Here is a 144,179-nt window from a genome sequence, read left to right on the forward strand (position 1 = left end):
AAGTCTACTAAAGCCTGCACCTACGTCACGGACCTAATCAAATCAAGCTGGGGGGACAGGCAAGGGGGAACCTTGTTCCGTCAGCTCGTGTAGCATACCAACTGGAGGGGGGGGGGGACAAGCAAGGGGGAACCTTGTTCCGTCAGCTCGTGTAGCATACCAACATGAGGATAATTGCTCGTGCCATCTTGTCAATGGAAGGGGAACTAACTGGCACTAAGTGTGTTCACGTGTTTGTTTACAGAACACATCCGCTTCCAGACGGAACCTGAGTGCGGTCATTACCTAGCACTTCAAACCTGTTATCAATCGGGCTGAAATTTGATTTGTAGATATCGATACGGAACTATCGGCGGTTTCTTTAAGAGAAGTATGGGGGGGGGGGTGTGTCAATGGAGCAGGTTGTATTCATAGTTCATAGGAGGAATTGTGTAACTATTGTGTAACTCAAAGAAGTAGAAGGATGTTTAACATATTGGTTACATATTACTGAGTTATATGAGGTAACGTTACATAACACCGCCTTGGATTTTTTTTCTAATCCTTGTAAAATTTCAGTCTTGTAAGAAAGGTTGGATTAGTAAGTTGACGCAGGATGCAACATAATCTTTCTCCTATCAACATTTTGTGTATAGTCTTATAGGCCTACATGTTTTAGAAACGATGTCAGCATCAAATTCATTTAAAAATCTGGGAATTTCCACAATTTATATGTTCAAAACCCCACGTTCTTAACAATATTGAATAATAATATTTGATGCAAGGTAATCTTGGGAAACATTAAAACCAACCCCACCTTTTTTTGGGCTATACAATTAGTGCGCTAGGGGTGGAAGAGAAGTTGGATCAGCAAACACACTCATCTCTCAACCATCAATTGTCACAAAATTACACACTGAGTACACGGCGACGCAACCAAACGGCGTAGCTACTATTGGCGGGTGGGTGTTGGGGTACCAACTGTGTCACTGTTGTATGCAAAGGGGGGTAGGGGTGTATCAGATGTGCAGGCCATATATACCCCCTCCCCAGGTATTTCTTACAGACGCTCGTCCACCTAGACCAGCTGTAAGAATAGAGCGTGTTCTCTGAGCGATATGGTATGACAAATATCTGAAATATGTCTCGACAACGTAATGTTGGTGAGTAGATGTCTGTAGTTCCAGAGATAACTGCACAGTACACCTTACCTGTTTTTAGAAATGGTGTTCGACCTCAGCATACATATGCCCAGCCTGCACTATTACACCAATTACATCATTACACACATAATGGGGTGGAGCATTCTGGAGACATTCAATGTAATCCAGTGCAAACAGAACAATGGAATATTCTGGAAAGCTTCAAGGTATAACTCCCCATAGAGTTGCAGGAAGTTCTTGTATAAAAGGTAAAAAAAAAATTCCGTGTGTAGTAACACGGGTAAATTGTTAATTACAAACGTTTTAATTTGTGTGTGTATTGTTCTGTGGCGGTGTGGTCGTGTTAGGGTTCTAGATTTGTTGTAGCCCATATGTCGAGTGATTGTTAGGGTTCTAGATTTGTTGTAGCTCACATGTCGAGTGTTATATACAATTATAAGAGTGGGAGGGTAAAAAAAATGTTGCACGATCACAAAGATTGAGTCAGAAAGAAGTTGTGAGACAAATTCGTGTTTCTATAACAAAGTAAGAAGTTCCGTAACAAAATGCAGTGTTAGCTGGCGGCATACATACAGAAGAGTGCGCAGCTAAAAGTCAAGTGCACAGAACCGCACGGTGGAAACAAATCTACAGCATTTCCCACAGGTTGTCTGGCACTGTCCCAATAGAAGAAAATGGTGAAGATAGAAGAATTATGCCCACAACACTGCACTGGATTAGTCCTGTTGTCACAATCATTCAGCAGATTAGTCCTAATTTCACAATTCTTCAGCGGATTTGTATTGTCACAATCATTCAGAAGATTAGTCCCATTGTCTCAAGTCTTCCGACGATGAGTCTTGTTACAAAGAAAACCTAGCTTATCTGCACTGTATGTGGGAAAAAACCTTTTTTGTTTTCACCATCAGTGCTATATCTTGGCTAAAATAAACCCATACCTCATGCTGGGAGCAAACATTTTCTGCAGAAGGCGATCTATCGTTAAACTTAGGCAGCAGTTCTTTATAGGGAGCCTAAGCTAGTGGCCATCAATAAGGATCATTCAAACCCTTTAGGTTTGCCTTTGTAGTTGTAGACAGCTGTTGTTTAGAGAGAGCCTAAGCTAGTGGCTATCAGTATCAATAAGGATAATTCAAGACCTTAAGGTTTGCCTTCGTAGCTAGGCTGTCAAGTACCTTTGACCAAAAAGAAACTGACATACAAAATGATAAATTGAGAAAAAATACTTCATCAAATCAATGGAACCAAGTTAACGACAGACGGTGGTTATTGACCTAGTAAAATCAGAATTAAGAGATCGGAAACTTTTGCACAGCATTAGTTTAAATAATAACATAGGCAGTAAATAATGACAAATATTTCAGTAGGTTTGTGCTTTTATTTTGTTCATACAATACTAGATACTGTATCATCCAAAATAACAGACGAATAATAACTTTAGATCACAGTCCTTCATTACCCACAACTACATTGTTCTAAATATCAGATTCATAGAAACTTGGACATTCATTTGAGTGTATTTTATTATCAACATTTTAGCTGAATATTAGATTATTAAAATTTTTACAAGGATCAAGGTTAAGCCTGCAATAATAAGTGTATTGAAAGCACATTTTCGTGGCATAGAAATTTTCATGGCATTAGAAAAGACATTTGTACTTTTATCTTCATTAAATCTGAAAAAAAAATGCGAACTAAATAACTACATAGGTAACATTTCTGTAAACACAAAAAATGCAATAAGGTTAAAAGCAACTACTAACAAGCAATTGTGAATGAGTAGTTCACTGATACAAAAAAAAAAAAAAAAAAAAAATCACATTTACACCACTAAAATCTTCAGTGCTTATTAGAGATTAGCTCAACTCTGCTCAATTGCTGCATGGTAAAGTAACTATAATCACTCTAACCAATAGGTTACCACTCTTAGGTTACCTCAGGGGGGTATCCAGCTTAGATGCAGCTGACAAGTTTAATAGAGAGGAGCAATAAGGGTAGCACTTTTCTACAGCCTGGTAGCAGGGACTGAATTGACTTAGATGACTTGAAGTTCTGCTTGATTTAATCAGCCATTAAGTTAACCCTTCCTCCAGCACAAACCATGCAAGTTGGCAATTTTCTACATCCTGGTAGCCAAGACTATATTTACTAAAAACTACTAGATGTTCTGCTTGATTTAACCAGCCATCAAGTTAACCCTTGCACAATATATGTAAAAACAACTGAGTATCTGAATTTAAAAAAAATTAATTAGGAAATCTGTAGGACAATTTTTTTAAAGAGATCAGACAGTGCAAACACTCAAGCTGTAAGCACATTAGAAATAATAAAAAAGACAAATGTAGCCAATGAAGTTGAAAAGTGAAGTGGTGTGGGTAAAATGTATGATAAAATTAATGAATAAAATGGAGTAATCAGGTCAGCCCATCAAAAACTCGCTTCAAATAGCAGAAAATTTGGTACCAGTATGTGTCAGTGCCAGCAGTTTACACACGACCATCAGTTAAAAACAACAACAGTTGGGGATACGTTAAAATATTTCTCATCCTTAGTACAATACCCAAACAAAATATGAAAGTAATAAATACATTGAAAATAAAATACAACTTTGTCTAGGAATAGTTTTAAGTTTTATTTCTAAAACCATAATGCAAAGTACATTAATTTTACAACAGATTTAGGAGCAAATCCTTAGGATTATTAGCACTGTTCAGTAAAAACCAATACTTAAAAGCATACATCAATGAAATATAACATCACAGAAATCCAGATGAAGAAAGCAGTTGAACTTTATTTCTCCTTTTTATTGTCACCTCCTTCAAGTTTATCCTGAGAAGAAAAAAGTAAAGTACCTTACTAATAAGGCATATAAAATGATTACCAACTTAATAAATGAGCCAGTACACAATCTCCACTTACATGAAGTTCTGCATTCTCTTTCAAAAGTCTGTCGTACTCCTGATTTGTACTTTCTGCCTGCTTTTTGATGGTGTTCAAGTCAACTCTAGCACGATACAGCTCCTCTCTGGTAGTTTCTAGGTCAGTGCGGGTAGAGGCAAGTTCCTTCTCAACAGCTGACAAGTCCTTCTCTTCTGTTGCTAAATTCTAAACAATAGGGTCAACAACAAGATTAGCTTTAACTGGTAAGCACTAAAGGAGTATTAGGACGCAAGAATCAAGTCATGTCAGGACACAAGAATCAAGTCATGTCATGTCTAGGACACAAGAATCAAGTCATGTCAGGTCTAGGACACAAAAATCAAGTCATGTCAGGACACAAGAATCAAGTCATGTCAGGACACAAGAATCAAGTCATGTCAGGTCTAAGACAAGAATCAAGTCATGTCAGGTCTAGGACACAAGAATCAAGTCATGTCAGGTCTAGGACACAAGAATCAAGTCATGTCAGGTCTAGGACACAAGAATCAAGTCATGTCAGGTCTAGGACACAAGAATCAAGTCATGTCAGGTCTAGGACAAAAGAATCAAGTCATGTCAGGACACAAGAATCAAGTCATGTCAGGACACAAGAATCAAGTCATGTCAGGACACAAGAATCAAGTCATGTCAGGTCTAGGACACAAGAATCAAGTCATGTCAGGTCTAGGACACAAGAATCAAGTCATGTCAGGACACAAGAATCAAGTCATGTCAGGACACAAGAATCAAGTCATGTCAGGACATAAGAATCAAGTCATGTCATGTCTAGAATACAAGAATCAAGTCATGTCAGGCCTAGGACGCAAGAATCAAGTTATGTCAGGTCTAGGACACAAGAATCAAGTTATGTCAGGTCTAGGACACAAGAATCAAGTCATGTCAGGACACAAGAATCAAGTCATGTCAGGACACAAGAATCAAGTCATGTCAGGACACAAGAATCAAGGCATGTCAGTATTGTCAGGTCTAGGACACAAGAATCAAGTCTTGTCAGGTCTAGGACACAAGAATCAAGTCTTGTCAGGTCTAGGACACAAGAATCAAGTCATGTCAGGTCTAGGACACAAGAATCAAGTCATGTCTGGTCTAGGACACAAGAATCAAGGCATGTCAGGTCTAGGACACAAGAATCAAGTCATGTCAGGTCTAGGACACAAGAATCAAGTCATGTCAGGTCTAAGACAAGAATCAAGTCATGTCAGGTCTAGGACACAAGAATAAAGTCATGTCAGGTCTAGGACACAAGAATCAAGTCATGTCAGGTCTAGGACACAAGAATCAAGTCATGTCAGGACACAAGAATCAAGTCATGTCAGGACACAAGAATCAAGTCATGACAGGACACAAGAATCAAGTCATGTCAGGACACAAGAATCAAGTCATGTCAGGTCTAGGACACAAGAATCAAGTCATGTCAGGACACAAGAATCAAGTCATGTCAGGACACAAGAATCAAGTCAAGTCAGGACATAAGAATCAAGTCATGTCATGTCTAGAATACAAGAATCAAGTCATGTCAGGCCTAGGACGCAAGAATCAAGTTATGTCAGGTCTAGGACACAAGAATCAAGTCATGTCAGGTCTAGGACACAAGAATCAAGTCATGTCAGGTCTAGGACACAAGAATCAAGTCATGTCAGGACACAAGAATCAAGGCATGTCAGTATTGTCAGGTCTAGGACACAAGAATCAAGTCATGTCAGGTCTAGGACACAAGAATCAAGTCATGTCAGGTCTAGGACACAAGAATCAAGTCATGTCAGGTCTAGGACACAAGAATCAAGTCATGTCTGGTCTAGGACACAAGAATCAAGGCATGTCAGGTCTAGGACACAAGAATCAAGTCATGTCAGGTCTAGGACACAAGAATCAAGTCATGTCAGGTCTAGGACACAAGAATCAAGTCATGTCAGGACACAAGAATCAAGTCATGTCAGGTCTAGGACACAAGAATCAAGTCATGTCAGGACACAAGAATCAAGTCATGTCAGGTCTAGGGCACAAGAATCAAGTCATGTCAGGTCTAGGACACAAGAATCAAGTCATGTCAGGTCTAGGACACAAGAATCAAGTCATGTCAGGCCTGAATCAAGTTATGTAACTGTTAGACTAAGGATACAAGAATCCAATGATACCACTACTACCTTTTTGTTTTCTTCCCTTGTGTTCTTCTCTTCCATGAAGTGTTTGGCTGCAGCTGATGCACTCTCTGCTTGTTTCATGCTGGCCTCACACTGAGCCATCAATGTGGCTTCTGTAGCAATCAATGTGATCAGTCTTTTCAGTATGCTGAAAGATTAAACAGCACTCTTAGCTTATTTCCTTTCAATGAATATATATAATGAAGTTAGGCCTATCAATAAGGAAACTTTAAATTGACAAAAATTCAAGAATATCAAGCATACTTTATATTTGTCCTAAAGCATGTGTTTAACATAACATATCCTAACTTATAAGGCTAATACTAAAATGCAAAAGTGTTAAAATATGCAACATTTTATTTACAAAAGAAGGAATAAATTAAAAACATTTAATGAGGTTACTACCATACTATAACTATAAAGCCCTAAGTGCACGCTCTAAGTTTGTGAAAGAAAAGGTTCATTCCAGAAGAAAGTAATGTGTTAAATTATGACAATTCTGTGGAGATTAAACTAAACACAGCCTGCATGCTTTTAGCATCACTATACATGAACTAAAATATTATCAAAGTTAGCTGTTAATGAAGATAATAACACATTAACACAGAATAAGCAAAATCACAATTTTAAAGCATTTAAAATAATGAAAGGTATTGCTTTTAAATTTCACAGCAGTTTCTATATTGCTTTACTTTCTAAGATTACCTTTAAGCAAATATTGTTTATGGTTAATAACAACACGAATTTATAAATTTATCAACGTTAAAACAATAAAATGAAAGAAATTATATTTGCCAATTAAATGTAACTGATAACAAAAAAACAACAACACAGTATTAGTGTGTTAACTTTGCAAAGCTGTTGTCAACAAAATGTGCTAGAGGGTAACAATTAAGACAGAACCCTACAGAATCTATGTGACACTGGAAATGTTGCAGCAGTCTATTTAATTTCTGCCACAAAAATTTACAACCAATTCCCTATATCCTAAAGTAGGAAAAAGAATGTAAACTTTGAGATACATTTCTTTCTCTGATTTTAAAAAAGATGGCGCCTGCACATTGGAGGAAAAGATTTGATCAACTTACAACCAGAGAAATAAAGCCATTCCTGCAATGTACATGTTCCTTTGAGCACGAAACAGCTTCATGTTATAAGCATTTTCAGCCTCGGGGAATTGCCTTAGATCATCATGCTCTAGCGGTTTGGAATATTTCCAGGCTTCACGAACAGATTCTGGCAGGAAGAGTTAAACAAGGAAGAGTAACAGCTACATGCACTAAACGCTTTACTCACAACCACAAGAACAAGGCAAAGCCTGATATGTAAAAATTTCTTTGGGCTCTGAAAAGTTTCATGTGCTGCAGTGTTTCAGCAGCTGGTGTCTTAGCGTCATGCACCGTAACATTGGAATCTGAGTACTTCAACATTTCACGCACTGACTCTGGTAAAGCCAAATTTGGAAAGTTATTATATGTAATCAAGGTAAGCAACTGCATTAATTAACCAGAATAAAGTAAGATTGTGTTCCTTCTCAGGAAAATACAGCTAGTCCTAAATTAATATAAATTAAATTCTTAATGATGATAAATAGCAAAAGGTTTCAAGTAACTAAACTAAAATGTTAACATCCATACAGTAGTTGGAAAATGATTGATAAAAGTGGAATGACTTACCAGCAAACAGCAAGACAAGAATTGCAATAAAAATATAGAAGTAAATGGCAGAATATGAAGAAAGCATTGTTGCAAGGCGACATCTGAATAATTTCTGCCATCTGAAACATATAGAAAATATATCTATGTGACATCTAACCTTGCTTAATGTCAAAATCCAACATCAATTCAGATTTAAAAAAAAAATTATCTTAGGTCTCAGCAAGCCTTTTCTAGTCAATGGAGGAACAAATATCTAGCCTGTGGTTGGCAAAGACAACAAACAAACATACAAAACAAATGTCTGCCCTTATATAAATAAAGCAGCAGTCAGCACTGACTACTGCTCTCTGTGGCAAGTTTAGTATTGATCAGAACATTGTCAAGAGGTGTGGCTCTAATTCCTACTGACTGAAACATTCTGAAAGCCAACTACAGGCCCAATACTTGAAACCCTCAGACCTTTTACCTTTCATCACAGACCATATCAAAAGTATTTGTTGAAATTTCTAATTATTTGAAAAAACAAAACAATAATTTCTTGAACTAGTTGAACAAAACATGGTTTCAAAATAATAAAAATTTGGCAACATAAAAAGAATTGCCCTTTTAACATACCTAGTCTACATAAACCAATCAAGTTTATTATATTTCAAAGTTAACAAATAACAAAGGATTGTTGAAGGCGAACAAATATGAAAAGTGAACAATCATTCATAACAATTTTTTTAAAAAGGTCACCACAGCAAGCTTACACCTTCACAACAATTTCTCGATGAAGCCATATCAAATGTAGGTCTACGGTTGTTTAATTGGAAACATTGTACACTGCAGTCCATCTTTTAGTAACATTGTAGGGGAAGGCAAAACACTAGCTTGAGACTCATATTCTGTGATGACCTGCCCCCTTTTTCCTAATCAGGTGGTATAATAAGCTTTTTTTTTGGGGGGGGGGGGGGGGGGGGGCTGGAAGAAACCCACAAATCACATACTTACGTTTTGGGTGAAATAAAAGGTAACAGAAGTACTATAATCAGAAAGATTTCAACATATAGCACTGTAGCCACAAATGTCCACTGTAATGTCATTGTTGCTTTGTACACCTACAATAAAAAAAAAAATTGGGAAAACGAATGTAAGGTCAAAGCTACTGACTGGCCCATATAATGTTATGCACAATAAAAAAAAAAGGATCTGTAGGCCTAAACATTTTTTTTAAAATTGTCTCAAATGCCTTTTTAATAAACAATACTTTTTGTTGTTGAGCAAAATCAGGTTCAGGCCCAAAATCAAGTAAACACCCCTTCTTTCTTTTTTTAAAAGATAAAAGCCACATTACGGCTACAGTGAGCTAGATATATCTGTTATATCTAGAAGCTAGTTAGGCCTATAGCAAAAACATTTTATCTAAACCTTGATTGGTTCAAGTTTCACAGGTAATCCAAAATTCAATCTTTTCATCCAGGGGTGTGTAATAGAAAAAAATTATTTTGCAACTTAAAAAATTAGGCCCTATTCTAAAAGCCTACTTAAATTTCCCCAAAATGTAATAGTAAGAACTGGACACAGATATGTTCACAAATTAACTTATGACATGCCAAGCGCTGCTTTCGAATTATTTAACATCCAAATAAACTTTTAAATAAGGCGAAAACCAACAAGTGCAACTTTGAGGTCTGTGTTATACTACTATTGCAGTCCCGCTCTTATAACTCTAGAAATTAAAATCAAGGTGCCTAGGTCTCTAACCAGTAGTCCTAGCTACTACTAGGCAAGTAGATATATTAGTTAGATCTAGATCCTCTAGTAATCAGTAAGTTACTCAATTGGATGTAACGTCAGTAAAGTCGTACAGTCCTTGAGGGGGAAAAAGCTTTTTCCGAGCAGTCACTTCATAAAAATTACCCAAGCTTAGCTAGATCAGCTAGATGTCTAAATGTAACAGTAAATAAACAAACAGTTGATAAAATATAAAAATTAACCTGCAGAATAGATTAAAATTAATCTGGATGCTATTAAAGTATTTGAAATTAACACGGTGGAACAATCAGATGTGAATCAAACAATAACAAAAATTGATCGATAAAAAAGTTGCGGAAGTGTAGACTATGCTGATTTTAAACTTCACGAAAAAGAAATGGAGGCCTGGCCTAATGCTGTAAAATAAAAAAAGAAATCAAATACAATTATGAAAGTATTTGTAGACCTTATCTGATTTAAATAACTAGGTTAAGAGTTAAGAGGTTTAATACACATTTTAAGTTTTAAATATCGTAGTAGTCTATAATTACTTAATTGAATCACCTCGGAATAAAAATGTGACTATGACTAGATCCAACTTTGATGACGACGCTTAAAAAACTGGAGTAAACTTCCGGCCTAGGAAATCTCGAGAGATTTTGTTTCCTAGGATACAATGGCGGTGCTACGCCAAGCAAAATGAAATCCAATCACTCAATCCTCTGTTACTAGCTTTTATGTTTTAACTAGATATATTATTAATTTTTTGATTAGCTGAAAATGTCTCACAGGTGAGAACGTACAGTATGAATTTTAATTACAATTGCCTTCAGACTTAATCTGGTTTACCTAGACTAGACTCTAGAAAAACTAGACTAAGATTTGATTTTATTCAAATATTAATTAGATCTATATAGATCTATATTATTCAATATTCAATCATTATTATTAGTAGTAAAATGTATTTAATGTTGCATTTAGCTGATTTAGGTTACTTTTAGTATTTTAAAATCTTGAATCTAGGCCTAAAAACAAATAGCCACCATATTTTTTTTTTAGTTATCAATGGGAATCATATCCACAACAAATAAGTTAGTTCATGAATTTATTACAAGATGTGTTTGTTCCACCCCCCCCCATCCCCTTTTTTTTTAAATTTCTTGTTACAGATTTTTTTATTCTTTAAATTTCTCCAAGTCAATAGAACTTGTTTCAAAAATTGATTTTTTTGGAACACATGACATTTCTGTATATAATGTAGTGGTCTGATGCTAAAAGGGGGAGGGGGAGTCGAAATAACCCAGTATTGAGGATTACCTTGATGAAATTCAAGTAAAAAAAAACTAAATGAACAAAGTTGATAAAGTTAAAATTTGAGTAGTTAACAATAGTGTGAAGTGGGCTTTATGAATATACTATTCAACTTTCTTTAAATATACTAGAATGGCTTATGTGCAGAGGACAGCAGCATCATGCTTTTTTGTGTACACTCAAATCAAATGTGTGCATAGTTGAATAGTCAACAGAAAACCTTTAATCACTCATTCCCTTTTTGTCTATTAGCCAGCTACACTTATGCCCCAACTTTATCTGTAGTCTTGTCTTCCATGTCATCTGTACTGTTGTAAACACTCCGTATACAAATCTACGTATAACAAATATAATGATAGCCTTTAAGGCCTAGATCAAGTAAGGTTTGTTAATTTGTTCACCTGCATTTATTTACATAATTTGTATACATGTGAGTAACCATTCCACTAATTTGATGTGTTAAAACATCCAGCTATTACAACAAACAATGGCAGGAGGCTCAGGCTGCCCTTATAGACCTCCTGCAGCAAGAGAACCCCCCAGAGCCACCCAAACCAGAGAGGGTAAGTACACTCAAATTGTTTAACACTCTAACTAGTCAAACATATTTTCTATTCTTAACTTATTATTTTTATTACTTTTTTTTAGGATCGTCTTGCAGCCTTTCAGCTTCTGGCCACAATGTACATCAAATACATTCAGATCTTTCGTAAGCTGGAGCAGTCCTATGACCAGATAGTGCACCCACAGAAAAGATTGGTACTAAGGCACTGTTTGGATGGTGTCATGGGCCGAGTTGTTGAGCTCAAGCATGAAATGATGAACTTAGAGTTCTCAGAGTACCATTATTTTGATGACGTCTTGTCTGACCTGAAGTTGACACCAGTAAGTTGAATTTAGTAAAAAAAAAACTTTGGAAGGATAATTATGATTTTTTTAAAAGTGTCTTATTAACTCAAATCAAATGTTATAATTGATTGTAATGATATTTTTATGATATTTTGTTATTTAAACTTCTTGTTAGATTATTAAGAGCTACACAACTTAATAATTAATTGTTGACTAATTAATTACAAGCTATTCATGGAAATATTGTAATTAAATTGTTACCATTATTCCCATGATTTGAAATGTTTTAGAATGATGTGGAGATTCCAATTCCAAAATATTTTACACATGAAAGAATGAAAAACATCAAGGAAAGAGAAAAACTGTTAGGGCAAGTGCTGGCAAAAATAGGACCCCAAGATCTTGAAAGGGTAAGGGGTTATTTCCTTTTGATTTCCTAAATGTTTATCTTCCTTGGCTAAAAATTACAATTTTGGTTATTTTAGCTGGTTTTTATTTTATTGTACATGATTCATTCTCTCACTAATAAAGTTTTAGAAATTTTTTAAACTCTTGCCTCATTCAAAAAACTATTTCCTACTATAGAACTTGAACTTTATCTGCTATAATACAATAGAGATAGCATTATAAAAATATCCCTTTCATTCGAGTGAATGTAAAGTTAAGATTCTCTATTCGCTCAAAAGGAAAAAGAAGAAATCCGAATGCCGTGGGAACAAGCCATTAAAATAATTCAGATTCATGAGAGGGCCAGACAAGGTCGCCTGCGAGCCAAATTTATGAGAGAGATTAGACAGCAGGAAGACAGAGAAAAACAAGCGCAAACACAGGGGGCACCAACTCTAGACATAGATGTAGCAGCCATGAGGATTCAAAAGGTCAAGCCTCGGATTTTTTTATTTGATCCAATACAAAACTTGTGTTTATTTAATCTTTTATTAAATTATTTTAAAATATAGTACATTTTTAACTTTTAAAGATAGATTTACTGTGACTTATTATTATAATATTATATCAAACCAAGTAGATCTGTATAAGTTTATGTGAAACAGTGAGCAACATTGTGTCTTATTAGCTTATATTCTACCTGCCCTTGTTCAGGTTTGGAAAGGTTTCTCTCAGAGGCGGAAGACAAGGAAAGAAAGGGAGGAAGAAATGATTTTTATTGGCATGGTAATTGGGACACTTGTATAGTTGATAGTCTAAAATGATTTAGGGTGATGCTTGTAGAGTTTATAATTTAAAGAAATTCAAATGCAGGCACCTAATTTTTTCATTTATTGACCTGCAACTATGATAAGGTAAATTTTAAAAAATGTTATTACCTAATCAACCTGTTTGTAAGAATTTTGTCTAGTCTAAATAAAACATCCTACCATCAGACCCCAGCGCCACTCCCAACAAGCACCAAGAATTTGCCGCAAACATTTGCTCAGAAAACTGAAGAGCTACGTCGCAAAACTCAGGAAGTTCATGAACACGAATATCAGCAGGCTCTAGTGAACATCAGAGAAAATATAATACAAAATGAAGGTCCTGACATGAAGGAATCCATGATGGATCAGATACGCCAGTGGTTCATTGAGTGCAGGTGACCGTATTGTCCATTTGTCTGTGCTTTTAACCACAAAATTGGGATTCTCTGTTAGTTTTTAAAAGTTAAAACTGATTAAACTTTAGAAGTAAACGTTTTCCTTTTTTGAAAAAATCTATAAATATGTGTACACTTCCCACATAAAAGTTACCATTAAACTTTAAAAGTAAAAGATTTCCCTATTTGAGAAAATCTTAAAATGTGGTCCTACACTTACAGAGATGCCACTGGAAAGTTCCCTGAATATCCCAGTTCTGATGATGGGGGATCTGCTGTTATATTTAAAGAGAAGGACCCAGCTGAGCTGCAGAAAGAGCTGAACGATAAAGTAAGATTTGTGGAATACTTCATTAGGGGAGACAATTTTGTGACATTTACCCAGTCCACTTACCCAACACTTGATTAGGGGAGATCATTGTGACATTTACCCAACACTTGATTAGAGGAGACCATTGTGACATTTAGCCAGTCCACTTACCCAACACTTGATTAGAGGAGACCATTGTGACATTTAGCCAGTCCACTTACCCAACATTTGATTAGGGGAGATCATTGTGACATTTAGCCAGTCCACTTACCCAACACTTGATTAGGGGAGATCATTGTGACATTTAGCCAGTCCACTTACCCAACACTTGATTAGGGGAGATCATTGTGACATTTAGCCAGTCCACTTACCCAACACTTGATTAGGGGAGATCATTGTGACATTTACCCAGTCCACTTACCCAACACTTGATTAGGGGAGATTATTGTGACATTTACCCAACACTTGATTAGGGGAGATCATTGTGACATTTAGCCAGTCCACTTACCCAACACTTGATTAGGGGAGATTATTGTGACATTTACCCAACACTTGATTAGGGGAGATCATTGTGACATTTAGCCAGTCCACTTACCCAACACTTGATTAGGGGAGATTATTGTGACATTTACCCAACACTTGATTAGGGGAGATCATTGTGACATTTAGCCAGTCCACTTACCCAACACTTGATTAGGGGAGATTATTGTGACATTTACCCAACACTTGATTAGGGGAGATCATTGTGACATTTAGCCAATCCACTTACCCAACACTTGATTAGGGGAGATTATTGTGACATTTACCCAACACTTGATTAGGGGAGATCATTGTGACATTTAGCCAGTCCACTTACCCAACACTTGATTAGGGGAGATCATTGTGACATTTAGCCAGTCCACTTACCCAACATTTGATTAGGGGAGATCATTGTGACATTTAGCCAGTCCACTTACCCAACACTTGATTAGGGGAGATTATTGTGACATTTACCCAGTCCACTTACCCAACACTTGATTAGGGGAGATTATTGTGACATTTACCCAACACTTGATTAGGGGAGATCATTGTGACATTTAGCCAGTCCACTTACCCAACACTTGATTAGGGGAGATTATTGTGACATTTACCCAACACTTGATTAGGGGAGATCATTGTGACATTTAGCCAATCCACTTACCCAACACTTGATTAGGGGAGATTATTGTGACATTTACCCAACACTTGATTAGGGGAGATCATTGTGACATTTAGCCAGTCCACTTACCCAACACTTGATTAGGGGAGATTATTGTGACATTTACCCAGTCCACTTGCCACATCTTATAAAACAATAGTTCACTAGTTCTTCCCTCTTCTACTATAGGTTGTCTCCATTTGAAAAAATTGCAGTATTTGGTAAAACTAAGAATTAAAGAGTTTTTCATTCATGTATTCTTTGTTGAAACATATTTTTAATAATTCAAAAAACATTTTTCATGTTAAAACTACCGTTTAGTAGTTTTTTGTTTCTTTTTTTTCTTTGTATTATGATACATTTTTTGCTTTATTTCAGCAAATTGCGTACATATTGATTTAGCTTATTTCCAGAGTATTTAGAGAAACATAATTTTACTCAGATGGTCAATAAATAGTCCTAGTGAAACATTTTATTGTCATTTAATTTGATCATGTGACTTTGATGGCCAATCAACACACTGTTATTGTTATTGTAATTGATCAGCTTTCTAAATTAGAAAGTTTAAATAACAGGTTATTTTTGTTTTTAATAGGATGAAAATAAAGGCAAAGGAGGTAAGAAGGGTAAAAAAGGAAAGAAGGAAAAAAAGGGGAAAAAAGGAAAGAAAGGTAAAAAGGGCAAGAAAGGAAAGAAAGGGGGAAAAGGCAAGAAAGGAGATGATGAGGTAATAACAATCATTTGTCTTCAGTAATAGTAGGACATTTGTTAAAATTGAAGTTATTGTAGGCATTCTTGTAAAATAAATCTGATTTAAGTTATTGTAGGACATTTTTGTAAAATTTGATGTAGACCTAAATAATTGAAGGCATTCTTTAGAATTTGATATTAAAAAATAAATTGATATTAATTAATATATTTATATATTTAAAACTGTAAAATGTAGTGACTTGAAACTTTTTTATTTGAATTCAGGAGGAAGAGGAAGGCTGGAAAATGGCACCATCTAATTTTGTACCTGCTGTCAATGAAGCTACTGGAACATACAAAGGTGTGACATTGTTAACATTTGTTTACATTTAGATTTTTTAAATGGTCCAGTATAATGTAATGGAATATTTTCTAATTGAATTTTTCAAAATTTATAATTTGTATTTTATCGGACTTATGTTTAGATTTTGAGAAAACATAGATTAAATAACATCTTTAAATTTAATATCTTTTTGTAAAGTTACTGTGCCACTCTTCACTTTTGAAACCAAAATTTGTAGGTATTTGGGTGAATAGAGATGAAAGTGATAACTTTGCGCAGAAACATGACTCAGAGCTGATCAAAGAGGACAAGAGGAAGGAGGTAGAAACAGAGATCAGAACACAGGTTGATGAACTCATGAGGGTGGAACTCGCTAATCTAAAAGCTGTAAGTCAAGTTTTAAAAATTAGAGCTACAGACTCTTAATTAAATCAACTTAAAACCTAACACTAGAAAAAAATGTACTAACATTTTAGAAGGACTCCTATTTTGATAAATGTTCGCTCTGAACTGGTTTTTTTCTTTTAACTGTATAATATCATACAGACTTTACTTTTCTGGAGTGGATGACATTTAAACAGAAATTTGTATCATAGTTTACATATCTTTGTATCAATCATGAAAGTACCAGAAACTGAGCACGCTATTTCATTTCTTTTAAAACAGGCAGTGGACAGAGATAAAAAGGGGAAAAAAGGAAAAAAAGGTAAAAAATCTGGAAAAAAGAAGAAGAAAAAGGGGAAAAAATCTGGGAAAAAAGGAAAGAAAGGAAAAAAAGGAAAGAAAAAGGAAAAAGATTTGACACCAGACAGGTGAGAATATGATGGATGTATTTACGTGCATAGATATGTTAACTCATATTTTAAATTTTGTAGGAAAACTTAAGTAATTAATGATGAAACTTTTAGTAATGAATGCAATTTTAGAATTTGATATCTCTTACTGTATTTGAAATTTATTGATTAATTATAAATGTCACAAAGCAAATATGTTTTTTATTAAAATCAGAGATATCAATTTAGTTAATTTTTTATCGTTAGTTTTGATTTATTATAACATTTGCTCTGAAAATAGAATATAAGGATTTATTTCTTTATTTTTCACAACTTTGTTTCTTTGTAGATAGTTTATAAAATCCCATTTATTCCCAGGACCATAGATGACCTGTACGAAGAACTGGTCACCCAAGGTATCATCATCAGGTGTCCTCAGGTCAAGCTCAGCGACTACGAAGGGGAGTACAGCTACCTGGGGACGACCCTCAGGCAAGCAAACATTGAACCAATGCCATCCCTTTCTGACGTCAGGCGCCTGCTCACAGAGTTTGGAATTTTACCACTAGGCAGGCACTTCTCTTTTATCTGGTTCTACATAAGTATAAGGCAGTGCATACTAGTATTTTGTAGTAAATACGTTAATAGTGATGTAGTCTTATTTATGTTGCAAGTAAAACTTTTGAGTGATGGCTGTCCACTGTCTGTCTAGGGTCCCCGGCTGTGCATGAGAACTGCCCAATGACCAAGTCCATCATGTTGGCGGGCCCCAGGGGTACAGGTAAAAAAATGCTGGTCCACGCCATGTGTACAGAACTTGGCGCCAACCTGTTTGACCTGTCCCCGGGGAATCTGGCAGGTAAATACCCAGGGAAAGACGGCCTTAAGATGTTGATGCACCTCATCTTCAAGGTAAGGCATGCTCGTTATTTCTTTTCTCTTTTAATAATACTACTTTTTTTAGTATTAATTTTAAGTCATAATGTTACATCATTAAACATTCGGATGGCTTGTTTGATAATTACTTTATTATCTAAGTTCCCCAGTTATCAATCTATTTGTATCTACAGGTTGGACGAGCCTTACAGCCTTCAGTATTTTACATTGGAGATTGTGAGAAAATGTTTAAGAAAAAAATTCCCAAAACAGATCCAGTACGTTGATGTGTTTTCCTTGTAGCAACAAATATTTTATTCTGTTGTGGAATTCAATCAGTTTTTCTTGTCCTCAATTTTAGCAACTTCTGATGTAAACAAGTCCAAAACAGTCATTATAAATGGAAATAATTTTTGTTTCCATTTTTCTTCAGACTGATCCAAAGAGATTGAAAAAAGAGCTCCCAAAAGCCTTGAAGTCCATCAAGGGTGAAGACAGGATCCTGCTAGTCGGGACAACAAGATGTCCCCAGGATGCTGACATGAAGCCTTTGTTGGCCTGTTACCAGAGAGTTATTTTAATACCCAGACCAGACTACGCTTCCAGGCATTGTAAGACTTTGTCACCATGGTTTTATTGTAGTAGCCTTGCAGTGGAGGAGGGGGGACTTGTTAACTTCTCTGTTCTATGTGTTGTAGTGCCCTTACAGGAGAACTAGTTTAAATATATGTCCTATGTGTAGAACCCTTAAATGGGGTGGGGACATATTGAGACCGATGCTGTCTTTACCACCCAAAGGGCACAAGCTACAACTATCAATTCCCTGAAACCTGGAACCAGGAAAAATGTCTCAGTTTTAATTAGTATAATTTTTTTGTGAGGGCTCACGAGTCATATAACAGGACAGTAACACTGAAAATGTAAACAGCAGAAAATTGTCTAACTACACCAGAACTAACTGTTTGATTTCCCCCAGTGTTGTGGAGGAAGCTGATTCTAAAACACGGAGGTTTGTTGACCAACCACATTGACATCAGTTCACTGTCCAAGGCAACAGATGGGTTTACTGCTGGTCACATGGTCACTGCATGTCAACAGGTCAGTACACACTGCCTGCCTACAGGTCAGTACACACTGCCTGCCCACAGGTCAGTACACACTGCCTGCCTGCCCACAGGTCAGTACACACTGCCTGCCTACAGGTCAGTACACACTGCCTGCCTGCCCACAGGTCAGTACACACTGCCTGCCAACAGGTCAGTACACACTGCCTGCCTACAGGTCAGTACACACTGCCTGCCAACAGGTCAGTACACACTGCCTGCCTGCCCACAGGTCAGTACACACTGCCTGCCCACAGGTCAGTACACACTGCCTGCCTGCCCACAGGTCAGTACACACTGCCTGCCTGCCCACAGGTCAGTACACACTGCCTGCCTACAGGTCAGTACACACTGCCTGCCTGCCCACAGGTCAGTACACACTGCCTGCCTGCCCACAGGTCAGTACACACTGCCTGCCTACAGGTCAGTACACACTGCCTGCCCACAGTTCAGTTCACACTGCCTGCCCACAGGTCAGTACACACTGCCTGCCTACAGGTCAGTACACACTGCCTGCCCACAGGTCAGTACACACTGCCTGCCTACAGGTCAGTACACACTGCCTGCCTGCCCACAGGTCAGTTCACACTGCCTGCCCACAGGTTAGTACACACTACCTGCCTGCCCACAGGTCAGTACACACTGCCTGCCTACAGGTCAGTACACACTGCCTGCCTGCCCACAGGTCAGTACACACTGCCTGCCCACAGGTCAGTACACACTGCCTGCCCACAGGTCAGTACACACTGCCTGCCCACAGGTCAGTACACACTGCCTGCCTACAGGTCAGTACACACTGCCTGCCCACAGGTCAGTACACACTGCCTGCCCACAGGTCAGTACACACTGCCTGCCTACAGGTCAGTACACACTGCCTGCCTGCCCACAGGTCAGTTCACACTGCCTGCCCACAGGTTAGTACACACTACCTGCCTGCCCACAGGTCAGTACACACTGCCTGCCCACAGGTCAGTACACACTGCCTGCCTGCCCACAGGTCAGTACACACTGCCTGCCCACAGGTCAGTACACACTGCCTGCCCACAGGTCAGTACACACTGCCTGCCCACAGGTCAGTTCACACTGCCTGCCCACAGGTCAGTACACACTGCCTGCCCACAGGTCAGTACACACTGCCTGCCCACAGGTCAGTACACACTGCCTGCCTGCCCACAGGTCAGTACACACTGCCTGCCAACAGGTCAGTACACACTGCCTGCCTACAGGTCAGTACACACTGCCTGCCAACAGGTCAGTACACACTGCCTGCCTGCCCACAGGTCAGTACACACTGCCTGCCCACAGGTCAGTACACACTGCCTGCCTGCCCACAGGTCAGTACACACTGCCTGCCTGCCCACAGGTCAGTACACACTGCCTGCCTACAGGTCAGTACACACTGCCTGCCTGCCCACAGGTCAGTACACACTGCCTGCCTGCCCACAGGTCAGTACACACTGCCTGCCTACAGGTCAGTACACACTGCCTGCCCACAGTTCAGTTCACACTGCCTGCCCACAGGTCAGTACACACTGCCTGCCTACAGGTCAGTACACACTGCCTGCCCACAGGTCAGTACACACTGCCTGCCTACAGGTCAGTACACACTGCCTGCCTGCCCACAGGTCAGTTCACACTGCCTGCCCACAGGTTAGTACACACTACCTGCCTGCCCACAGGTCAGTACACACTGCCTGCCTACAGGTCAGTACACACTGCCTGCCTGCCCACAGGTCAGTACACACTGCCTGCCCACAGGTCAGTACACACTGCCTGCCCACAGGTCAGTACACACTGCCTGCCCACAGGTCAGTACACACTGCCTGCCTACAGGTCAGTACACACTGCCTGCCCACAGGTCAGTACACACTGCCTGCCCACAGGTCAGTACACACTGCCTGCCTACAGGTCAGTACACACTGCCTGCCTGCCCACAGGTCAGTTCACACTGCCTGCCCACAGGTTAGTACACACTACCTGCCTGCCCACAGGTCAGTACACACTGCCTGCCCACAGGTCAGTACACACTACCTGCCTGCCCACAGGTCAGTACACACTGCCTGCCCACAGGTCAGTACACACTGCCTGCCTGCCCACAGGTCAGTACACACTGCCTGCCCACAGGTCAGTACACACTACCTGCCTGCCCACAGGTCAGTACACACTGCCTGCCTGCCCACAGGTCAGTACACACTGCCTGCCCACAGGTCAGTACACACTGCCTGCCCACAGGTCAGTACACACTGCCTGCCCACAGGTCAGTACACACTGCCTGCCTGCCCACAGGTCAGTACACACTGCCTGCCCACAGGTCAGTACACACTGCCTGCCCACAGGTCAGTACACACTGCCTGCCCACAGGTCAGTACACACTGCCTGCCCACAGGTCAGTACACACTGCCTGCCCACAGGTCAGTTCACACTGCCTGCCCACAGGTCAGTACACACTGCCTGCCCACAGGTCAGTACACACTGCCTGCCCACAGGTCAGTACACACTGCCTGCCTGCCCACAGGTCAGTACACACTGCCTGCCTGCCCACAGGTCAGTACACACTGCCTGCCTGCCCACAGGTCAGTACACACTGCCTGCCCACAGGTCAGTACACACTGCCTGCCAACAGGTCAGTATACATGCTAAATATGCAGTTTATTTCTATAAACAATGTTGCTGTTCAGCCTAATATTAAAACTAAGTAGCAAAAACAAATACTTCCTATATACTGTTAAAATGCTGTATATTTAAAATATGCAACAACATTTGAGTCATGCAACAAAACTAATGTTGTTACACAACAAAATATTGTTGTTAGATTGTTGTTATTGAAAGTTTGTGTCCTCAGGTTTTGACAGACCGCAGGATCCAACAGTTGTCTAAAAAACCTCTCCAAGCTATTGAATTTTTAGGGCCTCTAGCCAGGCTAGATCCAATTTATAAAGAAGAAGAGGAGGCTTTCAAAGTAAGGCTGATTTATAAAAAATATTTTGTTGAAAAATTAAATAAAAAGATGCATCTGCAGAATCAACAATAAAATAATCTTTAGTATTAAACTTTTAATTAAATAATTAATCAGACAGAATATTTTAAAATATACTTGGTACTAAAGAACAGATATTACAAAGCCTGTTGTCCTTACTAGTTCAATAGACATAAGATATGTGTGTTTATTCTTAGTGAACTCCCTTGTTAAAGTAGCTGCTAAAGTTATCATGTTACCAAAAATATACCAGTCACATGACCAGATGTTTACACAATATACCAGTCACATGACCAAATGTTTACACTTTCCCCAGACCTGGTACAGCAAGACCCCAATGGGCAAGAAGAGAGCAAAGGCTGCCCAGGCTGATCAAGAGGACGGGGATGGGGGAGGCAAGGACAAAAAGGGAAAGAAGGGAGGTAAAAAAGGCAAGAAGGGCGGCAAGAAAGGAAAAAAGAAGAAGTAAACTAAATTTTTCCCTTACTGTTTTCTACTGAAAGAACCTAGAACGTGGATGAAAAATTTGTTTTCTACTGTATGCGACATGCTGGAGGTTTATAAGTTTTTCTGCTGATGTAACATCAATGACATTTTCTTAGAGCACACTTGAATGGAATATCCAGTTTATAAATGGTATAGATTCTACCTGGATTTGATTGGTTTACTTTTACTCTGCAATTACTGTATTATTTAGTGTATACAATTGTAAAAATTGTTAAACAATCACATCACTGAGAATATGCAAAATTATTTTTTAGACTGGAATTACTAATTTACTGGTTCAGTATTTTACACCTGAAAATGTAAATATGATTCTGTACTACAACTTCTGTAGGCCAATATTTTTTTATACTAATTTTGTTATTGTTTAATTTTTGAAGTATTTATCTGTTACTGTGATATTTTTAAAATGGTATACAACAACTTAGACTCTTGAGAGTTGAAGTGAACTGAGGCTAACTCAAAAACAGAAGCAACCAAAATATCTGTTTTGTTTTTCTACCAACACCTGCGATGGTTTACCAGCACCTTTGATGGTGTACCAACACCTGTGATGGTGTACCAACACTTGTGATGGTGTACCAACTGGTGTACCAGCACCAGTGATGGTTTACCAGCACCTTTGATGGTGTACCAACACCTGTGATGGTGTACCAACACTTGTGATGGTGTACCAACTGGTGTACCAGCACCAGTGATGGTGTACCAACTAGTGTACCAACACCTGTGATGGTACTAAGTTTGACATCGCTCTCAAGACACTGATTGCTACATTCCTAGATGACATAGATTGTTAACTTTTGGACTGTTTGTTAACTTTTGGTCTGTTTGTTAACTTTTGGTCTGTTTGTTTTTGGACTGTTTGTTATTGTCTGTTTAAATTATGACATTGGACTGATTTTATTTTAAATACAAAACTTGTAAAAATGTGACTACAAACTACCTTGTACTTATGTTGCAATACAAATTATTATAATAAACACACAGTGATATAAGACTAGTTTGTATTATGTTTTTTCTAATTGTGCTGGGTTTTACCTTTTTTTAAGCATTAACTTATAATAAATTCTATTTGAAAGTTAGGGTAAGTTGTTGTCTATAAATAACACAGTAACCCTCACACACATCCCTAACCCTCACAAACACAACCATATCTTAACCCTCACACACACAACTATAACTTTACCCTCACACACACAACGATGACTCTAACCCACACACAACCAAAATTTTAACTTTCCCATAACATAACCAGTTTTAACATTCTCCCACGCAACCATATATCTGAGAAAAAAATCCAAAAAATTTATAATCATATAAAAAGTCACAGATTGTATGCCACTTCAACATTCTTACCCCCCCCCCCCTCCCCAACACCAACCACTGCTACAAAAGTCAGAGCTCCGCCCCCTACCCCCACACACACACCAATGACTACCACGAACGTTAGAGACCCCCTTCTCACCAATTATTACCACACAAATAGAGCCCCCCCCCCCTTCCCACCAATCAATGCTACAAAAGTAATAGCCCCCCTCCTCACCAATTATTACCACACAAATAGAGCCCCCCCTTCCCACCAATCAATGCTACAAAAGTCATAACCCCCCTCCTCACCAATTATTACCATACAAATAGAGCCCCCCCCCCCCCATTCCCACCAATCTACTCCCACGCCCTCCCTCTAATGTTTTGATTTTTTTATTACTTTTGTATTACAACCAAATCAATGTTTGAATGGTAACACTTTGTTGTTAATGTCTGAAGTTGTTGTTGCGACAGATCAACCTTATTAGGGACAGCACCTGGCATCATAGGGGAACATGTTGCAAGTTATTTTTAAACCTGTTCCCCATCATTGGGGAACATCTTCCACATCATTCAGGAACATCTTCCACATCATTCAGGAACATCTTCCACATCATTCAGGAACATCTTTCACATCATTGGAAAATTTTTCCCATCATTGGGAAACTTTTTTCCCATCATTGGGAAACTTTTTTCCCATCATTGGGAAACTTTTTTCCCATCATTGGGAAACTTTTTCACATTGGAGAGCCTGTTTTCCATCATTCTGGAACCTGTTTGTTATGTAGCCAGACAAGTGTAATTTATCGGGGACTTCTTTCTTCTATTAGAAATGTGCCCACCCGAGCAGTGTTCTTGATACACAAAGACAGACATAAAGATAAGGTTAGGTAGAGCTAGAAACAAAGACAGACATAAAGATAAGGTTAGGTAGAGCTAGAAACAAAGACAGACATAAAGATAAGGTTAGGTAGAGCTAGAAACAAAGACAGACATAAAGATAAGGTTAGGTACAGCTAGATCAGCCCGCAACAAACTTTGTTTTGTGTGGGGGTCTCCAATGTCTTGTCAGTGAAGATAACACTAAATCTCTTTATACACCACTGCCTTTACTGTATGGGCAGACCTGAAGAACACGGCAGATAAAAGAACATGCTGGCACATATACACGTCCAGAAGAACATTTTATCTGGCTGTAATCACTGCCCGTCAACACACGAAATAGACGAATTTACAAGGCGATAGATTGGACATTTCCTTAGTAAACCGTCAGTAGGACACACTCACCGGAGTCTCCAGAAAGTAAGAAATGGCAGACCAAGAAAACCAAGAGATTCGAGAGTAATAAAAGAAGAGCCCCATCCCACTCTGAAATATACCTGGTAGAATCAAAGACAGCTATATACGTGTAAAAATTATTAGCGTTTGAAAAAATTGTTTTACCAAAAAAAAATTCATTCTTATTTTATTTTCAAAGTAAATGTTACAATGTGTCAAACCTTATAACAGTGGTTCCCAACCTTTTTCGAGTAGCGACCCCCTTTTATAAAAAGTAGGTGACCCGCGACCCCCATAGAATTAAAAAGCCGAAATTAGTATGGAAATTAATAAATTTCTAGTACTTTCAATATGAACTACTCTTGATAACTGTTTTAATAGCATGAGTAAAATTGCATACTATTCACTAAACTTTCATGGTTAAGTTTTTAATTAAAACAAATTTTTGTTAACGCCAACCTATGTCATTATAATTATCTTAATTTTGTTTTTAATCGAATAATAGTGTTGAAAATATATTCTCAAAAAGTCAATCAATTTTACGTTTGGGTATGAATGGTGAATACTACACCAAAATTGTGTCTGCAGTTTTTCATCTTACTTGGAATCATTCTGCAAATCAAAGAATTAATCTTGTAATTCATAGGGAATGCTGGCAACATCAAGGGAAGAAGAGAATGGGTAATGCGTAAATGCAGATTCTTCTTTTTTCAGCTCAGAGAAATAGCAATGCAGTTCGTTTTCAAGAGATTCAAGATGCCCAGAAATCGCTTCTTTCAAAATTTTAATTATCTCACAATCAGATTCATCTACCACACCGCAGATTTTCTCAAATTTACAATATTTCCAAGATTTATTTTCTTTACCGATTTTGCAGCTGTGATAAAATGCCCCGAGATTATCATGGAAAGTGATAATATTCGTTCATTTTCCATGAAGCTTCAGGTTAAGCTTATCTTGATGTTCAAACACATCTGCTAGGTATGATACTCTCTCCAACCACTCTATGTCGTTTTAAGTGTACCAAAAAGTCTTGTTTCCTTTGCACTTCCAAGAACAATTTAATTTCAGATTTCAATTTAAAAAAAAAACAATTTATAACATTTCGTTTGACAGCGTACTGTAGTGTAGAAGAGCAGAGCCTCGTGATCTATATTAATGTTTTTGCTCAGTTCTTTGAAGGCTCCAGATTTTATATAATTTACGACTTATACTAGCAATGGACTCTTGATGTCGATTGGTTAGGGCAGTGGTTAGGGAGCTAAATCTTTTCTGTTTTCTGAAAGCCCAATTTTGACCTAAACATAGATGGCGCACCAACCGTACAAACCCCCACAGCCGTTCTAACCAATTTTAATCATCCAGTTTCAAAAAAGGTATTTATTTTCTCCATGCTATCTTCACAAAAGAGCAACTCTGCTCTGCTATCATCCGCATGAAAATAGACACAGACCAGCAGCAACTGCGAACACGAACTCACGTCTGTTGATTTATCAACTTGAAAAGCAAACAATGGTGAAAGCTTAATTTTAATAAAAATGTGTTATTTAACATTTACGTACATGCAGCGTTTGATGAGATTTTCTCCTATTGTTTTTTTTTTTTTTGCTTGGCATTTTCTATCGCTTGCACTAATGCTGGTGAAAACTTCCTGTTCGATCAAGTCTCTGGCGTTTGCAACTAGCTTCTTACCGACGAAAGAACTCCATATATTTTTTGGTATGTTCCGAATAACTCGTCTCAAATGACGTGTTAGTTTTGAAAATTTCAAAGATTCGTGACTGAGAACAACTTTGTACAGTGCGCTTTGTTTCTTCTCTATTACATTTCCAGTGATGTTAATGAAGCCGAATTTCAAAAATTCTTCTAAATATTTATGTTTTGTTTCAAATTACTAAGGTTTAGTGTACCAGTTGGCGACCCCCCAGAAAGACCTTCGCGACCCCCCTGGGGGTCGCGACCCCCAGGTTGGGAACCCGTGCCTTATAATATAAATAATTAAACCTTATTTTGGACAAGGCACATAACATTTGGTAAGATATATGTCACATAATAGGGAGGACATGTCACATACTGGGTAGGACATGTCACATACTGGGGAGGACATGTCACATACTGGGGAGGACATGTCACATAATGGGGAGGACATGTCACATACTGGGTAGGACATGTCACATACTGGGGAGGACATGTCACATACTGGGGAGGACATGTCACATAATGGGGAGGACATGTCACATAGTGGGGAGGACATGTCACATTGTGGGGAGGACATGTCACATACTGGGGAGGACATGTCAACTACTGCTGAGGACATGTCACATACTGCTGAGGACATGTCACATACTGCTGAGGACATGTCACATACTGGGGAGGACATGTCACATACTGCTGAGGACATGTCACATACTGCTGAGGACATGTCACATACTGCTGAGGACATGTCACATACTGCTGAGGACATGTCACATACTGGTGAGGACATGTCACATACTGGGGAGGACATGTCACATACTGGGGAGGACATGTCACATACTGGGGAGGACATGTCACATAGTGGTGAGGACATGTCACATAATGGGGAGGACATGTCACATAGTGGGGAGGATATGTCACATACTGGGTAGGACATGTCACATACTGGGTATGACATGTCACATAGTAGGTAGGACATGTCACATAGTGGGGAGGACATGTCACATACTGGGGAGGATATGTCACATAGTGGGTAGGACATGTCACATACTGGGTATGACATGTCACATACTGGGAAGGACATGTCACATACTAGGGAGGACATGTCACACACTGGGGAGGACATGTCACATGCTGGGGAGGACATGTCACATAGTGGGTAGGACATGTCACATAGTGGGGAGGACATGTCACATACTGGGTATGACATGTCACATACTGGGAAGGACATGTCACATACTAGGGAGGACATGTCACACACTGGGGAGGACATGTCACATGCTGGGGAGGACATGTCACATAGTGGGTAGGACATGTCACATAGTGGGGAGGACATGTCACATAGTGGGGAGGACATGTCACATACTGGGGAAGACATGTCACATACTGGGGAGGATATGTCACATAGTGGGTAGGACATGTCACATACTGGAGAGGACATGTCACATACTAGAGAGGACATGTCGGATACTGGGGAGGATATGTCACATAGTAGGTAGGACATGTCACATAGTGGGGAGGATGTCACATATTGCGTAAGACACTTAACATATCGGGTTGACGGGTAAGACAATGTAACATATCGGTGTGACATATGACATGTTGATAACAAACTTAATGTATTGGGGCAGAGATTTAAGTTCAGAATACACACAGCGTGTCAGTTGTGTTAGAAAAAACAACCTGCCAGCAAACACACCAGCAAACACACCACACGAGTGAACACGCCAGTAAATATATCTGTAAACACACAAACCAGTAAACACAACAGTGAACACACTAGTAAACACAACAATAAACACACCAGTAACCACACCAGTAAACACACCAGTAAACACACAAGTAAACACATTAGTAAACCAGTAAACACAACAGTGAACACACCAGTAAACACAACAGTAAACACAACAGTAAACACAGCAGTAAACAAAACAGTAAACAAAACAGTAAACACACCAGTAAACACAGCAGTAAACAAAACAGTAAACACACCAGTAAACACACTAGTAAACACAAAAGTAAACACACCAGTAAATACAAAAGTAAACACAGCAGTAAACACACCAGCAAACACACCAGCAAACGCACAACACGAGTGAACACACCAGTAAACACACCAGTAAACACCTGTAAACACACAAAGCAGTAAACACAACCTTGTCTATTGAAGTAGCAAGTCGATAATTGAACAAATGATAAAATGATAGACAAATCTTCACTAATACATCCATACAATTTTATTACTCAGTAACAGATGGGACCATCTTGCATTCGTTTAGCGAGTTAAATAAATAGATACAGAAGACACACTCAAAACAAGCCAAGATATTATACTTTTAGGTAAGTCTCGAACTAAACACAGATAGGCCAATATGTTAACTTTAGAAGTAGCACATTTATTTGTATAGTTAATATAGTGTAAAGTTAACATAGGTATTTTTTAAAGTTAACGGCTATATGTCATTAATGTATGTAGATATATTAGTACAGGTAATTAAGGTAATGCTAAATTATCTAAATAAAGCTACTTGTGATTAAAGAGTATATAACATCTGCTTGGGTTTGATTCTGGAAAACTTTCGAAAGATTTACCTATCTCTTGTCGATATTGATTGAAAAGTTTAGAAACTTTGTACCTCATGTCTGCTTGATGTCATTTCATGAAAATTATCTTTTGATTTAGATGACGGGTTCCAGAATTGGTTAATAGATCACAAAAATTTTTGTGTAGTTTTTTTAAACTTTAGATTTATCGAACTGTAAGGTAGTACCTAGCCCTTAGCCCAGCGGCGTTACACAAAACTACACTGCTTTACATGTTTTTAATATTCCGACCGCTAGACCTATTGTCTCAATTGCATGTAAGAGATTACTGTAATTACATGTAAGTGATTACATTTAATAACAACTCTGTAGATAATCCAATTGTTTGGCTTGTAAGCGCTAGAGTAGAACTTTCATTAATTAAACGAAATTTTAAAAAAAATATTTCAATGGTCTTGAAGCGGAAAGCTCCTGTCAACATTCACTCAAGGCTTTCATACAGCACGCTCTGGGGCGTCTGGGCGGTAGTGTGGGCAAACCCTGAGCCCCTACAACTAAGATCCAAGAAATAGTGCGCCGGTTTTATTTACATTTGATGAACTCCGTTTTAGAAAACAAGATTAAAAAATAAATAATTGTCTCATCTCTCTGGTGTGTAGGTCTAGATCTCAGCAACACGCGATGGGAACGCTAGCTCCCTATATTTTAAGAGTGTCCAATTGTTGATACAACATTATGAAGTTTGACATTGTAGACAAAAGCAACATGGCGCTTTGTTGTTAAAAGCTGAAAATAAAGGCAACTTTTATTTCCGGGGTTCAAAATAATACGTCTAAGCCATTGTTACGTGTGTGTTAATTTTTAAAATTTTAGCTCTTTCAACTTTAAAAAAAAATATGTTTAATGCGTGCGGCGTCAAAACGGCCAATGACAAAGCGGCCCCGTCAAAACGACATAACAGCCCCTTAAAACCGACCCCGTCAAAAAGGCCGGCAACAAGTGAACCCCGTCATATAGGCTCCCGACAAAACGGCTCCCGTCATTTCGACTCCCGACAAATAGGCTTAATTTATTTTGGCTTCCATAAGGGTCCTGTCAATATGGTTTCGTAGAGACTAAGTCTACCGGCGAAACGTCCTCGTTGAATATGACACCTGTCAGTGTTAAACCTCCTGCAATATTCTTTAGAGTTAGCTTAGCCAACAACTTAATAACATTATTTCTTATATTTTATCTAAGAAATGTTATGTTAAAATGAGTCGGCTGTTCCAACTCAGTGTGTGGGGAGAGACATCCATGGTGTACATTTATCTGCAGCATGCTTATTGTAGGTTATAAAAACAAAACGTTGTTTATCTTATAAACATCTTGAAAGCCTACATCATACATTTCAATTGATGTGTTCGCATCTAAGCAATATATCTTCACGGTTGTAAATAAAACAATCAAATTTAAAAAAAAAGATGGGTGGAATTTGGTTGTTCGATTTGTTTATGAAATGCTGTTTGTTCATGAAAAAGTTTTTCGTTCAGGTATTTAAATGATGTTATACTGGTAGTAGTGGAGGTAGGAACTGGGTGTGGTTGGTAGGTTGGACAAAATGGTTGCATCTATGTCAAAAGTCGTAGTCATACGATTTATTTCTCTAGAGCCAATATGTCGGGGTCGTTTTGACGTATGCACGCTTGTCAGACTGTCACCCGTGGAGGATGGAGGGGCAGACCAGGCTGGACAAGGGTCCAACCGTTTTAGGAAATTAAAAAAAAATGTGACCAGCACAGAATAATTTACTATCATTTACAAATGTTACGAAATGAATATGAAATTAAAAATGTCGTCAAGAACAGGAATTGAAATAAAGCGGGAATGATTTCACATACTTTCTTAAATAATAATTAGGGGCATGGAACTCCGTCCTTCGGCAGGCGGTGATTTTTAGGGTAATCTAGCTCGTTTTTAAGGCTATGTATACATTACGTTGATATGTATGCTCACTAAATCGAATCAGGCGCGTCTTCCGGCACCCCCAGGGTGCTATTTTAGCACCACGCGCTTTCCCGTGAGCGCCATGGCAACGTGTTTAGGGTAACCCCATCATATATTCATGGAACATAGCTGACAACACCTCCGGTTATCGTTACACCGTCCAGTTCTATAGCTACTCACACTCACTGTACACAAAACTACCTGCCAGCAAAATCACGGACTGCCACCTACCACCTACCCTAAAGCCACTTACCCCCATACCACCTACCCTAAAGCCACTTACCCCCACACCACCTACCCCAAACCACCTTCCCAAACCACCAATTCACCTAGCCGCACAGTATCCACCCACACCACTTACCCGCACACTATCCACCCCACCACACTTACCCGCACAATGTTTACCAACCCGGTAATTTAAACCCCAAACAAGTGCCCAATCCGTGACGTAACGCCCAATCAAACAGTGCAGCAGAAATGTCATGGTACCGCGACACTGCGCTATAAATAGACCAGAGTAACACAGATCGAGGCTGTAGAACGACAGCCTAATCTGGCCGTCTGGTGTCTTGTTTCCCATCCATCGTTTCCATTGGCTATCAGAGCCAAACACCAGCTGTTTGCACACAATTTACGCGGCTCGCAGCACGTAAAACACGGGCCTATTGCTGCTACATGTCGACACATGTCCCTTATCACCGGCATACACAACGCTACAGTGTTTTTAAACACAAAACAATGGTAGATCGGAAATCTAAACGAACGATGGTACACGGACAATGTGTTATGTAATAGCGGGGAGAAAATAGAAAACGGCGCACTAACAATTAGGTCGACGTGAGTTGGGTGAGTCGTGGTTGTTTTTACATTTACAGGATCCTCAGGCTTTAAGTGGACATTTAGCGGACATGTCCAACTGTTGAACTCGGTCACGTAATTGGACATTTAAGGGACATGTCCTACTGTTGAACTCGGTCACGTAATTGGACATTTGGGGGACATGTCCAACTGTTGAACTCGGTCACGTAATTGGACATTTAGGGGACATGTCAAACTGTTTAACTCGGTCACGTAATTGGACATTTAAGGGACATGTCCAACTGTTGAACTCGGTCACGTAATTGGACATTTAAGGGACATGTCCAACTGTTGAACTCGATCAAGTAATTGGACATTCGGGGGACATGTCAAACTGTTAAACTCGGTCACGTAATTGGACATTTAAGGGACATGTCCAACTGTTGAACTCGGTCACGTAATTGGACATTTAAGGGACATGTCCAACTGTTGAACTCGGTCACGTAATTGGACATTTGGGGGACATGTCCAACTGTTGAATTCGATCACGTAATTGGACATTTAAGGGACATGTCCAACTGTTGAACTCGATCAAGTAATTGGACATTCGGGGGACATGTCAAACTGTTAAACTCGGTCACGTAATTGGACATTTAAGGGACATGTCCAACTGTTGAACTCGGTCACGTAATTGGACATTTAAGGGACATGTCCAACTGTTGAACTCGGTCACGTAATTGGACATTTGGGGGACATGTCCAACTGTTGAATTCGATCACGTAATTGGACATTTAAGGGACATGTCCAACTGTTGAATTCGATCAAGTAATTGGACATTCGGGGGACATGTCAAACTGTTAAACTCGGTCACGTAATTGGACATTTAAGGGACATGTCCAACTGTTGAACTCGGTCACGTAATTGGACATTTAAGGGACATGTTCAACTGTTGAACTCGGTCATGTTTAGACTAAACTGTCCCCTACCCTCGCCTTGTAGCTGGCTGGCAGTGTGACACTAAGTTGAACAATCACCCACACTACTCAATACCGTCTAAACTTTCTGAAATTGCCTGTTTTTGCTAATTATTAGAGTGCTGGTTAAAAGCTAACTATAACCAGGGGTGGACTAGCCTGCCGGTCTACCGTGAAAATCCCGGTTGACCCACAGGAAAATATGCCGGTGGGTGCCAAGGTAATTCTTACAACTGAAATACATTGAGAATCGCTTGCGGAGCTCCTTGTGTTCAACACGCATTGAAGCCTGTACGCTTCATCCAATAGAAACTGATGTTTTAAGTGAGCTGAATAATGACGCTTCATTCAATAGAAACTGATGTTTTAAGTGAGCTGAATAATGACGCTTCATTCAATAGAAAATGATGTTTTAAGTGAGCTGAATAATGACGCTTCATCCAATAGAAACTGATGTTTTAAGTGAGCTGAATAATGACGCTTCATTCAATAGAAACTGATGTTTTAAGTGAGCTGAATAATGACGCTTCATTCAATAGAAACTGATGTTTTAAGTGAGCTGAATAATGACGCTTCATTCAATAGAAAATGATGTTTTAAGTGAGCTGAATAATGACGCTTCATCCAATAGAAACTGATGTTTTAAGTGAGCTGAATAATGACGCTTCATTCAATAGAAACTGATGTTTTAAGTGAGCTGAATAATGACGCTTCATTCAATAGAAACTGATGTTTTAAGTGAGCTGAATAATGACGCTTCATTCAATAGAAACTGATGTTTTAAGTGAGCTGAATAATGACGCTTCATCCAATAGAAACTGATGTTTTAAGTGAGCTGAATAATGACGCTTCATCCAATAGAAACTGATGTTTTAAGTGAGCTGAATAATGACGCTTCATTCAATAGAAACTGATGTTTTAAGTGAGCTGAATAATGACGCTTCATTCAATAGAAAATGATGTTTTAAGTGAGCTGAATAATGACGCTTCATTCAATAGAAACTGATGTTTTAAGTGAGCTGAATAATGACGCTTCATTCAATAGAAACTGATGTTTTAAGTGAGCTGAATAATGACGCTTCATCCAATAGAAACTGATGTTTTAAGTGAGCTGTATAATGACGCTTCATTCAATAGAAACTGATGTTTTAAGTGAGCTGAATAATGACGCTTCATTCAATAGAAACTGATGTTTTAAGTGAGCTGAATAATGACGCTTCATTCAATAGAAACTGATGTTTTAAGTGAGCTGAATAATGACGCTTCATTCAATAGAAACTGATGTTTTAAGTGAGCTGAATAATGACGCTTCATTCAATAGAAACTGATGTTTTAAGTGAGCTGAATAATGACGCTTCATTCAATAGAAACTGATGTTTTAAGTGAGCTGAATAATGACGCTTCATTCAATAGAAACTGATGTTTTAAGTGAGCTGAATAATGACGCTTCATTCAATAGAAAATGATGTTTTAAGTGAGCTGAATAATGACGCTTCATTCAATAGAAACTGATGTTTTAAGTGAGCTGAATAATGACGCTTCATTCAATAGAAACTGATGTTTTAAGTGAGCTGAATAATGACGCTTCATTCAATAGAAACTGATGTTTTAAGTGAGCTGAATAATGACGCTTCATTCAATAGAAACTGATGTTTTAAGTGAGCTGAATAATGACGCTTCATTCAATAGAAAATGATGTTTTAAGTGAGCTGAATAATGACGCTTCATTCAATAGAAACTGATGTTTTAAGTGAGCTGAATAATGACGCTTCATTCAATAGAAACTGATGTTTTAAGTGAGCTGAATAATGACGCTTCATTCAATAGAAACTGATGTTTTAAGTGAGCTGAATAATGACGCTTCATTCAATAGAAACTGATGTTTTAAGTGAGCTGAATAATGACGCTTCATTCAATAGAAACTGATGTTTTAAGTGAGCTGAATAATGACGCTTCATTCAATAGAAACTGATGTTTTAAGTGAGCTGAATAATGACGCTTCATTCAATAGAAAATGATGTTTTAAGTGAGCTGAATAATGACGCTTCATTCAATAGAAACTGATGTTTTAAGTGAGCTGAATAATGACGCTTCATTCAATAGAAACTGATGTTTTAAGTGAGCTGAATAATGACGCTTCATTCAATAGAAACTGATGTTTTAAGTGAGCTGAATAATGACGCTTCATTCAATAGAAACTGATGTTTTAAGTGAGCTGAATAATGACGCTTCATTCAATAGAAAATGATGTTTTAAGTGAGCTGAATAATGACGCTTCATTCAATAGAAACTGATGTTTTAAGTGAGCTGAATAATGACGCTTCATTCAATAGAAACTGATGTTTTAAGTGAGCTGAATAATGACGCTTCATTCAATAGAAACTGATGTTTTAAGTGAGCTGTATAATGACGCTTCATTCAATAGAAACTGATGTTTTAAGTGAGCTGAATAATGACGCTTCATTCAATAGAAACTGATGTTTTAAGTGAGCTGAATAATGACGCTTCATTCAATAGAAACTGATGTTTTAAGTGAGCTGAATAATGACGCTTCATTCAATAGAAACTGATGTTTTAAGTGAGCTGTATAATGACGCTTCATTCAATAGAAACTGATGTTTTAAGTGAGCTGTATAATGACGCTTCATTCAATAGAAACTGATGTTTTAAGTGAGCTGAATAATGACGCTTCATTCAATAGAAACTGATGTTTTAAGTGAGCTGAATAATGACGCTTCATTCAATAGAAACTGATGTTTTAAGTGAGCTGTATAATGACGCTTCATTCAATAGAAACTGATGTTTTAAGTGAGCTGAATAATGACGCTTCATTCAATAGAAACTGATGTTTTAAGTGAGCTGTATAATGACGCTTCATTCAATAGAAACTGATGTTTTAAGTGAGCTGAATAATGACGCTTTATTCAATAGAAACTGATGTTTTAAGTGAGCTGTATAATGACGCTTCATTCAATAGAAACTGATGTTTTAAGTGAGCTGAATAATGACGCTTCATTCAATAGAAACTGATGTTTTAAGTGAGCTGAATAATGACGCTTCATTCAATAGAAACTGATGTTTTAAGTGAGCTGAATAATGACGCTTCATTCAATAGAAAATGATGTTTTAAGTGAGCTGAATAATGACGCTTCATTCAATAGAAACTGATGTTTTAAGTGAGCTGAATAATGACGCTTCATTCAATAGAAACTGATGTTTTAAGTGAGCTGAATAATGACGCTTCATTCAATAGAAAATGATGTTTTAAGTGAGCTGAATAATGACGCTTCATTCAATAGAAACTGATGTTTTAAGTGAGCTGTATAATGACGCTTCATCCAATAGAAACTGATGTTTTAAGTGAGCTGAATAATGACGCTTCATCCAATAGAAACTGATGTTTTAAGTGAGCTGAATAATGACGCTTCATTCAATAGAAACTGATGTTTTAAGTGAGCTGAATAATGACGCTTCATTCAATAGAAACTGATGTTTTAAGTGAGCTGAATAATGACGCTTCATTCAATAGAAAATGATGTTTTAAGTGAGCTGAATAATGACGCTTCATTCAATAGAAACTGATGTTTTAAGTGAGCTGAATAATGACACCATTTTAGACCATATATCCGAAATGATGCCCGGCTTAAAGAACTAGTTGCTTATACTATAGCTTATTTTATTATAATATCTCGGGCCTCTTCAATACAGCCGTCTACCCCTGGCTAAACAAACAACCAATCCCCCAATCACTTGTCTACAAACCGCATATATTTTTACCTGGATTTTTCCGTGTGAAATTCAAGGAAACCAAAAATTCAGCCTCGGTCAGTTTAAAAACGAGTTGAGTTGTATGTAGACGGCCTTGGTTGCTGCATCTATTACAGGCTAGAGAACTGTCTAAAAACTTAAGTGGCAAACATCAGTGTGAGTAAATGTTTGGTTGATCTAAATACCGTACGTACACACTAAAAATAATTGAAAATAAAAGTATTCCATCCTAACCTTAGCCCTTAACCGATTCCTACCCCAACCCCAACCCTAACCCCACAAAGTTAGCCACATAGAATGCCGTGGTCCATGATTGCCTCATTTCATCACGTATGGCCAACGTTAGCCACATAGAATGCCGTGGCCTATGATAGAGGGCCGTGTATTGTATAACTCACGGCCAACGTTTGCCTCAATGCGGGCCTCACAAACAGTCCCTTGCACGTACATTCAGAGTTGTGTGTGTGTGAGTGTGTATGTGTGTGTATGTGTGTGTTCTGATTGTAACAAAGCGATCTTGTCGTTTTTTTTTTACTGTATCATGTGCATAGAGGTCTATACATTTTATCAACATGTGGTTTGTTTAAATAGTTCCGAGGTTTTTCTTTATACGGTAATGTACATACGTATATATACATATATATATATATATATATATATATATATATATATATATATATATACGAGGTATAGCCATATGGCCAATGTATTTATTGCCAATATATACTTATCATACCCCCTCCCACCGTCTCTTGATGTATACTAATCTGATTGATCGATAAACGCTATGTTGTCGAATGTTGTTGTAACAAAATTAATGACTTAAGAAGTGAAAAATCGATCGTCAGCCTCCAGTTAATTGTTATGATAGTTATGTAAGTTTGACAATTACAATTTTTACAATGTTACGATTTATCATAAGACACCTAACCAATTATTTGTTAACCTACCAAGCTACTCAGTGATCCTATTGATTGAGTCCAAGGTTAACGACTAGTTCTAATGAAGATATAATAAGCATTTTTTTTCCAGTAAACATAAGATGTGATGATAATTTCTAATTAAGGTGTAACTAGTATTATCCACTATTTAAGATTTAACAAATATTGATCTATAATTAAAATAAATCAAGATTTATCTCCTAATTAAGGTTTAACAAGCATTATTTGAAATGCTTTTTTTACATATGGTCGATTTTAAATCGTTTTAATGGTAATTACAATGTTACATACCTATTGAGTATACAACTTTTATCAACTCGCCACTGATAGTCAGCAAGGCATGATATGTTTTCTGTGCATGTTGGTTAAATAAAGCCCCATTTCTTCATTTCTAAACTATTGGTTAATGAAGCGTTTATCAAGTGGTCACTTCATTTCTAAACTGTAGTTTAATAAAGGCCCTACCAAGAACATTGCTGACACATTTTATGAATCTACTGTTTGAGTGGGATAAAATTAATGTGTGTGACAACAGCACAGGCCAAGTTGTGGAGGTGCAGGTACCAAGTTCATTCAATCATGTCTTTCGTGTGTTCAGCCAAAACTTAGTTCCAAATCGATAACATTGACACAATCAGCTAAAGATTAATGAAATGTAGCGGGATTCAACGTAGTCTGTGTAGTATGTGTCTGCTATATTTTATCCGTTGCTATACCATTCGTGTAAGTTGTCTATGTAAGATGTGTAAGTTGTCTATGTAAGATGTGTCTGTCATATTTTAACAGTTGCTCTACCATTCGTGTAAGTTGTCTATGTAAAATGTGTCTGCCATATTTTAACAGTTGCTCTACCGTTCGTGTTAGTTGACTATGTAAGATGTGTTTGTGATATTTTAACCCTTGATCTACTATTCGTGTAAGTTGTCTATGTAAAATGTGTCTGCCATATTTTATCCTTTGCTCTACCATTCATGTAAGTTGTCTATGTAAGATGTGTCTGCCATATTTTATTAGTTGCTCTACCATTCGAGTAAGTTGTTAGTCAACAAGTCGTCGGGTTGATATCTACACTGGCTCTGTTCAGTTCTGACTCAATAACTAATCCAATTTAAATAGTTTCCACTCCACTTATTAGTAGAAGTTTTGATTTAAAGAAATAGATTTAATACCCAAATCTTGAAGTCTGCTAGAATCTCCTAAACCAAGAAAACATTGAGCACACGCTGAAAAGGAAAACTTTCAGTTTTATTCAATTTTCACCTATGTCTGGGTAGTCTTAAACCGTTTCTGCGCCACAAGTGTCCGTTTAATTATCTTCCTCCATTCACCCATGTCCTTGTCATCTTCAGTGCCACTCTCCTAGCATTAAGCCATTCCAGTCTCGTGATGTTGTCTCCCCTTCTTTTCTTCTGATTAATTCCTTTTTTGATTACCGTATACTTTCGTCTTTTAAAATCTGTAGCTTTTTTACAATCACTGATGAGAATAAAAATATGTTACCAGTCATAAGATGTATTGATATCAAACTTTTAATATTCGTTTCATCAAGACCATTTATGAATGGCAGTTTACTTTTTATAGAACATACCTGTACACACCTGTACACACCTGTAACACACCTGTACACACACACACAGCCACACACATATACAGATAGATAAGCTGACACCTGTATGTGCACTCACCGCTCCCTCCCCCCCCCCCCAAAAAAAAACCTGCGCACGCCCACAACTTTGACTATGACATCACATCATATTGATTCATTCAACAGCTGTATTGTTTCACAGAAGTGAGTAGCACAACAGGCACTTCACACACACTTTCTATATGTATGAATATAATATGTATATATATATACATATTATATATAAGTATACATATATATATATATATATATATATATATATATATATATATATATATATATATATATATATATATATATATATACCAATAAGAGCCAACGAATGTTCCAGAACGCTGCCTCTATGCCATGTATCTTCTCCTGGTGATCCTGCTGTGTGTGCCGTGGCTGGTGTCTGTAGGACAGGTGTCTGGCATGCAAGAGGTCTGGTGCCCGTCTGATGACCACGAGTGTAGCTTCGATCTGGTCGTCGACTACGGCTTGACCTTGATGTGGAGGTCAAAGCTGGCCAAGGTCATCGATGGACATCTCTACCTGTAGGTTACTCTTAGCTGTCCTGTTAGGTCCTACCCTACTGTCCTCTTAGGCCCTACCCTACTGTCCTCTTAGGTCCTACCCTACTATCCTCTTAGGTCCTACCCTACTGTCCTCTTAGGTCCTACCCTACTGTCCTATTAGGACCTACCCTACTGTCCTCTTAGGTCCTACCCTACTGTCCTTTTAGGTCCTACCCTACTGTCCTTTTAGGTCCTACCCTACTGTCCTTTTAGGTCCTACCCTACAGTCCACTTAGGTCTTACCCTACTGTCCTCTTAGGTCCTACCATTCTGTCCCCTTAGGTACTACCCTAATGTCCTCTTAGGTCATACCCTACTGTCCTGTTTGTCATACTCTTTTAAGTCCTTCTCCAAGGTCCTCTCCCACTCTACTGTCCTCTTGTTTCTATTATTACTCCGCAGGTTCGACGTCACGAATACGTCACAAGAAACGGAGATTCCCCTTGATGACGTCATCACGGCTGATGGCTACGACGAGCCGCGGTTTGTGATGACGTTTAACGGGACCATACCAGGCCCCGCCCTGCACGTGACCAGTGGTCAGGTGGTCAGGCTCAGGGTACACAACAACATGATGCACGTGAGTTTAAGCCGGAATTGTGTGTTTTCCAACTGTGCACTGCTCCTGTGTCTATTTATAGCCACTAACTTAATAGTTTAGCATTCAGAAGCAAAAAACCTCGAACTAATAATATATTTTCTCACGATCTATGACAGACCACAAGTACTAATAATGACTTGTATCACGCTTTTTGAAAGACCACACATACCAGTAATGACTTGTTTCCCGAAGTAAAAACCACAAGTGATAGTAATGACTTACTTCACTTCAAAAGAACACTTTTTGTCAGTAATAGCTTGAATCACGTTCTTTGAAAGAACACACGTGATAGTTATGATTTGTTTTCCGCTGTGTGAAAGACCACAAATACCAGTAATGCCTTGTTCCCCCCCCCCCCCACCCCCAGGAGACGACGTCCGTCCACATACACGGCCAATACCAACGAGGGACACCGTTTAGTGACGGGGTGCCTTACGTCACACAGTGTCCTATCTTACCTGGACAAATCTTCGAGCAGGTGTTCGTGTGAGTACTTCATGTCACGTGGCTGACTGTGTGTGGGGCACTTCTCATGTTACTAATCGAGTGATTCTTGAATCAGAGCTTCTAAATGTTGATACGCCTTACTAATTAATCTTTCCTTCACATTGATGCTACTAAAAGCTAATACTAATGAATCTATCTGCCATATTGTGGTTAATGAATCTCTCCGCCATATTGATGTTAATTAATCTCTCCGCCATATTGATGTTAATGAATCTCTCCTCCATATTGATGCTAATTAATCTCTCCTCCATATTGATGTTAATTAATCTCTCCGCCATATTGATGTTAATGAACCTTCCCCAGAGCCGACCCCCAGGGGTCATTCTTCTACCACTCCCACAGCGGTCCCCAGATGACCAACGGACTGTACGGAGCCTTCATCGTCCATCCCAGGTCAGGTGTATGTCATGTCCAGCTTGACCGTTAGTATCATGGTATCATGATTGTATCATGATGGTATCGTGATGGTATCTTGATATCGTAGTGTTATCATGGTGGTATCTTGATATGTAGTATCATGATGGTATACACATATTATGGTGGTATACAGATGGTATCTAAATTGTACCATGATGGTATCAACATCATAATATTATCAAGATAGTATTATAATGGTGTGATGATGGTATAAAGACGGTATCGTGATATTTTATTGAGGGTATGGCGCTAACATGATGGTATGAAGCTTTTGAACACAATCATAGAAAATTATTCTGTTTTAAAGGCATGTTGATCTTTTAGACTTCAACCACAAGTCACAAGTAATTGCGGTGACCAAAATCACGTGACAGATATGATTTTAATAAGACACCAATCTATTTACATAAACAACATATGTAATGGTCTGATGCAAATCAAATTAATTCATCAATAACGATCACTTTAAATCAGCTGTTTTAATTCGACATAGATACCGCTGACAATATTTAATGATAAGCATCGCACATTCACAATTCTATTTATAAATAGTCCTTGCTATATTTACCTATGATTGCCTGGTGAGTACACTTTTGACCATGTGCATGTAATGTCTGCCAGGGTGAGTCAGGGGTCTGCGACCAGTGCCACCCAGCTGCCGGCCGTGGAGATGGACGAACACATCCTGATGGTCCAGGACTGGAATCATGACTGGGATTCGAACCTCATGACAGCCAAGATGAGGTTCGGCATATTTTCGGGCGGGCAGAAATACAAGAGTACAATGACTCACGCTGGGGTCAGATACAGGTAAATTCTATGTAGTCATAGTCTGTCTAAAATACAGGTAAATTCTCTGCTGTCATAGTCTGTTTAAAATACAGGTACATTTTGGCAGCTCATCAAGATAAAGAGTATATACTTACATACATTGCTTGCAAATGTAACTAATAAGATAACAGCAATTTTCCCCGCTAAAAAATGTTATAGAACAAAAAGTGTGTTGCCGAAATATAGTAAAACGATTTTATTTCCCTTAACAAAATAGAAAAAAAATGGTTGCTTCAAAGGTGGCATAATGTGTCCAGTGTCTTGCTCACACTGACCCCAATTACCCAGTGACGTCATAAAGAAGTGAAGTGGGTTACCTAGTGACGTCATGCAGGTTTACTCACGTTCTGGGTCACACAGTGACGTCATACTGACCATCGTAAGATCTGTGACACAGTGAAGTCAATTAAACACGTAGATTCTGGTTTACACTGAGGTTATACAAGACTTACGTAAGTTCTGGTGACGTAGTGACGTCCAATATAAAGTTCACAACCGTCTAGCTCAAGTATTCTATGCACTACTACAACGTAATACGTTTAATTATAAATCACCCAATGAAGTACGACTAAATTAGTTTTCCTTTTACCCTCTCTCCCCACCTCTCTATTGACTCTAGGATGGACCTTCTCGTATACTATAGCCTATACATTATGTATACATATATATGTATGTCTGTGTGTCGTGTCTCTGTGTGTGTCTTTGTCTGTGTAGACCAGGGGTCTCCAAACTACGGCCCGCGGGCCGTATGCGGCCCGCGAAGTCCTCTCATCCGGCCCGCTGAGATCTTTTGTCCAAGGAAAAAAACGTTTCTTGGTGATGGCTGAGGAAATTTGCCCAGAAAAATCACATGTCTGGAAGAAACTGGCCCCCTAACTGAAATTTGATAGTTAATGCGGCCCTCGGACTGAAAAGCTTGGAGACCCCTGGTGTAGACCATAGATTTGTGAATTTTGATGTGACGTGTATTGTCATGACAACAGTACAATCTTGGAACACAACTGATTAAAGCAACCAGGTGATGTGTAGAACTATAAAACCTCAGCTATGGTTGATCTCGAATGTTTATCTCATCATACGTCCATGTCACGTGATACTTTTACTTATGTCACTGTGACCTGGACTAGAACAGACATATATATATATATATATATATATATATATATATATATATATATATATATATATATATATATATATATATATATATATATATACATATATATATATATATATATATATATATGTATATATATATAATATTTACATCATGATATTTATGTAGATAGGTATAAATATTTAAGTGTCAGTTATCATTATCTTTCGTATTGCATCTCCTGAACTTTGAGTGAACTAACAGTTTATCTGATGTATCTGTTGACTAAATGTAGCTATGACGCTTGGCAATGTACTGAGGGACAAATATTCAAAGTGGTTTAGTTTATGTGTGGGTAGTGTGGTGTGGTAAGGGTGGTGTGGTGTGGTGTGGTAAGGGTGGTGTGGTGTGGTGTGGTAAGGGTGGTGTGGTGTGGTGTGGTAAGGGTGGTGTGGTGTGGTGTGGTAAGGGTGGTGTGGTGGGGAATGTACCTGGATTCCTTTAATGGCCATAGCTCTTTAGCACTGTTAAATTAATTAATTAGTTGAATGTGACGTAAATCAAAGCTCGTGGGTTGCTGGTTATCGCTACATTTCTTTCTTTCTCATCAACCTTTTACAACATATACATATAACTTAAAACCTTAGCCAGGCACCCCTACACAAGACACACACACACACCCCTACCTCCGACCCATACACACCTACCTACCTCCGACCCACACACACCTACCTCCGACCCACACACACCCCTACCTCCGACCCACACACACCCCTACCTCCGACCCACACACACCTACCTACCTCCGACCCACACACACACCTACCTCCGACCCACACACACCTACCTACCTCCGACCCACACACACCTACCTCCGACCCACACACACCCCTACCTCCGACCCACACACACCTACCTACCTCCGACCCACACACACCCCTACCTCCGACCCACACACACCTACCTACCTCCGACCCACACACACCCCTACCTCCGACCCACACACACACCTACCTCCGACCCACACACACCTACCTACCTCCGACCCACACACAAACCTACTTCCGACTCCCACACACCTCTACCTCCGACACACACACACACACACCTACCTACCTCCGACCCACACACACACACACATACCTACGACACACACACACCTACCTACCTCCGACACACACACACACACATACCTACGACACACACACACCTACCTACCTCCGACCCCCACACACACACACCTACCTCCGACACACACACACACACCTACCTCCGACACACACACACACCTACCTCCGACACACACACACCTACCTCCGACACACACAAACCTACCTCCGACTCCCACACACCTCTACCTCCGACACACACACACACACCTACCTACCTCCGACCCACACACACACCTACCTCCGACACACACAAACCTACCTCCGACTCCCACACACCCCTACCTCCGACACACACACACACACCTACCTCCGACCCACACACACACCTACCTCCGACACACACAAACCTACCTCCGACTCCCACACACCCCTACCTCCGACCCACACACACACCTACCTCCGACCCACACACACACACCTACCTCCGACCCACACACGCACACCTACCTCCGACCCACACACAGCCCTACCTCCGACCCACACACGCACACCTACCTCCGACCCACACACAGCCCTACCTCCGACCCACACACAGCCCTACCTCCGACCCACACACGCACACCTACCTCCGACCCACACACACCTACCTACCTCCGACCCACACACACACCTACCTCCGACCCACACACGCACACCTACCTCCGACCCACACACAGCCCTACCTCCGACCCACACACACACCTACCTCCGACCCACACACGCACACCTACCTCCGACCCACACACACCTACCTACCTCCGACCCACACACGCACACCTACCTCCGACCCACACACACCTACCTACCTCCGACCCACACACACACCTACCTCCGACCCACACACGCACACCTACCTCCGACCCACACACAGCCCTACCTCCGACCCACACACACACCTACCTCCGACCCACACACGCACACCTACCTCCGACCCACACACGCACACCTACCTCCGACCCACACACACAGCCCTACCTCCGACCCACACACAGCCCTACCTTCGAACCACACACAAACCTATCTTCACACCCACACATAAAAACAGCCCTTCAACGCCCTACAAACATATGCTCCGTGTATCAGTTCTGCGAGTTCTTAATGTTTTCATTTTTATTACCAGGCCAGGAACCATAACCCAAACAAATCTTATCTTCCCATATAATACAGTGGTTTCCCCTTTCACTCCGGCCTCATTAACGGCAGAGGGCGTTTTTACAGCGTTGATGGTAACCATAACAACGCTCCTTTGTCAGCTTTTAATGTAACATCAGGGAAAAAATACAGGTAAGAAGTACTTTTTCATTACCTGTCTTAATGAATCCAGGTTAATTAGTAATCAAGATGTTTACCCTCTAATGCGCATCATTTAACCGAACATTTTGGCTATCTTGACGTTAGTGTAACTACATCAGGTAGCAAAGGTGTAGCTACATCAGGTAGCAGTGGGTGTAGCTACAGTAGCTACAGCAGGTAGAAGTAGGTGTAGCTAAAGCAGGCAACAGTGGATGTAGCTACATCAGGTAGCAGTGTGTGTAACTACAACTAGCAGTATTAGATGTAGCTAAATGGAGTGGATGTAGCTTAAATAATAACATCGGTTTGAAATTTTTTCAAAGATGAGAAAAAAATATCAAGACTATTTATGTAGTATTTTACAACGTCCATAAAGACTTGATTGTGGGGGGGGGGGGGGGGCTTTGATTTTTGTAAATATTCGATGACTTTGTTGTTATTACTATTTTAGGCAACTAAAAAGTAAGTTAAAATTGATTTGTTGCCCTTGCCGCACGTGTCACGATAATAAAAACAAAAAGTTTGACGTTCGGTTGTATAAATCAAATAAAAGCCAAAAACATACAAACTAAAGTATGGATTTTAATAACAAGTTTTACAGCAGGAAAAGCGTGATGCTTTAAAACATTTTCAAATGCCGCGAATCAAAATACTTACGGGAAGTGAAAGGGTCTTGTTGTACAAAACAATGGTGGATGTCAGTAAATAATCCCGCCCTAGTTACGAGCTGAGAGCTGGACTTCGACTAACGCTAACCGTTTTAGCCCTAACCCAAACTGTTGTCTTAATCTTGGCAGTGTAGAAAATGTTAACCCTAACCCCACAGGTTTAGACTGTTTAACCCCACAGGTTTAGACTGTTTAACGCTAACCCCACAGGTTTAGACTGTTTAACCCAAGCGACATCTACCCGTTCCGCGTGTCTGTAGACTCCCATCGTCTGCTCGTGACGTCAACAGACGGCAATGACGTCATCCCGGTCTCGGTCCAGTCCATCATCATCCACCCAGGAGAAAGATTTGACGTCATCATAGAGGCTTCCCAGCCCGTGAGCAACTACTGGATTAGGGGGGTCACACTGGAGGTAAAGGGGGTTATCAGTGAACTACTGGATTAGGGGGGGGGGGGGGTCACACTGGTGGTAAGGGGGGTTATCAGTGAACTACTGGATTAGGGGGGTCGCATTGGAGGTGAGGGGGTTATCAGTGAACTACTGGATTAGGGGGGTCGCATTGGAGGTGAGGGGGTTATCAGTGAACTACTGGATTAGGGGGGTCGCATTGGAGGTGAGGGGGTTATCAGTGAACTACTGGATTAGGGGGGTCGCATTGGAGGTGAGGGGGTTATCAGTGAAATACTGGATTAGGGGGGGTCACATTGGAGGTGAGGGGGTTATCAGTGAACTACTGGATTAGGGGGGTCACATTGGAGGTGAGGGGGTTATCAGTGAACTACTGGATTAGGGGGGGGGGGGTCACACTAGAGGTGAGGGGGGTTATCAATTTATTTTAACACATACACAAGTATGTGTGATTGTGTGTATGTGCGTGTGGGTGTGCGTGTGATGAGAAATTTTAAAACTGGATGCAAAACAGCAGCCCCCTAAAACACATCACAATGCACATATTAACATTCAAATATAGTCGCTCATCAAGATGGCATAGAGATCGATAAAATACGTTGTAATAACTGCTTAGAATTCGATTCTTTGACAATGTTGCTGTTGTATTACAAATGTACTTGTGATGATTATTATATTTCTTATATAAATAACACATTATGAATAGGTTAGCTGGAATGAAGTATATGTTTTAACCCAATAGTGACAGTGATACATCACAGTTCCATCACATGAAACCATGATGTCACCTGTAGAACTTGACATTTCAGATCAACGTAAACCACACAGCTGAAGCTATACTTCACTACCAGGGGGCGCCAGAAGGATTCGAACCCACGACCACGGACTGGGCCTGCTCCCCGGACGAGCCGTGTCGGGTGTTAAACTGTCCCTTCATGTTCTACCCCTCTGGTGCTCACACGATGTGTCTCAACGTCGACAAGATGCAGGCTGCGGAGGCTAGACTTTTACAGGTAGCAGGGTAGCTACAGGTGGTAGCAGGGTAGCTATAGCAGGTAGCAGGGTAGCTATAGCAGGTAGCAGGGGCTGTAGCTACATCTGGTAGCAGGGTACATACAGGAGGTAGCTGGGTAGCTATAGCAGGTAGCAGGGGCTGTAGCTACATCTGGTAGCAGTGGGTGTAACTACATCTGGTAGCAGGGTAGATACAGGAGGTAGCAGGGTAGTCACAGGTGTAGCAGGGTAGCTACAGAAGGTAGCAGTAGGTGTAGCTGCAGGTGGTAGCAGGGTAGCTACAGGTGGTATATCTACAGGTGGTAGCAGTAGCAGTAGCTGCAAAAGGTAGCACGACGGGATTTAGCTATAGCAATAAATAAACCGTTCAGCTACGGCTAGGAATAGTGGGTTTAGTTACAGCTAAAAGTAGAAGGTTAAGCTATAGCTAATAGTGGATGTAGGTAGGACTAGAAGTGCTGTTTTTAGTTATAGCTAGTAGCACTAGGTAAAGCGACATCAGATAGCAGTAGGTGTAGCTACAGCAGGTAGCATCAATCGCTGCAGCCAGCTATGTGACCAGGAACCAATCTACGTACTTTATCCCCCCCAGCCTGAAAAAGACCGGGGTGTCGTTGAATTTTTCCTCAACTTTGGCTTTCCTGGGCACCACGAGACTCCGTCCTCGGTCAACGGGAGGGCCTTCGTCAGTCAGGTGGTGAACCCTTTGGCCAAGGTGAGATAGAGAGATAGATGGTGAGATAGTGAGATAGATAGTGAGATAGTGAGATAGATAGTGAGATAGATGGTGAGATAGATGGTGAGATAGATGGTGAGATAGATGGTGAGATAGATAGTGAGATAGTGATTCCTCGGTCAACGGGAGGGCCTTCGTTAGCCAGGTGGTGAACCCTTTAGCCAAGGTGAGATAGATAGTGAGATAGTGAGATAGATAGTGAGTCCTCAGTCAACGGGAGGACCTTCGTCAGCCAGGTGGTGAACCCTTTGGCCAAGGTGAGATAGATAGTGAGATGGTGAGATAGATGGTGAGGTTGTGAGATAGTTACAGAGATAGACTTATGTACAAATCTTTCATGTGATTTCATGTATGAGTGAAGTACATCAGCTGAGATGTTAATATTGGGACAAAATTCACTCATAGCTCTCTACACGGGCACATAATGTTTATATTTGTGTGTGTGGTAATGTGGTGTATGTTGATGTATTTTGACGCCACCTCTCCCCTCCCTCTCCAGAGCAACCACCCCCTGAAGACCTGCGACAGAGAGGATTGTGGGAACAACAAGGTCTGCCACTGCCCCTATCACGTGACCTACTCTCAGGGTGACCTGGTGCAGCTGGTGCTGCTCAACATGGGCCAGGGCAGCGGCTGGGACCATCCGGTGCACATGCACGGGCACTCGTTTCAGGTGGGTCAGGGGGTCAGTAGGTCAGGGGGTCAGGGGGTCAGGGGGTCAGTAGGTCAGGTAGGTGGGTGGGCAGCGGCTGGGACCATCCGGTGCACATGCACGGGCACTCGTTTCAGGTGGGTCGGTAGGTCAGTAGGTCCGGGGGTCAGTAGGTCAGGGGGTCAGTAGGTCAGGTAGGTGGGTGGGCAGCGGCTGGGACCATCCGGTGCACATGCACGGGCACTCGTTTCAGGTGGGTCAGGGGGTCAGTAGGTCAGGGGGTCAGTAGGTCAGGTAGGTGGGTGGCAGAGGCTGGGACCATCCGGTGCACATGCACGGACACTCGTTTCAGGTGGGTTAGTAGGTCAGGGGGTCAGGGGTTCAGGGGTGGGTGAGTAGGTCAGGTAGGTGGGTGGGCAGAGGCTGGGACCATCCGGTGCACATGCACGGACACTCGTTTCAGGTGGGTTAGTAGGTCAGGGGGTCAGGGGGTCAGGGGTGGGTGAGTAGGTCAGGTAGGTGGGTGGGCAGAGGCTGGGACCATCCGGTGCACATGCACGGACACTCGTTTCAGGTGGGTCAGTAGGTCAGGGGGTCAGGGTGGGCAGAGACTGGGACCATCCAATGCACATGCACGGGCACTCGTTTCAGGTAGGTCAGGTAGGTGGGTCAGTAGGTCAGGGGGTCAGTAGGTCAGGTAGGTGGGTCAGTAGGTCAGGTGGATCGGTCAGTATGTCAGGTGGGTGAGTGACTCTGATAGTAGGTCAGTAGATCAGGTGGGTGTGTCAGAAGGTTAGGTTGGAGTAGGTCAGAAAATTGGGAAGTAGGTCAGGAGGTGGTTGAGTAGTAGGGAGACTGACTAGGATGTAGTTAAATGGATAGATGGATAGGCTGTTGAAAACGTCGAGTCTGAGGTGACTGGCCTACTGGTGAGTGTGGTGTGAGGGTATTTCTATAGGGGGTAGAGTTGCTTGCTGGTTGTGTGGGTGGACGAACCAGCATGTTAGGAGATGTTGAACTATTTCTTCTACCATAATCACCACCAGTAACAACAACAACAACCACCACCACAAACATTACCAAAACCATCACCACCATAACCACCACAACCACAACCACCTCCAACACCATTACCTGAACCACTACCATCACTACCACCACCATTATCATCACCATCACCACTACCACCACCACCATCATCACCACCATCACCACCCACGTCATCAGGTAGTCAAGATGGGCTACCCAACCTACAACAGCAGCACCGGACAATTTGTTGCGGAGAATCCGGACATTGACTGCGGCCCCGGCACACAAGGCATGCCAAGCTTCTGCAACTCTGCCAGGTGGGCCAACACATCCTGGGAATCGGGCGCTGTCCCGGGGGTGGAGCTGGAGCGGGCCCCGATAAAGGACACGGTCGTGGTGCCCTCTGGAGGATATGTCGTCATCAGGTTCAAGGTTGGCGCCTTACTATCTGACATAAACAATAATTTAGGACAATAAGACTTTGACAAAATGTTTACAGCCAGGTATATGGTAATGGTTACAGAATACCATGAGATTTTATCTAAGACTAATTTTTGTTTTAAGTTTAATGATTCTAGACTAATATCTATCTGTTGCAGGCCGATAATCCGGGATTATGGTTAATCCACTGCCACCTTGAGCTCCACATGACCGACGGCATGGTGGCGCTGTTGAACGAGTCCTACAGCCAGTGGCCGAGTCCACCGGAAAACTTCCCGACCTGCGGTCATTACTTTGGTACGAATGTGCTGCCCAAACCACAACATCATTTGTCCAATACTTTGGTATGTGTCGTCCCCACATCATATGTCCACTACTTTGGTATGTGTCGTCCCCACATCATATGTCCATTACTTTGGTACGAATGTGCTGCCCACACTACAACATCATATGTCCACTACTTTGGTATGTGTCGTCCCCACATCATTTGTCCATTACTTTGGTATGTGTCGTCCCCACATCATATGTCCACTACTTTGTGCTGACTCCACACCATTTATCCACTGCTTTGGTATGTGTTGTCTACATAACAACAACATTATTTGCTACAACAACAATAACACTTTTTTATCCTGTTTACCACGGTTACTCAAGTGAAGTTATATTTCAAAACAAAGAAGTAGCTGTACATATGTAGACTGTATCTATGTATGTATGTATGTATTAGTGTATGTATTTACAATGTCCTGCTTTTTTCTAGATACCACAAGTAGCCGAATGATAAATCTACAAAAATATGGACCAAGATGACGTCACTTCACGCTATTAGGTCAAGGGTGACGTCATGTAAAAAAACTCGAACAAACATGACGTCACTGTGTACAGAAATACGAGTTAATGCTATAAAGACGTCATGCTACTTCTGTGATATTTATAGATTTGGTTGTCTATAATGTAATAAATGTTATTGTATGAATATTTTAATTGAACTGCCCCGTACTCCTCTCTATTGCTTGATATAGATTATAGAAAGCGATTGTAACTTTTAAGCTAACAATTTAAATAAAAGTGTCGATTTCTGTAGAAAGTGCAGAAGAAAGGGTTGTGAGAGAAATGGGTTGTGAGTGAAATGGGTTGGAAGTGAGGATTGAGAGGGGAGGGACTGTGTAGGGCTGGGATGCAATATTAGGGACCATTTACTATTTAGAGATCTTAACGTGGGAGCATCGCGTCTCCTTGCCTCACCCCCCCCCCACCCCCCGTCAAGATGTTTTTCCACATCACTAATATTGTCCTGATATTGTCCTGATATTGTCCTGATATTGTCCTGATATTGTCCTGATATTGTCCTGATATTGTTATGATATTGTCCCGATATTGTCCTGATATTGTCCTGATATTGTCCCGATATTGTCCTGATAGTGTCCTGATATTGTCCTGATATTGTCCTGATATTGTCCTGATATTGTCCTAATATTGTCCTGATATTGTCCTAAAATTGTCCTGATATTGTCCTAATATTGTCCTGATATTGTCCTAATATTGTCCTGATATTGTCCTAATATTGTCCTGATATTGTCCTAAAATTGTCCTGATATTGTCCTAATATTGTCCTGATATTGTCCTGAAATTGTCCTATTGCTCGCCTTAAAGTCCAACTTTAACACTATACTTTATGCCGCTTTACGTTAAGAGAAAATGTGCATTGTGTTCAGCTTTTTGAATGCCGTAAAAACCGGCTGAGATAAACGATGATGTAAACAATGATTATCCAATCAAATGTTAGGGCTGTCAAATCTTTAAGCACAGCACAAGGGGCAAAAAATGAACGCAGTAAAAAGGTTGGAATAGGATGCAGTAAAAAGTTTGGAATAGAAGGCAGTAAAAAATGAAACCGCATGAATGTTTTGCAGCGTTTTTAAACAGCGAGGTAAAAATGGCGAGAGGAAGAAAGGAACGGCAATTAAATGAATTGTTCGTGGGGAGGGGCAGCTCAATTGTTCGTGGGGAGGGGCAGCTCAATTGTTGTGGAATCAAAAGGTCAAACGCCGTGTTTTTTCAGGCATCTCTCCATGGGTGTGGGGGGGGGGGGGGTGTGGGTGGGGGGGGGGGGTAGTCCTCCACCGCCCAACCACTGCCCCACCCCGACAAAATAGAAAAAAATATATTAAATTGTTTAGAAAATACACTCTTAAAACATATTTGTGATAACCAGCACCCCCCACCCCCCCCCCCCCACACACGGAAGTTTCATGCGCCCCTTCCCCGGATTCAAAACATTTGAAAGAAACCCTGCTCAGTTTTGGCAGAGCTACGTGATGTGTTAATTAGTCTGGGTGTGTTATCATGACACGTGTGTAGCAGAAGTTTATTTGTGTAACAACAACACACAGGTGTGTAGAGGATTACACACGTGTTGACACATCAAGATCTACGACGTAACCGTGATAGTGAACATTACTTAACATGGGCTTCAAGAACATGCTGTGTAAATTCATACATCAATTAACATCGACACTTGCCATTAATGGTGGACGTAACGTTTTGATTTATTCACTCGGATCAAACAATTCAAGTGCACCACATTTACAGCAGAACGTAGGCGAAGTCTTCTAAAATTAAACACAGTCGCTTTCGTTTGAATTAGCTGGTTAAATCTAGCTGGTTAAATCTTGTTTGGTGATTACTTTAAACAAGAAGAAGGCGGCAACGTAAAAAATTAAGTAGATAGATTTTTAACTTTTTTTTTTCGTTCACCACAAAACAAAATTCTATTTAGTTTCTAGCTATGTACACATCAGTTTGGATTCTCAAAATATTTTCGGCCATTTGTTCCATTTCGGGAAAAGGTCCTCTCGGCAAGTGTATTTAGTGCAAACTTCCGCATTCAGCAACCTTACAGGAACCATGTGATCAGCGCAAACTTTTTGAGTACTTTGTGCTCATAAGAAACTGTCTTGTAATTCTAAAACCTTCCTGTTACATGGCCGACTAAGAAACAAAAATCAACATTTACATAACCTCCCACCGTATTTATTTAACATTCACAAACACGTATGTAACTAAAACAAAACTATTATTTTTTTTTCTGCTTCCGATTTAAGCAGTAGCCGCCAGCAATATGCCATCTTTTCATAGACACGAAACAGATTCTCTCCCTTGTTTTTTAACTTCACAGTTGTGCCCCTTAGCTATTGATCTCCCGAAAATATTCCCGAAAATTGCCGGAAGTTTCAGCTGAAAAAAACACCAGAAAGTTTAAACGTAATACAAGAAAACACGCAACGTGTCAGATACGGTAATACAACACACACTCCGCGAATTAGACACGGTAATACAGCACACACCGCGTGTAAACTTGAGGCTACAACATGACAAAATCAACAACATTGTTATATGTCAGTTGTGACACTGGCCAGGCGAGACTATCATTGTGAATTGGTGAGACGTTGGTGGATTGGTGAGACGTAGGTTGGTAGATTGGTGAGACGTAGGTTGGTAGATTGGTGAGACGGAGATGGATTGGTGAGACGTAGGTTGGTAGATTGGTGAGACGTAGGTTGGTAGATTGGTGAGACGTAGGTTGGTAGATTGGTGAGACGTAGGTTGGTAGATTGGTGAGACGTAGATTGGTAGATTGGTGAGACGTAGGTTGGTAGATTGGTGAGACGTAGGTTGGTAGATTGGTGAGACGTAGGTTGGTGGATTGGTGAGACGTAGGTTGCTAGATTGGTGAGACGTAGGTTGTTAGATTGGTGAGACGTAGGTTGGTAGACTGGTGAGAGATTGGTGAGACGTAGGTAGGTAGATTGGTGAGACGTAGGTTGGTAGATTGGTGAGACGTAGGTTGGTAGATTGGTGAAACGTAGGTTGGTAGATTGGTGATATGTGTAACCCCTGTCGCTGAGCTTGTTGAGGTAGACATTTTGTCCACAGGTGGTCTACAAGTACAGTTGATAGGGATAAGTGTGACGTACATTTGACAGGTACAGTTGGTAGGTATCATTGTGAGGTATATTGGACAGGTACTTGAGCTATAAAGTTTAGTGGTACTATTGAGAGGAAGAGTTCAATAGTGCACGGACTGTAATGCTGAACAAGGTAAAACCTCTACAGCGTATTCAGATATATCTCATTTTTCTTTTGTTTCAATAGTGCACCAATTGTAATGCTGAGCAAGGTAAAAGTCTCTACAGCATCTTCAAATGTCTCTCATTTTTCTCTAGTCGGCAACAAAGGCAGTTTTCCAATCAGTGACGTCACTGTTCCCAGTTATAAACTGTATTAATTCCCTTTGATCGGCCTCTTTAAGAAAATCTTGATATCTCAAAGTACATCATTTAACTTTTACCTAGAATACAGCACACACATCTCTGAAGTTAACATTTAAGAAAACCGTTTTGATCTTAGTAGATTTAAGTGAAAATCGACAGATTGATTGGGGTTTTCCTTCAATCATCTCCCTTTATGATAGTTTTATTTCGGCTCAATAAGTAAATCGTTTTAATCTCCACTAAAACAAGTTTTAGACCAAAAGGACACGTTGACACCATTCTTACAAGGTAAGCATCTTAGCTGCTCTTTGTAGAAGTGCCAGCTACATAATGTGTGTAGATGTGGGCGTGAAGGGGCAGCTAGTAGCTGACCACGTCTGTAACTGACCACGTCTGTAGCTTACCACGTCTGTAGCTGACCACGTCTGACCACGTCTGTAGCTGACCACGTCTGTAACTGACCATGTCTGTAGCTGACCACGTCTGTTGCTGACCACGTCCGTAGCTGACCACGTCTGTAACTGACCACGTCTGTAGCTGACCACGTCTGTAGCTGACCACGTCCGTAGCTGACCACGTCTGTAACTGACCACGTCTGTAGCTGACCACGTCTGTAGCTGACCACGTCTGTAACTGACCACGTCTGTAGCTGACCACGTCTGTAGCTGACCACGTCTGACCACGTCTGTAGCTGGCCACGTCTGTAGCTGACCACGTCTGTAGCTGACCACGTCTGTAGCTGACCACGTCTGTAGCTGACCACGTCTGTAGCTGACCACGTCTGTAGCTGACCACGTCTGTAGCTGACCACGTCTGTAGCTGACCACGTCTGTAGCTGACCACGTCTGTAGCTGACCACGTCTGTAGCTGACCACGTCTGACGAGGTCTGTAGCTGGCCACGTCTGTAGCTGACCACGTCTGTAGCTGACCACGTCTGTAGCTGACCACGTCTTTAGCTGACCACGTCTGTAGCTGACCAGGTCTGTAGCTGACCACGTCTGTAGCTGACCACGTCTGACCACGTCTGTAGCTGACCACGTCTTTAGCTGACCACGTCTGTCTGTAGCTGACCACGTCTGTAGCTGACCACGTCTGTAGCTGACCACGTCTGTAGCTGACCACGTCTGTAACTGACCACGTCTGTAACTGACCACGTCTGTAGCTGACCACGTCTGTCCGTAGCTGACCACGTCTGACCACGTCTGTAGCTGACCACGTCTGACCACGTCTGTAGCTGACCACGTCTGTAGCTTACCACGTCTGTAGCTGACCACGTCTGTCTGTAGCTGACCACGTCTGACCACGTCTGTAGCTGACCACGTCTGTAGCTGACCACGTCTGACCACGTCTGTAGCTGACCACGTCTGACCACGTCTGTAGCTGGCCACGTCTGTAGCTGACCACGTCTGTAGCTGACCACGTCTGTAGCTGACCACGTCTGTCTGTAGCTGACCACGTCTGTAGCTGACCACGTCTGTCTGTAGCTGGCCACGTCTGTAGCTGACGACGTCTGACCACGTCTGTAGCTGACCACGTCTGTAGCTGACCACGTCTGTAGCTGACCACGTCTGACCACGTCTGTAGCTGACCACGTCTGTAGCTGACCACGTCTGTAGCTGACCACGTCTGTAGCTGACCACGTCTGTAGCTGACCACGTCTGTAGCTGACCACGTCTGTAACTGACCACGTCTGTAGCTGACCACGTCTGTAGCTGACCACGTCTGTAGCTGACCACGTCTGTAGCTGACCACGTCTGTAGCTGACCACGTCTGTAGCTGACCACGTCTGTAGCTGACCACGTCTGTAGCTGACCACGTCTGTAGCTGACCACGTCTGACCACGTCTGTAGATGACCACGTCTGACCACGTCTGTAGCTGACCACGTCTGTAGCTGACCACGTCTGTAGCTGACCACGTCTGTAACTGACCACGTCTGTAGCTGACCACGTCTGTAGCTGACCACGTCTGTAGCTGACCACGTCTGTAGATGACCACGTCTGACCACGTCTGTAGCTGACCACGTCTGTAGCTAACCACGTCTGTAGCTGACCACGTCTGTAGCTGACCACGTCTGACCACGTCTGTAGCTGACCACGTCTGTAGCTGACCACGTCTGTAACTGACCACTTCTGTAGCTGACCACGTCTGTAGCTGACCACGTCTCTAGCTGACCACGTCTGACCACGTCTGTAGCTGACCACGTCTGTAGCTGACCACGTCTGTAGCTGACCACGTCTGTAGCTGACCACGTCTGTAGCTGACCACGTCTGTAGCTGACCACGTCTGATCACGTCTGTAGCTGACCACGTCTGTAGCTGACCACGTCTGTAGCTGACCACGTCTGACCACGTCTGTAGCTGACCACGTCTGTAACTGACCACGTCTGACCACGTCTGTAGCTGACCACGTCTGTAGCTGACCACGTCTGTAGCTGACCACGTCTGTAACTGACCACGTCTGACCACGTCTGTAGCTGACCACGTATGTAACTGACCACGTCTGTAACTGACCACGTCTGTAGCTGACCACGTCTGTAGCTGACTACGTCTTTAGCTGACCACGTCTGTAGCTGACCACGTCTGTAGCTGACCACGTCTTTAGCTGACCACGTCTGTAGCTGACCACGTCTGTAGCTGACCACGTCTGTAACTGACCACGTCTGTAGCTGACCACGTCTGTAGCTGACCACGTCTGTAGCTAACCACGTCTGTAACTGACCACGTCTTTAGCTGACCACGTCTGTAGCTAACCACGTCTGTAGCTGACCACGTCTGTCTGTAGCTGACCACGTCTGTAACTGACCACGTCTGTAACTGACCACGTCTGTAGCTGACCACGTCTGTAGCTGACCACGTCTGTAACTGACTACGTCTGTAACTGACGACGTCTGACCACGTCTGTAACTGACCACGTCTGTAACTGACCACGTCTGTCTGTAGCTGACCACATCTGTAGCTGACCACGTCTGTAGCTGACCACGTCTGACCACGCTCGTAACTGACCACGTCTGTAACTGACCACGTCTGTAACTGACCACGTCTGACCACGTCTGTAACTGACCACGTCTGTAACTGACCACGTCTGTTACTGACCACGTCTTTAGCTGACCACGTCTGTAGCTGACCACGTCTGTCTGTAGCTGACCACGTCTGTAGCTAACCACGTCTGTAACTGACCACGTCTTTAGCTGACCACGTCTGTAGCTGACCACGTCTGTAGCTGACCACGTTTGTCTGTAGCTGACCACGTCTGTAACTGACCACGTCTGTAACTGACCACGTCTGTAACTGACCACGTGTGTAACTGACCACGTCTGTAACTGACCACGTCTGTAACTGACCACGTCTGTAGCTGACCACGTCTGTAACTGACCACGTCTGTAACTGACCACGTCTGTAGCTGACCACGTCTGTAACTGACCACGTCTGTAACTGACCACGTCTGACCACGCCTGTCGCTGACCACGTCTGTAACTGACCACGTCTGTAACTGACCACGTCTGACCACGTCTGTAACTGACCACGTCTGTAACAGACCACGTCTGTAACTGACCACGTCTTTAGATGAACACGTCTGTAGCTGACCACGTCTGTCTGTAGCTGACCACGTCTGTAGCTGACCACGTCTGTAGCTGACCACGTCTGACCACGTCTGTAGCTGACCACGTCTGTAACTGACCACGTCTGTAGCTGACCACGTCTTTAGCTCACGACGTCTGTATCTGACCACGTCTGTAGCTGACCACGTCTGTCCGTAGCTGACCACGTCTGACCACGTCTGTAGCTGACCACGTCTGTAACTGACCACGTCTGTAGCTGACCACGTCTGTCTGTAGCTGACCACGTCTAACCACGTCTGTAGCTGACCACCTCTGACCACGTCTGTAGCTGACCACGTCTGTAGCTGACCACGTCTGTAGCTGATCACGTCTGTAACTGACCACGTCTGTAGCTGACCACGTCTGTAGCTGACCACGTCTGACCACGTCTGTAGCTGACCACGTCTGTAGCTGACCACGTCTGTAGCTGACCACGTCTGTAGCTGACCACGTCTGTAGCTGACCACGTCTGTAACTGACCACGTCTGTAGCTGACCACGTCTGTAGCTGACCACGTATGTAGCTGACCACGTCTGTAGCTGACCACGTCTGTAGCTGACCACGTCTGTAGCTGACCACGTCTGTAACTGACCACGTCTGTAACTGACCACGTCTGAAAACGTCTGTAGCTGACCACGTCTGTAACTGACCACGTCTGACCACGTCTGTAGCTGGCCACGTCAGTAGCTGACCACGTCTGTAACTGACCACGTCTGTAGCTGACCACGTCTGTAGCTGACCACGTCTTTAGCTGACCACGTCTGACCACGTCTGTAGCTGACCACGTCTGTAACTGACCACGACTGTAGCTGACCACGTCTTTAGCTGTCCACGTCTGTAGCTGACCACGTCTGTAGCTGACCACGTCTGTAACTGACCACGTCTGTAGCTGACCACGTCTGTCTGTAGCTGACCACGTCTGACCACGTCTGTAGCTGACCACGTCTGTAGCTGACCACGTCTGTAGCTGACCACGTCTGTAGCTGACCACGTCTGTAGCTGACCACGTCTGTAGCTGACCACATCTGACCACGTCTGTAACTGACCACGTCTGTAGCTGACCACGTCTGTAGCTGACCACGTCTGACCACGTCTGTAGCTGACCACGTCTTTAGCTGACCACGTCTGTAGGTGACCACGTCTGTCTGTAGCTGACCACGTCTGTAACTGACCACGTCTGTAACTGACCACGTCTGTAACTGACCACGTCTGTAACTGACCACGTCTGTAACTGACCACGTCTGTAACTGACCACGTCTGACCACGCCTGTAACTGACCACGTCTGTAACTGACCACGTCTGTAGCTGACCACGTCTGTAACTGACCACGTCTGTAACTGACCACGTCTGACCACGCCTTTAACTGACCACGTCTGTAACTGACCACGTCTGTAACTGACCACGTCTGACCACGTCTGTAACTGACCACGTCTGTAACTGACCACGTCTGTAACTGACCACGTCTTTAGCTGACCACGTCTGTAGCTGACCACGTCTGTCTGTAGCTGACCACGTCTGTAGCTGACCACGTCTGTAGCTGACCACGTCTGACCACGTCTGTAGCTGACCACGTCTGTAACTGACCACGTCTGTAGTTGACCACGTCTTTAGCTCACGACGTCTGTATCTGACCACGTCTGTAGCTGACCACGTCTGTCCGTAGCTGACCACGTCTGACCACGTCTGTAGCTGACCACGTCTGTAACTGACCACGTCTGTAGCTGACCACGTCTGTCTGTAGCTGACCACGTCTAACCACGTCTGTAGCTGACCACGTCTGACCACGTCTGTAGCTGACCACGTCTGTAGCTGACCACGTCTGTAGCTGACCACGTCTGTAGCTGACCACGTCTGTAGCTGACCACGTCTGTAGCTGACCACGTCTGACCACGTCTGTAGCTGACCACGTCTGTAGCTGACCACGTCTGTAGCTGACCACGTCTGACCACGTCTGTAGCTGACCACGTCTGTAGCTGACCACGTCTGTAGCTGACCACGTCTGTAGCTGACCACGTCTGTAGCTGACCACGTCTGTAGCTGACCACGTCTGTAGCTGACCACGTCTGTAACTGACCACGTCTGTAACTGACCACGTCTGAAAACGTCTGTAGCTGACCACGTCTGTAACTGACCACGTCTGACCACGTCTGTAGCTGGCCACGTCAGTAGCTGACCACGTCTGTAACTGACCACGTCTGTAGCTGACCACGTCTGTAGCTGACCACGTCTTTAGCTGACCACGTCTGTAGCTGACCACGTCTTTAGCTGACCACGTCTGTAGCTGAACACGTCTGTAGTTGACAACGTCTGTAACTGACCACGTCTGTAGCTGACCACGTCTGTAGCTGACCACGTCTGTAGCTAACCACGTCTGTAACTGACCACGTCTTTAGCTGACCACGTCTGTAGCTGACCACGTCTGTAGCTGACCACGTCTATCTGTAGCTGACCATGTCTGTAACTGACCACGTCTGTAACTGACCACGTCTGTAACTGACCACGTCTGACCACGCCTGTAACTGACCACGTCTGTAACTGACCACGTCTGTAACTGGCCACGTCTTTAGCTGACCACGTCTGTAGCTGACCACGTCTGTAACTGACCACGCCTGTAACTGACCACGTCTGTAGCCTACCACGTCTGTCTGTAGCTGACCACGTCTGTAGCTGACCACGTCTGTAGCTGACCACGTCTGTAGCTGACCACGTCTGACCACGTCTGTAGCTGACCACGTCTGTAACTGACCACGTCTGTAACTGACCACGTCTGACCACGTCTGTAACTGACCACGTCTTTAGCTGACCACGTCTGTAGCTGACCACGTCTGTCTGTAGCTGACCACGTCTGTAGCTGACCACGTCTGTCTGTAGCTGACCACGTCTGTAGCTGACCACGTCTGTAGCTGACCACGTCTGACCACGTCTGTAGCTGACCACGTCTGTAACTGACCACGTCTGTAGCTGACCACGTCTTTAGCTGTCCACGTCTGTAGCTGACCACGTCTGTAGCTGACCACGTCTGTAACTGACCACGTCTGTAGCTGACCACGTCTGTCTGTAGCTGACCACGTCTGACCACGTCTGTAGCTGACCACCTCTGTAGCTGACCACGTCTGTAGCTGACCACGTCTGTAGCTGACCACGTCTGTAGCTGACCACGTCTGTAGCTGACCACGTCTGTAGCTGACCACATCTGACCACGTCTGTAACTGACCACGTCTGTAGCTGACCACATCTGACCACGTCTGTAACTGACCACGTCTGTAGCTGACCACGTCTGTAGCTGACCACGTCTGTAGCTGACCACATCTGACCACGTCTGTAACTGACCACGTCTGTAGCTGACCACGTCTTTAGCTGACCACGTCTGTAGGTGACCACGTCTGTCTGTAGCTGACCACGTCTGTAGCTGACCACGTCTGTAGCTGACCACGTCTGTAGCTGACCACATCTGACCACGTCTGTAACTGACCACGTCTGTAGCTGACCACGTCTTTAGCTGACCACGTCTGTAGGTGACCACGTCTGTAGCTGACCACGTCTTTAGCTGACCACGTCTGTAGCTGACCACGTCTGTCTGTAGCTGACCACGTCTGTAGCTGACCACGTCTGTAGCTGACCACGTCTGTAGCTGACCACGTCTGTAACTGACCACGTCTGTAGCTGACCACGTCTGTAGATGACCACGTCTGTAGCTGACCACGTCTGTAGCTGACCACGTCTGTAACTGACCACGTCTGTAACTGACCACGTCTGTAGCTGACCACGTCTGTAGCTGACCACGTCTGTAACTGACCACGTCTGTAACTGACCACGTCTGACCACGTCTGTAGCTGACCACGTCTGTAGCTGACCACGTCTGTAGCTGACCACGTCTGTAACTGACCACGTCTGTAGCTGACCACGTCTGTAACTGACCACGTCTGTAACTGACCACGTCTGACCACGTCTGTAGCTGACCACGTCTGTAGCTGACCACGTCTGACCACGTCTGTAGCTGACCACGTCTGTAGCTGACCACGTCTGTAGCTGACCACGTCTATAGCTGACCACGTCTGTAGCTGACCACGTCTGTAGCTGACCACGTCTTTAGCTGACCACGTCTGTAGGTGACCACGTCTGTAGCTGACCACGTCTTTAGCTGACCACGTCTGTAGCTGACCACGTCTGTCTGTAGCTGACCACGTCTGTAGCTGACCACGTCTGTAGCTGACCACGTCTGTAGCTGACCACGTCTGTAGCTGACCACGTCTGTAGCTGACCACGTCTGACCACGTCTGTAGCTGACCACGTCTGTAGCTGACCACGTCTGTAGCTGACCACGTCTGTAGCTGACCACGTCTGTAGCTGACCACGTCTGTAGCTGACCACGTCTGTAGCTGACCACGTCTGTAGCTGACCACGTCTGTAGCTGACCACGTCTGACCACGTCTGTAGCTGACCACGTCTGTAGCTGACCACGTCTGACCACGTCTGTCGCTGACCACGTCTGTAGCTGTCCACGTCTGTAGCTGACCACGTCTGTAGCTGACCACGTCTGACCATGTCTGTAGCTGACCACGTCTTTAGCTGACCACGTCTGTAGCTGACCACGTCTGTAGCTGACCACGTCTGTAGCTGACCACGTCTGTAGCTGACCACGTCTGTAGCTGACCACGTCTGTAGCGGACCACGTCTGTAGCTGACCACGTCTTACAGACGACCGGACACGTACACGTTGTATTAAATGGCGGTGAAGGCCGGAAGGGGTGGGGCGGTGAGAGATACACTAAGACACGTCAGCCACACAGACTAATTGGCCGTTGTCTCTGCGACATATGACTTCTGACTGTTGGAGGGGTAGATTGGGTGGGGGTGATGGGGTGAGTGAGATAGGGAGAATGTGATGGGGAGAGTGTGATGGGGAGAGTGTAAGGGAAGGATTTAAGGAAAGGGTTTAAGGGAAGGGTTTAAGGGACATCATTGTGGGGTGAACGATGTTAGGGTTGGTGGTGTTGGGAAGAGGGTGTGGGAAAAGTGTGTGGACAAAGTGATAGAGAGTGTGGGAGAGCACAGTGCAGGGAAGGATAAGAGAAGAGGTGGGAGTGTGGGGAGAAATGTAGCAGAAGTGGGTGAGTAAATATCTCCGAAAGTTTCTTAAAGTCCCACTTTTTAATCTAATGGGCACATTATTCGAATGGCCCATTAAATTTTTTTAAAATCATGCACGATTTTATTTGAATAAATATGGTTTGATATTTGTTGGACTTCACTTAAGATTGGATATGATAGGTGTTTTTAGTATTTTCGGTAACCAATCTAAATTCAAAAGAAAAAGGCTTTTATTATATTCACAAATCGTTAAAAACCAAAACGACACAAAAATGTACTAAAAAGTAAAAAATAAATTTAATTGAGTGTAACCTTACTAAAGCTACATTCTGGGTTGGTTACTAATAAAAGCCTTGGTGCTCACGTATGTTGATATATTCCCTTTCATCGGGAGTTCATTGATAGGGTCACTTTAAGACGTATGTTCAGTTTTCATTAATGAGAGCCAGACTTAACACATGCACATTGTCGTTAAGATTAACATATTAAGCTCTTTACGTCAAACTAACTCCTGCTGCTGCAGTGTAATTAATTCAGCCCAATTCTCATTCCGTTTATCTAATTTTCTGTAATAGGAGAGTCTATGCGTTGACCCGTTTGCTTCGAAAGTTGACCTACATTGTTGCGTCTGCTTGACGTCTGTTCTCAAATATCGTCTGCCAGGGAACTAAAGTCAAGTCTACAGGGAGCCATATCAACTCTACTTAGAACAAAGTCTACACGGAGCCATATCAACTCAGCTTAGAACAAAGTCTACACGGAGCCATATCAACTCAGCTTAGAACAAAGTCTACACGGAGCCATATCAACTCTACTTAGACAGAACAAAGTCTACACGGAGCCATATCAACTCTTTGGTGGTAGGGTGGTAGGGTGGAGCTAACTCCAAAAGTCCCAAGTTTGGACACCTGGGCAGGTGGGGCTCGTTGTTAATGTATAACAAGCAAACTTAGAGACAAAACGCTAAAAGCAAACAATCGCTGTCTTGTAGATGTGGTCAATGGCTTTGGAAGCAAATCCAGAAAGAAAAAGCAGACTGAAGTGGGAGTCAACAGAATATATGGAGAATATGATGTCGACACACAATCTCCTTCCATATTACAATTAACAAAGCAGAAGACGTGCCCTGATCCAACTCAAGTAGAACAAATAAACCCCCCACAAATGTTGACGACAGACACACGTATCAACAGAACACAGCCTCAACAACACAATTTTATAACTAGTACGTGATGTGACAATGGTGCCTGGATTATTTTTAACATTAATTAAACCGTTAATTAAACAGTTTTAACCATAACAAAGACAAAACGAGATAGCACGTAGGATGTTCTTGTGTTAAGACTTTAATTTAGAACCCCCCCCCCCCCGCTTCTCCCCCACCCCTCTCCCACCGAGCGTCTCCACACCAACCTGGAGAGTTGACATCACATCACGTGGTTTCTCCTCATTTAATTTTACTCAAGCACTCTGGAACAACCAGCAGATAAATAGTTCCGTTTTTTTAATCCGATCCCAGTTTTTGATGAACTTCACACCAACAGGCCGTGCTGCAACAATAGGGAGAAATATTTGCACAAAGTACGAACATTTCTCCTTCCGGCCTCCTCTGTTTGGGTTAATCAAAGCAAGCACGAACCGCTGGGTGAAGGCTGAGACCAGGGTGGGGGTGAGGCCCGGGGGAGGGGACGCCATTCTCCATCTGGCCAAGGCTAAGATATAAATCGAGCGAAATTTGGCCACATAACCTGATAAGCCCTCACGTTTACTGAAGGGAAAATAAAGGGAAAAAACTCATTTTGATTTACAAGGTTGAAGATGTTCGATTTTATTGGTTTTGCAGGGGCAGTCTTTGTTAAAGCAGGGACAGTGCCATGTTATCAAAACAACACTGTCAATGTCAATCAAAAAGATACTGTCAGTGTCAATTACTGTATTTCAAGCTGACATTAATCATGAACAACATGGCCGTCAGAATTTGGTTGTCAGAGATGACACAACTGTCATGAACAATTTGTCAGTGACATTATCTCCAGTTTGTTGAGCTTAAAAAAATTCAGTTCCACATTTTATACTTGAGCATGCGTCAAGTCGAAATGCATCATTTCTGAAAAACTTTTTAATTTTAAATATTTCGGCTGCCAATTAGAGATTAATTAATCAACTATTTTTAGCATTACAATAATTCAAAATCAGAATTACAGCAAAAAATATCAGCTTGTCTTAAGGTCATTGTGCCTCCCTTCATCTACCCCCCCCCCCTCCTCCAATCAGGACCAAACTGTCACGTGTTCAAAAATGTCGGATAACTAAAACATAAGCGGGTCATAAAATAAAACTTTTTAAAAATCTTCCAATAAAAAACTTGATATCGAAAAAACATGATGTCGAAACTTGAAAAAAGCATCAAAACCAAAATCCGTCAATGAAGATTGGGTAATAAGCAAGACATCAGGATAAGACGACCCTCAATAAGCTATGGATTATAATAGATACACAGTAGCTTGAGTAGTCAGCACATTTTGATGATATACGGTCCTTAAGTTATAATTACACAGAGAATCAACGCATGGCTTTTATCAATGTAAGTATTGTGTATATCAATAACGAATTATTGTTATTAATGATTGTATTAGTTTTACTATCTTCATCATTACCATCATCATCATTATCATCATTATTATTAGAAGTAATTTATTATTTTCATGTATTCCGTATTGTTATTTATTGAAGTTATTATTATTATGTTCAGCCACTGAATTTCGATCGCTGTAAGCATGACTTCCTGGTGTCACTGAGGTCAGAAATGACGTCATCAAAAGCCGTATTGCCGGCAGAAGACCGGTCTTGACGAGGTTCACGCCTGTTCATGTGAGTAGCAGGCGTGGAGGATACAGTCTCGTCTGCTCCCATCAACCGACGTCATCTCGCACGCGCGAATGTTGCGCGCTGGTCTGGTTTTTTTCATCCCGCAGTTACGGTCCTTGGTTTGTTGATTTTCTTGTTTGCGATCATCCATTGCGCTGTGCTTTCATCCGTGACTTAATTAAACAAATCAGCTGTTGAAGTATGCTTTTATACGTCTCTCAAGTGAGCTCATCAATTGAAGTATGCTTTCACACGTGACTTACTTAAACACATCATCAATAGACCTGTGCTTTCGTCCGTGATCTAATCAAAAACTTCTCATACATCTATTGGCCAGCTTTAAAGGTGAGTAATTTATATGGTGATTATATTTTAAATATGTATTGAGCTATATTTTACATATTTAAATACCTACATACAGTTTAATATTATTTAATTATTTTAGATTCTTTAATGATAATTAAATGAGTTTCAATTATTACCTAAGCCTATGTATCATCATTTAAAGATTTAGAATACGTCAAATGATATCCCTAGCCATGATTTAACACAAACTGAATGTAAAGGAAGAAATTATTCTTCAATACAATACAATTTTAATACTTCGTTGTTACCTCACATAAAGAACACAATACAAAACCACAATAGCTTTATACTTTCACAATACACCAATGATTTGTGTAAGTGATAGCATGGACTTATATTGGGAGTTGTCACGTGACCTCAGGTCATGTGATATGACCAGACAACTGTAAATTGAGCAGCCAAGTTGAACCACAGCTGTTCCGGAGTGTGAGCTCATGTTTCATGGTCTGTTGCTTCTAAATCTCAACATTCATCAAACGCGTCTAGACCGGTTGTCCAAGCAGTGAATGGAAACAATTTGAACATTTTTATACTCCACCGAAACTCGTCCAATCTATTCTAGTTGAATGTTGCCGTGTATATTTCTACATGATTGTAATAAGTAAATTTTAATATACTATTACTGAGACAAAACATAGGTTACCTAACCTGAGGCCAATCATAGGTTACGTAACTGCTAGTGAACGCCCTCTCATTTGGAATAACGACGAGACCAATAAAAATGAGTTCGAAAATTTGATTTCTAGTATATTTAGACTCCGATATTTCGATACATTGCTAAAAGTATTTTCAGACACTTGTAACCGGAAATTCATTAAACAAATCAATGCGACACAGGACCCAATTGATGCGACACATCGCTAAAACTATGCGACACAATACTTAAATATATGACACACTGCAACGAATATATGCAACACACCACCAAATATACGTGACACACCACCAAATATATGCGACACACAGCACCGGATATACGACAATATATATATATATATATATGTATATATATATATATATATATATATATATATATATATATATATATATATATATATATATATACGACACACCACCAAATATATGCGACACCCCAGCAAATATATGCGACACACCACCAAATATACGCGACACACCGCCAAATATATGCGACAAATGTAAACCACACGTCTTCCGCAAGATTAGGCAAATTGAGGCAAAAGTTCAACGACCAGGAAACGCGGCTTATATTTAAATAACAGTGCTTTAACTCCAGAACATTCTCTAGCGCCGCCCACACTCCCAGAGTCTATCACCCACAAGTTGCTCTAGATGTGATGTACCCCGTCACACGTTTCTTCCCTTACTTCCAACAATCGACATTCAGAAGGAGATGAAATTGGGACTAACTTGATTGAGAAGTTAACACTATCTAGCCTGGTTGGTAGAAGAGACTGGTGTTTAATCCTCAATTAATCAGACCAGTGGTGTTTAAACCCCAATAAATGGGACTTGTGTTTTATCCCAACTGAAATCTCGTTCCCAGGTCCCATAAATCTCAGTCCCATAAAGCTCAGTCCCATAAATCTCAGGTCCCATAAATCTTAGTCCCATAAATCTCAGGTCCCTCAAATCTCAGGTCCCATAAATCTTAGGTCCCACAAATCTCAGGTCCCATAAATCTCAGGTCCCATAAATCTCAGGTCCCATAAATCTCAGGTCCCATAAATCTCAGGTCCCATAAATCTCAGGTCCCATAAATCTCAGGTCCCATAAATCTCAGGTCCCATAAATATCAGGTCCCATAAATCTCAGGTCCCATAAATCTCAGGTCCCATAAATCTCAGGTCCCTCAAATGTAGGGCCCATAAATCTCAGGTCCCATAAATCTCAGGTCCCATAAATCTCAGGTCCCATAAATATCAGGTCCAATAAATCTCAGGTCCTATAAATATCAAGTCCTATAAATCTAAGGTCCTATAAATCTAAATAAATGTTAATTTTATTTTTATTAATTTTTTTTTTTTTTGCAAATTGATTTTTTATCCGCTTTAGCTAAATCGAAGATCGCTTAAGTCAAGTATAATAAAGTGAAAGTAGGTCTGTTGAGCCAGTGGGCCATCTGATACAAGTGTGGCTAGTATTGAGGTTAATCCGTCCATACAATGTGTCGGGAGAAGGGTTGGGTTTAACGTAGGGTTTAACTCTGGGTTTAACGTAGGGTTTAACTCTGGGTTTGTAATAACGTGTAATGTTTTTTTTTTAAACTTCTGGTTGCTAATTAAATATCTTCATTTTTGATTGCTAATTAAATATCTTTATTTTTTTATTGCTAATTAAATATCTAAAAATGTGTGTCATAATGTGATGTGCTGTGAGAGGAAGATAAAATTAAATTTCAAATGCCAGTTATTGAAATCTTGAAGAACACGACACTGTACAGAATTTGGTAGGACAGGACTAGCATGAGACACACTAGCAGGACACGACAGCATGAGACACACTAGCAGGACACGACAGCATGAGACACACTAGCAGGACACGACAGGACTAGCATGAGACACACTAGCAGGACACGACAACATGAGACACACTAGCAGGACATGACAGGACTAACATGAGACACACTAGCAGGACACGACAGGACTAGCATGAGACACACTAGTAGGACATGACAGGACTAGCATGAGACACACTAGTAGGACACGACAGCATGAGACACACTAGCAGGACACGACAGCATGAGACACACTAGCAGGACATGACAGCATGAGACACACTAGCAGGACACGACAGCATGAGACACACTAGCAGGACACGACAGGACTAGCATGAGACACACTAGCAGGACACGACAGGACTAGCATGAGACACACTAGCAGGACACGACAGGACTAGCATGAGACACACTAGCAGGACACGACAGCATGAGACACACTAGCAGGACACGACAGCATGAGACACACTAGCAGGACACGACATGACTAGCATGAGACACACTAGCAGGACACGACAACATGAGACACACTAGCAGGACACGACAGCATGAGACACACTAGCAGGACACGACATGACTAGCATGAGACACACTAGCAGGACACGACAGTATGAGACACACTAGCAGGACATGACAGCATGAGACACACTAGCAGGACACGACAGGACTAGCATGAGACACACTAGCAGGACACGACAGCATGAGACACACTAGCAGGACACGACAGGACTAGCATGAGACACACTAGCAGGACACGACAGGACTAGCATGAGACACACTAGCAGGACACGACACGACAGCATGAGACACACTAGCAGGACAAGACAGGACTAGCATGAGACACACTAGCAGGACACGACATGAGACACACTAGCAGGACACGACAGCATGAGACACACTAGCAGGACACGACAGGACTAGCATGAGACACACTAGCAGGACACGACAGCATGAGACACACTAGCAGGACACGACAGCATGAGACACACTAGCAGGACACGACAGCATGAGACACACTAGCAGGACACGACAGCATGAGACACACTAGCAGGACACGACAGCATGAGACACACTAGCAGGACACGACAGGACTAGCATGAGACACACTAGCAGGACACGACAGCATGAGACACACTAGCAGGACACGACAGCATGAGACACACTAGCAGGACACGACAGGACTAGCATGAGACACACTAGCAGGACACGACAGCATGAGACACACTAGCAGGACACGACAGGACTAGCATGAGACACACTAGCAGGACACGACAGGACTAGCATGAGACACACTAGCAGGACACGACAGCATGAGACACACTAGCAGGACACGACAGGACTAGCATGAGACACACTAGCAGGACACGACAGCATGAGACACACTAGCAGGACACGACAGGACTAGCATGAGACACACTAGCAGGACACGACAGCATGAGACACACTAGCAGGACACGACAGGACTAGCATGAGACACACTAGCAGGACACGGCAGGACTAGCATGAGACACACTAGCAGGACACGACAGGACTAGCATGAGACACACTAGCAGGACACGACAGGACTAGCATGAGACACACTAGCAGGACACGACAGGACTAGCATGAGACACACTAGCAGGACACGACAGCATGAGACACACTAGCAGGACACGACAGGACTAGCATGAGACACACTAGCGGGACACGACATGAGACACACTAGCAGGACATGACAGGACTAGCATGAGACACACTAGCAGGACATGACAGGACTAGCATGAGACACACTAGCAGGACATGACAGGACTAGCATGAGACACACTAGCAGGACACGACATGAGACACACTAGCAGGACACGACAGGACTAGCATGAGACACACTAGCAGGACACGACAGGACTAGCATGAGACACACTAGCAGGACACGACAGGACTAACATGAGACACACTAGCAGGACACGACAGCATGAGACACACTAGCAGGACATGACAGGACTAGCATGAGACACACTAGCAGGACACGACAGGACTAGCATGAGACACACTAGCAGGACATGACAGGACTAGCATGAGACACACTAGCAGGACACGACAGGACTAGCATGAGACACACTAGCAGGACACGACAGGACTAACATGAGACACACTAGCAGGACACGACAGGACTAACATGAGACAAACTAGCAGGACACGACAGGACTAGCATGAGACACACTAGCAGGACACGACAGGACTAGCATGAGACACACTAGCAGGACACGACAGCATGAGACACACTAGCAGGACACGACAGCATGAGACACACTAGCAGGACACGACAGCATGAGACACACTAGCAGGACACGACAGGACTAGCATGAGACACACTAGCAGGACACGACATGAGACACACTAGCAGGACACGACAGGACTAGCATGAGACACACTAGCAGGACACGACAGGACTAACATGAGACACACTAGCAGGACACGACATGAGACACACTAGCAGGACACGACAGGACTAGCATGAGACACACTAGCAGGACACGACAGGACTAACATGAGACACACTAGCAGGACATGACAGGACTAGCATGAGACACACTAGCAGGACACGACAGCATGAGACACACTAGCAGGACACGACAGCATGAGACACACTAGCAGGACACGACAGGACTAGCATGAGACACACTAGCAGGACACGCCAGCATGAGACACACTAGCAGGACACGACAGGACTAGCATGAGACACACTAGCAGGACATGACAGGACTAGCATGAGACACACTAGCAGGACACGACAGGACTAACATGAGACACACTAGCAGGACACGACAGGACTAACATGAGACAAACTAGCAGGACACGACAGGACTAGCATGAGACACACTAGCAGGACATGACAGGACTAGCATGAGACACACTAGCAGGACACGACAGGACTAGCATGAGACACACTAGCAGGACACGACAGGACTAACATGAGACACACTAGCAGGACACGACAGGACTAACATGAGACAAACTAGCAGGACACGACAGGACTAGCATGAGACACACTAGCAGGACACGACAGGACTAGCATGAGACACACTAGCAGGACACGACAGCATGAGACACACTAGCAGGACACGACAGCATGAGACACACTAGCAGGACACGACAGCATGAGACACACTAGCAGGACACGACAGGACTAGCATGAGACACACTAGCAGGACACGACAGCATGAGACACACTAGCAGGACACGACAGGACTAGCATTAGACACACTAGCAGGACACGACATGAGACACACTAGCAGGACATGACAGGACTAGCATGAGACACACTAGCAGGACACGACAGGACTAGCATGAGACACACTTGCAGGACTAGACAGGACTAGCATGAGACACACTAGCAGGACACGACAGCATGAGACACACTAGCAGGACACGACATGAGACACACTAGCAGGACATGACAGCATGAGACACACTAGCAGGACACGACAGGACTAGCATGAGACACACTAGCAGGACACGACAGCATGAGACACACTAGCAGGACACGACATGAGACACACTAGCAGGACACGACAGGAATAGCATGAGACACACTAGCAGGACACGACAACATGAGACACACTAGCAGGACACGACAGCATGAGACACACTAGCAGGACACGACAGCATGAGACACACTAGCAGGACACGACAGGACTAGCATGAGACACACTAGCAGGACAAGACAGGACTAACATGAGACACACTAGCAGGACACGACAGGACTAACATGAGACAAACTAGCAGGACACGACAGGACTAGCATGAGACACACTAGGAGGACACGACAAGACTAGCATGAGACACACTAGCAGGACACGACAGCATGAGACCACAGACACTTGTCCCGTGGGGACCGTCCTGGTCTCGTTTTCAGCCCATCAGCCCTAAAACAGCTCAACTTAATCGCCTCATGGGCAGAGCTAGATGATCGCGGCCCCGATTACCTGCCAACGCATTAGACATTCGATACTTTTGTTTGTGTGGTGTTGTATGACGTGAATAATGCAGGTATCGATTCTACAAGTATCGTTTGGAGAAAAAATTAAATAAATATTCTCTAATCGGGTATTGACGTCATGGCGATTATCAGCAAATTAATGACATAATAATGATGGTCAGCAGGGGCAGACGAGAGGTGACGGCAGGACATTGAATAAAGTGCTGATGGCATGACATTGAATAAAGTGCTGATGGCAGGACATTGAATAAAGTGCTGACGGCAGGACATTGAATAAAGTGCTGACGGCAGGACATTGAATAAAGTGCTGATGGCAGGACGGTAGGACATTGAATAAAGTGCTGATGGCAGGACGGTAGGACATTGAATAAAGTGCTGATGGCATGACGGCAGGACATTGAATATAGTGCTGATGGCAGGACGGTAGGACATTAAATAAAGTGCTGATGGCAGGACATTGAATAAAGTGCTGATGGCATGTTGTGAGAGACGGAAGTAGTTCTAGCCTGTTGCTGATATCCCCCCGCCCAGGGTTTATTCCAGAAACCTTCCCCGTCCCCCCAAGAAGTACATTTTTTTTGTTAAACAAAAACTTTGGGAACAAAATCACAATATAAAAGAGGCTCCGTCCCTCAACCAAAAAATTAGCTCACGTGTTAGTAAGCAGACAGATTATAAAATTGACAGTTACAAGCTTTTAGCCTGCTCTTTGTCGGTAGGTTGGGGGAGAGAAATGGGGGGGGGGGGGGGTAAATCTTGCCCCCTAATTTTTAACCCATTTTAAGTGGAGCGTGTTCTTTTTATATTTTTCAGATTTTCCAAGAATATATAGCCTACTATTAAAAAAATCTATTTAGATATTAAATTAGTCATGAAATTTTAATTGAAAGATTACCATTTGATTTTAGAAAGGGCGATAACAAGAGTTGTAGCAATCGCATGATTAGTCACTTAAGCTGGTGTTCACAGCTGGTTTGCTCAAATCATGTGGATAAAAAGGCGGATAAAATCTATTGCAGTTTACGGCTGGACAATTTATATATATAATTCTCTTCTTGGAGACGTTAGAAAACAAGCTGTAAGCGCGCCTAGCAGTCCCCTCTCTTCCTCTCTATGCATATCGCAACCACCCTCACCCCACTTGGTCTGGTGAGCTGTAGTTCACGCTAATTGTTTACAATCGTAGAGCCGGGTTTAGTGACGCCTATAAGGGGCAGATAATTTAGTTAGAAACTATTTTAAACTTGGGTGGGGGATAGAGTGTAACTAAGAGGTGGCTGCTTTTACGGGGTGGGGGGAAAGGAGAGTCTTAGTGTTTTAAAGCAATTTTTTTCAGTGGCAGCATTGGTACTGTCGAATTCACAAATTATGAATTACTGAAAAGTAGAAAATAAAACTAAATAGCGGCGTATGATACGCAGCGGGTCGGCTCGTTGTATATATTATAACTGCGTTACATCTAGCTGTGTAGAGGTGGTCATCGCACTGTTTCTTGTGTGCTCTTAATTGTAATATCCAATTATAAAAAAAGTAATATCCAAGGAGATCAGCTGTCAACTTGTCATACCCAATATAGGCCATTAACTCAGCATGCTTTTCTTTCTCGATTTACTTCCATATCCTTTATCCAACCTACGAGCCAGCAATAGTTTGATGTTGGATTTGTCTCTCCAATGTGGGATGCTGTGACCAGCTATCGGGTCTCATCTACCAACTCTTCGGTTTAGCAACCATGAGGTACCCCGACCCCCGGGCCGTTATCGTGTTAACACTGGTTAGAATACCACTTCCGGTTACTAGAAATCGCTCAAAAACTTAACCAATAGTACGACCTAATATTTTGAATCACTTATATGTAGAATAGACTTGAAAAGTTGGTTCCAAATGGATCTCAATTTTTTTTTGTCAGATATTTTTTTAAACCAAATTTTAATATTTTATAACATTTGTGTAATAAGTATAAAATTACGTCCGGTTTCATTAAGGCTAGAAACAGTCAAATATTTAATTACTAGTAATACAATAGTAATTTAGCTAACTCTTTTATTTTTAATTTGGATAAGTGGAGTCAGGGTGTTGTGGTGATTGGGGATGTTATATTCTTTAATATAAGCACATTACTACGCTATTCAGCTTAGATAACTATTGTGTATTGTTGTCATGGAAAACAGTTGTTCTAGCTTTTTTTGTTTTACTCCTTTTTACTCTCCCTGGCCATTCCGGTTGACTTCAAGGAGAGGTTAAGGGCAGGTTTGAAAATATTTGAATTGATAAAATAATTGTTAGATTTAAAAAAAAATTAGTATGATTACATAGACTTTCAGGCCTTTTGTGTAAACCTATCTGAAAGTGTACTCAAGTTATCGGTTTTTGAGAAGCCAGATATACACCGTATATCACTTCCGGTTTACAGAAATCGATAAAAAGTTGATTGAAACTTAATACTTAGATATATATGTAAAACGTGTCCCACCTAATTTAATCGGTTTTATTTTTACTCGGGAAGGCATTAAAGGTCAAAGGTTGTCACTGTCTTGATTTCACTCCCTTTCTTTCCCCTTTCGTTGATGCCACGTTTCCTGAGTGTGTGTACCATTAGTTGTGTGAATATCACTCACAAGGTTGTTATTGTGTGAATATCACACACCAGGTTGTTATTTGAATGAATATCACTCACTAGATTGTTATTTGTGTGAATATCTTTAGGTTGTTATTTGTGTGAATATCACTCACTAGGTTGTTATTTGTGTGAATATCACTCACTAAGTTGTTATTTGTGTGAATATCACTCACTAAGTTGTTATTTGTGTGAATATCTTTAGGTTGTTATTTGTGTGAATATCACTCACTAGGTTGTTATTTGTGTGAATATCACTCACTAGTTTGTTATTTGTGTGAATGTACCCCTGTTGTTCCCCCAAATCTGGTCAATTATGCATGAATGTATCTACCCTCCGCCGCTCACTAATTAACATGTGTTAATGCAGCAATCTGCGCATGGCTAATTAATGGACGTCACTCATCAGGTTGACACGTGACACAGAAACTACCAGAACACACAGATACACATGGATATAAATAGACATGAATGTATCAGAGGCGTAGACAGGGGTGGACAGAGGGTGGGACAGGGGTTGGGACAGGGGTGGGACATGGGAGTAGGACAGGGGGTTTGACAGGGGAGTGGTCTCACTTCCATGAATATTTTCAGTAAACTGGCATGTATTATGAGGTCAATTTAACTACAATTTAACCTAAGTCCCCTATGTTATAATAAATACCAGTCACTACTCAAAAGCTACGAAGTGAAACCATCAACAATGGGGAATTACGTGTCATTTAATTACCTAATGTTTTCCTTACCACATGGATATTTCTTCGACCTCTCTGGGCCGTCCCCTCACAGTGTCTGTTTTATTTAGCGTCATCACGTCTGCTGTTTACGTCATACGTGGTGTACGGTGACCGTCCAACAATTATCTCTCCAGTCCTGGGTCAGTCTGTCCGGCTGATTCCAGGAGTAACCGTTGCTTGTGGTGCCAGACACGTAACGTAAAGGTCGTGTGAGAAAAATACTGACAGGAAGGATAGCAGTAAGGTGGTCATATTTTGCTCACGTCTGCGAAATCGTGATCGATAAATGATTAAGCTCTGTCTTGGCTCAATGGTATTTTAAATTGTCATCGGGTTTTAGTAGCTTTAACATTTCTGATTGATTTGAGTTGACTGCGTTTAATCGGCGTAACGCAGATACACAAAAAAAAAAAACCTTAGGTGAACAGAGCTTGACATTTTGTGGGCTTTGAGAAAAAGGAAGGCAGCTGATAAAATTAATACATAAAAAAACTTTTCCCTGCACACGCCTCGACCCTACACCTGGGTGTAGCCCCTGGTTTATCTGGTCACGTGACTGACAGAAACCTGTTGTTACCTCAAGGTGAGTACATCACTGGTGTTGTCCTGTACACGATGCTAGACCACAGGGTGGGGACGGGAAGCCGAGGGTCGTTTATAAAACACTCAAGTTTTGATACTTCATAGAACCCAAACACGGGGACATAACTCCACAGAACCTAAACACGGGGACATAACTCCACAGAACCCAAACACGGGGACATAACTCCACAGAACCCAAACACGGGGACATAACTCCACAGAACCTAAACACGGGGACATAACTCCACATAGCCTTAACACGGGGACATAACTCCACAGAACCCAAACACGGGGACATAACTCCACAGAACCCAAACACGGGGACATAACTCCACAGTACCTAAACATGGGGACATAACTCCACAGAACCCAAACACGGGGAAATAACTCCACAGAACCCAAACACGGGGACTTAACTCCACAGAACCTAAACACGGGGACATAACTCCACAGAACCCAAACACGGGGACATAACTCCACAGAACCCAAACACGGGGACATAACTCCACAGAACCCAAACACGGGGACATAACTCCACAGAACCCAAACACGGGGACATAACTCCACAGAACCCAAACACGGGGACATAACTCCACAGAACCCAAACACGGGGACATAACTCAACAGAACCCAAACACAGGGACATAACTCTACAGAACCCAAACACGGGGACATAACTCCACAGAACCCAAACACGGGGACATAACTCCACAGAACCCAAACACGGGGACATAATTCCACAGAACCCAAACACGGGGACATAACTCCACAGAACCCAAACACGGGGACTTAACTCCACAGAACCCAAACACGGGGACATAACTCAACAACACTCAAACACGGGGACATAACTCCACAGAACCCAAACACGGGGACATAACTCAACAACACTCAAACACGGGGACATAACTCCACAGAACCCAAACACGGGGACATAACTCAACAGAACCCAAACATGGGGACAAAACCGAAAAAGGGGACATAACTCCATATAACCCGGGTAAAGGACGCTGTGAGAAAGTCCAGATGTTTGACCCAGGCAGGGGGGGAGCAGACGGTAGTTATCGCCCCTGTCCTAACTGCTAATGACGTCACCAAATCAGCTCTCGGCAGCTAAAGCTAAAACATTTACAAGACTGTCTAAGCTCAATAATAGGTGTGGGGTTAGTGTGGGTTGTGTGGTTAGTTCGGTGAGTGTGGGTTGTGGGGTTAGTGTGGTTAAAGTGGGTTGTGTGGTTAGTTTGGTGAGTGTGGTTAGAGAGGGTTGTGTGGTTGGTGTGGTGTGGGTTGTGTGGGTTGTGTGGTTAGTTTGGTGAGTGTGGTTAGAGAGGGTTGTGTGGTTGGTGTGGTGTGGGTTGTGTGGTTGGTGTGGTGTGGGTTGTGTGGTTGGTGTGGGTTGTGTGGGTTGTGTGGGTTGTGTGGTCTTAGGCTAAGTGACAACCGTGTAAGGCTATGTGACAACCCAGTAATAGGCTTCCGACAGCCCTCCCCCTCCCTGCGCCCACATACCACAGTGTATTTATCAAGCACAACACTTTGTTGTTAACGATCGACACTTAAAACATTGACATCTGTTCGCATTCTTCACTTTATTTACAACCCCACTCCCTCCCTCCCTTCCCACCCCTCCCATCCTTATACGAACACAATTTAAAACGTGTGACCCCGCCAATTTAATTAATTTAATTGTGATTATAACCAAATAACAAACACCGAGGTCGAAATATTTGGTCTCATATTGATCAGTTCCCTGACTTTCAACCCAAAATGGAGCCACTCCCAGCAAGGCCTATAATCAAGTACAAGCTGTTACAAGAATTACTTCCCCTCATTATTCCCACTTTCAGTTTCCGCCATGAAAACAAGTCAATACGAGCCGGCAGACGGCAAAGTTTGCCGACATCTGACGAATATAAACTAGGTTGCTTATATTTAACGGCTGAGCAACTCTGTCACACCCGCTGTGGATTATGCTTCAAATCATTTTAGTCGCAGAATTCTTGAAAATCTGGCCAAAAGTAAGTCACTTCTAATTGAGTTACGGCTTTAGCTTCGTTTATCGGCACGCAAAAATAGCTTTTGCGAAACTCTGCTTGACTTTTCTGTAATCTAAAATACAAAAACAAAACGCCAATTTATAAAAGTGCGCATGGTCCAATTTTTCAGGTCGTTTCGGATATTTTTAGCCAAAGAGAAGTTAGTTTGTAACCGGAATTACGGCTCATAATTCAAAGCGATTAAACCTCGAATCGCAATTTTTTTTTTGACTAAATATTACATAAACACGCGTGACAGTCAACTTTAAAAATGTTTCTCTTAAGTTTATAATTCTCAGTAACTTGAGCGTGTCAACCAGAGTAAATTGTTTTCTATCTGTTGTCACGCTTAAATTTTTCAATTTTTCACATCACTCATGGAATGTTCTTCCAATTTCGAGTTCAAGAAATAAGTTCGTGGAAATATCACACTATTACATCCATGTTGATTTATAGGATAAAAATAAATTTGCATGTGTTTTAGAGCTAAAATAGGGTAGCATCATCATAGGAAAAAAAAAACATTAACATCCGAGTGAACTCAATGACACCAGGCTATTTTTGGACACAGATCAGCATAAAAATAAACTCATGTGTCTGATTCGACAATTATTTTTTAAGTGTTGCCCATAAAACTTGAAGCTTGAACTCTAGAAATGTACACGATCATTAAGTGAAGAGACCATCAATAAAAAATTAATTTATCCACAATCATTGAGGAAGAGACAAAAAATTAATTGAAGAAAAACTCGACATGAACAGAATGGGCGCGGGGAGAAAGATGGCGCCTTGTATCAGCTCAAGACGTTCTTGTCAGCAGACGGAGAACACACTTCAGCAGACCTAAGACGGAATGGGGGGGGGGGGGGGGGGTAACGGGACAGGGTGATTTTTCCTCTGTTGTGTTGATGTCTTGACATGCGGCTAACAATTCATTCGGTCGCGTTTAAACACAACACCAAATGTTAGGACATTCAGTTTGGCGAGAACAACAGCCTCCATGGCATTCAAAATGTCCAACAACAATCACAGCGTTAAGGGCATTCAAAATGTTGCACAAATCTAGGGACATTTGTAAAAGATGGCCGAGAACTGTCATTTGTTAATTTCATTTGTTAATTTGTTAATTTTTCTTTTTTTTTTTGTTAATTTTTATTCTTGATTTTGATAATCCGTATTGTTTTTTTTTGGAACATCTTCCTTCTCTAATGCTTTATCTACGATCGTTCTTATGTGAGCCTTCGTGTGTCCTGTTCTTGGTGTGTCCTGTTCTTATTATGGTGTGGGTTGTGAGGTTGGTGCGTGTTTTGGGGTAAGCGTAATTAGTGTGGGGTATGTGCTTATCTTAGTGCGTCCTGACCTTGGTGTGTCCTGACCTTCGTGTGTCCTGACCTTCGTTTGACCTTCGTGTGTCCTGTCCTTGGTATGTTCTTATCTTGGTGTGCCTTGAACTTCGTGTGTCCTGCTTTCAGTGTGTCGTTATTTCCGTGTGTCCTAGCTTAGTTTGTCGGTGCGTACTGATCCTGGTGTGTCCTGATCTATGTGTGTCGTAACGTTGGCGTGCGTAGCTTTAATGTGTCCTAATATTAATGTATCTGTGTTGACATTTTAAAATTTTTATCAAGCTAAGATACAAGTTTTAGTTGCTAGCTAGAGCTAAGATACAAGTTTTAGTAGTTAGCTAGAGCTAAGATACAAGTTTTAGCAGCTAGCTAGAGCTAAGATACAAGTTTTAGCAGTTAGCTAGAGCTAAAATACAAATTTTAGCAGCTAGCTAGAGCTAAGATACAAGTTTTAGTAGCTAGCTAGAGCTAAGATACAAGTTTTAGTAGCTAGCTAGAGCTAAGATACAAGTTTTAGCAGCTAGCTAGAGCTAAGATACAAGTTTCAGCAGCTAGCTAAAGCTAAGATACAAGTTTTAGCAGCTAGCTAGAGCTAAGATACAAGTTTTAGCAGCTAGCTAGAGCTAAGATAAAAGTTTTAGCAGCTAGCTAGAGCTAAGATACAAGTTTTAGTAACTAGCTAGAGCTAAGATACAAGTTTTAGTAACTAGCTAGAGCTAAGATACAAGTTTTAGTAACTAGCTAGAGCTAAGATACAAGTTTTAGTAACTAGCTAGCGCTAAGATGCACGTTTTAGTAGCTAGCTACAGCTTAGATACAAGTTTTAGTAGTTAGATAGAGCTAAGATACAAGTTTTAGTAGATAGCTAGAGCTAAGATACAAGTTTTAGTAGTTAGCTAGAGCTAAGATACAAGTTTTAGCAGTTAGCTAGAGCTAAGATACAAATTTTAGCAGCTAGCTAGAGCTAAGATACAAGTTTTAGTAGCTAGCTACAGCTAAGATACAAGTTTTAGTAGCTAGCTAGAGCTAAGATACAAGTTTTAGCAGCTAGCTAGAGCTAAGATACAAGTTTCAGCAGCTAGCTAGAGCTAAGATACATGTTTTAGTAGCTAGCTAGAGCTAAGATACAAGTTTTAGCAGCTAGCTAGAGCTAAGATAAAAGTTTTAGCAGCTAGCTAGAGCTAAGATACAAGTTTTAGTAGCTAGCTAGAGCTAAGATACACGTTTTAGCAGCTAGCTAGAGCTAAGATACAAGTTTTAGTAGCTAGCTAGAGCTAAGATACAAGTTTTAGCAGCTAGCTAGAACTAAGAAGTAACTAAAATCTGTTTTTATTGTTCAACAGACTAGTAAATAATATCTTAGTTAAACTATCATTAATTCTGTTACTTGAATACTTATAAATTAAAATCGATTTTATTTTTATAAACATCCTTGAAATATTTTGTTTGCAACGTTTTTATAATGGTCTACAAGTTGATGCAGGCTATGTGGTGGCTATAATTAGACAAACTTGTCAATCAGATCTTTAAATAAACCTGATTCTTTAACACCATGTATTGGGATGTGTAGCACCATATATTTTGATGTGTAGCACCATATATTATGGTGTATCTTGCACTACATATTATGATATGTGTAGACCATATATTATGATATGTGCATACCATGTGTTGTAATGTGTGTAGTGTAGACTATATATTATGATGTGTGTAGCACTACATATTATATGTGCATACCATATGTTGTGATGTGTGTAGCAGAAGGCGGAGGGAAAGGTGTATACTGGCAACATATGTTAGTCAGTCATCGTTGACGCGATTAGTCATGCGGAACGGCAAATGCGCGATGGATAAAAACAAAATTGTGACGCGAAAACATAAATCAATATTAATTAAACCAATTTAACCTGATTAAACCGATTAAAACTTAAAATGACCATTCAACGAAACAGTAAGTTATTTTGAATGAGGATTATAATATGAGACGTGATATTGTTAAAATCGTTTTTAAAAGTATTAAATTACATTGGTATCATATTCATCAACTATAAATAATAGGGTGCACGTTGGTCATGGACGTTAAAGATTTAATCGAAACAAAAAAAACTGTGTATTCTATATCAAGGCTAACTATTTATTTAAGGAAAGAGACTTGATTTAGGTGAAGGGGTGGGTAGGAGCTATGGAGGGGGAGGGGGGACCTACAGGTGGGGGAGGCATATAGTGTCTTAATACTCCAATGTAACAATTTTTTCTATACAGATCCCGAAATACACTACATATATTTAAAGTGTTAACATCACTTTTCCCCCAAACGTTGTTCAGATAATGACAAGTTTAATTCAGATAATGACACGTTTGATTCCGAAATGTACAAAATTACTTCATATAATAAGAAGTTTACTTCAGATGATGACAAGCTTAATTCAGATAACCGCACGGTTATTCATATAGTGACAAGTTTGATTCAGACAATGAGAAGTTTAATTTAGATAAAGAAAACTTTGGTTCAGATAATGAGAAGTTTGATTTAGATAAAGAAAACTTTGGTTCAGATAATGAGAAGTTTGATTTAGATAAAGAAAACTTTGGTTCAGATAATGAGAAGTTTGATTTAGATAAAGAAAACTTTGGTTCAGATAATGAGAAGTTTGATTTAGATAAAGAAAACTTTGGTTCAGATAATGAGAAGTTTGATTTAGATAAAGAAAACTTTGGTTCAGATAATGAGAAGTTTGATTTAGATAAAGAAAACTTTGGTTCAGATAATGAGAAGTTTGATTTAGATAAAGAAAACTTTGGTTCAGATAATGAGAAGTTTGATTTAGATAAAGAAAACTTTGGTTCAGATAATGAGAAGTTTGATTTAGATAAAGAAAACTTTGGTTCAGATAATGAGAAGTTTGATTTAGATAAAGAAAACTTTGGTTCAGATAATGAGAAGTTTGATTTAGATAAAGAAAACTTTGGTTCAGATAATGAGAAGTTTGATTTAGATAAAGAAAACTTTGGTTCAGATAATGAGAAGTTTGATTTAGATAAAGAAAACTTTGGTTCAGATAATGAGAAGTTTGATTTAGATAAAGAAAACTTTGGTTCAGATAATGAGAAGTTTGATTTAGATAAAGAAAACTTTGGTTCAGATAATGAGAAGTTTGATTTAGATAAAGAAAACTTTGGTTCAGATAATGAGAAGTTTGATTTAGATAAAGAAAACTTTGGTTCAGATAATGAGAAGTTTGATTTAGATAAAGAAAACTTTGGTTCAGATAATGAGAAGTTTGATTTAGATAAAGAAAACTTTGGTTCAGATAATGAGAAGTTTGATTTAGATAAAGAAAACTTTGGTTCAGATAATGAGAAGTTTGATTTAGATAAAGAAAACTTTGGTTCAGATAATGAGAAGTTTGATTTAGATAAAGAAAACTTTGGTTCAGATAATGAGAAGTTTGATTTAGATAAAGAAAACTTTGGTTCAGATAATGAGAAGTTTGATTTAGATAAAGAAAACTTTGGTTCAGATAATGAGAAGTTTGATTTAGATAAAGAAAACTTTGGTTCAGATAATGAGAAGTTTGATTTAGATAAAGAAAACTTTGGTTCAGATAATGAGAAGTTTGATTTAGATAAAGAAAACTTTGGTTCAGACAATGAGAAGTTTGATTTAGATAAAGAAAACTTTGGTTCAGATAATGAGAAGTTTAATTCAGATATGTACACATTCATTTCAGATAATCACAAAATTACTTCAGATAATGAGAATTTTAATTCAGATGATGACAAGTTTAATTCAGATAAAGAAAACTTTGGTTCAGATAATGAGAAGTTTGATTTAGATAAAGAAAACTTTGGTTCACAGATAATGAGAAGTTTAATTTAGATAAAGAAAACTTTGGTTCACAGATAATGACAAGTTTAATTTAGATAAAGAAAACTTTGGTTCAGATAATGAGAAGTTTAATTTAGATAAAGAAAACTTTGGTTCAGATAATGACACGTTTAATGCAATTTTAAAACGGATGTCAGCTGACACTTTAAACAGTGAGAGAAACTTTATGAAACTGTTTGGGTTAATGACCTGTTAGCGTTAGAGATGACTTATTAGTTTATTTTTTGAGCGATAGAGATGACTTATGAGTTTATTATTTGAGTGATAGAGATGACTTATGAGTTTATTATTTGACCGTTATAGATGACTTATGAGTTTATTATTTAAGCGATAGAGATGACTTATGAGTTGATCAGTTGAGCGTTAGAGATGACTGGATTTTGGCTTCTTTTAGAAATCTCTGACGACTTTGAATGTATTATTCTACCAACATTTAGGTATATTTTTCTGGCGACCTTTTAAAATATTTATCTGGCAACTTTTATCTGTCATCTTTCTCGACTTTTCAACATATTTATCAGGCAAACTTTTTAAATATTATGTGTGGCTTCTTCTCAATATATTTATCTGGCAGCTTTTAGATATCCTCTCTAGCGACCTCTCAACAAGATATATCTGGTATCTTTCAGACAGTCTCTCTGGCGACTTTTCAACATATTTATCTGGCAGCTCTGATTGTCTTCGCACGCGATGATCGACCAGTGTAATCGATATCCTTAATTGAGCCAAATTTCGCCCCGTCCGGGCTGGAATACTAAGTTTCTTGACAGACAAAGGCGGACTAATCCTGCCAATAATAGATTACATAGCCGGCCAGAGGCCTCAGGCAGCAGAGTGGTCAGAATCAACACGGCGAGCTACAAAAACAAAACTTTTTAACTTCTCGTATACGGAAATAGAGGAAGTACTGTAGTCGTGCGAAAATCGTTTTACACCTCCCTGTATCTGTCTGTTTCTGTGTATGTGAATACGATAAATAAAGTACCGTTTTAGTTAGGTTGACAATATTTCATATAAAATTATAGTATCCAATCTGTTGTTTTCTAACAACTGTGAGTGATTTCCGGTAGCCGGTAATGGCACTTACTCTACTTCCGGTTTCTCAAAATAACATACGTACCACTATGTTAGGTGGAGGAAATTTCAATTAATAGTATTAAATGATCTGCGCAGGTTTCCATAAACTTTTCAACTATTTCCGGTAACCGGTAATTACTATTTTATTTGTGTTGGAACTCTATGACTCTAAAATTTCACTGTGTAAGATTTTATGTTTGGATTACTTTCACATTTCATACATGAAATTTCGTCTACCTGACTAGTCTTTAACTATTGCTCGCCCCCCCCCCCCCCCCCCCCTCGCCCCCGAAATTTCAAGAGCATCTCCCCGAGAAAAATGTCTTAAAGAAACATTGCATCTATATCTACAATTTAGATGCAAAACTGTCACCTAAAAATAATCGTTTTCAAATTTTAGGGGAGTTTAAATTTGATCATTTGTGTCTGTTTAAAAAATAAACCGGGAGTGATCTCCCCTAAACTTTCTCGAATATTCTTATATAAAATAACAGGGAATGGAAACTCGGGCTATAGACATGATTTTTAATCCATTTTAAATACTTAAAGTTTTAAAAATAGAATAAAATCTCGTAGACAAATTAATTGCACACCAAGTGAACGCAAATAAAAAAAGCGCATAATAGTGCGCAATATTATTAGTACTTTTAAAATTTACATTAGTTTTTTGAGAAATCGGAAGTAGCGTAAATTACTACTTCCAGTCAACGGAAATTACTCAAAATTTAACAGAAGGTAGAGAATTAGATCTTTTACTTACATGTGAAATTTCATTTATCTATCTGAAATAGTACTCAAGTTATAGGCTTTTAAAAAATTCAAAGTAGGAAAAGTACCACTTCCGGTTATCGGAAATCGCTCAAAAGTTGATACGGATCTACGATTTTGATAAAATACTTATATATGAAATTTCATCAACCTAGCTGTAACGGTACTCAAGTTATCGTGTTTACACACGGACACACACACAGACAGACACACACACACACAGACATACGGACAAGATTGCAAAATTATGTTTTTCCGTATCAGTGAGGTGTAAAACGTCGAGATTTGTAAAAATCTCGATTTTTTTTTTTGCACGATTACAATACTTTCTCTATACTTCGTATATACGAGAAAGTAAAAAGTGGGTGCTATCTTTAATTTTTTTTTGTTTATTTTCACACGGAAGAAAGTGCGAGGGAATTTTTTTTTCTTGTTGTTGTCAAAGAAAATAAGGGAATGACGTGAAAAGGAGAAGGATAGAGAAACAGGGCGACTGCCCAGTTTGTAGCGAAAGGGGGGGGGGGGGGGGGAGGACTACCCAGTTTGTAGAGAAAGGGGCGACTACCCAGTTTGTAGAGAAAGGGGCGACTACCCAGTTTGTAGAGAAAGGGGCGACTACCCAGTTTTTAGAGAAAGGGGCGACTACCCAGTTTGTAGAGAAAGGGGCGACTACTCAAATTGTAGAGAGGGAGGGGGGACTACCCAGTTTGTAGAGAAAGAGGCGACTACTCAAATTGTAGAGAGGGAGGGGGGACTACCCAGTTTGTAGAGAAAGGGGCGACTACCCAAATTGTAGAGAGGGAGGGGGGACTACTCAAATTGTAGAGAAAGGGGCGACTACCCAGTTTGTAGAGAGAGAGGGGCGACCACCCAGTTTGTAGAGAAAGGGGGGGGGGGACTGCCCAGTTTGTAGAGAAAAGGGCGAGTACCCAGTTTGTAGAGAAAGGGGCGACTACCCAGTTTGTAGAGAAAGGGGTGACTACCCAGTTTGTAGAGAAAGGGACGGCAACCGAGCTTGTAAAGAAAAGGACGACAACCCAGCGTGTACCCTGCTAAAAGTGGCCGGGATAAATGTAATATTCTGTGACTGGCCACATCCCGGCAATACGACCGGAACTGATTAGACTTGCCGGTTAGAAATTAACAGTTGTCTCTCCACGGAGGTCTCGAGTTGTCCCCTTCTGATGACGTTACAGTCCTGGGCTATTTTTAGACTCCCCTTTTTGGGTAGCGTCTCCACAATAAAGTACAGCACGTCTCAGAAAAGGGTTCAAAGATGTGTCCATTTTTGTCCCAATTGTTCAAAAATGTGTCCATTTATTTCCTAATTTCCAATTAATTTACTTTCTACGTAATCCGTTAGGTCGTAAACAACCGAATTAAAACATTTTCCCATTATTCAAACTTCAAAACCATTTGGTATTACGTAAGTCTTAAGTTATTTATTTCCACGACTCTGATGATTATTTAAAGACCAATAATTTTCTCTGGGGAAGAAATATTTTCCTGGCAGTGGCAAGCAGTTCACGCCTACCTCGTTAAAACTATTTGTGTCAGCTTTAAGCCCACGTAAGGTAATTACCGCGTCATCACAGTGCCCTACATATGCCCTTTCGCAACAATATCTGCCCTCACAACAGTCGTATATCGTTTTATATACCTTTACTCTATTATCATTCTCCTATCTGCCTTACCATTATAACTCAACTACCATCACATACCATCTGTCCTTTCAACCTAATCACCCTCACACCACACATACCCCAATCCACCCATATGTCCTTACCCCCCCCCACGTCCTAATCAATCTATTTGCCTAACATCACGGCGTCCATTTAAAGATGGCGTCCATGTCCCCGGACGCCTGGGCTGCTCCAATATTTTCTACACTGGACTTCACCTTGACCTTGACCCCTCTAGGCCACGCAGGAGGTGTTCACATTATAGAGGGTGGGCGAGGTTGGGGTGGGGGCTAAAGTTTTTGGGTTGATGAACTCTGTCAAGGAAATTAAAGCTTTAGATATGACGTTGTTTTAACACCCCCCTCCTGTACATGATATGCCCTTCTGTTACCCCCCCCCCCCCTTTGCTTGTACACATTATGTCTTAGTGTAAACTACCCTCCGCTTGTACACATTATGTCCTAGCGTAACCCCCCCCCCTTTGCTTGTACACATTTTGTCCTTGTGTAACCCCTTCCTCCCTCTTGTATAAATTTTCCCTTCTGTTTACTCCGCCTGAGTGGATTAATTGGAGGATTATTCATCTCTGGAGGTGAGCGAGGATTATTTATCTCGCTGGAAATGCTGAGGTTAAAATGTTGATTTAACGTAACGCCTTTTCTCTCCATGTAAATAGGATCAGGAGAAGGAATTCTCTCACCACCGATGGATGCTGGGCGTGTGTGTGTGTGTGGGGGGGGGGGGGGAGTTTTTAATTAGAGAATTGCGTCTAAATCTCAATACAGCTGATGAGTTTTCTTTTTTTTTTTACTCTGGAAATTTTGTTGGGGATTTTGTTGGGGATTTTGTTGGGGATTTTGTTGGGGATTTTGTCGGGGATTTTGTTAGATATTTAGTTAGAGATTTTGTTAAAAATTATGTAGGTCATTTTCTTGGAGATTTCTTTGAAATTTCGGAGGACATTTGTTTGATAGGTTATAACATTTTATTGAAGGTTTTGTAAGACTTTTTGTAGTGTAGAACATTTAGTTTTACATTTTATCGATGGCTTGTAGTGCATTATGTAGGGGCCAAGTTTGACGAGCAGGGTTCGATCATTACTGTTGATATGGATCGGTCGTAAAAAAAATCCTACAGGAATTCATGAATTTAATATTTTTAAAATCAACTAGACTACCCGTTATCCTTGGATAATAGTGTTTTTCGGGGTTCATAAATTAAGATAAATTTATTGTATATTCAAATTAGAAGAACTGCCAAGAATATTGTATTGAAAATTTATAATAGTGTTGGAGCCTAATAAAAATAGCAAACTGAAGTGTCGATAAAGCTAAAGCCGACAGAAAATTTAGCTTTATAATGCGTAAAAATTTTGAATGGGCAACATGGTTTACCACGGAAGCCGCTATGTTTGTTGTGAAAATAAGTAAATAAGGTATTTGTTCTGAACTTGTATAATTAAAAGGGTGTTTTGTAATGGAATATATAAATAATTTAATTATCTTATTGAAATAACTTTGTAAATAATATTTTGAGAAAAAAAGAACTTTATTCTCTACGTAAATACGTAACTTACACTTTTACACATAATGCAGATGCTCTCATGTAACGAACAGACAAACAATATAATATATATATATATATATATATATATATATATATATATATATATATATATATATATATATATATATATATATATATATATATATATATATATATAATCCAGAGAAAGGCTACATTTCTATTTATTTTCATCAAGATTAACTTATAACCTAAAGTTTCACTTACGTAAGACAAACACCAAATACATCTTTAGTAAAGTCCAACTTAAACCCCTCAATAAAGTTTATATAACCACATTTATTTTTACAATACACCACACGATTTTCAAATTATTTTATACACCATTCGAAAAAATTCGCGACTATTCACAACTGTGTCCTTTAGAGGTGAAAAAGATGTCCTATTAGAAGTCATGAAAAGTGTCTTAATTACAGGTGTTAAATGTCCTAATTAGAAGTCATGAACATGTTCTAATTAGAGGTGTTAAATTTCCTAATTAGAAGTCATGAACATGTCCTAATTAGAGGTGTTAAATGTCCTAATTAGAAGTCATGAACATGTCCTAATTAGAAGTGTTAAATGTCCTAATTAGAAGTCATGAACATGTTCTAATTAGAGGTGTTAAATTTCCTAATTAGAAGTCATGAACATGTCCTAATTAGAGGTGTTAAATGTCCTAATTAGAAGTCATGAACATGTCCTAATTAGAAGTGTTAAATGTCCTAATTAGAAGTCATGAAAGTGTCCTAATTAGAGGTGTTAAATGTCCTAATTAGAAGTCATGAACATGTCCTAATTAGAGGTGTTAAATGTACTAATTAGAAGTCATGAAAGTGTCCTAATTAGAGGTGTTAAATGTCCTAATTAGAAGTCATGAACATGTCCTAATTAGAGGTGTTAAATGTCCTAATTAGAAGTCATGAAAGAGTCCTAATTAGAGGTGTTAAAATGAGGTGTAAAATAAAGTGCTATAGAGAGTCTAAATCTAAGATTTCTATTATATCTATGTAGTGTATTCTTGAGTTTTAAATTCGGGCATTAATTTTATCTGAAATGTTATGCATTCATCTAAAGATTTTAATGGCCCTGCCATTAATGGAACTTCCTGGTCCCGCAGCTTTGCTTGTCTCCTGTATTTGATTTCTCTGGAATTTTTGTCTCAGACACTTATGTAAATGGCAGACGTGAGTAATTTAGCCAAACTGGATTGGAAAGTTAACCAAGGCCGAAAATAGTGGTCGCACGGCCGCTGCCTGTTTTCATTTGCCCATACAACCTTGCGCAGCATGACACCGGAAATGACATCCCGATGAACTGGCGACATCCATCATTTCTGGACATCGTACCATTTCCGTTATCTGACAGTTTGACGCATAGCCCAAGGAAAGCAATCGCGTTATCTCCCCTCTCCTCCAGCCCAAATTAGGCTCGCCCATTAAGACGAACACCCCCACGAATGGTAGCGTTCAAATCTTGCCTTGATATAATTACCGGCTGCAATCGTTGAACACGGTCTAGAATATTGTAGATGTCATAGACAGGCCTCGGGATGTGGGTGGTTTTGTTCCACTCTGAAGGTGGTTTTTGTTACAGCCAGAAGAGTGGTTTTTGGACCTGACTAGGGTGTTTTTGAAATTAAACCTTAGGGTGCTTGTTTTAACCGAACTCTATGGTGGTTTTTATACAGTAGTGCGATTGTCCTCTATAACTAAAATGTTTCACTGTCTATGGAACTGAGGCATCCATAAAACTCATAAAACTGGTGGATAAATACAAAAGTAATGAAAAGTCTATGTAATAATACTAATTTAAAAAAATCTTTTTAAAAATATGGCAAGCGATAAAATTATAGTTACATTTTAAAACCTTAAAGCTTTTTGGGAACCATCGATTACACTCATTTTCATATTTTGTATTGAATATAAGCGGTTGAAAAGCCGTTTAGAATTATTTTATCAGTTCAAATAATTTGTTGAAAAATATGCTTTCTGGCATCAAAAATTTGGAACCAGCTTTTCGTGCCTATTGTGACATCCAAACAACTTTTGAACTCATACAACTGGTGGATCAATAATTATGAAATCAATAAAAAATAAAATTAGATTTCTAAATAAAGCAACTGTGAGGGAGGATTTCAAGGGCCTGTACAGGAGTTAACACGTCATTGAAGTGATACAGCGTGTGTTTAATCGATTTCATCTTATTCCATCTTGCTTAAAGTATACACTACGTACACCATCTGACCACCCCATAGACCACTCTCACCTACTCTTTTCAACACCCACACCATCACACCCCACTCCATGCAAAACCCACCCAACCCCACTCCAAGCAACACCCCAACTTACCCACTCCACTCAACACGCAACCCAATCCACGCAACATCCACTCCACTCTACACCCACACCACACCACTCCACCCCACTCCACCCCACTCCACTCCACCCCACTCCACTCACCCCACTCCACTCCACTCCACTCTACACCCACACCACTCCACTCCACTCCACTCCACTCCACTCCACTGTACACCCACTCCACTCCACCCCACTCCACTCCACTCCACTCTACACCCACCCCACTCCACTCCACTCCACTCCACCCCACTCCACCCCACTCCACTCTACACCCACACCACTCCACCCCACTCCACTCTACACCCACACCACTCCACCCCACTCCACTCCACTCCACTCCACTCTACACCCACCCCACTCCACTCCACTCCACTCCACCCCACTCCACGCAAACCCCACACCACTCCACTTCACTCCTCACCCACCCCACCCCACTCCATTGAACACTTAAACCAACCCAACCCACTCCACTCAACACCCACCCCACTCCATTGAACACCCACACCACCCACTCCACCCCACTCCACGCAGCACAGTCGCTTCCTCTTTCACTCCGTACAGCATAAACATTAACATCAAAATACACATCAGCATACCTGGACATCACATGACCTAACTGTACAACTAACACGCGACACACACTACTACAATACAATGTTCCACACACGTTCCACACACTTCTACAATACAATGTCCCCTACACACTTTTTACACAATTCACCTCACCACAACAGCATGATGTTCAGATGCGCCGTTGTGGGCGATCTAGAATTTGGTGTACGACTGGCACTGAGGTGAAGAGAACATGAGTACATTGGTATCGACATCATATGAGTACATTGGTATCGACATCATATAAGTACATTGGTATCGACATCATATGAGTACATTGGTATTGACATCATATAAGTACATTGGTATCGACATCATATGAGTACATTGGTATTGACATCATATAAGTATATTGGTATCGACATCATATGAGTACATTGGTATCGACATCATATGAGTATATTGGTATTGACATCATATGAGTACATTGGTATCGACATCATATGAGTACATTGGTATCGACATCATATGAGTATATTGGTATCGACATCATATGAGTACATTTGTATCGACATCATATGAGTATATTGGTATCGACATCATATGAGTATATTGGTAACAACATTATATGAGTACATTGGTATCGACATCATATGAGTACATTGGTATCGACATCAAATAAGTATATTGGTATCGACATCATATGAGTATATTGGTCTCGACATCATATGAGTATATTGGTCTCGACATCATATGAGTATATTGGTCTCGACATCATATGAGTATATTGGTCTCGACATAACATGAGTATATTGGTATCGACATAACATGAGTATATTGGTATCGACATTGCATAAATATAATTCAGTATCGCCAACAGAAAACCTGTATTTATAGTAAACATCTCTAAGTTTTTCATAAAAAAAATTGTTATGGTGTTTTGAAGCTTACATCAACAGCCCCATAATTCTGCGATATAATTCAATTATTGCTGGGGTTTGTTTGGCACCAGGTAGATACACGTCCCAACAAAACAACCCTCACTTAACTCGACCCCCCCCCCTCAAACCATATAATCCCCCCCCCCTCACTTAACTCGCCCCCCCTCAAACCATATAATCCCCCCCCCCTCACTTAACTCCCCCCCCCCTCAAACCATATACCCCCCCCCCTCAAACCATATAATCCCCCCCCCCCCAAAAAAAAAACAGAAAGAACGTAAATCCAGTTTCTTTAGACCTGACAAAAATATGAACCGATTTAACAATTGTACCGGTTGACCTCTCTGAAGCAGAACCACTGGACAAATTTTGATGAATAAAATTGACAACTAGACGTCTGCTCAAGATCACCATGGCAACAAGCTAATAAACAAAAAACGGAGACAAATTGCTCGGATACAATTTGAAAATTTAGCTGTTCGAAAGGTCGAAAGGTCAAGACAATTTAAGCTGTCAAATATTTGTTTTTAAATCTTCATGAGATAAACAGTTTTTCTGAAGTTGTCAAATATTTGTTTTTAAATCTTCATGAGAATATTCCTGGTCGTAGTTTGACTAAGATAACTAGAAGGCGTTGAACTGAAATCATAGAGTTTTAAGGATATTTAGACAAACAATATATCCTTATCAGTCCCAATATAATGCCCTAACTGTATGATGCCCTTCCTATATAGTAGTCTCCCTATAGAATGCCCTCTGTTAGAGAACTTTTAAAAAAAATTCAAGCATTTATATAATTTTTCCATATAAAGTATTTCCAAGTTACAATACCCAACATCTTTCTTTATCCATACATCATTAACCTTTGTCTTTTCAGCCCCATTCAACCAACATCAGTCATCCAACATCAGTACACCATCACCAGTCGTCCATCACCAGTCGTCCATCACCAGTCGTCCATCATCAGTCGTCCATCATCAGTCGTCCAGCCGCCCAGCATCAGACGGCCAAGAGATCTAACAAGACAGTACCATGATGGCTAACGGGGTTTCCCGTTACGAGACGACAACCTTCGCCGGAGCTTCACTCTTGGCGGGCCTGGGTTCGAACCCCGGCGACCCAGGGGAGGACGTCACCCCCACGGGTGGGCGTGACGTCATGACGGACTCGCTGCTGGACGTGGACTACGACGAGGTCGGAAACATGAGCAGCGAGGCCTGGTTTAGGTACTCATGTGCCAAGATGGAGGTGAGGGCTTCACGTGACCTTGACACTAGCGACCTTCACATACGTGACCTTCACACTGACGACCTTAACATACGTGACCTTGACACATGCGACCTTCACATGTGACATTGGCACTGACAACCTTCATATACGTGACCTTGTCACCGGCAACCTTCAAATACGTGACCTTGACACTCGTAACTACAACATATGTGACCTTGAAACAGGCGACCTTCACATACGTGACCTTGATACTCCCGACCTTCTCATACGAGACATTGGTAAGCTGCTCGTGGTCGAGCAACAGCGCACGATTGCCAATCTGAATGTCTCGAGTTCGGCTGATGGGCTCCAGTGCGTATGACGTAATGGATCCTCCCCCCCCCCCCCCCCCCCAGCTCTGTTGGGTACCTGGCTACAGTTGGTGAAAGTAAGACTGATTAGACAAAGTGCTAATTGCACTGTCTCTCCATTGACTGAGGTCAGATAAACTGATCAAATCTACTGCATCTGCTCCGTGGGAATTTTGGCCTGAAAATGAAATGTTTCCTAGTTAGAGCCCACAACTAAAGCTTCAACTCCATTCACAACAATTGTGACCTTGACAATAGTGACCTTGACCTCGATAACCCTGAGAGACATTCCCGCCTCTGATTTAATTAACACCACTGTTAACGGCACTAATCTATGCTAAAATATGCATATGTGATGTTCAGTATGTGTTTGTGACATTCTCTAGCCAGTCACGCATGTTAGATGGCAGTGACAGCTGTCAGTGACAGATGGTGTTGACTGGAGTGATGTAACTTGTTTATAACCTGACCTACCTAGGCATGACTTGTCTGGGTTAAGATCGTCTAGACATGTTCACACCTTACACCATGTTAATGTCCATCTTTTGTCAAATTGGAACGTCAATGTCCACCTTTTGTCCACCTAGAAAGTTAATGTCCACCTTTTGTCCACCCACAAAGTAAATGTCCACCTTTTGTCCACCCACAAAGTAAATGTCCACCTTTTGTCCACCCATAAAGTAAATGTCCACATTTTGTCCACCCATAAAGTTAATGTCCACCTTTTGTCCACCCAGAAACCCAACGGGTTCCTGAAGAGCATCCTGGAGCCAACCATCTGCTGCTGTGGCATCCTTGGCATCACGCTGACCATGATAGTGCTCAGCCGCAAGACCATGTGCACGTCCACCAACTGCTACCTGACGGCCTTGGCCGTGGCTGACCTGCTCTTCCTGCTCATTCTCTCCTCCCGCATCCTGGTCGAGATGTTAGCAGACTGCCACTTCTATCAGGGGAGCGAGAACGCCATCTTCATAGAGTACTCAAGTAAGGGAGGATTCGAACCCTAGCCCTTGTTTTTTATTACACTGATGTTACTGACAAACTAAAGGGGGGATTCGAACCCTAGCCTTGTTTTTTTATAGCAATTAAGTTACTGACAAACTAATGGAGGATTCGAACCCTAGTCCTTGTGTTTTTATAGCACTGATGTTACTGACAAACTATAGGGAAGATTTAGTTTTTGTCAAATCAACATAGTAGAGTGTCTAACTCTTGGTATGATATTGCCCTGCCCTTAAAACTACAAATCACTCTAGTAAACTTCAGTAAACAAGCAGAACGTCATTTTATTTAGACCACTAGAATTTAGCACGTTTTAAACAGAAGTATCACAGCTCATTGCTCTTCAAAAATAACGCATGGAGCTCATAATACAAGCGTACAAATTTTGATGTTAAAGCTACATTATATAGCTAACACATTTCGACATAAAGCTTACATATTTCGACATACCACTTCATTTCTAAGTTTACACAGATTGTTGGGTGTGAGAATTCAATTAATTAAACTTAGTTTCTGCTTACAGAATAAAATACATGATCAGATTACAAAGTAATAGAAAGAAAAGTTAGTTGAACGATGGCAAATGAAACTACGGCAATATATCGAGTGGCAATGTGGCTAGTGCGTATAGTTTACTTTCCCATCATTTTGGCTAGATTTGCTGTAAATAATACATCGAGGTATTCATCGTGTGTATGACGAACTCAGGCAGACAAGTGCAGAAAGATAAATACGGACAGATTTTGATTGACTTAATCCCCCCCCTCCCCCCCCCCCCCCCCCCGGGGGTCGGTGATATCCCAATGATTTTCTTAAGTGGAAAAGTGTTCGATTTCTCAGTTTCCCATTAGGCTTATCATTCCACCTTGTACGCCCCACCCCTCCCCCGCTAGGCTGGGGTTTTCCCTGTACAGTGTCTCTTCCAAGCATTTCTTCGGGGAGTGGGGGGGGGGGGGGGGGGCTACGTCCCCCTCCCCCCGAACGAAATGGAAATTTATATAGAATATATATACTTTTACCAGTGTTCACCCCCTCCGAAAAATCGCGACCCCGAAAATATCAATTGCCCCCCACCCCCCGGAGAAAAAACTCTGGAAGAAACACAGTCCCTGTATTTCATCACAGCACCTTGTTTCTTTTAATGCCAGCTACCCACACTATCTACCCTCCTGTCTCTCACAGTTATCATCTTCAGTTACCACACCCCACCCACACACCCACCCTGCCTCTAACATGTGCCTCACCTCACATCATCCCCCCCCATTACACCCCTGCCCCTACCATGTTTCCTCCCCCCCCCATTACACCCCCTCCCCTACCATGTTTCCTCTCCCCCCATCATTACACCCCTGCCCCTACCATGTTTCCGCTCCCCCCTATTACACCCCAGCACCAACCATGTTTCCTCTCTCCCCCCACATCACCCCCCCATTACACCCCTGCCCCTACCATGTTTCCTCTCCCCCCCCCCCCCATTACACCCCAGCCCCAACCATGTTTCCCCTCTCCCCCCACATCACCCCCCCCCCATTACACCCCTGCCCCTACCATGTTTCCTCCCCCCCCCCCATTACACCCCAGCCCCAACCATGTTTCCCCTCTCCCCCCACATCACCCCCCCCCCATTACACCCCTGCCCCTACCATGTTTCCTCTCCCCCCCCATTACACCCCAGCTCCAACCATGTTTCCTCTCTCCCCCCACATCACCCCCCCCCCATTACACCCCTGCCCCTACCATGTTTCCTCTCCCCCCCCCATTACACCCCAGCCCCAACCATGTTTCCCCTCTCCCCTCACATCCCCCCCATTACACCCCTGCCCCTACCATGTTTCCTCTCCCCCCCCCACATCAATCACCCTCCCCCATTACACCCCCGCCCCTACCATGTTTCCTCTCCCCCCCATTACACCCCCGCCCCAACCATGTTACCCCTCTCCCCCAACAGCACCCCCCCCCATTACACCCCCGCCCCTACCATGTATCCTCCCCCCTTACACCCCCGCCCCTACCATGTTTCCTCTCCCCCCCATTACACCCCCGCCCCTACCATGTTTCCTCTCCCCCCCCCCATTACACCCCTGCCCCAACCATGTTTCCTCTCTCCCCCCCACCCCCTCCATTACACCCCCGCCCCTACCATGTTTCCTCTCCCCCCCCCATTACACCCCTGCCCCAACCATGTTTCCTCTCTCCCCCCCACCACCCCCCCCCATTACACCCCCGCCCCTACCATGTTTCCTCTCCCCCCCCCCATTACACCCCCGCCCCTACCATGTTTCCTCTCTCCCCTCACATCACCCTCCCCATTACACCCCCGCCCCTACCAAGTTTCCTCTCTCCCCTCACATCACCCTCCCCATTACACCCCCACCCCTACCATGTTTCCTCTCTCCCCCCAGTTATCTTCATGGACATCTTCCAGTATCTGACAGTGGGCGTGACCGTGATGTTGGCCATAGAGCGCTACATCGCCATTTGCCATCCCATGAGAGCTATGAACATTTGTACGGTAGGTCGTTAGAGTCATGTTTCATCTTTTTGTACAAGTTGATACTTTTCTTTGATGAATCTAGTCTAGAATGGTACGCAATAAGCATGTGGATCAAGATATCTAGACTAGATTCTAGACGAAGACAAAAGATGTAGATCTGTGCTGATGTTTTGTGAGACACCTGTCCCTGTCACGACCTTGACCTACCTTCTGCAGGTGAAGCGTGCCCGGATCATCATCTGTGTCCTAACCTTCGTGGCCTTCGTCCTGAGGTCGCCCAAGTTCTTTGAGTTGAGGTACAGCTACACGCCACTCACTAACGGCGAGACAAAGCTCGTCGTCTCCTGGGTCTACGTCTATGATGACAGGGCCTACACTTACATCGTCACTGGTAAGTAGCAACGTCAACGTATGTACGGACGTTAGTCGTTGGTGGGACGTCAGTCGTTGGTGGGACGTCAGTTGTTGGTATGGACGTCAGTTGTTGGTGGGACATCAGTTGTTGGTGTGGACGTCAATTACTAATGGGACGTCAGTTGTTAGGGTGGACGTCAGTAAGTAAGTATGGACGTCTGTTGATAGTGGGAGTCAGTCGTTAGTGGGACGTCAGCCGTTAGTAGGACGACAGTAGTAAGTGGGACGTACACTGTTAAACAGTTAAACAACCTACTCATCAGCAAATGCTACTCTTTTCCGTGAAAACAACTGAGATGGCAGACAAAATGTTTCCTGTGAGATCCAATTTGCCATAAGACACAAAATACTTGCTGCACGACAAATGTACTCTAGGTTAGACATATTTACAGTCAGCCCCCCCCCCCCCCACACACATTCTCTCAGAAACAAGTGCGCCCTCCACAATGCCTCGGTTTATCAAAGACAGATGACGGTATCATGTGACACAGCACATCAAAGCTATGACGCAAAGTGGTCACATGATCAGGTTGAGAGATTGTGTACGTTGTCAGGTCGGTCTGACCTCATAGGTGGGCCTAACTTCCTTCTAGCCAAGAATTGAAATGAAAGGTCTCTGATTTCTGGATAAAGTTCAAGGTCAGGTCACGGCCTTGTCTAACATAGGGGTGTCTAGCCCGTGGTTAAATTAAGGCTTTTAGGGGTGTCTAGCCTGTGGTTAAATTAAGGCTTTTAGGGGTGTCTAGCCTGTGGTTAAATTAAGGCTTTTAGGGGTGTCTAGCCTGTGGTTAAATTAAGGCTTTTAGGGGTGTCTAGCCTGTGGTTAAATTAAGGCTTTTAGGGGTGTCTAGCCTGTGGTTAAATTAAGGCTTTTAGGGGTGTCTAGCCTGTGGTTAAATTAAGGCTTTTAGGGGTGTCTAGCCTGTGGTTAAATTAAGGCTTTTAGGGGTGTCTAGCCTGTGGTTAAATTAAGGCTTTTAGGGGTGTCTATTTCATATTTGCTCTGATTAAAACCATTAATACTACTTAACTCTTAACCCTGTCTCCCTGATCCTTGACCCCTGTCCCCTAACTCTTACCCTTATTGACATTACGTTATTTTATGAATGTGGTTTATACTATAAACCTTAACAAACACAATAAAACCCTGAAATGTTCCATTTGGTTTTGAACTCGTAAAATAGCTTGTAGAGTCTGATTTGAACTGGTAAAATAGCTTGTATAGTCTGACATTAAATCTTTGTTTGACCTTCCATACTTGTGTTGCAGGTGCCAATTAGCATACAAGAAGTTTTCTATCGGCAGGCGTGATCATGACGTCATTGTATTTTATCGGCAGGTGTGATCATGACGTCATTGTATTTTATCGGCAGGTGTGATCATGACGTCATAGTTTTCTGTCAACAGGTGTGATCATGACGTCATTGTTTTCTATTGGCAGGTGTGATCATGACGTCATTGTTTTCTATCGGCAGGTGTGATCATGACGTCATTGTTTTCTGTCGGCAGGTGTGATCATGACGTCATTGTTTTCTATCGGCAGGTGTGATCATGACGTCATTGTTTTCTGTCGGCAGGTGTGATCATGACGTCATTGTTTTCTATCGGCAGGTGTGATCATGACGTCATTGTTTTCTGTCAACAGGTGTGATCATGACGTCATTGTTTTCTATCGGCAGGTGTGATCATGACGATCCTACCTTTGTGCACCTTGATGGCACTGAACATCCGTCTGATCCTGGAGATCCGGCGCTCCTCCAGGTACCTGCAGTACCACCTGGGTGGGGACCTGAGGGTCAGGTCAGTCGTGTCCAGGGAGGAGCTAAAGATCACCATGATGCTGGTCAGCGTCATCATCGCTTTCTTCGTCTGCCACACGCCCTACATGGTCTACAGGTCAGTAGGTCATTAGGTCATTAGGTTTATAGGTCAGTAGGTCAGCGTCGCTTTCTTCATCTGCCACACACCCTACATGGTTTACAGGTCAGTAGGACATTAGGTTTATAGGTCAGTAGGTCAGCGTCGCTTTCTTCGTCTGCCACTCGCCTTACATGGTCTACAGGTCAGTAGGTCATCATGTCATACTTCCTACATGCTGTACAGGTCATTAGGTCAAGTTCACAGGTCCTTATCCTTTACCTAAGATAATCTACAAGTTAGTAGGTCCTTACGCCTAAAGGTCAGTAGGTCTTTAGATCACAAGTTAAATCTGTAGTCTGTAGGTCCCCTTGAAAAATGAATTTAATACCTGGATACAGTTTGGAATTAAGATACTCGTCTATTTATAACTGACCACAGGTTTATAGCCTTTAATTTACAACTCCCTATATCTATATAACATTATTTTATAACCCCCGCAGCTTTATAACATTAATTTATAACCATTAATTTATAACCCCCGCAGCTTTTTAACATTAATTTATATCTTCCCCACAGCTTTATAACATCAATTTATAACCATCAATTTATAACTCCCCGCAGCTTTATAACATCAATTTATAACTCCCCACAGCTTTATAACAGCACTGAGCAGCTATGACCCCAAGGAGAACCCAAGTATGACGAATGAGTCGTCCTACAAGTGGTTCCGTAACGTCTGCCACTCTCTGCTGGCACTCAAGTCTTCCTGCAACTTTATCCTCTACTGCTGGTTCTCCGAGAAGTTCTGGGCCACCTTCAAGCGGACCTTCTGCCAGCAGTACTGCCTGCCCAAACAGGCGACCAATCAGATCAACGGTTACAACTACAGCCATCACTATCTGCATAGGCCGTCTTGTTACATCACCAAGGAGACGACGTGTTGATGGCCCAGTGACGTCACATAGTACTGGCTGTTGTTGAAGTTAGAAAAACAGCGCAGAGCTGAGCGTAAAATAAGATAAATACAGCGAAAAGAAATGGCGCAGTACTAGGCGAAAGTTCAGATACAAATGGCGCAGTACTAGGCGAAAGTTCAGATACAAATGGCGCAGTACTAGGCGAAAGTTCAGATACAAATGGCGCAGTACTAGGCGTAAGTTCAAATACAAATGGCGCAGTACTAGGCGAAAGTTCAGATACAAATGGCGCAGTACTAGGCGAAAGTTCAGATACAAATGGCGCAGTACTAGGCGAAAGTTCAGATACAAATGGCGCAGTACTAGGCGAAAGTTCAGATACAAATGGCGCAGTACTAGGCGTAAGTTCAAATACAAATGGCGCAGTACTAGGCGAAAGTTCAGATACAAATGGCGCAGTACTAGGCGAAAGTTCAGATACAAATGGCGCAGTACTAGGCGAAAGTTCAGATACAAATGGCGCAGTTCTAGGCGAAAGTTCAGATAAAAATGGCGCAGTACTAAGCGAAAGTTCAGATACAAATGGCGCTGTACTAGTTTAAAGTTCAGATACAAATGGTGAAGTACTAGGCGAAAGTTTAAATACAAATGGCGCAGTTCTAGGTGGCGCTTGTATTAAATAACAAAAAAATCTGACTCTATGGATTGAATGTAAATAGCCAGTTTTTTTCTCAAACAACCTTCAACTATAGGTGGACGTCTTTCTCTGGGGCCTTGAACTTGTGTTGTGAGTTAGATTCGGCTGAGGTCACATTCTACATATAAGGTGGACTAGTCCTTCTCTGGGGCTTATGTCATGAGTTAGATTCACCTGAGGTCAGACTCTACATGTGACGTGTTCTCACCGTGCTACCTGTTTTACCCTAGAGTCTAGGGCTACCTGAGGTCAGACTCTACATGTGCTACCTGTTTTACCCTAGAGTCTAGGGCTACCTGAGGTCAGACTCTACATGTGCTACTTGTTTTACCCTAGAGTCTAGGGCTACCTGAGGTCAGACTCTACATGTGCTACCTGTTTTACCCTAGAGTCTAGGGCTACCTGAGGTCAGACTCTGCATGTGCTACCTGTTTTACCCTAGAGTCTAGGGCTACCTGAGGTCAGACTCTACATGTGCTACCTGTTTTACCCTAGAGTCTAGGGCTACCTGAGGTCAGACTCTACATGTGCTACCTGTTTTACCCTAGAGTCTAGGGCTACCTGAGGTCAGACTCTACATGTGCTACCTGTTAAATCCTAGAGTCTAGGGCTACCTGAGGTCAGACTCTACATGTGCTACCTGTAACCCTAGAGTCTAGGGCTACCTGAGGTCAGACTCTACATGTGCTACCTGTAACCCTAGAGTCTAGGGCTACCTGAGGTCAGACTCTACATGTGCTACCTGTAACCCTAGAGTCTAGGGCTACCTGAGGTCAGACTCTACATGTGCTACCTGTAACCCTAGAGTCTAGGGCTACCTGAGGTCAGACTCTACATGTGCTACCTGTAACCCTAGAGTCTAGGGCTACCTGAGGTCAGACTCTACATGTGCTACCTATTTAACCCTAGAGTACCTGAGGCAGCCCGTGACCCGGGACCTGAGAATTTGGTTCCTTATTGACTGAGTAACTCAACGCTCCCCACTCCCCACACACGTGACACACTGTGAGGGTTGTGGGGGTGGGGGTGTGGTACCGGTCGTGGCAGCTGTCTAGGTTTGAATGGTGTCACGTGATTAGCTATACCCAACCCCAAACATTTATTACTGCCAGGGACAATCTTGATTTCCGTGTGTAGCTTAATACGATAATCATGATTTCGGTGTTTATTTTCATAACTCAATCGCGATTTCCGTGTTTAGCAGTAAAGGTATAAGACAGTCATTTTACCTTCCTTTGAAGAAAAACTATGTTCTTGTTTTATATAAACACAATTTACTGAATACTCTTACCTTATATAGTCAATATGTGAGAATTACGTCATGGCAACTGCTTTCAATACCGAGTGTAGACAAACCTTCAAATACTTTACAAATAGCCAATTGCTGCATTCACTTGAGACCATCAACAAGGCTGAAGAGCTTTAAAATCTCCACAGCCAATTCTACGTTCTGAACTCTTGTCAGTTCTGGTTGCTATGGTTACTACATGGCCTCTCATTGACACATCAGTTTCACTATGTGATGTGTGAACATAGAATATGTCACTCTTGGATCACTCCATGGGAATTGGGTCACGTGTCAACAACTGCTTAAAACCAGAGAGACAACTTTACACGCGTCAGACTAATGTGTTAAACTTATCAGTATTTAAACGTGTTTGATCAGTATTTCAATGTTTGTAACTGCATTATAAATGCAGGAGTTAATGTTTGTTGACATGGACTATTTGTCTCACTGAACTGAAGATAATTGTGTAATATATATTTTTTTATATTGACATGATGTATGTTTCATTGAACTGAAGACAATTATGTAATATATTATTTTTATATTGACAAGATGTATGTTTCATTGAACAAATTGATTAATTAATTACATCTAATTGTTAACGTTTAAATATATAACATAACATGATTTCATGTGTAATAATGCATTCAAATGTTTTTGAAAATGTATGTAATTTATTAATAACCTTTTGATATGCGAAGACATGGTTCAATAGTAGAGCGGATGACAGCTAACACCAAAGTCTAGAGTTCAAATCCCTAACTCGAGTTCACAGGACGTTAGTGAGTCCACCCAGCTAAAATGGGTACCTGACTCACTGAGTTCACCCAGCTAAAATGGGTACCTGACTCACCGAGTCCACCCAGCTAAAATGGGTACCTGACTCACTGAGTCCACCCAGCTAAAATGGGTACCTGACTCACCGAGTCCACCCAGCTAAAATGGGTACCTGACTCACCGAGTCCACCCAGCTAAAATGGGTACCTGACTCACCGAGTCCACCCAGCTAAAATGGGTACCGGAATCACATTAGGGAAAGAAGATGTGACTGGTCTTTATGCTGACCACACTATGCGTTTATATGGCAGGCTAGGTCAGAGAAACACGTGAACTCTACTTCATCCGCCCCTATGGACCATCAGGTTTGAAAGGGTATCCATACTTTACCCTTGATAGTGGGATTAAATTGCGTGTTTGCACTGAACATTTGATGTTGTTGTAAAAATTTTGTGATTGCCAATGGATATTGATATTGTTGTAAAATATTCTGGCTCTATTTTTGTTGTGAATAAAAAGTATTTAATAACTTTTACAATTTTTTAGCATCTAAATAATTCTAAACATTTTTACACGATTTTTAAAAATTTTCTTGTTACATGAAGACATTTTTGACAAGGTTTCTATTTTCATTTTTGTTTACGAAATACCTGGTATAGAGGCTATGAGATAGTAGAAGTTTGAAGCTGAATGTCTACAATTGAAGAAAATTATACCTGGTTTGTTGTCTGATCCCAGTCTACACTTGTCTGAAACACCCTCTGATATGAGGCACTGTGACGACGCAAGATTACGTCAGACATGTTTAGCAGATATAGGTTAGCAGAAACAGACTATAGGCCTAGTTGGTTGGTTAGAGAGGCCAATGGGCGCACAGGGCTGACCGGTCACGTGGGACGGTCAGCTGACCACTGAGGCGTGGGTCAGTAGAGAGATAGGCCGGCAGTTGTTAGGTAGCGGCCGAGAATGTGGATAGTTAGGAGATGATGATTAGCTAGCGAAGGTAGAAGGTGTTAGGAAGCGGTCAGAGACGGTCGTAATATGTAGAATGTAGAGAACAGTTAGTGTTAGGATTGGTCATGGGAGTGCGTAGTAGTAGGTAGCATGTGGTATGAACAGTCAGTAGTAGAAGTAAATAGTACAGTGTAGATCAGCTAGGTAGAAACTTGAACATATATATCATTTTAATAAAGAACAATTATAGTTGAACTTGAACTGTGTGTTATTGGATTCATTCGTTCCGCATCTTAAAAAAACACCCGTACCCTCACAACTGGCGGAGCTCGGGACGAACCGCAGATCGACGACGGGAAAGAACGTATATCGGTTTACTCATGACGGAGTACGACTGGTGTACTGCTTTCTCTAACTCATCACAACAGCGGGTTCCTTCAGCCGGAACGAGTTTGGATTAACAACACAAGGGAACTGTCACCATGTTCACAAAGATAAGTACCTTCCAAAATTTTTTTTTAAACGTTAGGGTTTAGAGCCGTGCTGGATAGCTTGTGCCAGCGGTTTTTCTGCCTTATACATTCTTATGTTACGCCCTGTTGCCTTAGTTTTGTTGACTTTCCTCTACACACACACATACACATACACAACCATGGAGGCAGAGTTTCAATGCTATAAACAGGGCATACCATTAGACAAGAAAGAAGAAGAATTTGAAACATCTTTAGAGAGTAGGTTAGAAAACAAGATAGTCAAGATAGTAAGAAATGTCAAGAACAAAAGCAGAGTTAGCGTTACAACTAGTGAATCGGAGAAACAAATAGATAACACGCAACTGCCCTAGAACATCAACCCCATGACCAAGAATGTGACCCGGACCGCCTCCATAAATGATTTTGAACAACGGACATAATTGTGAAGTCAAGTCGAGTATTTTTGTGTTAATCTAAGTAGTCGAAAAAATCGGCGTGAAGTCGATATAGTTGAAGTCGAAGTCAGTGTAGTCAATCTGAAGTCAATAGTGTTATTGAAGTCAGTGAAGTATAAGTCAGAACTGAAGTCAAAGAAGTTATTTGAAGTCAGTCAAGTCAGTCAATAAGTTGTTGAAGTCGTAGTTGAGGTCATAAGTGACGTAGTTGAAGTCATGTTGCAGTCAAAGAAAAGTCTTTGACGTTATAATAAAGTCGTTGAGGTCATAGTGAAGAAGTGAAATCGTCGAAGTTATAGTGAAGTCTTTGAAGTCAAAGTGATGTCGTTGAAGTCTTTGAAGTCATATTGAAGTTGTTGAAGTCAAAGTGAAGTCTTTGAAGTCATATTGAAGTTGTTGAAGTCAAAGTGAAGTCTTTGAAGTCATATTGAAGTCGTTGAAGTCAAAGTTAAAGTCTTTGAAGTCATATTGAAATTGTTGAAGTCAAAGTGAAGTCTTTGAAGTCATATTGAAGTCTTTGAAGTCAAAGTGAAGACGTTTAAGTCGTCGAAGTTTAAGTCGGTCAGTGAAGTCTTTTAAGTTGAATTGAAGTGAAGTCGTCGAGGTCAAGTTAGTCTTCAAAGTGAAGTTAGTCGTCAAGTTGAAGTCGTCAAAGTGGAATCAGTCGTTAAAGTGAAATTAGTCGTCAAAGTGATGTCGTCGAAGTCAGTCAGAGAGGTCTAATTAAGTCAGTCGTCAAAGGAAATCAGTCGTTAAAGTGAAGTCAGTCGTTAAATTGAAGTCAGTCAAGTTACTGAAGTCAAAGTGAAATTAGTCAAAGTTACTGAAGTCAGTCAAGTTACTGAAGTCATAAGTGAAGTCAGTCATTAAGTCAAGCAAGCCAGTTTAAGTCGTCAAAAGTCAGATAGTGAGAGCTGCTCCACTATATGACGGTATACACTCACATGTCTATTCTTTTTGTGAAGCTATTTCTATGCTCTAGTAGTGTTTACGTCTATTGAGTTTATTAGGCTTTACAGATTGTTGTTAGATTAGAGTGTACTGATTTTTTATTTGGTTATGTTGTAATGTTATTTTTTTATGTTTTTTATGCCGCCAGACAAATGTTCAGCACGTATAAATTTGGGATTGAGTTTTTTTTAATGGAAGGTACCTCTGTCTGAATACTTGTCTGCGCGGGCACTAAAATGGTCACGTAAAACCATTGCTCATGGTCTCGTAATACAATTTCAGACCCACCAGCGCTATTCAGAATGAGACGAGATGAAGCCGACACTTCAAAGAGTGCCGCCACCTGAAACCCTGATTACGTTGAATTACCTGGACAGCGAACAGCCCTGCCGAACAGAGAATTGCCCTGGTCAAGACAGCGGACGCATCGCCACCGCTTCGCCCCCGCACTGGGATTGAATAACAGACCGCCAGCTACGTACACCTACGTCGGCACATACAAAGGGTAGACGACCCATCGTCCAAGTTCCCAGCGCCGGAACGTTACGTCATTGTTCGCCACCGCATCAGACAGCTCCAGTTCATCGTATAACCACTCTACGTGGACGTCTCAACCAGCGTTGAGATTGTTGCGTCATCACATTGACCAACGAAGTTACGCATACACCCGCCTCACGGGAATTTACATCAAAACTTGCCACAACCTACCCACCACCGAGGAACGCCAGTAATTACATAACACTTACACATACACTTACACTGCTCGCAGAGCCCGTTCAACCAGTTACACATTCTACTAAGATTAGCTCAAGGCCAGTACACGACAACCTAGCCAGAACTGAGTTACACATGATTGGATTCACACATACCATGAAACATAGACATACTTTATCAAGCAGAGACACCAGTCACACCACAAGATTTCAGGAACTAGAACAATGACATTTCTTCAAGAACACAGACACAAGAGTTTATGTTTTTGTAAACTGTGCTGTCCCATTTTTTATTTGATTTATATGATTGATGTTAGGGATAGAATAGAGTAGTAAGATAGATAGTTGTTGATGTATTAGATTTGTAGCAGACGCTGAAAAATATAATTTGTCAGCTACAGAAAGGGAGGGAGATATGTGATGACGCAAGATTACGTCAGACATGTTTAGCAGATATAGGTTAGCAGAAACAGACTATAGGCCTAGTTGGTTGGTTAGAGAGGCCAATGGGCGCACAGGGCTGACCGGTCACGTGGGACGGTCAGCTGACCACTGAGGCGTGGGTCAGTAGAGAGATAGGCCGGCAGTTGTTAGGTAGCGGCCGAGAATGTGGATAGTTAGGAGATGATGATTAGCTAGCGAAGGTAGAAGGTGTTAGGAAGCGGTCAGAGACGGTCGTAATATGTAGAATGTAGAGAACAGTTAGTGTTAGGATTGGTCATGGGAGTGCGTAGTAGTAGGTAGCATGTGGTATGAACAGTCAGTAGTAGAAGTAAATAGTACAGTGTAGATCAGCTAGGTAGAAACTTGAACATATATATCATTTTAATAAAGAACAATTATAGTTGAACTTGAACTGTGTGTTATTGGATTCATTCGTTCCGCCTTCTAAAATCCCCACCCTCACAACTAGTGGTGCAACAAGAAGAACCTTCAAACAAAGATCCCTTCGCACCCTCACAGGCACCAACCTGGGTTTGACAGCCCATCATAGAAGCTAACTCCGTGATGAAGTGCTCTTACTATAACAGTCGTAAACTTAGATCACAACGACCGTCATTACGGCGGTGAGCAGGTGTTCACGGAATTTTTAACACCTGGGGGAGGGGGGGGGGATCCGACCAGGGATGTTAAAAATTAAAAAGAGAGGGGGATGCTGAGTATGGTTTATATCTAGCTAAGATCGCTCAGTACATAGCAGGCTTTTAAACAAATATTTTAGTAAAATTAGGTGTCGACTAAATCATTATTTTTAAAATTTAGAATTACTAAAGCAAGTGAGGTAAATAAAAAAAAATAGGAAAACATGTTTCAAACTTCAAAATACACAATAAATAACGAAATTTTAAAGCAGATAAAAAAAGTGTAAAAACAAAAGGAAAAAAAACAAAACATAAGCTACAGAAAACTAGAGGTCATCACTTGGATGTATAAGATAAATGACCTTTATGTAAGGTCAGAGATCAAAAGCCAGAGGTGAGATGTTCATTGGATGACAAAGGTGTGTGGACTTTCACGTGAATGTAGGTATGTAGGTGTGAGGGTGTGTAGATGTGTAGGAGTGTAGAGTTATGATATATTAGCTTGTCACGTGAATGTAGGTGTATATGTGATTCGTGCAGTTAACTGGCAAGCAAACATTTGAAGTGATGGAAAAGTAAAAAAATAAATATTGGGAAACATTTTAATAACCTAATGACACTTAATAAATTACAATCACCGACTTCAAGTTATTAGCTCTGTTGATATGGATGCATTGTAGGTTTATTAGTCAAAATGTTAACAATCGGGTTTTTTTTAACCCAGGGGCGGTAATCTACTTTTAATGTTGTTGGTCAACATATTTCACATTTACCTCCCCTTAACATTTCCTCTTAGCTGAAGACATTCTCAAATTGATTCACTTTGTATGTTTGAGAAACATTTTTTTCCTTAGACTATTTCAAGAAGATGTGTGACCTGACCCTACACATGGCGCGCCACGTAACATCCACACTCAGCAGCACGGGACAGTATAGGATATAACTGAACAGATTTAACATTTCAGTTTACCGTTTAAACTTGAGCATACATGGATAGTTCGTTACCGTATCTATATATATAATTCTCTTCTTCGAGCCGTTAGAAAACAAGCTGCAAACGCTCTCCCTACCTCCCCACCCCTACATGGTTTTAGTGAGCTGTGTTCACTCTAAATGTTTACAAGCAGAGCCAACGATTTTAAACGTAGGGGGGGGGGGGGGGGGAAAGGAAGGGGGGGGGGTTATGGTCCTTAACGAGCTACTTATAGTGTTTTAAAGAAATATTTTCAGTGTCAGCGTTGGTACTGTCGAATTCACAAATTATGAATTATTGAAAATTAGAAACAACTAAATAGCGGCGTATGTTATGCCGCGGGCCGGCTCGTTTGTTATAAAACTAGTGTTTAGTCCCCTCCTTTGTAAGGATAATGTCATTTTCTTTGTCTCAAGTTTCTCGGACCGATTGTTTACACTTATAACTATATATCGCAGAGACAATGCAATAATTTATAATATTGCATTATGTTTCACTATTAATTGGTCATTTTAAATGATTTCAAGAATCCTTGATGTGGTTGCGGAAAGTATATGTAATGATGTTGTATGGCACCAGGTGGATGGTCTTGAGAGTGCCACTGCTACTAACAATTGTAAAACATTTTTGACGTCTTTTGTTAGTCAAAGTGTGTGTGTGTGTGGGTGGGTGGGGGGTATGTGATAGGTCATGTTTAGAGCTTTAGTTCAGGTCAGTGTTGTATGTGTGTGTGTGGGGGGGGTGTGATAGGTCATGTTTAGAGCTTTAGTTCAGGTCAGTGTTGTATGTGTGTGTGTGGGGGGGGGGGGGTGTGATAGGTCATGTTTAGAGCTTTAGTTCAGGTCAGTGTTGTGTGTTGGGGGGATGGTGAGGGGTTGGGTGGTGTGCGTTTGTGAGCAGTGGTGGTTGGATGCTGTGTTGTGCGAGTTTTGCCGTATGGAGTTGTATGGTGTGCGAATGTGTGATGTAGGGTTGTGTGGTATGGAAGTTGAGTCGTGTGTGGTTTATGTCGTTTGTGGTGTGGGGTTGTGTGGTATACCAGGTTATGATGTGTGGTTGTTTTTTTTTGTGTATGAAGGTTATGTGTTAGGGGGGGGGCGACACCATTAAGTGCCGCACCGGGTGACACCCGACCTCGCTACGCCACTGCCTAGAGCACACTACTACACTGAACCATCAGGTCTAACTACAGTGGTACAATGACCCATTACCTCAGGTCAGTCATCTTTTAATCGAGAGCTTTCCCCGGAACCGTCTAGAGAGCCACGTGACGTCGACCATGGACTGACCCCCCTGAACCAAGGGCTACAACCCTCCAGTAATTGGACAACCCCACCTCAAAGGAGAAACGATAAAAATATGTCCTTCCTGCCCACAGGGAGATAGTGAAAAGAAAATTCCCCTCCCTTTACCCCTCCCCACTACCACACTACCACAGTACTGTGACCACTTGGAAATGTGACCATGACAATGCGAACGAAAGTCGAGATTTTCGTTGATTGTTCCTTTAGTGTTGCCATCAATAGCCGATCAATAGCGCCCATTTGACCTTAACCCAACTCCCCCACCCCCGGGGTTCTGACCGGTCTGGCACTACATATTTCCTGGAGTTCCTTGTCTCTGATAGCCCGAGGTCATGAGATCAGCGCAGACCCTCTACCATATTTTTTTGGGACGGCTGACGATAGGTCGATTCGTCGTTAGTTAAATTTGGTTTTAATTGGCCGTCCATAATTAATTGATTGGTTTTACAAATGACCACGTGACATCAGGGACACTGAGCTTAACTTTCAGCCCACGTCGACACTACGAAATACAGTACAGCCCAGTACAGCCGTCCTTATACAGCACAGCCCAGTACAGCCCAGTACTGCAAAGTACAGCCTTCCTAATACAGAACAGGCCAGTACAGCCGTCTTTATACAGTACAGCCCAGTACAGCCGTCTTTATACAGTACAGCCCAGTACAGCCGTCTTTATACAGTACAGCCGTCTTTATACAGTACAGCCCAGTACAGCCGTTTTTATACAGTACAGCCCAGTACAGCCCTAACACAGTACAGCACAATACAGCCCAGTCCTACCTCCTTGTATTAACGTTTAACAAAGTTAATTTTCATTAACATTGTCAAGAATTTTCCTTTAGAAAATAAAATAAAAATAATTAATCCAAAAGCGAACAGATTTTCTTTTCATATTTCTCCAGACAACGAATGGATGTAAGAAACAGATCTACCTCTGTCTATCTGAAGATGTAAGCCTCGTACACGTTTGAAAATATAAGAAAGCCCTATAAATAACTAATCAATCATAATTAAAACGGCTTAGATTAAACAAGAATGATTAAGCCTAATCAAAACGGCTTAAATTATATAAATCAGTTCTAATTAAAACAGATTAGATTAGATAACAAGAATCCGACCTAATTAAAACATTGATTTCTTTAATGCGGCGCTAATGAGATATTCTTTTAACATGCAGATTATGGAATGAAATTAAGCTACAAGAGAAAGATATAAGCACAGCATATTGTTCAGGCGTCTAATAGCAGTGCAGCACGGTGCTAGACTGGTGCTCGACTGGTGCTAATCTGGTGCTAATCTGGTGCTTATCTGGTGTTAGCCTGGTGCTAGTCTAGTGCTAATATTAATGTGGTGCTAACCTTGTGCTAATCTGGTGCTAACTTTACTCATCTGGTCCAGTTCCGCTCACATGCTACTCTAGGGCTATGCCTTACACTATATAGCTGCTGGCCTGACAATATGTTGGCCATCCATGACACCCTATGGCCAAAATATGACCCTAATTTGGCCGTCCAAGACACTCTAAGACTGCTACACTGACCCCATTACGTAACCTAGAAACACCGAGACGAGCCTACGAGTGCCCGTTCTGTTGTAATATCCCCCCTACCCCCATTCACACTCCTCCCTCACCCTCACCTCTCCGTATAGCCCCAGCCCCTAATATCCAAATAATTTCATCCATGAGGCTAACCAGATTGGGAAAGTTCTGGAATTATGTGGGTCCGTCCCAGAGCTTAACACAATTTCACGCGGCTATTTAGGCGGATCAAGGGAGCGAACTGGCAGTCTGTTTGCCAAGCTGGAATGGGAGGCTAGCTAAGAAACAGATGGCGTCGCTAAATGGTTGTAGGTCGTGTTGAATCTGTAGTGGAGGGGAGAGGGGGGGGGGGGGGTTGACATAACGGTCAAGTGGTTGATGTAGTATATCAAAAGTTTTAGGCCTTGAGCCTACCCAGATAAAGTTGATTAAATACACACACACATGGATACTCATGCACACACATATACAAGACAGACAGACCAACACACACACACAATTATATATATGTATATATATATATATATATATATATATATATATATATATATATATATATATATATATATATATATATATATATATATATATATATATATTTATATATATATAGCCTATATATATATATATATATATATATATATATATATTTAAATGGAGAGAGAGAGAGAGATAATCACTAACGATGATACGATCATAACACTTGTATATCCAGGAGACGAAGCCTAAATGACCTACAGCTGGCTTTTATCTGTCTTTTTTTAAGGTATCAGACCGTTATCCATTGGAAAACAAGGTTCACCTTGTAGGCCTATATTATGAACTAACTCAAACATTACTACTATCAGTGTAAAGTCGGTTGCTGCAGTTAATTATTCTACTGGTCAACAGTGTAGCCGAGGATTGAAAAGGGGGGGGGGGGGCACTAAGTGAGCTGGGGGAGTTTATTATTTGTGGTGGATCGATCCCCTCCTCTTATGAAGCATGTATAATATCTCATGGGTAGATTAAAACAGTTGACACTGGCTCCAAGTACAAATATTATTAAAGTATTTTTACTCCATACACAAATAACAACTAGCCCCCAACCCTGCTGACATCTACTAACCTACACCACTGCTGCTGTTTCAACTGTCCGACTCTAAGTTCCTGCAACTATAGTGGTTTACAGAGGTTTACAGAGGTTTACAATGGTTTACAGTGGTTTACAGTGGTTTACTGTGGTTTACTGTGGTTTACTGTGGTTTACTGTGGTTTACAGTGGTTTACTGTGGTTTACTGTGGTTTACTGTGGTTTACTGTGGTTTACTGTGGTTTACAGTGGTTTACTCCTCAACTGTAACTTCCCAACTAATCCATGATTTTCGCTCAATTACAACATTCTAACTAATCAAGGATCTTCGTTTGACTGACTTGTCACGGTTGGCTGGTTCTCCTAGCGCTGTCTCTGCTCGACTACCGTGACGTGTGACTGGCCATCTCACATCTCATTGGTCTGTTGGTTCCTACCTGAGCTAGTTGACCAATGGCCATCTACCTGGTTTCTACATTTCTCCCTGAGCTATGTCTAACGGTGCCTAATCATGCGTCACCACTCTATGCAAAACGTCTTCTATCAGTCAACATAATAATCAAAGGTCTCGCACAGGTAGAAAGCTATGTAGGGAGCTATGTAGGGAGCTATGTAGGGGGCTATGTAGGGAGCTAATGTAGGGAGCTGATGTAGGAGCTAATGTAGAGGGCTAATGTAGGGAGCTAATGTAGAGGGCTAATGTAGGGAGCTAATGTAGGGAGCTATGTAGGGAGCTAATGTAGGGAGCTAATGTAGGGAGCTAATGTAGAGGGCTAATGTAGAAAGCTATGTAGGGAGCTATGTAGGGAGCTATGTAGGGGGCTATGTAGGGAGCTAATGTAGAGAGCTAATTTAGGGAACTAATGTAGGAGCTAATGTAGGGAGCTGATGTAGGAGCTAATGTAGAGGGCTAATGTAGGGAGCTAATGTAGAGGGCTAATGTAGGGAGCTAATGTAGAAAGCTATGTAGGGAGCTATGTAGGGAGCTATGTAGGGAGCTAATGTAGGGAGCTAATGTAGGGAGCTAATGTAGAGGGCTAATGTAGGGAGCTAATGTAAGGAACTAATGTGGGGAACTAATGTGGGGAACTAATGTAGGGAGCTAATGTAGGGAGCTAATGTAGTTAGATAATGTAGGGAACTAATGTAGGGAGCTAATGTAGGGAGCTAATGTAGGGAGCTAATGTAGGAGCTAATGTAGGGAGCTAATGTAGGGAGCTAATGTAGGGAGCTATTGTAGGGAGCTAATGTAGGAGCTAATGTAGGGAGCTAATGTAGAGGGCTAATGTAGGGAGCTAATGTAGGGAGCTAATGTAGGGAGCTAATGTAGGGAGCTAATGTAGGGAGCTAATGTAGGAGCTAATGTAGGGAGCTAATGTAGAGGGCTAATGTAGGGAGCTGATGTAGGAGCTAATGTAGGGAGCTAATGTAGAGGGCTAATGTAGGGAGCTAATGTAAGGAACTAATGTGGGGAACTAATGTGGGGAACTAATGTAGGGAGCTAATGTAGGGAGCTAATGTAGTTAGATAATGTAGGGAGCTAATGTAGGGAGCTAATGTAGGTAGCTAATGTAGGGAGCTAATGTGAGGAACTAATGTAGGGAGCTAATGTAGGGAGCTAATGTAGGGAGCTAATGTAGGGAGCTAATGTAGGGAGCTTATGTAGGGAGCTAATGTGGGGAGCTAATGTGGGGAGCTAATGTGGGGAAATAATGCAGAGAGGTAATGTAGGTAGCTAATGTAGGGAGCTAATGTAGGAAGCTAATGTAGGAGCTAATGTAGGGAGCTAATGTAGGGAGCTAATGAAAGATATTAACACTAGAATAACTCTTCTGTCCCTGGCAAAAGTAGTGTTTTAAAATGCTGAATGTACTCGAATATCGTGATGAATAACAGAACATTCGTTTGTTTTTGTAGACATAAAACCTAGGGGATCATTTCGAATGCAAATTATTTTCATAAAAATCCTCACCTTACAGAGGCAGGGGGATTTTCAGCGAACAATTCCAACCACATCTAGACAGATTTTTTTCAAACAATTCACTCGTTATTTTAGTTCAAGGTTAAATAAAACTCAGAGATTCATTTCAGGAAAATTGTAAAAAGAAACGATGAAAAGAAATAATTTTTTTTTTGTTGAGGTTGGGAGAGGTGGGGTGGGGGGGGTCACGTAATTGATTGCTAAAATGACCCGACATCTAAAGTTGGATGACATATGACCCGACATCTAAAGGTGGATGACATATGACCCGACATCTAAAGGTGGATGACATATGACCCGACATCTAAAGGTGGATGACATATGACCCGACATCTAAAGGTGGATGACATATGACCCGACATCTAAAGTTGGATGACATATGACCCGACATCTAAAGTTGGATGACATATGACCCGACATCTAAAGGTGGATGACATATGACCCGACATCTAAAGGTGGATGACATATGACCCGACATCTAAAGGTGGATGACATATGACCCGACATCTAAAGTTGGATGACATATGACCCGACATCTAAAGTTGGATGACATATGACCTGACATCTAAAGAACTGTTTGTTTCAGTATGTGGACAGACAATGTGGTTGGTGAAAGTTAATTTGTGGATTTGATGGACAATAAATTTGTGAATGCACAAGATAAACAATAGGCTTTGTGGTGTACATATGGGTACCGGGCAATTGTCCAAATGTCATTAGCCCAAATCGACCCTTGCCTGAATGTCATTAGCCCAAATTGACCATAGACTGAATGCGACAACTACCAGCAGAGGATAAATATTAAGGATACATGTCACGACTACATCATTTTATTGAAAATAAAATTTAGTTTTTAACCGAGTTTTATCAGTAAGGGAGATAACTCGTTTAATAAACGATTGGATGTATTCTGCACTGGAACTGGACATTGAATGCCAGAAACAGTGACCCTGTCTTGGCGAGCCGAGTAATTGACTTGTCACTTTCTGAGACTGGAACTTTAGCTGACAACGTGTTTGTGTTTGTCAGCTTCCTAGTTTGTGTACAAGTTCATGCTCTCAGTGTCGTGTGTATTCTAGCGTTGATGTTATTTTCACGGTGGAGTTTTGTGTCTGCAACATACATACACGGTGGACTCAGCGCAAGACGGACACACATGTTGGACCTACCATCAGACGGACACACATGTTGTACGTGAGTACCATCAGACTGCACACATATTGGACATGATAAGACTTACAAACTTGACCAGCGTGTAGAGAAAGATCCAGAAAAAGTAATCCCAGAGAAATGTCAGTTTAATTAAAACAAGTTTCCTGTTTATACCTCCTCTTTCTTGACTGAGCGTCTCCAATTCGAAAGTGATGGCAATTATTTTCTACACGTTTTCCGTATTCTCTTTCCAGTAATATTAAGTTTCTTTTTTAAGCGTATATCTTCTGGAAGCTGATAGAACTCACGGCACCGCTCGTCTGTTCACACTGATATCACGTGCATGTCACGTGTCTTGGCGGGGGTCTACTGAGTACATTGTCTGGAGGCGGATATAAGGTGGGGTCCTCACAACACCAACTGGTACCTGAACACTAGGACCAGAGTCTTGCATCACTCACTGACGCACATTGATGCACTGCCTTGTCTATACACTGCACACAAGGTGTGAACAAAAACTGAAGCTACAAATAAAAGTTTGATATGTTTTCATGTCGATAGTCTTTTTTAAATTTTATGTATAGTGGAGTGTTTGCTTGACCTCACCCCCCCCCCTCCCCCTGGATCAGACTTTACGGTAGTTCCGCCGCTGGGCACACCTAACACTACCACTAAGCATAAGTCACATCCACTCCACTACCACCAAACTTAAGTCACATCCACTTGATTTTGACAGAGACCGACCGTACGTCAATTTCTCTCCTAGTTGCATCTCAAGCCCTTTAGCTAGAGAAAACCAACGGCCTAGCAAGCAAAGTTCTAGAAACTTCTGGGTCTTAAGTCTGCACTAGGGTAGATGGGGGTGGGGGGGGGGGGGGCTGGTGCTAGGGGCGAGAACTTGACAGACGACACCAGAAAGTTGGGATAACTCTGATAATTGACTTAATAATGTCTACTCACTTCCTGCTAGCCAGGGGCTGGAGTTATGGGCCTTGGTGAACTTGGTGACCAAGTGTTTACAGTTAAGGGGCGGCAACTCAGTGGGAAAGAAACTACTGCAAGCCTTCGCTTGTGATGGTTTAACTCAAAGTGTGACTCAGGTTCAAGGTGCAGCGTCGCTCTAGACCCGTGAGTCAGGTTTAACAGCAGTGGGTCAGGTTTAACACCCGTGAGTCAGGTTTAATACTAGACTTAAGGGGTAAGGTTTAACACCCGTGGGTCAGGTTTAACACCCGTGGGTCAGGTTTAACACCCGTGGGTCAGGTTTAATACTAAACTTAAGGGGTAAGGTTTAACACCCGTGGGTCAGGTTTAACACCCGTGGGTCAGGTTTAACACCCGTGGGTAAGGTTTAACACTAGACTTAAGGGGTAAGGTTTAACACCCGTAGGTCAGGTTTAACACCCGTGAGTAAGGTTTAACACCCGTGGGTAAGGTTTAACACCTGTGGGTAAGGTTTAATACTAGACTTAAGGGGTAAGGTTTAACACCCGTGAGTAAGGTTTAACACCCGTGGATCAGGTTTAACACTAGACTTAAGGGGTAAGGTTTAACACCCGTAGGTCAGGTTTAACACCCGTGGGTAAGGTTTAACACCTGTGGGTAAGGTTTAATACTAGACTTAAGGGGTAAGGTTTAACACCCGTAGGTCAGGTTTAACACCCGTGGGTAAGGTTTAACACTTGACTCAAGGCATAAGGTTTAACACCCGTGGGTCAGTTTAACCCCCGTGGGTCAGGTTTAACACTAGACTCAAGGGTTAAGGTTTAACACCCGTGGATCAGGTTTAACACCCGTGGATCAGGTTTAACACCCGTGGATTTAACAGGATATCCCTGAGTCACATTGTCTGGTAGGTAAAATAGTTAATCCGGTTGATGTGGTTGTTTTGTATTCGCCCACTCCCTCGCCCCCACCCCCAAGTTTTTTTCCCCAGAGAAATAGAAACAATCTTTGTGAACTGAACAGTTTGGGAAATAAAAACAATCTTTGTGAACAATTTGTGAACTGAATATTCTAGGAGAAAGAGTTTTAGTTTTGATAGAGTGGGGTGGGGGGGGGGGGGGGGAGAAAGAGTAAGAGAGAGAGAAAAGAAGAAATCAGAAAAAAATGAATGATAACGACCACGATAATGAGAGTAGAGATGATTGAAAACAGCGCCCCCCAACCGATCTTTCCACCACCAGAATATAACGGCCGACACGAAAAAAAGGCCGACAAACATTATAATTAAAGCTTTTACCAACTTGAAGTTGACCCTAGTATTGAGTAGGGAAACTGAAAGCACATACAACATCATTAATTAGCATGCTCAAATCTAATCTATTATATCCGCTGTTTTCTTCCCAAAGCCGAGGCTATATTTAGCCATCAGGGAGGCATGAATGGCTGGTTGAATTGTTGTTCAGAAATGTGATATGAACATGCAGTGAAAGAAAAGCAGAGATCACATACAGAGGACAACAAATAAACGGATGTGACGTCATTTGTAAATGGCGGATACGGCGCAGTGAAAGCAGATTTATGGCCAGGGTTTTAGTTGTCAAGTTTATAAAGGCATTGTCCGTTAGGGGAGCTCAGTTATAAATTCATTTATCGTTAGGTTAAATAAGTTATAAGGGCATTGGCCGTTTAAAAGGGCTAAGGTAAAAACTCATTAACCGCTAAATGGGCTAATTTATAAGGGCAAGTGCCGTTAAATTGGGCAAGGTTTAAGGGAATACGAAGTTAGTTTCGCTTTTTAAAAATTTGATGAAGTAAATTATAACGGCATTGAATATGATCTTAGCTTATGAATAAAATTAAGCCTATTCAAATTTCTCAAGTTAACTCACTGATCCAAATATCCACATACACCCACCCCACCTATCCACTGATCCCTGTATCCACAAACACCCACCCACTTATCCACTGATCCCCTTATCCACAAACATCCACCCCACCTATCCACTGATCCCCTTATCCACAAACACCCACCCGCCTTTCCATCAATATCTAGACGGTCGCCTCAAGAAATCCGCTGTGTATCGAGTTCCGATAAAAAGAGTATCGAATTACGATTACGGAGTATCGCGAATAGATTACCGATGGCGAGTCCACCTTCTTACATAAGCTTAACCTTTACTAAGCCAAGGACACAGACTACTTGTCTTAGACACGAAACTGAGGACACAGACTGTACTCGTCAGGTCTAGACTACTTACAGAAGGACCTGTTATAAATCTGACCATTGACCTAGCACCTACAGATGAGCCTGTTATAAATCTGACTATTGACCTAGCATTTACAGATGGACGTGTTATAAATCTGACCACTGACCTAGCACTTACAGATATACGTGTTATAAACCTTCTAGTATGTTTATCATCCTCAGGTTTCTTCTTAGCCATCGGAACATAGACTCTACTGATACATATAACCTAAAATGTGTTGTATAATTAAAAGCCCATTCAAACCACATGCACATTCAAACTCACGAAGACAGACTCACACACTCACAAACATACATTGGCTAATCACACAATTACACATTGGCTAACCACACAAACCTTATAAAGATCTTCCTCAACTTTTTGCCATTAATTCCTCAATTATCAAATTATCTGTAAAAAATCAATTAGCTAATGGCCAGCGTTTAAAAACGGAAGGACGGAGGCAAACACCAGGTAGTTCACACGTAACCTTTTGATGTGTGACGTCATCACATGATGGGCTGGCTCCAGCCACCACTAGCTAAAACCCAATACAACCTAACTTAGCTAAACCCTAGTCAGATCTGCCGCTCGCAGCATAGGTCCAAGTAGTAGGTAGCACCCACTAAACTTGGCTACACATTTCAAAATGTCTGCCTACCTGTTTAATTCCTACATCAGCCTAGAATATCTCGCGATTCGTGATCAATGAAGTTAAAACCAAATGGCTTTCAAATGTCGCAGACATCATTAAGTGCATGTCATGGACATTAGGGCTTTATACCGTAGATTAGAGGGTGCTGGACTTAGGCATTAGCTGTGTGAAATCCGGACATTAGATAAGGCAGATACGTTACATGATGAGTGTATATTCTGAACATTAATGAGTGTGCATATTGACATTACGGGTGCATAAAATGGAGTACACAAATGGTCATTAGATTTGTGTACACAGTATACACATAACCAGTCACACTTTGAATGTGTGTACTTCTGGGAAACGGGGAAAACGAGGAGTTATATGTGGTGTTGCCCTTCAACATTAAGGTCATGTTGTGAGTGTTGCCCTTCAGTATCCAGTTCATGTTGTAAGTGTTGCCCTATATATATATATATATATATATATATATATATATATATATATATATATATATATATATATATATATATACATATATCTATAATATAAGCGGGCTGAGCGTGTCCTTCCTTCCTTCCGTCCGTCCGTCCGTCCGTCCGTCATCGCTATAGATTTTGGGACTATAAAAGTAAACTACGCACCATGCTGTGCTTTTCAGTGCACCGCAGTGTCTTATTACAAATATAAGAGTAGGGTTTGTTTATATAGCGGCATAGAGCTATTTTATAATTTCCACTGTTTGTACAATTTTGCATAACGTAAAGAGAATATTAAATACACGCACATTGCTAAAACATATTAAAAGGATCAATGTCAAATATAGTTTTCGTTAATATTCCTAGAAAAAGTGGATATATTTTAATAACATAATAACAGTACGGTAGAAAAATCAAATTAATTTAACTCTTTTTTTCTAATTTTGACAAAGGAGGTAATTTAAAAATACATTAAACTCACGCTAATAAAAAATGTGAATGCAAATATACGTTCGTCATAGAAGGAATTAGTGTTGCAATAATATAATTAGCAACATGTGAATGCAAATTATTCGGATGTGTAAGAGGAAATTATTGTTAGAAAATTATAATTAGCATGGATTGATAAAAGGCAATCTTTTATTTATTTTATTCACTGAATGTAGGCCCTACTGTTTATTACTTATAATTTTTAATCAACTATTCAGCACTATTATAGACGCGTCATCACGTTCATTAGGTGCGCAATGGTTTTAGTTATGAAACTCTATTGTAAATTTTTAAAATTTAAAGTAGTGGAGAAAAATGCGTGAATGGATAAAGTGAAATATTGTAGGTAAAACACGGATATTTTAAATACTGCCTATTATTTATACTGTTTTCTAATTATTATTCTGTCGGTTTGCGGACAAGCTAGGGGTTTTATAGGAGAGGCGTTGCGATGGGGGGGGGGGGGGCATATGTCCCCGGGTGCCGACCTTAGGGGGCGCCAAAGTGGGTTGGAAAAAATTTGCGAGGGGGGGTGGAAATCGAAAGTTTTAGGTCGGTGGGGGGGGGGGGGGGAAAGGGGTGCAAATCGAAAGTTTGAGGGGGGTGCAAATCACTGGAAAGGGCGCGATTTGGCGCTACGGGCTAGACTGTGAGCAATATGCCTTTATGGTTGCATTTACATTGTGTTTATGTTATGAGTGTTGTGTTTGTTTTTTCGTTTTTTTTTTTTTTTTTTGTTTTTTTTTTTTGCGTTCGTTTATGTTGTGTTTAGTTTTGTTCTGTTCCCAAGTTGGTACATTTAAAAAATATTTACCGTGGCGGAGCACGGGATGCAGCTAGTATATATATATATATATATATATATATATATATATATATATATATATATATATATATATATATATATATATATATATATATATATATATATATATATATATATATATATATATATATATATGTTGAAATATATACCATCGTACGACCAGAACCAGCAAAGATAATTAAGTTGGTAACATACCTATAACTGTCGGCATAATCGCCCGAGCTCCCACGAGAGTTGAGTCGACTGCATGAATCAACTATTCCAAAATTCCAGAATGCTAACAGAATGCCAATCACCACAAGTCTCCGTCTGCTCCAGAAAACTAGAGAGTTCCATTTTCATTCAAGGGACGCTCATAGTCAAGAGCACTTAACTCAACAGAGCACGTTTCACAGATATCATAAAAGTTATTTCCCTTGATCATTTTTACATAAAATTGACGGCATTGGACTAGCGAAGTTTTGGTGAGTGTTTGTTTTGGTAACTCTAATATTTTTAGTCTAGGACACCACTTGCTGTGGTAGAGTTCACAAGTATGTAACCGATAGAATTCTCGTGAATGTAAAAATTCAACTGATATTTTCCTAGAGATTACATATCGATAAAACTGTAATTTTAGACACAGTTCTAGCTTTTTTTTGTCTCCGTGTATTTTCTGGCAAAAGAGTAGACTTGATCTCAACCAATTCACGATGTACTGTCTCAGGCCGATAGTGGCTAATGATTGTGAATTTTATGATTGAAGTTTGTCGAATGGGTGTGTCTGTCATGGGTCTTGGCTCAAAGTGTTTGACAGCCATACCATCACACGTTGACATCACGCATTAAACACCAGTAAAATAAAGAAAATACTAGCAACCGTCAAATTAGAGAAAAAACTAACAACCAGTAAAGTACCATCAACAAAGTACCACCAACAAAGTACCACCAACAAAATACCACCAACAAAGTACCACCACCAAAGTACCACCAACAAAGTACCATTAACAAAGTACCATTAACAAAGTAACAGCAACAAAGTACCACCACCAAAGTACCACCAACAAAGTACCACCAATAAAGTACCACCACCAAAGTAACACCAACAAAGTACCACCAACAAAGTACCACCAACAAAGTACCACCAACAAAGTACCACCAACAAAGTACCACCAACAAATTACCACCAACAAAGAACCACCAACAAAGTACCACCAACAAAGTACCACCAACAAAGTACCACCAACAAAGTACCACCAACAAAGTACCACCAACAAAGTACCACCAACAAAGTACCACCAACAAAGTACCACCAATAAAGTACCACCAACAAAGTACCACCAACAAAGTACCACCAACAAAGTACCAGCAACAAAGCAACAAAGAGCCATGAGAGATTTCCCTACGACTCCAGGTCGCCAGTCGACACCATGAAATATTGGACCCCCATCTCCCGACATGCACTTTTGGTGTGTTGTTTGGTAGCAATGGCGCAGGCAGCGTCGATCTGCAAGTCTTAATCTAATCAACGAGTTGCAAGAGTTTCCGGGTCAAAATATGCAAGTCAAATCATTCAGAGGACCCAGAAAATTCGAGAACGAGGTAACTTTACGATAGAAGCTCTAAATACAACGAGATTTGAGCATATTTTTAATAAACGGGGGGGGGGGGGGGGGGGGGTGGAGAAATTTTACAGTATATCTCGATCGTCTGTTGGGGATAGGTGAAGTAGGGTGGGGCTTCGAGTACTCTAAGACAGCAAGCACAGATAATCTAGACATAATTTAAGATAACTGAAGTAAATTTTAAATAATAATCACTAAAAAAGTTTTAAAAACCCACGTTTTCTGATTGAACTAAAAAGTAGAAAATAAAGGCTATACATCACAATAATGCAAGCGATCACTCTACTATAAGCGATGAAAAACGTGGGGCGCCGAAGTAAAAGTTATATTACTATTGATTAGATAATACTATTGACTTTTATTAGGGAGCTTGTAGAGAGTCAACAGTATTAGAAACTGTAAGAAAATCACGGCGCCCCACGTTTTTCATCGCTTATAGTAGAGTGATCGCTTGCATTATTGTGATGTATAGCCTTTATTTTCTACTTTTTAGTTCAATCAGAAAACGTGGGTTTTTAAAACTTTTTTAATGATTATTATTTTCTACTTTTTAGTCTTTGTCTGTTTGTTTGCATTGAAATCTTGCTATCGATTTTATCTTTTCACTTTTTTTTTGGGTAAACGAAGACAACTCGTAAAAAGACAACTCGTAAAAAACACGTTGTGTGAATACGTTACTGACTAGAACACATAGATTTGAACCCGTGTCGAGCGGGTTAGCAATCGTGTGCCCAACCACTCGACCATATCGTCTCCGCAATACTGGCCACCAGTTGTGACAACTACTCAGTAAGCAAAAAGAGGGAGAGTACCGAACCTTCTTTTCATCAAATTACAGTTACTGGGTTATGTCCCTTTTTCCCCACGTTTTTTTGTACAATTATATAGGGGTATAAAATGATCAATAAAATGTTTCCATGGATCAATTTAGTAATAATAACAGTTGAATATTCTATTGTCATCCAAAACAAAGCTTCCCTGAAAATTTCAGCGCGCTAGCTAACTGGGAAGTGCACGAAATTTCGATCGCAAGATTTGATTGGAAAAACAAACAAACAAACAAACAAACAAACAAACAAACAGAGGCGAAAGCAAGTTAAAGAAAACGTGGGAAAAATATAGGAATAAAGTTAAAAACTAGACTATGCAATAATGTAAAAATAATCCAGCATTGATCAAATCTTTTGTACCGATGAAATGAAATAGAAATGTAGCGTTCTCACGTTTTACATTATCCAGCAAATACAATGTTAAAATAAAGCTGTTCCGTTTTTTTCTATTGTAATAATGGATCTACATACGATTTACAGTTTTTGAACAAATATTTGTATCTTGTATGTTGTAGTGTGTATGTTTCATTTTGTATGTTGTAGTGTGTATGTTTCATTTTGTATGTTGTAGTGTGTATGTTTCATTTTGTATGTTGTAGTGTGTATGTTTCATTTTGTATGTTGTAGTGTGTATGTTTCATTTTGTATGTTGTAGTGTGTATGTTTCATTTTGTATGTTGTAGTGTGTATGTTTCATTTTGTATGTTGTAGTGTGTATGTTTCATTTTGTATGTTGTAGTGTGTATGTTTTATTATGTATGTTTTATCTCGTATTGTTTATTGGTCTTTTTATCTAATTTCATGCCTGGCAGCAGATCTAATTGTCTTCAGAATAAATCATCATGTGACCTACTTAGGTCGAGTCATTTTTATTTTGACATTGTATAATTCCTTATATGGAATGATGGTGTAACACCTGGGGTTTTTTCCACTGACTTATTAAGGTGGTTGAGACATAGAAATTTTCCATTAAAATCTGATTGAATGATTCTGATCAGATGATTATCCCAACCAATGGCGACATGAGTTGAGGATAACCTCCCCTGTCACAGAAGTCTTTAATTGCACTGCACACTCGCAACACGAGGCAGTTTTATCTTGACCTGGCAGTCTACGAGGCAGTTTTACCTTGGTCAGGCAGCCGTCCATATTGTCCGGCTATAGACTCTGACCATTTGAACGTGAGAGTACTTAAGACCTGTGTGTGCCTTGCTTTCTTGAGTTGATTTAGTCTTCTAGTTTAATATTACTTGTCGCTAAGTAATTCTAGAAACTACAGCAGTGTTGTGTGGCCTGTGGCTGTTTTTTAGACAGTGTAGAAATCTGTGATAGTGTTTTTTCCTACATTGTGTAAGTTGGGTTTTTGATATTTTATACATTAAATATTTTATCTAGTTCATCTTTGTGTTCTGCCACAACTATGTTCGCTGGTTAAAAGGTCGTATGTAGATTGGATGAGTGTTAATTACAATAGTATCACTAGCTTCCCTAGACATTAAATTCGAGCCCTAGTGGGTCGTTGTGTTTAGTGTTCATCCACTTAGGCCGTAAGGCATTTGCATATGACCCCGAAAAAAGAATCCGGGGACGTTCTCCTTCTATTTGGCTGATAGATAGGTTAACGTTACAAAGTGGGAGCTCGCCGTGATTTAATCTGTCGTTCCAGTTGTTGGTTATATCAGTTGAATACTAAGGTTAGTTGGATTTAGTTGTTTTTATATCCAGTAGCGCAGTGTTCTTACAACGCGCGCTCAGGCTAGAGTATCTAGGTCAAATAAGCAGACGTGTCACGTCCTACATTTAGAGGTCAAGTACACGGCCCAACGCTGTGTATTAATTTAAAGGACCTAGGCTTGTTGTGATTTGAAAGTTAGTGTTATGGAGTCTTTTTTGGCTAATCCTACTTTTGAAGAGGTCGAGAAGTTGAGTAGAAAAGTTTTGATTAGTGTAGTTAAGGAATTGAAATTGGATTATTCTGTTACGCAGAAGTCAGAGGTGTTGAGAGATAAAATTGTTGTTCATTTCATTAATGAAGGAGTATTTGATGAAAGTTTGTTGGCGGATGTGTTACTCCGCGAGGAGAAAACTCTAGAGAAGGTAGAATTAGAAGCTAGAATTGCTTTAGAGAAGGAGAAAGTTGCTTTAGAGAAGGCTTTAAAAGAAAAGGAGTTTGAAACTAAAATTGCTCTAGAGAAGGAGAAAGTTGCTTTAGAGAAACAGGAGATAGAGGCTAAAATTGCTTTAGATAAGAGGAGGTTGGAATTAGAGTTTGGTCAAGTTAGTGATGTTACTTCTCTGGTAGATCCAAAAAAGTTGTCGGTAGGGCAAGTGATTGCCAAATTTGGGAAATTAGTTCCTAAATTTGATGAAACAGATTTGGTCGTTTTCTTTAACTCGTTTGAGAGTTTAGCGAAGACATGTGAATGGCCCGAAACTTCCATTACTGCTTTATTGAGCTCTGTCCTTACTGGGAAAGCTGCAAAAACATACCAGGCACTCTCTCACGACGTTCAAAATAACTATAGTTTGGTCAAGACTGCCATTTTAAAGGCCTACGCACTGACACCCGAGGCCTATCGGACAAAATTCCGAACACTCCGCAAGTTACCCACACAATCACATGTGGAATTTCTCTTTGAAAAGGAGAAAATATTCTCAAGGTGGCTACACTCTGAGGAAGTTTCTGAGTTTGAGAAACTCAGGTCACTTATCCTAAGGGAAGAATTCCTATCGTCCCTGCCTGAAGAGATACGACTACACATTCTGGATAACAAGATAACTGACATCCAGAAGGCTGCTGAGTCGGCTGACACATATATGTTGGTGCATAAGAAACCACCAGTGTCAGGTAACCGCCTCAACCCCGTGCTTCCCCTTTTTGGCAGCAATCATCCTGTTGGCCAACATTTGAAGGCATCACAGTCCAGAGAGAAACCAAGATCAACTCTCAATCGTCGAGCAGTATGCCAGTTCTGCAAAAGGTCTGGGCATCTTGTCAAGAACTGTTACAAACGTCTTCAGAATAACAGAGAGGTGGTGCGTACTTCCGCGCACTATGCTCTATCCCCTCAAGCAGCCAGTTCAACTATGAACTCTAGAATTCTAAAGGACTCTAACCCTAAGTGTCCGCAAGAAGGTAGTCAAGTCTCCACACATTATGTGCAGTCACATTTTGACTGTTCTCGCCACCATCCAGTTTCTTCCGAGTCTACCGATCTCGAAGGATCGAGAAAAGTTGACTTTTCATCTTTTATTGCCGAAGCCATCATTAGCAAACCAGGTGATCCGTTGTCTCAGAAGAATATCACCGTTCTAAGAGACACAGGAGCGTCACAATCACTCCTTTTGAAAAGTTCAATGGACATTACACCAGAGACGAACACCGGAAGGATTTCCATTATCCAGGGAGTGGGGACAAAATCTACTGTCGTCCCTCTACACAAGTTTGCCCTGAAACATCATCTCGTCGAAGGTGAGGTCATTTTAGGTGTGATAGATAGTATTCCAGTCCCAGGAGTACACCTACTTCTAGGGAATGACCTTGCGGGAAGCAAAGTATACCCCTGTACGGTTTCAGACCCTTCGTCAACAGTTCCAGATAATGATTATGAACTGTATCCTGCATGTGCGGTGACAAGAAGCCAGACCAAGCAATTGGCTGAGACAACGTCTGAACCACACCCGCCGTCATCGTCAAGAAATTCGACTCCCAAACTGGAGTCTATGCTTCCAGAAAATACAAGTCTGGGCTTACCCCTGAGAATATCTCAGGAAGACATCATTAAAGCTCAACAAGTCGACGCGGAACTCAAAGCAGCGGTCGAAAAATCTCTATCATCTGACGATGGAGAATATTTCGCCGAGAACGGCCTCTTCTTTCGTCGCGCTATACCAGTGATTGCCTCACCGGCCGAACCATGGTTGGGTAAAAACCAGCTGTGGATCCCTCCACCTTATCGGCATGAAATACTTAAGCTGGCACATGACCATCCAATGTCAGCGCACCCAGGTGTCACTAAAACGACGGCGAAGATCAAAGAACTGTTCTTTTGGCCCAAAATGAGAAAAGATGTGTCGCGTTACTGTAGAAGTTGCACGAACTGTCAGTTGGCCGGAAAGCCAAACCAGACAATTCCTAAGGCCCCTTTGAGTCCGATTCCTGTATTAGAAGAACCTTTTTCTAAAATCGTCATGGACTGTGTAGGTCCCTTGCCTAAAACCAAGGCGGGCAACGAGTACCTACTTACCTTTATGTGTTCAAGTACCCGTTTTCCCGAGGCGATTCCCTTACGGAACATTAAGGCAAAGACTGTAGTCAGAGCCATGACCCGGTTCTTCACTACCTTTGGATTACCTAGAATCGTGCAAACAGATCAAGGCAGCAACTTCACCAGTCACCATTTTCAGGAAGCACTAGCCAAGCTAGGCGTTACCCACATCACCAGCTCAGCCTACCACCCTCAGTCTCAAGGCGTACTTGAGAGGTTCCACCAAACCCTCAAAACCATGCTAAGGACATTCGCTAACAGTAACACCCAATGGGATGAGTCTGTTCCTTGGATTATTTTCGCCGCGAGGGACTGTGTCCAAGACTCTTTAGGCTACTCGCCTTTTCAACTTGTGTTTGGACATTCTGTCCGTGGTCCCCTGAAGCTGATACACGAACGTTGGACAGGTACCAGTGATCATCCAGTGGAAAACTTCGACGATTTTCACGTTCGACTGAAAGCCGTGTGCGAAATGGCTCACAAGAACTTAAGAAAGGCCCAAGTTAGAATGAAAGAACTGTATGATAAGAGTTCTTGTAAACGAACATTCAATCCAGGCGACAAAGTTCTTGTGCTAGTGCCTAATCTGAACAATGCGTTATCCTTAAGATATTGTGGACCCTTTACAGTGCATTCAAAATTAAGTGATTTGAACTATGTTGTCAATACGCCCGACAGAAGAAAGAAACAGACAGTGTATCATGTCAACTCACTGAAAAAGTATTATGATAATTGTAACAATTTTCATTCCACAGCTAAAATTACTTTACCTGTATGTTCAAATGTTTCTGATGATGTGATACATGATAAATTGAAACCCCCAAAATTGGTAAATTCTTCCTTTTTAGATAATTTGAATGTCCACCTTATGCATTTGTCCACAGAGGAAAGCCATAGATTGTCTCAATTATTTGAGACATTTCCCTCTATTTTTGGGGATGTCCCCAGAGAAGCGAAGGTTCCACCTCATGATGTAGACGTTGGTGACGCAAAACCCATTAAACAACACCCCTATAGAGTTAACCCGGAAAAAGCTGCTTTGATAAAAGATGAAATTGATTATACGCTCAAGAATGATATCATTGAGCCCAGTTTCAGCAACTGAAGTTCCCCATGTCTCCTAGTCCCGAAAGACGGTGGATCTTTCAGGTTTGTGACCGACTTTAGGAAGGTGAATGCGCTCACCAAAGCTGATTCCTATCACTTACCTCGGATAGAGGACGTTATTGATAAAGTTGGTCAGGCTAAGATAATTTCCAAAATTGATTTACTTTCAGGATACTGGCAAATCCCATTGCCTTTTTTTCCAGGAAGTTAAATGAGAACCAAAAGAATTATTCTACTATTGAAAAAGAAGCTTTAGCTTTGGTTTTATCATTACAACATTTTGAAGTCTATGTCTCTTCTTCAACCAATCCAGTCAGAGTGTTTTCTGACCATGATCCCCTGAAATTTACCTCTAAGTTAGGACAGACAAATCAAAGAATATTGAGATGGTGCTTATATTTCCAAAATTTTAATCTGGAAATTTCACACATTAAGGGTAGTGATAATGTTGTGGCTGATTGTTTGTCAAGGATGTAAAATCTTGTTACACACATTGATCATGTGACACGCTTTGTGGTTCATTAGGACCATAAACAGGTTTTGTTTGAGTGTCACTCATATGAAAATGAGTGGTGTGAGTTAGAATTTTTCAAAATTCCAATCCTGTTGAATATTTTGTTTATTTTCAGGTGAACCTTAATTAAAGGTGGTTTTTGATTATATGTAATCTTTTATAATAATATGTCTCATATGGCTCCATTGATATTGTAGCTAGTCATTGAAATAAAGGTCTTACCCTGGCGGGTTTACCACTTTTAATATCCACATGGAAATATTGTAATACCCTTTTTTGAGGGATTTTGATGTATAATTACCTTTTGAAGGGTTACTCCCCTTTCACCAATTGTAAAAGTTGGAGTTACTTCCCTTTTATGTTCAGGGATATTTTCATCTGGTATTATGATTTCGATTGCCTACATTTGTAAAACATTTTTGTTATTTCATTGCCAGATTGGTTCCTTATGTATGTTTTTGTGGAACCTATCTGTCACTTCCAAAAAGGGAGGGGATGTGACCTACTTAGGTCGAGTCATTTTTATTTTGACATTGTATAATTCCTTATATGGAATGATGGTGTAACACCTGGGGTTTTTTCCACTGACTTATTAAGGTGGTTGAGACATAGAAATTTTCCATTAAAATCTGATTGAATGATTCTGATCAGATGATTATCCCAACCAATGGCGACATGAGTTGAGGATAACCTCCCCTGTCACAGAAGTCTTTAATTGCACTGCACACTCGCAACACGAGGCAGTTTTATCTTGACCTGGCAGTCTACGAGGCAGTTTTACCTTGGTCAGGCAGCCGTCCATATTGTCCGGCTATAGACTCTGACCATTTGAACGTGAGAGTACTTAAGACCTGTGTGTGCCTTGCTTTCTTGAGTTGATTTAGTCTTCTAGTTTAATATTACTTGTCGCTAAGTAATTCTAGAAACTACAGCAGTGTTGTGTGGCCTGTGGCTGTTTTTTAGACAGTGTAGAAATCTGTGATAGTGTTTTTTCCTACATTGTGTAAGTTGGGTTTTTGATATTTTATACATTAAATATTTTATCTAGTTCATCTTTGTGTTCTGCCACAACTATGTTCGCTGGTTAAAAGGTCGTATGTAGATTGGATGAGTGTTAATTACAATAGTATCACTAGCTTCCCTAGACATTAAATTCGAGCCCTAGTGGGTCGTTGTGTTTAGTGTTCATCCACTTAGGCCGTAAGGCATTTGCATATGACCCCGAAAAAAGAATCCGGGGACGTTCTCCTTCTATTTGGCTGATAGATAGGTTAACGTTACAATCAGCATAAATCATCTATCTAAATCATCTACCTAAAACATTAGCCTAAATCATCTACCAAAATCGTCAGCCTAATTTATCAACCTAAATCATCTCAGCCAAAATCATCTACCTAAATCATAAGCCTAAATCATCTACCTAAATCATAAGTTTAAATCATCAACCTAAAACATCACAGCCTAAATGAACGATTTTAAAAAACACTGTCAGCATCTTGTCTCATAATCAAAGATGAGAATTTGTAAACGTCATTATCTTCCAGACCAATTTATCAAGTTTAAAAAGTTCGACCATCTTCAATACCCTGTTATCAACATCAGAAAACCGCCCATTTCGCTGATCTGCTCGCCTGGAATCTCCAGCAGACGACGATATCAAGTTTCCCGGCATTCCCTGTCTCAATGTCTGAGGCAGGAAGTGAGACTCGCAGAGATTGAAACGATTAGCGATTTCACATCTCCACCGGCCGCCTGCTATCTAGTACAAAAATATTAAGGCAGCTAGCCTTATCTGTGGAGATCAAATCAAAATTACAAATCAATTTTTATGATTTTTTTCTCCGTGGAGTTATTAGGAATTCTGAAGGCGAGTTTGTTCGAATACGGGCCGATAGTTTTAGACACGGCAATCAATCACCCGCTAGGATATTGGTTTCTGCACACTCTCTCAGACAGTGCTATATTGACAGTTGATCTATGCAAATTATATGCAAATTACAACAAGATTGCCTTCCTTAACTTCTTGAGCAAGTTATATATATATATATATATATATATATATATATATAATATATATATATATATATATATATATATATATATATATATATATATATATATATATATATATATATATATATAACGGGGAAAAGTTTACATTTTTGTGTGATTACAAAAAAATTGAAAAAGAAATGAAAACGATCTGTAAATTGTTAAATAAAATAAAATAAAACATTTATTGTTATCGATCTATGCTGATCACATTTGTCATGTTCATACAGTGTTTCAGGAAACATACGGCATCACTGCATGCCATTTGTTTTGTTGCACGTGGTAGAAACTTGTAATATCAAGCAATGAATCTTCGCTTCGTTTCATCTCGGTAGGTCTAATAACTAGACGACTTCTGCAATGCTAGGTCCCATCTGACCACTGACACACCACTAGGTCCCATCTGACCACTGACACACCACTAGGTCCCATCTCACCAACGACACCACTAGGTCCCATCTGACCACTGACACACCACTAGGTCCATCTCACCACTCACTGACACACCACTAGGTCCCATCTCACCACTGACACACCACTAGGTCCCATCTGACCACTGACACACCACTAGGTCTCATCTGACCAACGACACACCACTAGGTCCCATCTGACCACTGACACACCACTAGGTCCCATCTCACCACTGACACACCACTAGGTCCCATCTGACCACTGACACACCACTAGGTCTCATCTGACCAACGACACACCACTAGGTCCCATTTGACCACTGACACACCACTAGGTCCCATCTGACCAACGACACACCACTTACTCACGCCATTAACGTGAAGTCCAGACGACTAACCTTCTGTGACATGCACCCGCCCTGTGAGTAGAATTACAGGCCAATTTACTCACGAGCGCGCGCGCACAGTTCGTGTCCTATACCCTTACCCATTTCCATATAAGGTGTGACGGATGTGTTTGTCCGTTGCCATGACGACCGGCTGTTCTTCCTGACGCCCTTCTGTCGCCTGCTGAGACCACAGTATACGGAAATAACCTAACGTCTACCATCTAGAGACTGCTACTTCCGCTTGATTGTGTGGCCAAAACCGATCAAAACACACCAATACAGCAGTAGCGTTTAATAAACGGATTCACTACTTCAATATCTATCCACTTCGGCATCAAGACATTGCCCACCCCCCACCCCCACCCAGTAAAAAAACACCTCGCACTTTACCCCCACCCACAAACATCATGACCCCCACCCGCCCCCCCCCCCCCCCCCCCCCCCCCCCACCCGCACAAACACCATTTCATCAATCCTTACCTATCTCCCTAAATCTGAATCCCCTCACCCCAACACGTCCATCAATTCTCCCTACACAGTAACCCTAACTCTAACCCTTACATTTTTAAACTCTTAATTTACCCCCCCCCCTCCCCCTCCCTTTTCAACTCCAATTATAATACATTTCCCCAATATTCAACCAACCTTCCAACTTCCCAAATTCTCCAAACGACGCCAGCCTACAATACACCACGACATGACTAGCCCTAGCAAGCCTAGAGAACAATTTTCCTGCGGATGTGCTTATCCCGGTTGTGTCCCCTTAAATCGTCACCAGCAATTACCTCCCCTTGGCTGGGAAAGTGACGACCCGCTGGGCCGGCGGGTTGTCTTCCCTTGTTTTCAACTCCGGCACCTAGCTGAGACTTCCGCCAGATTAACTTTCTGCTGCGTCTCGCTCGATGGCCGTGTTGTGTTCAATCGTTGGCCAGGTTTTGTGTTGGTGGCCATGTTTAATTTTTCGTTGGCTATGTTCTATTTTGTCGATGGCCATATTCTGTGATGTCGTTAGCTATGCTTGGGCAGGTCGTTGGCCATGCTTTGTTCAATCACTGGCCATTTCAGTAGCAAGAAATATTGTCGATTTAGCTGCTGCCATTAGTAATAGATAAACTTCTAGACACTTAAACAGAGAGACTTTGAGAGAGTAGAAGACAAAGTAAATGAAAGATTATCCATATGTAACGACAGACATTATTACAGATTATAAGACAGACTAAACCACAGACTATACGACAAAACATCCCTATATTATGAGAGACTATAATAAAGACTATCTGACAGACTATATGACAAGCTAGTGATATATTATGAAAGACTATATGATGTACTGTGTGAGATACATGACAGACGTTATGACAGGCCATGATATGACAGATGACATGATATGACAGATGACATGATATGACAGGCCATGATATGACAGGCCATGATATGACAGGCCGTGATATGACAGGCCATGATATGACAGATGACATGATATGACAGGCCATGATATGACAGGCCATGATATGACAGGCCGTGATATGACAGGCCATGATATGACAGATGACATGATATGACAGGCCATGATATGACAGGCCATGATATGACAGGCCGTGATATGACAGGCCATAATATGACAGATGACATGATATGACAGGCCATGATATGACAGATGACATGATATGACAGGCCAAGATATGACAGATGACATGATATGACAGATGACATGATATGACAGGCCATGATATGACAGATGACATGATATGACAGGCCATGATATGACAGATGACATGATATGACAGGCCATGATATGACAGATGACATGATATGACAGGCCATGATATGACAGATGACATGATATGACAGGCCATGATATGACAGATGACATGATATGACAGGCCATGATATAACAGATGACACGATATGACAGGCCATGATATGACAGATGACAGATAGGCCATGATATGACAGATGACATGATATGACAGGCCATGCTATGACAGATGACATGATATGACAGGCCATGATATGACAGATGACATGATATGACAGGCCATGATATGACAGATGACATGATAGGCCATGATATGACAGATGACATGATATGACAGGCCATGATATGACAGATGACATGATAGGCCATGATATGACAGATGACATGATATGACAGGCCATGATATGACATGCACCAATGTTAAAGAGCTGATCACGTGAGCCAGTTCTAGGACAAGGACATGATTACGTCACGGCTGGACAAGGCCGGTGGTTAAGTCAAGGCTAGACATGGCAGGTTGTAAAGTTTAGTCTGGTCAAGCAGACCGTGTCAGTGTGACTGGTATTAGAACCTCACAGTAAACCATCTCACTAGCTTGCACAGTAAACCATCTCACTAGCCTGACGCACTGGGTGCTACAGCACAGTTTGTATTGGCTTCAGTTGTGGTCATTTGGACAGTGGACCAACACAAGTATCGCTGTGGTCATTTGGGCAGTGGGCCAACACAAGTATCGTTGTGATCATTTGGACAGTGGACCAACACAAGTATCGCTGTGATCATCTGGACAGTTGACCAACACAAGTATCGTTGTGATCATTTGGACAGTGGACCAACACAAGTATCGGTGTGATCATTTGGACAGTGGACCAACACAAGTATCGGCGTGATCATTTGGACAGTGGACCAACACGAGTATCGTTGTGATCATTTGGGCAGTGGACCAACACAAGTATCGTTGTGATCATTTGGGCAGTGGACCAACACGAGTATCGTTGTGATCATTTGGACAGTGGACCAACACAAGTATCGGTGTGATCATTTGGACAGTGGACCAACACAAGTATCGTTGTGATCATTTGGGCAATGGACCAACACAAGTATCGTTGTGTTCATTTGGACAGTGGACCAACACGAGTATCGGTGTGATCATTTGGACAGTGGACCAACACAAGTATCGTTGTGATCATTTGGGCAGTGGACCAACACGAGTATCGTTGTGATCATTTGGACAGTGGACCAACACGAGTATCGTTGTGATCATTTGGACAGTGGACCAACACAAGTATCGTTGTGATCATTTGGACAGTGGACCAACACAAGTATTGTGATCATTTGGACAGTGGACCAAAACAAGTATCGTTGTGTTCATTTGGACAGTGGACCAACACAAGTATCGTTGTGATCATTTGGGCAGTGGACCAACACGAGTATCGTTGTGATCATTTGGACAGTGGACCAACACGAGTATCGTTGTGATCATTTGGACAGTGGACCAACACAAGTATCGTTGTGATCATTTGGACAGTGGACCAACACAAGTATTGTGATCATTTGGACAGTGGACAAAAACAAGTATCGTTGTGTTCATTTGGACAGTGGACCAACACGAGTATCGGTGTGATCATTTGGACAGTGGACCAACACAAGTATCGTTGTGATCATTTGGGCAGTGGACCAACACGAGTATCGTTGTGATCATTTGGACAGTGGACCAACACGAGTATCGTTGTGATCATTTGGACAGTGGACCAACACAAGTATCGTTGTGATCATTTGGACAGTGGACCAACACAAGTATTGTGATCATTTGGACAGTGGACCAAAACAAGTAGAACAACACGAGTAGTGCTATGAGTAGAATTGTCTTATTTTAAATTAGAGGGTCTATCTTATAAAAGACGTTCGAAAAAAATTAAGAGAAATGTATGGTTAATGAATCTTTAATTAGAAATACTTTTAACTCTCCCAATCAATACCCTGCTCACGCGGCTATTTTTAGACTGTCACGAGATAGCCCCAGGTGCTTGAAGACTCAAACTGTGTGGGGGGTGGGGGTAAGTTGGTGGGTGGGGGTGGGCAGGGTGGGGGTGGCTCACAACTGGTCCTTTGGTGGTAAATTTAGCAATCGCTGCTAATTAGGGAGATCGTGATTGACAAAACAACAACAACAACAGTTAAGCTGCTTACAAACAACAAGGGCGATTAGCATCAGGGCACGGAAGTTGACACAATCACACACAATCATCAAGGTCACAATCACACACAATCATCAAGGTCACAATCACACACAATCACAGGCACAATCAAGGACACAGACACTACCACAATCACAATTAAAAGTACAACCAGAGACACACTCACCGTCGTAATGACACATATACGATCACATACACAATCACACAGACAATCACAGACATAATCATGGACACAATCATGGACACAATCACAGACACTATCACTTTCACAGACATGATCACAATCACAATCACATATTATAGACAAAACGATTACCATCTTTACAATCATTCCCACAATCAGTGACAACATAAGGAACACGATAACTACAATAATGGAAGGATAACCAAAGTGTTGATTGATTAGACGGCGGGGGGGGGGGGGGGGGGGAGGGGGAAGAACTTCAGACAGGAGTTGTGTAGAAAAACCGACTATTTTACTCAGGGAGATTTGGCCTGAAGGCTGAAAGGGATCTGGTTCTTATTATTGTCATGGAGTTTTTTTTTGGTAGTAATCTAATGTTTTAAAACATGGATACAATTGAAGGTTTTATTTAAAATGTTTCATTTTGTGTTTGGTGGCAGAAAATTTATTACTGCTTCACGATTTTGTTTTTACTTTTTTAAATGGTAGTATTGTCTCCTCTTTAGTGCATTGTTACATAAAAAGCTAAGCTTGTTATTAAAACGTTTTATGCACATTTAATACCACGTGAACTGTAACGTAACTCTCGTTATCGTGTTGTTGTTGTATCTCATCTGCACCAGTTTACACCGGTGCGCAATAAAGTACAAAGACCTCCGTTGTCTAAAGCTAATCCTGGGCCGCAGCTAAAGACGGATTGGCCTCGCGTTACACAACGTCACTGAAAAGTAAATATTTTCGACGGACACCCGCTCGGTGCTGACCTATTTAGAGGCGGGTGGGTGGGGCAGGGGTGGGTCTTGGGATTATCAAAATCCCTTAGGTCGTTGGTTGTTTTTGTTAAACTTTCTTAGAGTCTGTGGGAGCTTGGAACTTTGTTTGTTCTGACCGTCTACAAAGTGGCCGTCCACACAGTAGGGGCTAGAAGCTTTATGGCCGTCCACATAGTAGGGGCTAGAAGCTTTATGGCCGTCCACATAGTAGGGGCTATTAGCTTTGTGGCCGTCCACATAGTAGGGGCTATTAGCTTTGTGGCCGTCCACATAGTAGGGGCTATTAGCTTTATGGCTGTCCACAAAGTATTCGCTAAAAGGTTATGTGGCCGTCCACATGGTAGGGACTAGAATGTTGATATGGCCGTCCACATTGTAAGAGCTGAAAACTGTGTGGCCGTCCATAAAGTAATCACTCGAACCTTTGTTGTCATGACCGTCTAGATAATATAAATCAACATTATTTATTAACCCTAAGAATGTGTACTTTGTTGTTCCTATTTGGTATTGATCTACCAGACAGGTACCATTATACATCGATCTAGCTGGGGCTCCTAATGGTTCCTCCCATAGACACAGACATTTTCACCCTCCCAACAAATGGCACCAGAACACACAAAAAAAAATACCAATAGTGCGTGTCTAAAGAAAATTATGCCAGACATTTCACGAGCGACCAACGTTTGCACTACAACATTTTAAAAATTATTATTGCATTTAAAAGCTTGTTATTTTAAGGGTTTATATTTGTTTACTTCCTACTTTTCGGTAATTAGGAATTTTTAAAATAGTAAATCGACCTTCAAGGTCTAAAAAGTAATTAGCACAATATTAATTATTTCCCTTCCATCTGTTCTTAATGGCATTGGCTCAGTTGTATTCAAAAGTAGCGAACATAGTTATAGACATGGACCAAGAACGTGGATTCTACATTTCGTCTTCTTATTTGGTTTAAATAATTATAATTACAAATTAAAATTAATAACGATAATAAATGGTATACATCGAAAATAAGTCTTATCTGATGTATGACTACAGTATAGTTTTTGACTTTTAGTTTCTACTGGCACTAGTACCAGCCCGAGGTGGTATAGGTCTACTGACGAAACACATTGGTCAAAGAAAATCATCTCAGCTATGATTTATAAAGGGACACATTGATACTTGTACTATAGCCCCACCCCCACCCCCACTCTCTTCCGGTAACTATTTATTTATAGGCTCCTGTAGAGCGCCAGCGAGCTCTAATTAAGGTTTGTTATTTTCATTTCAAACACATTACGGCGTAGTGAACTACACACTGTCTTCTTGGCTACTTCTCACAGTGTGTTTGTTTACTGAAAACATTACTCACCAAAAGTACGATCACTATGTAGACAAAGCCAGACAGATGAAAACTCTAAACGTGAATTTTTTTCGGCTCTCAGGAGTGACAACATTCGTGAACAACAACTCACCTTAATCACGTGACCGATGTCTGATCAACCGGATGTTAGTACCCTACCCCGCTTTCTTCTTTTGTTATTGGATCGAGGCAGCTAAAATTTTATCAAGTTTGGCTCATTTTAATTTGATTAAAAATTGATGTTCTTACGACGTAATTAAAGGGTATTTATCTGGAAAAACGAAAAATGGCGGCATAAAAGGTTGGTAACAACTGTTTACAAACAATGTGACCTAACTCAGGCCTTAGGGCGCACAGACAAACAGACGAACAGATGGACTCGTTGAGTATCAATGTATAATGGGTGTCTTATGTAACAACATAAATAATATAATGGGTGTTTTTTTTACGTACCAACATATATTGGGTGTCTTATGTATCAACATATAATGGGTGTCTTTGTTACGTATCAACATATAATGGGTGTCTTATGTATCAACATATAATGGGTGCCTTCGTTATGTATCAACATATAATGGATGTCTTCATTATGTATCAACATATAATGGGTGGGGGCCTTCGTTACGTATCAACATGTAATGGGTGTCTTCGTTATGTATCCACGTAGTAAAGGTGATTTTATTCTGCAGCAAAAATATAAAAAATTACCTGCCACACCACAGTTGACAACCACCAGCTGTCACAGGTTCATACCCTGACGTCATCCATACACCTCTGATGACGTAACAAGATGTACCGCATGACGTCACGTATTCCATAAGACGACACGTTTCATTTGTTTACAGCATGAACAACATTTTTTAAAAAAAAACATGAAGAGAGTTCCTTCCCTTTCTTAAACCTGAGCACACTTTTAATCTCGTGTAATGAGATTTTAATCGAGAGTAATCGCCCTTTGATGAGCACTAAACCTTCTACTGGCTGACATGGCGCTGGGGTTTCATCTCAGAACTCGCACATAGCGAACCCAATCCGTCAGATACACAGGACGCCGTCAATTTCAAAGGATAAACCACCAACCTATGCAAATGATCAGTGGTCCCCTTCTTGTATAAAAGGCCACACCACCAACCTATGCAAATTATCAGCGGTCCCCTTCTTGTTTTTCTAAGGCCACATCACCAACCTATGCAAATGATGGGTGGGACTCTAATTTTTTAAAAAAGAACACACCACTAAGGTATGCATATTATGGACGGGACCCTAGTTATTTAAAAAAAGAGCACACTATTAAGATATAGATATGATGGACGGGGCCCTAATTATTTTAAAAACAATACACCATTAAGATATGCAAATGAGCAGCGGTCCTCAAGCTTTGTATAACAGCGTCAAATCTTCCAAAACTTGAGCTAAAAATAGATCATGGTGTCTGGAAACACGCATGCGCAGCACGTGACCGGAAGTTGTACAAAGACGAATCGAGAACTGGCTCCTGCCTCCCAACATTCTAATACACTGTGAACTTCCAATAAAAGAGTCGAGATCGATTATGGATTTATAGCCAATTAAAATGTTAAACAAACAAACTATTGTTTAGTCATGGAAAACATTTGATTTGGAATTTAATCTAAAGTTTCGTTTTAATCTGAGCAAAATTTGTGTTTGCTTTTAAAATTTGTAGACGATAGTTTTTAGATGGGCTTCCAGTAGACTGATTAAAATTAATGTCAATTAGGTTTAGAATAGGTGTTTGATGGCCAGTAATTGGCTAATGAAGAATCATATTCTGGGACATCAAAAGACATCTAGTACAGGAGAACTTTCCTGTGAAGTAGATAGATGGTCTTCTATGGACATTGGATCTAAGAGTAGAAGACTGGCTGCAAGGGATGGAGTGGGATGGCTACAGTGAGGGTTGAGATATGGCTGCAGGGGATGGGGGTGGGTTTGCTTCATTGGGGGTTGAGATATGGCTGCAGGGGATGGGGGTGAGTTGGCTGCAGTGAGGGTTGAGATATGGCTGCAGGGGATGGGGGTGAGTTGGCTGCAGTGAGGGTTGAGATATGGCTGCAGGGGATGGGGGTGAGTTGGCTGCAGTGAGGGTTGAGATATGGCTGCAGGGGATGGGGGTGGGTTTGCTTCATTGGGGGTTGAGATATGGCTGCAGGGGATGGGGGTGAGTTGGCTGCAGTGAGGGTTGAGATATGGCTGCAGGGGATGGGGGTGGGTTTGCTTCTTTGGGGGTTCGGATATGGCTGCAGGGGGTGGGGGTGGGGTTGCTGCAGGGGGTGGGGTGGCTAGTGTTGAGCTCCTATTTAAAACCAATGTCACGACACATGTTGGATGTGGTGCTGGTCAGATAGTGTTCTTGACATTGAGATCCACAGCGAGACTAGACCAGATCTCAAAGAAAAATGTTAAAAATAAAAGCAGTGAAGAGTTTGTTAAAAATAGTTTACAATTTTTACGATGCAGATAGGTAACAGAACACTTGATGAACTATTGTATGAAAATTTATATTAAATTTGAAATGCGAAACTTGTATTTGAAACTTATTTATAAAACTTGTATAAGAAGGTTGCAGAGGAAACTTCTATTGCATGTAACTTTTATACTTGTATATTAAACGTTTTGATACTTATTAGAAATTGTATGTTGATTACTTTTATATTTACTTGTTTGTTTGATACTTTTATATTTAACTTGTATGTTTGATACTTGAATATGGAACTTGTATGTTTGATACTTGTATATAGAACTTGTATGGTTGCTACTTGTATATGGACTTTATATGTTTGATTCTAGCATATGGAACTTGTGCACAGAAAATGTCGACTTCTCCGACTCACTGAACTTGTTCATCTCCCAATGCTAATGACAGAAACCAACTGGCAGACGATAATCTTTGATTAATTCTAAACGTCTTTCTTGTCTTTATTTCTGGCCAAAAACTCATTATTCTCCATGCTTTCGAACATTTTTATCCTCTTTATGGATTTGTTCCCCGATTTTCCGATTTGTCATTTTTATCCGTTTCTCAGACGACGCTACGCATGCGCGTCAGCTGCGAGACGTGCCACGCTGTGTCCTGGAAAACAAACGTATCCGCGTGAGTGGCTCGTGCAGTTAGTAGCAGACGACAACAAGACGATGGACAGCGTCCACTCTTAGTGATCGTTATTTCAACGGACTTTTTCAACTGACTTTTTCAACTGACTGGAATTTCCTTTTTTTTTTAAATTATTCATCTCAATGACAAATATTCACAGCTTTGGATACATTTTTCTCTGAACTTTCGACTTATTGAATAAAAAGTTGAATTTCTATATTTAAAAACCATTTTCGTCCAACTATTTGAGTGTCATATTACGCAATTGGAAGCTGTAATTAAAATTTTTGTTTCAAGAATTAAATTATCGTTTCACGGACAAGTATTTGATTGGTGTCTATAAATAACCACGTCTGTCGTTTGGTGACATTCCACTTTTCCCACTGTCATCTGCCTATATTTGAGGTAGGAATATTTTTTTCTTATTCCGTTTTGTAAGGTATGAGCTTTCTGTGGCCAGAGTTTCTTCCAGGCATCTCTTCGGGGGGGCGAAGCCCCCCCGAAAAATTTTTACCGCCCCCCCGAACGATGTGAAATTTATATAATTTATATAGAAAATATATACTTTTAACAGTGTCCGCCCCCCCGAAGAAAGTTTACCGCCCCCCCGAAGATTTCAAGTGCCCCCCCGGAGAAAAAAGTCTGGAAGAAACACTGTCTGTGGCTGGTACGGCTAGATACTGAACGCTAACTGGTGGCCCAACTGCAGGGGGAGGGGTGTTGTCCAACACTAACTGGTGGCCAAACAGCGGGGGTAGCGGGGGGGGGGGGGTGTTGTCCAACACTAACTGGTGGCCTAACAGCAGGGGTTGAGTAACTAAGACACCAAATGTCATAGTAAGACACCAATGTCATAGTAAGACACCAAATGTCATAGTAAGACATAGTAAGACACCAAATGTCACAGTAAGACACCAAATGTCATAGTAAGACATAGTAAGACACCAAATGTCATAGTAAGACACCAAAAGTCTTAGTAAGACACCAAATGTCATAGTAAGACACCCAATGTCTTAGTAAGACACCTAATGTCATAGTAAGACACCAAAAGTCTTAGCTACACTCTAA

General features: G+C 41.5%; 5 protein-coding genes across 12 annotated transcripts; 4 read left to right on the forward strand and 1 right to left on the reverse strand.

Annotated features, from left to right (window-relative positions):
* Nucleotides 1–2,500: 2,500 nt before the first annotated feature.
* On the reverse strand, nt 2,501–10,268 carry LOC131948053 (B-cell receptor-associated protein 31). 4 transcript variants are annotated; one of them, XM_059309522.1, is made up of 7 exons: nt 10,183–10,268; nt 8,875–8,981; nt 7,900–8,000; nt 7,312–7,459; nt 6,227–6,371; nt 4,062–4,247; nt 2,501–3,971 (listed from the first exon to the last, which is right to left on the reverse strand). In XM_059309522.1, exons 2-7 carry the CDS (start codon nt 8,964–8,966, stop codon nt 3,933–3,935), a joined length of 711 nt encoding a protein of 236 aa, XP_059165505.1. In that variant the 5' UTR covers nt 8,967–8,981; nt 10,183–10,268; the 3' UTR covers nt 2,501–3,932. The 4 variants fall into 4 exon arrangements, with proteins under 4 accessions (XP_059165505.1, XP_059165506.1, XP_059165508.1 ...); XM_059309523.1 differs by lacking the exon at nt 7,312–7,459 and adding an exon at nt 7,520–7,667; XM_059309525.1 differs by having other exon boundaries at nt 10,170–10,239.
* On the forward strand, nt 10,264–23,112 carry LOC131948052 (dynein regulatory complex protein 11). Its single transcript, XM_059309521.1, has 19 exons — nt 10,264–10,409; nt 11,402–11,492; nt 11,578–11,814; nt 12,069–12,188; nt 12,465–12,656; nt 12,880–12,951; nt 13,161–13,369; nt 13,592–13,700; nt 15,452–15,583; nt 15,832–15,907; nt 16,128–16,276; nt 16,556–16,701; nt 17,041–17,231; nt 17,375–17,574; nt 17,733–17,816; nt 17,972–18,149; nt 18,515–18,636; nt 21,484–21,600; nt 21,935–23,112. The coding sequence occupies exons 1-19, from the start codon at nt 10,399–10,401 to the stop codon at nt 22,085–22,087; spliced, it is 2,589 nt and encodes an 862-aa protein (XP_059165504.1). The 5' UTR covers nt 10,264–10,398; the 3' UTR covers nt 22,088–23,112.
* Nucleotides 23,113–28,728: 5,616 nt separating this feature from the next.
* On the forward strand, nt 28,729–51,448 carry LOC131948095 (uncharacterized). 4 transcript variants are annotated; one of them, XM_059309608.1, is made up of 14 exons: nt 28,729–28,743; nt 39,391–39,595; nt 40,019–40,196; nt 40,585–40,703; nt 41,028–41,117; nt 41,763–41,951; nt 45,387–45,503; nt 46,391–46,595; nt 47,402–47,605; nt 48,199–48,321; nt 48,842–49,019; nt 50,226–50,455; nt 50,623–50,808; nt 51,225–51,448. In XM_059309608.1, exons 2-14 carry the CDS (start codon nt 39,408–39,410, stop codon nt 51,243–51,245), a joined length of 2,028 nt encoding a protein of 675 aa, XP_059165591.1. In that variant the 5' UTR covers nt 28,729–28,743; nt 39,391–39,407; the 3' UTR covers nt 51,246–51,448. The 4 variants fall into 4 exon arrangements, with proteins under 4 accessions (XP_059165591.1, XP_059165590.1, XP_059165589.1 ...); XM_059309607.1 differs by lacking the exon at nt 28,729–28,743 and adding an exon at nt 31,576–31,779 and having other exon boundaries at nt 48,842–49,015; nt 50,222–50,455; XM_059309606.1 differs by lacking the exon at nt 28,729–28,743 and adding an exon at nt 31,577–31,779.
* A 15,121-nt stretch (nt 51,449–66,569) lies between these two features.
* LOC131948086 (G-protein coupled receptor daf-37-like) lies at nt 66,570–102,057 on the forward strand. Of its 2 annotated transcripts, none has more exons than XM_059309593.1 (7): nt 66,570–66,642; nt 94,140–94,510; nt 95,580–95,829; nt 98,250–98,359; nt 98,558–98,732; nt 100,435–100,651; nt 101,268–102,057. In XM_059309593.1, the coding sequence occupies exons 2-7, from the start codon at nt 94,295–94,297 to the stop codon at nt 101,557–101,559; spliced, it is 1,260 nt and encodes a 419-aa protein (XP_059165576.1). In that variant the 5' UTR covers nt 66,570–66,642; nt 94,140–94,294; the 3' UTR covers nt 101,560–102,057. The 2 variants fall into 2 exon arrangements, with proteins under 2 accessions (XP_059165576.1, XP_059165575.1); XM_059309592.1 differs by lacking the exon at nt 66,570–66,642 and adding an exon at nt 78,988–79,069.
* Nucleotides 82,363–84,310, forward strand: LOC131948043 (uncharacterized protein DDB_G0290685-like). The gene is made up of 3 exons (XM_059309509.1): nt 82,363–82,381; nt 82,756–82,801; nt 82,885–84,310. The coding sequence occupies exons 1-3, from the start codon at nt 82,363–82,365 to the stop codon at nt 84,308–84,310; spliced, it is 1,491 nt and encodes a 496-aa protein (XP_059165492.1).
* Nucleotides 102,058–144,179: the final 42,122 nt, after the last annotated feature.

Source organism: Physella acuta, unplaced genomic scaffold, assembly GCF_028476545.2.
Source record: "Physella acuta isolate Inbredline_101_S28 unplaced genomic scaffold, ASM2847654v3 ptg000622l, whole genome shotgun sequence".
Taxonomy (NCBI): domain Eukaryota; kingdom Metazoa; phylum Mollusca; class Gastropoda; family Physidae; genus Physella; species Physella acuta.

Coding starts and splice junctions, on each gene's coding strand:
- LOC131948086 (XM_059309593.1), top strand. CDS start 94,295: ATGATGGCTAACGGGGTTTCCCGTTACGAGACGACAACCTTCGCCGGA. Junction 95,830..98,249: donor CATCTTCATAGAGTACTCAA/GTAAGGGAGGAT, acceptor CTCTCCCCCCAG/TTATCTTCATGGACATCTTC. Junction 98,733..100,434: donor CTACACTTACATCGTCACTG/GTAAGTAGCAAC, acceptor TTCTATCGGCAG/GTGTGATCATGACGATCCTA.
- LOC131948095 (XM_059309608.1), top strand. CDS start 39,408: ATGTATCTTCTCCTGGTGATCCTGCTGTGTGTGCCGTGGCTGGTGTCT. Junction 39,596..40,018: donor ATCGATGGACATCTCTACCT/GTAGGTTACTCT, acceptor ATTACTCCGCAG/GTTCGACGTCACGAATACGT. Junction 50,456..50,622: donor ATGTCGTCATCAGGTTCAAG/GTTGGCGCCTTA, acceptor TATCTGTTGCAG/GCCGATAATCCGGGATTATG.
- LOC131948043 (XM_059309509.1), top strand. Junction 82,802..82,884: donor GACACGTTTGATTCCGAAAT/GTACAAAATTAC, acceptor TTATTCATATAG/TGACAAGTTTGATTCAGACA.
- LOC131948052 (XM_059309521.1), top strand. Junction 11,815..12,068: donor CTGACCTGAAGTTGACACCA/GTAAGTTGAATT, acceptor GAAATGTTTTAG/AATGATGTGGAGATTCCAAT. Junction 16,277..16,555: donor AACTCGCTAATCTAAAAGCT/GTAAGTCAAGTT, acceptor CTTTTAAAACAG/GCAGTGGACAGAGATAAAAA.
- LOC131948053 (XM_059309522.1), bottom strand. CDS start 8,966: ATGACATTACAGTGGACATTTGTGGCTACAGTGCTATATGTTGAAATC. Junction 8,001..8,874: donor CCTTTTATTTCACCCAAAAC/GTAAGTATGTGA, acceptor TATATGTTTCAG/ATGGCAGAAATTATTCAGAT. Junction 6,372..7,311: donor ATGGCTTTATTTCTCTGGTT/GTAAGTTGATCA, acceptor TTAATCTTTCAG/CATACTGAAAAGACTGATCA.